We start from the raw sequence: 115,356 nt of genomic DNA, 5'->3' as shown, positions 1-115,356 counted from the left end.
GTATATAGTAACATTTGGTATATGGCTATCTTTGCTATAGTTCACAAAATCATTATTTAATGATATAGCTGCAGCCTGTGGTTCAGATTTATTGGCCATACAACATACAAAGGCTGTTCAAAAGAGTAATAATGTAAGCCACACAGTATAAAGCCCCTTTAGAAACACTGTCTCTGCCTGCATAAAAACATGTATCCCACCTAGAAATTTTCTCTTCATTGGAAGTAGCTGGAACCTTAACTCTGTGTCTGAAAGGATTGACTGCCTCAGGTATAGAAGAGGGATGCAGTGGCCTCTTTCTTATTCAAGGCTTATGTCAAACCCAGGACTGAACTATTAAATTCTCAATAAGCTCAAACAGGCTTAAAATAGAAATACCCTTATAACTGCACATCCATTTAATGCAGATATCTGAAATTGAATACATACTTAACCATTACTAACCAAGGAACAGAAATTGCTTAAATTAACAGCTAACTCTACTCCAAATCCTCTGTGTTCCTTTAGAAACAAAAGCATTAAGGAAGAAAACCTTTCCTGGGTTAAAATTCTTCTTTTTATTATGTGTAATGTCTTCAGCCTTAGGTAAGATGGAATGCTCTATAATCATGTCAACTTCAAGGATTTCTGCTGTCTGTTGGAACAAGTAGAGCCTGTAACTTCCTCCAGTTGAATGTAACGGGAGCAAAACATTCAGGATCTGTAGTAAATGACAGGAATATATATTATGGGGAGTCAGAATCTGAGCACTTCAGATGCTACAAGAGTATGTGTAGTTTTCTCATATTTAACTTTACTAAAAAGGAATGTTAAATATAAAAATGTGCTCCTCTCCAGTAATAAGAAGCAGGTAACTTACGCCTGTCAATCATATACCCAATATTATTTTTTCTATTTGACTTATAAAGAGTACCTTTTTTCTTCACTTTAATACTGTGCTATTGTCAGATCACCTGAATTTTTAATAGAGAGAAAACGAGATGTTTTACTTTCAGAGCATCAATTTCAGTAAGTATTTTTTATATTAAAATAGCATTGCAACAGTTTGCCTTTCTAATCTAAGGATGACCCCAATATTATCTGAACAAAGCCTTTTCTATTTTTTTTTGCACTACTGTTTACATCTCGTATAGATTTGAAGTTGATACAGCTGGATATGAAAACTTTGGGGCTTTTTTTTTTCTAGCATGCATATTTTATGTGATGCTGTTCAGTGACGTTTACAGAATGGAGGAGATAGGAAGTCCTTTAACAGGCTTGAGGCACAATGGCAGTGTTCTCTGGTGAGCACCTAGAGAACTAGGTTTTAGAATGCTTTTAGGTTTCTGTATTTTGGAATAGTAATAGTCAAGGCTTTTTGACAGTATGCTGCAAATAATTTTAGTAGAGACCCAAAATAACAAGTTCCTGACAAATGTTGAGACTGCTGCAGAAATTACCTAATCAATGTATGGTGGCAACACCTGTATTTCTGGAGAAGGTTGTGCCATGGCGTAATATAAGTTCTCAAAGGAAAACTTTCAGTGTGGCTTGGGGCAGTCAGCTCCAATGGCTGTCTTCTGAATTGAAGCAGAGAGAGTAAACAGTGAGAGTATTTGCTCATACAAGACTCGGATCCAGAGCATTCTTATTCTGGAGCATTGTAATGTTAGTAAAGAATTGAGAAAATACTGTGTTTTCGGAAAGAAAAATGCAGTTATAGAGCCATGAAATATAGACCTGTTTCTGCTTAGCCTCAGCTACTTTAATCACAGTAGTCACTATGTTATTACTTCATTTGACTTTAATTCTACAAACTTCATTCGATATTAGGAAAATTGTTTTGTGGTTTATCTATGAACCGCTTCCTCCTGCTTCAAGTACTGAAATAATATGAGCTGCTAGCTAGAATAGTCTTAGCTGCTTCCAGTTTAGTATTTTGAACTATGATTATTGCCACATGCAAGTTGTTGTCTCTGTCTAATTCCAGAGAACTGTTAAAATTTAAACTGACTTAGTGACTGTAAACTCTGTAACAAACAGTTAAGAGCACTTAACCTCTAGTAGTAATTTCAAACTTTCCAAGCCTTTGTTCCGCATCGTCTTCTGAGGACTTGTTAAACTTTAGAAATAGCTGTTCCTGAGTAAAAAACGTTTCAGACAGATTGATCAAGAGACAGATTAAATCAATGTGGGAGTCACCAGTACTTCAGACAAGAGGTAGAATGCTTATCCTGGGCCTGGTTCAAGGCCCAGTGTGTTGTATGACTAAAAATATAGCTAAAAATCATAACAAAGGAGGGAGATCTATGGTTTAATGTTGTATTGGGCAGAGGCTCTTGCAATCCTAGAAAAATATTTAGGTTATGATATCTGGGTATAATTTTGACCTTAATGAAATTAATTATGCTTTTGATGTCGGTAGGAACGGCTAAAACCCTTTCAAACTGCAAACAGTTAATCAAGTGAAGTTCCATACTCTGTTACTGAATATCAGAAGAGAAAAGGCCACTTTGGAAATTGAGTTCTTGAAAATTATCTTTAGACAAAGTTGTCTACTCAGACAACCATTTAAGTCAATGAAAGTTCAATGTGCTGAAAATTTTTTAAACGATGCTGTGGTTGGAAATTTCCAAGTATTTACCTGCAACATATTTTAACCAATGAAAAGTTGAAAGGCTTTTCAGTTGTGACTGTGCTACCTCTGCAGATTAAGCTATATTTTCTTCCTCAGTAAGCTTTTTCCTATTTCTAATGTAATTTATATTTAATCTCAGTAACAAGTGGAGAAGCTGATCACAAAATATAGAATGCTACTTTCAAAACTTGTATATTTGCTAATACCAGTGTTAATTACCTGTTATTTGTAAATATACTATATTCATTCTTTTATACATTAGGACATGCTGATCTGTCTGCCTTGACTCTATCAGCAGACTTTATTTTTCAGTATTTGACATCTAGTAAGGAGACCTTAACCTTTTAGTGACAGTTTTGTTTCTATTCTTACTATCTTGTTTAACTAAACATAGTCATTATGGTGGCTAGAGCATCATTCATAAAAAATTGAACTAAACTTAATTTTTTTAATTGATGCCTAGCATTCCTTGCCTATAATTTTCCTCGTAAACATTATGAAGTTGAGGAAGTGAAACAAGCTTTTGGTAGAAGTGAGACATACAACGACCTTGTGCAAAATTTCCTATTTTCTCATCTATTTAGTTTTCTATGGATTAGTCTCGCTGTTTCTGGTACTATGATACTACCTATATCAGATACTTGGGTAAGAATTTGCGGCAAGTGTATTCTGAGCTTCTCTTTTTGGTGTAGTCAAGTGCTGTAGGCTCAGTTTCCGCTTACCTGTGGATAAAGTGGGAATGAAGGATGAGATAAAGTAGGAACTATTAGAACTATTCTGAATAATATTTTTTTAATGTCTCTGATTTCAGCCTTATGTTAAAATAACGCTTGTGAATTTTTAAAAAAATTTGTGAAAACTTTTTCCCCACTTGTAAGAGTCAGCCCTTTTTGTCTCATGTGCTCAAATCTTAACAACGAAATAGATGCCATCTATTGCTGAAGTGGTGCAACAGCAATTCAGGCGTATATATTTTCTTCTAATCTTGACTCAATGTCATCAGGCTTCTGAAATGTGTGCCAGCAAAATAAGAATCTACATACTATTCTTCATTTCTAAAGCAACTGAGAGCTTCTTGCATGTAAATGCAGTATGTGCTTTTTTTGCTGTGGTGGTCTTATGGCATTGATTTTTTCTTTTCAACTTTTAATGTGTCATTAGGGAAAATAATTGTCCAGCAGATATAAAATTACATATGATCCGGTATTCCTATTAGTGTCTTACTATATTCTTGTATCTTCTCCATTCTTCTTTCCAGCGGATCATATTAGAGATGCTAACATGTGAGAACTATTCCTACTATAGCTGTTTCCACCATCAAAGGTGCAGCAAGTCCACATGCCAGGTAAGGCACAAGATGGTACTTTTTAGTAAATGAGTATCTTCAAATTTCAGTATATTGTATGTTTTGTCTCTTAAAGCACTGAAATTTTGCTGCTGTTGTAATAATGCACCCCAGTATGTCCAATGGAATTTTTTAGAGTTCATTTTTTTTATTAACTAAGTCCTGTGTTGACTGAATCACAGAATATAAATCCACAGGTGTTGGCTTAATGTCAACTAACAGCTGATTTTTCACAACTAAGAGGAAAGTGTTTTAGTCATGGGAGTTTCTGAACTAGTATTCAACTAATGAAGCATCGTTTTAAAAAATTAAGCATGGGGAATATATTTCTAATTAAAACACACTGGTAAAAAGCAAAGCAGCAAAGAGTTTGGATAATTTTCGCCAGTAGTGCACAGGAATGAAACTTGGCTGAAATAGCCGCAGTATCACATCATCGGCTCTGCAGGAATCTTGCAGAAGGCAATTAATTGTTAATTAGCAATGTGCCAGCAGACAACCGAAGAAAGGATTGTTTCCTGAGTTAGTCCGAGTAGTCATATGGAATTTATGCACTAGAGCAGGTGCAGTAGCAGTGTCTGTATAAATATACTAGGCCAGGTATGAGAACTAAACATTCTATACTTTATCTCAAACTCTAGATAATGTTTAAATGCTTACACTGCCAAAATGTAAACAAATACTGAAGATGAGGTATATTTGATGAGATTTGATTAAAAAAACAAAAAAACCAAAAAAAACAGGCAATTACTTTGTTTGCCTAACATGGAATTTCAGCTAAAGAGAATTAAAAAAGGAAATATTTTTTGAAATAGGCTTTTTAACAAAATATTGCATCAGATTTTTTTTATTATATTCTATTTTTAAAGATACAAAATCTCCAAAATAAAACCTGTAATTGTGAGTTGAACAGAATTTTTGAGGTAACTTGGCATACACATTTTTCAGTTTATTTCTCTCTGTAATATAAAATCTGCATTATGGGTTGAGCTGACCTTTTAAATTTTTTTTCCGATTTCAGTTCTGAAAGTGAATCAAGCTACACTCTCATGCATGTGTTATGACTGCATTTTTTATGGTAACTTGCAGTTGCTCATTTTAATGTTTTTTTAAAAATTACATTAGACAGCATGCTCGCTGCTGCTGCACTTCATTCAACATAAGCATTACGCAGGTTACCACTTCTATGAGCAACAATTAGACACTTCAATGTGCAATCAGGAATTCATAGTCAAGGTTCAAATTTGATCCTTTGTTTCTGGGGAGGAAAGCCATGTAGAAGAGCATAGTAAGCTTCTGAGTCAAAAGAGGGGAATTTCATTTTATTCAAGAAATCTTTGTCACCTAAGATGTAGTATGACCTGAAAAAAAAGCCTTTTTGTGGGAATTGGTCTATCAGTTAGCTCAATGTGTTGAATAATTTATTTGATGGATGTTACCAACTTGATCCTAAAACATTTTCAGTATTTTTATATGTGTATTTCAGTATGTGTGTTTAACTTAATTTGAAGTTAGTTAATTCTGTGGTTAGCACATAGATCTAAATCCTCTTTCACGATCTACCATTGACTTACTGTGTGACCTATAGAGGCATCACTATATTTATCAGTGCCATAGAATACACCTGTATTTAGATCGGAAAGATAATTATCCATCTGAATAAAACATTTTAAAAATGTACATTTGAAATTTACTAATAGATTCAGAATAAAACACTAAGACCTGGATCAATTTTTACAGGTTCTTAAATGACAGATTTTTTTTAAGTCTTTATGTATTTGTATATATCTATATATAATTCTGAAATACTGACTGTTCAGTGTTTACCTATTGTTGATTACCTTCATTAGCAAGCTGGAAAATACTGTTTTGAATTACTGTACTATAGAGTCAGTCTCAGGTCTGAAAGCCAAAATAAACTACATGAAATTAATGGATTTACACAAAGCCTGGCTAGATGGACTGTTCATGGGAAAGAAATGCAATAGGGCTGCTGCTATCCCTGCCCAGTCTTGATTACAAGTTCAGGCTTTGATGTGGATGAATGACTAGATGGTTACTGCTAGTGGTAAGACTCTGGCTATGTTATGCTTTAAAATACCTAACTCTTCTGTGATCTGCATTTGTTTAGTAATTATCTTACTTGGTCTGAAGTCTTTTTAGTGCTGTCATTTTTATGGATAGGTATTTTCCCTTCACACAAACTAGTGCCTCTTACTCTTTAATTCTCTGTTATGTGGACACCTCTGACTGCATACATCTGCTAAAAAACTTGAAGGTGGTTATTTTTTCTGAATGTATAGAGGAGTACTTCATATTGTCCTACTCAGATCTACAAAGCCTCGAGGTTTGTGCTAAAACACACGAGGCTTATGTAAAAAACCCCACAGTGCTTACATAAAAGACATGAACATATGTTTTACATAAAATTCTTCTGTCTTACTGTTTCTTTTCTTACTGCTTTTACTGGGTCTGAAGTACTAACAGACTTAACATGCATTTGTTAGATAAATCAGCAGGTAGTCTTTAATACAACACAGAAAGGATCTCTTTTTAACTGGGGATAAATGGCTCCTAGTTCTTGGAACCTGTGAAGCCTGACCATTGGAGGTTTCCTCCAAGTGCCACCTGTCCATAAAACTCGTGTAGGAAGCTCAAGGTATTGCAAGCCACTCTTGCAGAGGGAGAGCTCTGTAAAGCAGTCTCAGACTAATAGCAATGACAAGAAAAGGGCCCAAAGGGCAAGAGCAATGAATAAAAAAAGTGGCTTTCACAGTCTAAATTCAGAATTTCAACCATTGTGAGACTTGGGCAATAAATGTAAAAAAGAGATATCTAAAATGACATTTGTTAAGCCTTTCTAAATAGAAGCTCAACAATCAGCTATCACTTAGCTTAAAATTTTTATCTGCAACAAATAAATCTTGCTCTTTCTCCATTGCGGAAAACTGATCAAGCACAAATCAGACAGCCTATAGCTATTTGGCTTAAGTCCAGTAGCCTAGCAAAAGGTGTTTTACTTGTTTGAAAACTGCTTCATGGACTTAGCCTCTTGATCCAAAATAATGTCAGATCAGTATCACTAATGAAATTCTCAGTGTACTTTCCTCTCTTTTGTGTAGTTGTTTATACATGAAGAGCTTTACTTTGTGCAATCTTACACAAGGCCTCTGTGATTTTCCTTGCATCAAGTCTAAACTAAAACTTTTAAATTTGGACAGGGTTATTTTGTTCCCCACCACCCACTTAATTATATAGAGTTCTATATTTTTGGAACATCAGAGGTTAGCACTTGCAGTGGTTTAATAAAGAGTAGAAATGGAACCAAGAGCTCTCATTTTCAAAGCTGTGTAATGTAACATTTGCTCACGTGAAATACCAATCTGAAAACATCATTGATCTCATTATTACGAAATTAGTTCTGCTCATCATAAGGGTATTCATAATGAGTTCTTTTTGGTACAGTGATTTATTGTCTCCATTTTTCTGTGCTATTCAGGAAAAATGCAAAAAGGTTATGCAGCGTAGCAGAAACACTCTGCTCTTGTACAGAAACTGAGTTATCCTAACAAGGATATAAAACACATGAGTAGAGCATCCTGATTTCCCCAAAAAAGTTACACATCATAGAATCATAGAAAGGAATCATAGAATTGGTAAGGTTGGAAGGGACCTCTGGAGATCATCTAGTCCAACCCCCCCAAAATGAAGGAAACAAAATGTACATTTGTCTCATGTGATTTTCTTCATGTGCTTTCTGAGTTGTGTAGGGGTTGGGCACTGAGGGGAAAAAAAGAAGAGAGATGAGACACACCAAGATGTGTTGGGGGTTAAATGTATGTGTGTATTTTGAAAGTATGGAACAAGTAAGAAGTCCCATAATAGAACAAATGGTAAAGGCTAAATATGAATTCTAGCAATAACCAAATAGCCTAGGTACAGTGCATAGTCCTTTGTGCATCTGGATGCTTCCTGGTATTTCAGCACCCTGGCAGAATCCTGTTGGAATGTGGCTTGGTTTTTGGAGGTTCTTTTCTCAATGTTCTGTATATGCTAAATTCTTGTCTGTATTATTTGTAGTTTCTAAATACAAATAAGTGCAATATTAGAATGTTTGCAGCTTAACAACATCTTTCTCTGGATAGCAGAAACACCTAGTCTCCATTGTCACCGCAGCCTACTTTCTCCATACAGCTTTGGTGTGTTCCCTTGGGAGGGTGAAGATGAATTTTGAACACAGCAGAACTTGAATTCCTGTGCTAGGTCACATCATATTAATGTGGGGCTCAAGTGGCCAGGAAATTCGTTTCTGGAGAGTGGGATGGAGGTAACAAAGGTTTCTGCAGACTTAATGCTGGATTGTGAGAAATGGGGCAGAAGAAATCTAGCTAGACGTAATTAGACTACTTCAAGTGTGTGATGGGGCTAGCCCCTGTATAGAATATGAACCTTTAATGTTTTAATTGTAGATACTGATTTTACTAGGAACAGCCTTCTGATGTTAGTAGGTAAAAGTCTTTTGTCTAACAGCACAGCCATGTTGCAAGATAAGCTCTCATCCCTATCTGTGAGTTCAGCTCTGTTTGCATGTCACGTGTAAATCTCCCAACAGAGTGAAAGAAACAGGCATGAATGCATGATGAGGAGCATTAGAAACACTAGGTTAGTACATGAACTGGGATGTAATCTGTATTCCAGAGAATTTATTTTTCTTTTCTGTTGATGGCTCCCCAGATTAAATAATAAAAAATAAAATAAAATCATGCCTCCTGCCCCCTCCTCTCCAGGGTTATCACCATATTTTAACATTTGGGAAGTTTGTTGTTGCAAATGCTGTTTTGCATTTCAGTAAAGTATTCACAAGGATTAGCAGCTAGCAGTTATTTTCATAAACTCTTCAATCAGTGGGAGATTGAACGGGAATGTGTGCAGGAATGCAGCAATGGATAAAATTTTTGTCATTAGAATTCATCGTTAATCATTTCAAATACTAAATAAATCAGCAGCGATTAAACATCTTTTGTATTTGCCAGTCATCTTAAAGATTAGTTTTTGGAGCAGGTATCATTAGTCTCATTTGTAACAGAAAGCTGTTCATGTTGTCACTGACTCTAGCTGGAGTTCTTTCCGGTACCAGAAGGGTCACACTGTTCTGATATATTTGAATTAGGCCCCAATAGTTTAGGCATACTGGCATTTTATCAGTGAAAGCTTCACCACCATGCTGATTATGTAGAATTCATTCTGTGTATAAATAGAAAACCTGTTTCTTGCATGTACTGAATCATTATTCAGATCTTTAACTATCCCCTAGTTCCCTCATTTTTAGAATTATTCTTAACAGTGAGGTGAGAATTCAGTTTTGGTTTGATGTTTAAATGTATCCCATTGAGCCTGTTCAATCCGTCTGTAATACAAAAGAAAAATGGTTGTTTTGATCCCTGCTGCAAACTGGAAGGTGGAGGAGGAAGGTGTTTTACCACACTTTTACCATAGGCAGTTTTTTTATTTCAAGATACAGGTTTGACTAGAGTATACATGTTGGTACTTATAAGAAAATAAAGGGCCTCATCCAGTATCTAGTAAGTAAAAACAATTATTTATATGATATATAGTTGAAAGTGAATCTAGAATGAGTCCCTGACAACTCTGACTTAAAGCATGCAAAATTTAAAAGCAAAATTCTGAGAATTTTAACAATAGGAGGAGTTTCAATGTATAGGCATACTGCAGCAACATATGTAAGGGGGTGTGGTCAGCCTCTAAGAATTCCAAAGTCAGCTAAAATTAATATAAAATCTCTCCCTGGGCTTTTTTCCACTGTCTTAAGTAAGCACTGGATAACACATTTGCTGTCAATGGAGGAAGTCTGTGGAGGTAAAGGGCAAGAGAGAGAGTATTTACATGGAGTATACTGTCTCTGGAGCAGCATCCTTTGGCATACTTAAATGTAATCCAAAATTTCAGAGACAAACTATTCATGGGCTTATCTCCTGGGGCTGCAGAGCAAAATATAGTGCTGACTGAAGCTGAGAGGATGGATCTGAGACTAAAAAATGAGTTAGGTCTTTCCATTTGCCAGGAAGAAGCTGCAGAAGTGAATAATGGATTTCTTGGTCACGTGGCTATTTCCACACTTTCCAAGCGTACCTAGAAAGCGCCCACAGTCTTTCCACACTTTCTAAATATTTTTGTACCCAATGCATCGCTCTCCCCCTCTTCCCTCCGAAGTTAATGTAATCTGTTTTTGGAGGGCTTTATTTTTAAATTGTCAGGCCAGAACCAAAACAAAAAAAACGCCCCCAAATTAAGCTGGCCGTACACATGAAGTGGAGGGCTGTTGGCAGGCAGGGGGGCTGGGACAGCCCTCCCTCCCCCCGCCACTGCTACGGGGCTCAGCACTGGCACTGCAGCAGATTGGCCGGCAGGTGCGCAGCAATCTGCTGCTGCCACTCCTCCGCCACTCTGCTCTCTACCGGGTCCAGGCAGCCGGCCCTCCTCAAGCCGCACACAGGTCACCTCCCTCTCGCACAGGATGAGCCAAGGGGTGCTAGAAGCAGGGCTGGATCCTGTCTAGTGCTTTGCCCTGGTTGCTGTGCACAGAGTGGGGGGAGCGAGCCGCTAGGGATGCTCAGGCAGTGATGCTGGGTAGAGGAGGAGGAGGAAGAGGAGGAGGGGGGAGCTGGTGGGACAGCCTGAGATGGGCGGAGGGGGAAGGCGGGTGTTATACCATTGCTCCCAGGAACGCTGAGCATTTGCAGATTCCGGCTCTAGAGAGTGGGGAGGGGGAACATCCTATCCCTGCCAGCCAGCTAGGCAAAGGCGGCAGCTGCAGATCAGGACGAGGTTTCTTGGCTCCTCGTTATCCTCGCGCTTGCCTCTCCCTGGCCGCCTCTGCCACCGGGTGCCTGTGTTTGTCCCTCCCTGGGGTCCCGTGCAACGGAGAGGAGAGCAGCAGCCTGCGGCAGTCCACTTGGAGCTGAGCACGGAGCTAGAGACTCTGCCTCTCTACTAGCTGTGCAGGCAGAGCCCTGGGTGAGTAGTCTGGGAGCTCCTTTACTCTTTCAGGCAGGCCAGGGGCCATTCAAGCCACCTTCTCCACAACCTTTTCTTCCGCTGTTCTTGTTTGTGTGCATGGAAGGTGCAGGAGATCTCTGTCCTCAGTGAGGTTAGTCAAGTTGGGATCCTTGCTGGGGGAGGGATTTTTGAAAGGTTTCCACTATCTTGTCTTAAGACAATGTCCTGCTAGCAAGTTCTGTCTCCCAACTCAGAATCCTCCTTCTCCCCTCATGCAAAAGTTTCTTATTTTCTCCCCTTTTTCTTCTTTTTTCTCCTTTTTTAGAACTTGTCTAGTCTTACAAAATTGCCTCCTTCACTTTCACCTGCAACTATGTGTGGCTAATAAGTATTTTGAAGCCAAGGATACCCTGAGGGACTTCCTAGTGGTTGAAGGTTATAACTAAAAAGTGACTCAAAATACCTCTATGCTTTTATTTTGTTCTCCTTCAGGCTGGGTAGTCATGACAGCTGAAAAGACTATTCCCATGATTAATGGCAAGCCAGAAGATGTTTTGGACCCAGAAGCCTCCAGTACCAACCTTGTCCACAGCAATGATAAGAAGGTTCACGAAAGAGGTCACTGGAACAATAAGGTTGAATTTGTGCTTTCTGTGGCAGGGGAGATTATTGGACTGGGAAATGTATGGAGATTCCCATATCTTTGCTACAAGAACGGAGGAGGTAAGATGACATAGTACATAGACATAAAGTTCACCATAAACACTTGGAAAATAAACAATTAAAAATGTTTTGCAATGATTTCTTGCACTAGTAACAAAAGGTAAGTGTTCAGGATTTCAGTGTATGTGTAGATGGGGAAATGTTAAGCATCTGAGAAGAAAGAAAGAATGTGATGTTCCCCTTCCCTTCTCTTCCCCAGATGTTGCGTGGTTTTGTTTCACAAGTTTTGTGCATTTGTGAATTTATAGTTTTTTTTACTGTAAAATTTTTTGTGTAGAAGAAACCAGTGTTCTGCTGAAATAGGCTACAGTATGCTTGCTTCTGCATGTGAATACAGACCCATGCATATTTAAGTTTTGTCTGGCATGGAAAAGATAGTAGCAGTGTATTTTCTGGAACAGCATACTTTGGATAGAATGAATAGTATTTTTGATAATACTACGAAGATTACTGTTTTAATTTTCACATGAATGTTACTTTAATTCAGTTGTACCTTCCTTAGTGTTTACTCCCCAAATCACTTCACTGGGGTAGGGGAAGATGTCAAGCTCACTGTTACTCAAAGAAGAGTTTGAGATTTAAAAAAAAAACAAAAACAAAAACATAAACCCTAGTTTAGAAATGCTGTGAACTGGATTCAACACTCTTCCACTTAAGGCCTGTTTCAGTGTAAATATATGTGTTCAGTGGTTGATATACAACGATCTGGTTTTTAACAGGTTAGTTTACCAACACTGTAGTGCCAAATTTCTTTCCCTTTTTCTTCTAAAACTAGGCATGGTTTTCTGAACCCAGGGATGGTTTTGGCCTATTTTTTCTGCTGTTTCTAAAGACTAACGCACAGTAGCTCTGTTTCTGGTTTGCATCTCCTTTCCTTAGTACCTGGCAAAACCAAGATGACAAGAATTCAGCCTTTCCTGGAATGATGCTGCCTGATAATACTTTAGTATGTAAATGTTAATATGCTGAGTATGATACATAGAACAATTTTTCCTTGTTCGGGAAAGGAAAATATGAGAAGTAATTTGTCAGTGTGTAATGAAGATTTTCTTGCTTATACAGTAGTCTTTGTATGCCCACATGTAGTTTTGTGTATGAGCTAGCTTTCTAACACGTAATACTATCATTAAGTGTATAGCATGAAGCAGTCATGTCTGGATGACTTGTTGAAAATACATTTAATTAAATATCATGTTTAATCATCAATGCGTTCTTTTAGAGTAGAATTAACGTATGCTTTAATTCATATATCCTGGCACCATAGAAAATTTGCCATTGACTTCAGCTTCAATGGGGTCTTGGTCTATGACCTTCTACCATCTGCTCCATTTCTATTACTCTCTGGAATGCCCTGCTGGAATTTTACCAGAGGTGGGCTTGTTAGTTTTCACTGTTCATGTCTGATGAAGCAATCTAGTGTGTTGTTAGTGAAGTACAATGTTGAGATCTGTGAGATAGTTATGAAATAATTTGCTCAGGTACAGAAGCAATCCCAGAACAGTCCAATGGAACTTCCAAGGTCTGAGCTCTCTCTGATACATACTGATACATAAGGTCACAATATATAATGTAGACATAAGCTTCTTTAATTTTATTTTGTTCTTACAGGCATTTGGTGATCTGTTTATGAAAATCTAATTCCTTTAAACATTTTGAATTAGGTATTTGTTAGTATCTCATCTGCCTGCAAGCTTGATCTCTTCTCATTTTCATGATACTGTATCTCAGTGGTGGAAAGCCAGTCAAAGCCAATGCTTCTAGTTGAACAGATTCTTACGGACTAGGATTGTGCATATGAGTGGGCTGAGCTAGATTTTCTATTGGCCAGCAGTTCTCACATCACAATTTGTTAAGATTTTGTTTAAGCCATTTGCACAGTGAATCATACGGCAAAAATGCGTTTTAGATGTATGGATTCCCTTCTCTGTGAAATACATATTTATTACTCAAGATGCAGCTGAGATTCAACTCTAGGCAGATAGCCTTGTTGAGGGAAGAAATTACTCAATGAAGAGATCTCTTGTGATGTGCAGGGACTGAAGAAACTGCAAGTCCCGAGGATGCTATGTAGAACTTTTCAAAACAGATACACTTAGTTGTGTTTCCTTTCTATGTCAAAGTGATTAAAGCATAACAACTGTTGCAGTTTCTATTTTTTTGATGATCATGGATAGGAGCCATGTTTACCTCATAGTTGTAGAAATTTTCCTCAAACATTTGGAAATGTTTTGCTCATAGCTAAGATTCTGATAGAGATGTAGTATTACAGAGGCAGCTGTTCATGTGCTGTTCGGTAGTGTTCAAAGTAATTTTCAGGACTTCTTGTTGAAGGGGATATACTGCTATCATTAACACTTTAAAGAACAGATTTCTCTTTAGAGCGCCGCTGCTGTATGCAGCAATGGACAGTATTGTATAATATGTCTTCCAGAAAAACTGTATCTGTCAAAATCTGTGATTTTAGCACATCTTGTATTGATTTGAAATTGAATGAATAGCAGCGTAATTATATCATTTAGTAGCAGCATTAAATGAAATTCATGAATTCTGGGATTATACGTTCGGGAACAAGTAGGTTGAGACCTGGATACATTATATTATGTATGTTGTACTAACCTTTACTGTCATAATCTAATTAGAAAATTAATGCTTTGTTGTTTTCATACAACTATGTTCTGTGTACAACTTTCTGTGCTAGTCTGCTTGGTTAAACTGATGGAACTATATTTACTGGTATAAGTAAAAAGTGGAATCAGTTATTTTATGCTTTTTTCTTAGTATTTATTTCCTTCTTTCCTTGTTTCAGTTGAAACCTGTAGAGTTACATGCTTTTATATCTCACCCTTTTACTCATCAGGGAAGTTGAGTACCCAGGGAATGACGAGGAAAGCTCTTCTTTTGGCCTTACATATTCACTGTTTCTCTTTGTAGTGGAAAGGCTGTATCTCATTCCTTGTTACTTAGGTTCAGTTCTTAACAGAATAAGTAAAAGCTGCATTACTAGCAATTTTGCACCTCTGCTAGCAAGTGACCTTCTGCCTAATATATGTGTGTTCTGTCATTTCTTTGCTTCTGCATATTTCGTAGCCATGTTCTGTAGGTACCATATGTAATAACATAATAATGAAATAACGCAATTCTTCTTCTGTATATATAATTTGATAAGAGAAAAATACTTGGTACAATCTAGCTCTTTAGCACCAAATTGTACTACTCATCTATATTGTAATTAACTGTCAGCATCTAATAAAAATATTGGATGCTTTATTTTCCTACTTTTTCACTGTAATATCTCCAGCAGATAAGGTCAAGCCCTGTTCTTGTAAGTAGTTCAGTAGTTTATTTCATCATTCAATTTTTCATGATCCTTACTGTAAGGCTTATCCAAATAACATAAACACTCCTTGTTGGATTCTATTTCCATAACACTTTTTCATTCCTGCTTTCCTGAGAAGATAAAAGATTCAGTAGGCTGACTTGGTGATAATCAGAGCAGAATTGTGTGGCTTACAAGAATGTAGTCTTCCCTGTGTTTGGGAGAATTTAATTTATTGTGAGGATCTTTTTAGTCCCTGATACAGGCATAAAAGCTAACTTCCAACATTTAGAGACAGGAATAAGTATTTTTTTGCACTTTTAACACATCGTCTGTTGGTTGGCTGACAGTTGATCCTTCTTTATTAAGAAAATGAATTTTCACTAAGCAATTGAGGAACTTTATTCCTTATAACCAATACCCCCTCAATGTTTGCTTGTAGGTGCTTTCCTCATCCCGTATGTGGTTTTCTTTATTTGCTGTGGAATACCAGTATTTTTCCTGGAAACGGCCTTGGGACAGTTTACTAGTGAAGGTGGTATTACATGCTGGAGGAAAGTTTGCCCTCTATTTGAAGGTAACAAAGAATTCTCTGTTCTACTGCAAAAGAAGGCATTAAATCAAAACTAAAGTAAAAGCTATCATATCAGTATTGAAATTAAGATATAAAGTAGTGGGCATTTGCTTTTTAAAATGACCTGAAAAGTAAAAGGTTTCTGTGTGTCTCTCTCTCCCTCTCTCTCTCTTTTTTTTTTTTTTTTTTTTTATTTTTTCCCCTCCAGGCATTGGATATGCTACCCAAGTTATAGAGGCACATTTAAATGTATATTACATCATCATTTTAGCGTGGGCTATCTTCTATCTGTTTAACTGCTTTACTACAGAACTTCCTTGGGCTACCTGTGGGCATGAATGGAATACAGGTATGACCTCAGTAGAGATTATTACTATACTAAGTAATTGATTCCCATATCTTTGCTGCAAGAATGGAGGAGGTAAGATGGCATCATACATAGATTGAAATGATAGGTTACAATCTTGCTTTTTCACTCTGAGTGAAATCAGTAGGAGTTTAAATGGAGAGGAAAATATTAAAATAGGAACTTCAGATCTTTTTAATGCCAGATATTGAGGGATAATAGATTGTATTTTTACTAATGTACATCAGGCTACTACTGAAAATTTAGCCACATAGTCCTTACAGCATGGAAAATAGCCCCTTACATGAAAGATGTGGTATGTATTCATAAGGCTTCACAGTATAGGGCTCTGCATCTGTCTTCTCTTCAATAATTTTATCCATAGTACTGTACTTTTTCTATTGCTCTTGAAGATTACAAAGGCCTATTGGGAGGAATACATACTAATGCCCTGCATTTCCGTATTCCTGATGTTTTTGCCTTTCTCCCTGTCTCTGATTTCAAGTCATGTACCAGTTATACTGTCTTTTATGGTTTCTATTAACTGGCCGTTATGTTCCTTGAGTACACCTAAAACTCTGTTTGAAGTTTGTTGCAGTTTGGGTTATGTTAAGGAACTAGCCTTGGGCCCGCTAGATGTAGAAGGCTTCAGTATCATTTTTGGCATCCCTGGAAAGAAGCGTAGTCAATGTTGATCGTTGTTCAAATAGTAAGTGTCAACTCAACCACGCTGAGCTGCTGTGATTTTCTTTCTCTATATTAGAGATAATAATAAGCTGAAGAGTGGCTTTTTACTTGCTGTATTAAGGCAAAGTGGAAACTTGTTGCTGGCAGTGTTTCATGAGCTAATTGTTGTTGTTGGGCATTGAATCATCAGTTGGAGAAGCAGTATGTTTTAATTGGCTCAGTTTCTCAAAGTCATTCTAACTGTGCCCGTGAAAGTTGTAGGAGAGTGTAGCATACTGCGTGAATATCTTTTTGGAATGGGTCTGTGGTCTGGTGATCAAAATACACTGTTATAGAATTTTTGAGTGTAGTACTGCAGGATACTTAGAAATCCTTTTAATGACGGAGAGCAAATGTGTTACAGAATTGGTGGCTTTACAAGATATAAGTACTACAAGAAGAAATGTACTTACATGTCATATAGCAAACTTTTCTTTGTTGTTTTTTTTATAGAAAACTGTGTGGAATTTCAAAAACTTAATATGAGCAACTGCAGTCAAGTCTCTTTACAAAATGCCACTTCTCCAGTCATGGAATTCTGGGAGTAAGTGCACCTAAACTTACCTTTGACCAGAGTATTGATTACCTTCCAATATTTTGATCATTTGTAGACAATTAGATACCTTGCAACACTATAGCACTTAGTGATGTGAGTTCAGCTGGAAATTTTCTCATACAGCCAGGAGGGTCAGGATGAGAGTTTAACTCTCATCGTTTTTGGAGGATGCAAGGAAAGGAATTCCAAATTGTGAGAGAGCATAGAACAAAGTACGCAACTTGCTTGGGAGCTTGGCTCCTGCTGCTGGAAGGAAGGGTGTCAAACTCATACTAATGAAGAGGCAGAGGTGAAGGAAAGAATGATTTTAAATATTTCTTGTTTCTTCAGAATGTTTTCCTCTTGTAAGAATTGCATCTGCACGTTTGTTTGGGCCGAACGATATTTTAGCCTCTGTATTTCATTATTTTTGAATAGAATTATTATTATTTTTGAATAATACTTGTAAGTATTAGTTATTCAGCTGTAATAGTAATTAGAACATTAGCAATGGGTCTCCTTACTTCTCATTTCTAGCTCAAGTAGTGAAAGAGAATTATGTCTTGACAAAATATAGGCTGCTTTTGTGATGACAGATCTTTTTCTTACTGTAAACATTTATTTTGTTCGTGTGCAGCTTCATATATGTTCCTTGCAAGACATAAGAGTATGTTAGGACAGTCATGGAAATGGAATATTACTTTTAATACTAAGCCACTTCACATTTCAAAATGGTATTACAAGATTCAGGCTTACTAATACTCTTGAAAGCCTATTTTAGTATTATTTATCTACTGGCAGAGCTTTATTTTGAGGCTCTGTGTTCAGAAATGAGTAACTACACTTTGAAGGACCATGTATTAAGACCATTCTCCAAGGAAGAACTCTAGATTGACATAGTTTTCTTGAATGTTAGCATGTGCTATTGCCTCTGTATTTCTTAAGTCATGCTGCATCAGTTACCTTAACCTTCACAGGTGGTAGTTGCTACTTCAGTAAACAGTGCTATGGTACAGTTTTTGCTTTTATTTTTCATTACAATGTGTGAAATTGCATCACACACTCAAATTATAATTCTTATTTTCTCTTAAAATTTCAGTAATCCCAAAACCTGACAACTTGCATCAGAATTTATCTACTCTGCCCATTCCCCAGCTAGCGTTTCAGAATAAACCAGTATAAACCAATAAAATATACCAGTGAACCAGTATAAACCAATAAAAATACTTACTTAGATGATGTCTCTTACTGCTATGGCTTCATCATTTTAACAAAAATATATTGTTGTTCTTTGGGTTAATTAAAATTAAGATTTTTGTATAGTTGCAGTAAATGAACAAACTACCCTCTCCGATACTAGCATTATTTTCTGACTGTTTATTTGATTGTTCAGTAATCAAAACTCGGCAATTGATGGTAACTTCTCGAGTTAATGCAGCGAAGCAGGCAAGGTTCAGTTAAATTACAGAGAGGTTACAAACTAAGTTCGTAAGCTGTGTTTTGTATCCGTGTGTTTCTTTTTGGGAGGTGGGGGGGGAGTTCTCCCTGCTAGTTTCTCATCTTTGAATTGTCTAAATCTTCATGCTAGTGCTGTCATGACGCAAATGCATTTTAAGCCTTTCTCTTCTCAGCACTCTCTAAAAATGAAGCTAAATAAGGTACTATAGCTGAGAGTATAGCTAACCATTTTGGCTAAGAGTTAAGAATGAATTCTGAACCTAGAAGTGATAATCAGATTCAGCTTTTTCTCTAACTTGTATTACAGACTTTTGTGCACAAAGTTGAAAATACTCAAAAACTTTAAAAGTCATAAACACAAATAAGAAAGTGAACAAAATACTATTTTAAAAGAGATTTCTAAGTGTCTCTTTTTTTTTTCCAGATGTAATATACTTCCATTATGAATTCAGATCAACAGATCTGAAATAATCTCTATACTTGCTGGATATTACTGCATCTGCTAAGGAGCCACACTGCCAGTGATCTTATGCTATTTATTTGGAACTTTTTCCTTTTTTGCTGTTTTGTGGACAAACTGTTGATAATACTAATAGCTTACCAGCCAAAATAGCTTAAAATGAGCTGTTACCTACTTTCCTTGTCCAAGTAAAACCGATGTTACATAGCTTTCTACTCTTGGGGAATTAATGCAGTGTTGTCCTACTGAGGAAGATGTTTGCTTTGTTAAATTTAAGTAGGTGCATTGTTGCACGGTTTCAAAATTTAGAGACATGACATAAATTAGTCTGAAAAAAGAACAGCAAACTTAGGAAAATGCTTGTTAAAATATTAGGATTAGTTTTCTATTAAAATGATTACTTGAACAGAAGATTATAATGAAGTTATATGTTATATATATCAAACACATAACTGCACAGTACAGGTCTGTTTTTATAACGTGCAGTGCAAATCATGGAAAAAGTAGTTAGTAAGCAGGAAATTTGTTACTAGACTAGTTATTTTGTACAGTAAGTTATCTTATGACTTGTAGAAAAGTGTTACCAGAAGTGTAATTAACCAGAAATCCTGTTCACACAGTGTTGTTCTACTGCTTTACAAATTCTGGTGTCAGGAACTAGAATTTTATTGAAAAATTCTTTTTGCAACAGATAGAGTAAGTTGATGCAGCTCGCACAGCGGAGAAGCTGGTTGTTATTTGCAGAACTCAGACAGCTAGCGTGTGGTAACCTTTAGTGCTACGATAACCAGTCACAGGACTGAATTTGTTTGCATAATAACCAAATCCCTTAGAATTAATTAGCTTAATGTCTGTGAAAGGAAGGCAGAGGCAGCAGTTTTCTTCTGAACAGCCACAGCATTCAAAACTTTGCTTACATCTTGTTCTCTGCAGTTGTCTAAACTGTGATTGGAATTCCCCTAAGTCATGACCACAAAAACGTGAATTTATTGTAGAAAAGATCGGGGGGGTGGGGGGAAGTTCTCTAGTCAGTTACCATCTGCTCTTGAGATAATCTGTGAATGATAATGGTAATTATTGTGAAAAGTGATGCTATTTGCATACTAGGAGAGATCTCAACTGCTGTAAAACTGAATAGTTTTTTTTTTTTATTACAATTGTTAACTGTCAGACTGATGTTAAATCTTTCCTTTGATAACTAGATCACCTTACTGTAGTCTTCTAGGGTATTTATAATATCTTAAGCCAAGAAAAAAAGACACTCCAAACCTTTGGGAATTGGAGAGGACTCATTATTTACAGAAATGCATTTTTCTTTAGTACTGTGTGTTTCTTTCAAGCCCACTTGTCTGAGATGAAGAGTTAATAATATACAAGTTATTGTCTATCTGACAGCATACTGCTTTGGCAGATTTAAATGCTAGCAGGTGTTAGCAGCAGGGGCAAAAGTTGAATTTGTTTTCGTGTGTGTTTGTGTGTGTAAATGAATGTACTAGGCCCATAATGTTGTCTTTGCTTCCAGCTTTGAAAAGAAGGCTTGCTTTGTTTGTTTCGGATTGTTTTTGTTTGTTTTCCATTTCACTAGTACTACTAAGTCTTTCGATCATCCGGGCTAGAAGGCTGAGCCCTTTTAATCTGTAACTGGAAGGACATCCAAATCCTCGTTCTCTCTGAGGATGGCAGATAAAGTCACTGCCCTCCCTGCTTAAATATTTCCAGCTTTTATTTCTTCTGTGTCCTTGGCTATTTCTAAACCTTTTGCTGGAGTCAAACAGCAACCCATTCAAGCACAGTGATGACTAAAAGGATGCTTTGCAATACTGTGAAGCTGTTCTGACATGCAGACTAATAGAATTACTCTTTCTCAGGTATATACAGAGGATGCTATTCCCTTACTACGGAGGCAAGCGTAGGCTCACTTCCTCTGATACTTACACATTTCCTACCAACTGTGATGGTTGAATCATACACAGAGGTTGATGGCCTATTTATTGTCTTGGATGTATTTTTCCCCCCCCCCTCAATGTAGAGATCAGTATGACAGTAGGTCATAGATGCTCTATGTCTCTTGGTACATTCAGAAGAATGCCATTATACATGCAAGGACTGCAAAATTCAAAATATTTTGTTTGTGGGCCTGTAACTAAATAGCAACTTATCTGTGGCTGTAAAGGACAAATAGTCCGATCCTGCTGAAGGTGCAGCAGGCAGAGTCTGGGAGTTCGGACCCTTTTTACTTGTTCTCCTGCTTAGTTTAGAAAAATTCTCATCCCTGTTAATAAATGTTTAAGGGTGCATTTGAGTTAGCAGACTTTTAGTTGACTGCAGGTAACAATATTGACAACTCTGGTAAAAATCAGAAACATAAGATTTCTTACCCATCCTTAAAAAGACCTTGTAAACCATGGCCTTGATAAGTTTCACATACCATCTGAATATAGTTTTCTAAGGTAAGCGGCTGAATCAATAGAAATTCACAGCTTTTGTCCTTCAAATTCTCTGATGCAGAGTTCCACAGAAGGACAGGCAAGAGTCTAAAACGTCATTTTTCGTTTCATATTGGCATTCAGGAAATGTCCACTTTACTATGTTTATGTCCACTTTACTTACTGTTTCTCTCATCCTAATTAGATAGCATGGTAAAGGATTTTCTGAGAAAAATCTTAGTATTTCTAAGATATGGCACTTGTAATTTTTGGCATCCAAACTTCAAACAATGAATACTAATAGCTGCAGTAATAATAGAAATGTTGATCATTTTAGATATGTTAAAGAACACCCATGAAAGACTGCTGTGATTGTTGATCAGGTTATTTTGCTATCCAGGGAGGCAGAATAGAGAGGAGAACATTTTCTGTTCCATTGTTCCATATACCTTCCTAGGTGAAGGAATTGTCAGGCAGCTATAGGGAACAACCAAAAGAACACGCTGGTATGATTGCTATTGCTCCGATGTGTCACAGTGGTCTGGGACTTGAAACTTCGTAGTGCGAGGGAAGGGAGCTGAACAGAGAGAAGATACATGGTATTGAAGCTGATTCCACCTCAGTACTTTCTTTTATTGGCTTTATAGCAACAAGTTAGTCCTCTGCTAAAGAAAGTCTAGTTGTTAGCCTGTCCTTCTCTGGAGGGATTAATACATCCTCAGCATTTCCAAGTCTAGTGAGAAAAAACTTTTTTCTTTGTGTGTGTGTGGGGGGGGGGAAGAGAGGGGGAAGGAGCTGTTTGCAGCAGAAAGGAAAAGGCACAAACCTTTTCCTTGCAAAATAAAAAGAGTTTTTCCTGATAATTCAGGGTGCAAATGACTACAGGAGTCATATTGTAGTTAATTCCTACTGTGGTATGAAAAGTCATTAGGAATCTAGGCCTGATCCTGCAGTGCTCAGTACCCAGAGACTTTCAGCACCTCTCAGACCTAGGCCCTTTGTTCATGTCTTGCAGGAGAACATTTATCTGTGCCAGACTTGCTTGCTTCTGCTCAGTTCACAAGAGGCTGTGTGAAAACACCTTTTTGTTTGAATTCATATGAGCTCTTCATCTGGTTTTCCCTTGAAACCACAGACATTGCCTGGTTTCAGCTGGAAGAAGTAAATGAGATAGGTCTCGAAATGCTAAGCCAGTTTCTTAATATTACTAGAAAGATGATATTTTAGTGAGATGCTGAACTAGGGAAATGAACTTTCCATTATTTTAAATTTTATCTTGTACATTTTACGTAACATTTTATTAGGCAGAAAAATTGATGTTAAGAGTTGCAAAACCAAGTAATTAATTGTTAGGAAATACAAGAAGTAAAGTTGTTCAGTGTTCAGTTCAATGTCAATGCAGCTTTTTAGGAATAAGATCATCTTCAGTTAAATAATTTGGCAATATTTTTCAACAGAATTACTTCCTTTTTGCTAGAGGATAGATAGGGAGGAAACACTGTCCAGCTATTCAGTATTTTATTGTTCTTTTTTCTTCTTTGTCTTATCTTTTAAATTCTCAGTATTACTAAACTGCTACTCTGCTGACAGAGTTATTAATTTTACCGAGTCTTTCTGGGTGCTCATGGTGTCAATGGCTTTGTAATCGAAAGTTTCTTGATTATTTCCACATTCCTTTATCAACACAAAAACTCTGTAAATTCAAATTATTCCCTTTTTATAGAAGGGAATCTGAGTTACACAGAGATTAAAAGGGCCTAATGTGAGAGGCCCAAGACCTGATTTTTCATATTACTTAGCAGGAGATTCTCTAGAGTTGTGGAAGTAATTTCATTTCAATTCAGAAACAAACTCAGCATAAGTCAATTTTGTCCAAAGATTATGATTAAAAAAAAATTCTCACTTAAATTAAGACATTTACTATAAAATTTGTTTGATACAAGTAATTTCCATTTGAATTGAACCAAAACATTTCATTTTGTGCACTTGCATGAAAATTTAAGGGAATGATTCAAAAAAGCAGTAGTGTTTCAACTCCTTTGCTTCAGTGACTCAGTATGTAGACAGCTAACTTTAGACATAGGTAAGTTATCTTACCAGTTTAGTATCCCTCCCCAGGATTAGATCTAATCCTGCCCTTCTCAAATACATTTCCAAGTGCTGTCTCTTCTTTGTATTACAATTCATCCTAGTCTGTTTGCCTGGACAGTTCAGATTGTCCTCTGAATTGTCTTTAATTAGGTATATTTCTTGTTCCAGCTTCAAGTCCCAGTCATTTTGTCCAGCCTGTTACAGGTGCTGCAGGCTTGCATCCGTTCTCAGAGTGGATGCCAACTGGACTCCAGTTTTAGCTCCCATAGTGTTTCTACCTTTTTCCCTAGATTCCTTGCCCAGGTAATCACAAACTGTTCTTCCTGCCTCTCTCTGCTTCTTCATCTCCCTCTACCTGTCTGCTAATTTGAGAAGGACCAGCCTTCTTGTCCAAATTGTCTCACCCTAGCTTATCTTCCAGTCTCGCTAACTCCCAGTCCCCCAGATGTTTTGTTCCTTCTGATGTTCCCAATTTCCATATAGTGCATTCCATGCAGTGTTAGAGCATATTGTCTGGGAGATCTGGGAAGATTTCGTCTGGCTCCTGAAGAGGTCTACACTGAACATTGGATATATGTGTTTTTCTTTTCCTTCAATATAAGGCTGTCAGATTATTGCAGTAAAATGTTGGTGCAGCCAGAAATTTCCATTAATACTTTTGAAACCAACTATAAACCTTTTGATCGATCAGTGGAATTCTGAATAGATATCTGAAAACAGGCTGTTATAATGGAAATTCTTAGCCTTCTGGTAAAAGTACAGTGTTAGGAGTTGCATCTTTATGCTTGGAAAGGTAATTTTTAAGTGTTATAAACAGATCTTCAGTAGATGTGAGTACTTTAACAAAAAATTCTTGTTTGTCTGATTGTGAGTATCCTGTGAAAAAAAATTTGTCTTTTCCTACTTTAGAATGATAACATTTATACTTTATCTAATATTGTTGGAATCCTGATATAGTTCTTAAAACATTTATTTTACTGTATACTACTTAGAATGTGTGTTAGGAATTTGTGGTGTTGAGTTGATCTGAAAAAAATGGCTGGTATGATGAAGTTTTGCCTGCAATGTTGGAAAAGATAGAAACTGCATTTTTGTAGGAAAGATCGTCTGTGAACTATTTGAAATACCCTTTAACTACACAGCTGTTAAAATTTTAGTGATTATGTGGGAAGGTGTAGGGAGCAGAATAATATGCTTGTAAAGCTGCTGGATCAGATACACTGTTTTGCTAAAGAATGCAAAACACTTATTGATTCTTAGAAAAATATGAAATATGACATTAAGGATGATTTCATTATTGCTATTAATGTGGGGGTGTGTGTGTGTCTTTGTAGGGGTGTAACACATACACAATTATCTTTAAAATGCACATTTTGATGAGGGAGGCAAAGGAATATTGGGGAGAGCACAGTTTGCACAGAGAGAATTAAAAATATTTTGAAAGTTCTAAAATAGCACAACCTTAGTTATGCCATGACAAACTTGCCTTTTGTCAGTTAATAGTGGAACATGCTAAAATAAACAGGAATGTTTATCCTAACTTTGTTAGGATTTAAATTAATTTCATATAGATAATTTTTGTTACTTAGAGAAGACCTCTATAGGGAGGCATCCTTTCTGTCATGCCTGTTTTTGTGCAAATACATAAGTGAGATCATCCCCTTTTTCAAGTTACAATTTCAATAAAAAAGACAAACAAAGGATGTGGAAGTCTTTGCTTTATTGGAATCAACACTTAGTCAATGGCTAGGGGCTTCCTGTTCTGCAGGAGAAAAGAGGAAGGACTTTGATAGTTTTATCCAAATAGTATTCAGTCTTAAAAGTAATTCAGAAGTAATGCCTGATCTTGCATCCTCTGAATTTGGTGACACAGCTCCTCTTAATTTTTCTGGTCACAAATCAAGGCCACAGTACCTTCTTTAAACCTATACATGAGATCTATTTTAAACTTCAATAAATTAAAAGTGGAACTATTCTATAGAAATACAGGCTTAAGCATCCCAAGCACTTACAAATTGGTAGTGTCTGTCGTCGTGTGCCTTTGTTACGTATGGTCTCCTATATTTCTATCTAAGCAAACTTCTAAATCCTCTGGTATTATCAAATGCAACATGCTATCTGTGGTAAATTTCTGCCTGAAGCCAGTTACTCCAGTATGCTAGCTGCCTTAAAGAAAAGAATATAGTTGAGTTTTGTTTTTGAGTTTTTGAGTTTTGTTTTTGAGTTTGTTTAAGAGCATTTATCAGCTATATAACCTGGTCTCTTTGTAGATTCAAGGGATTAACTGAAAGGGTAGTTGCTTAGCTTTTTAGCCAGTTTAAATGCTCAAAAGAGGGATGCAGAAAACACATCAAATAAACACTTTCTTTTTGGAAGGTCTTCTAATGTTTTGAGAACTTAAATTTGGCTTTGCATCTAACAGATGTTTGTCATAATGAGCCTTCCTGGTGTGATCTCAGAGAACTGGTTGTAGGGCAGAATGCTGTCTTCTGCCTCCGGGAAAAGCATCATTCTTGGAACTACTCTGTTCTTTGCTCTGCTCTGCAGTCAGATCTGATGTTTTTCTAGGCAGGGACAACACTGCATATCCCTCCCAGTGCAGGAGAAAATAAATTTAACTTCAAAAAGAAGAAACTCTCTTAAATATTTAAATGTAGTCTTTTTTCTGCAGTGAACTGAAAGTAAACACAGTTTTAATTAAAAACAGAGTGGTAATGTTCCTGTATCATAGTCATAGTTATAAAGTTATGATTATTGATTTCATTAATTGAAGCAGAAGCAAATTCTAGTCCTGTTCTTGTCTTCCTTTAACCTTCTTTAGGACCTTAGGATGAACCTGCACAGTGCAGTGATACTCCCTGCAGAAAGTGCAATACTCAGTTAGTTTGAGCATCAGATATGAGAAACAGTAAAGCTATCTGTAGTGCTGTGTGGTTCTGATGGGTGTGTGCACTGCACTCTGACTCAGCTATCTGGCTGCAGAGAAATTTTGTGTGTATAGGATGGCATTCCTGTTCTAAAAAAGCTTCTCACACTCTTTCAATCTTAAACTCTCTCTCTCTCTCTCTCTCTCTCTCTCTCTCAATACTATTTCTGGATACATTCTTGAATTTTTGTATCAGCAGGTTTTTGAAGGGAGTTGTCCAGTACTCTCTGACCAGGTTCTTTTAGATATTCTGCACATAGAAAGTATAATGTTTAATACAGTAGTTTATTTTGAAGGTATTTGATGTTACATGGAGTTTTTGATTTAGCAGGGTGATACAGCGATATGCTGAAATCACAGTGCAAGTGTATACACTTAGCAAAATATGGCAATTGCAGTATACATTTCAATCACAGTACCAGCGTGATCTCCATTACTGGTTTATATAGTATGTTCACTATCACAATGCTGGACATCACCGTTTGCTGTAAGGGAGTACGTGGGTTGAAGCCAGCTCAAGCCTGTTGCTCTCTTTGAAATTTTTTTGGTAGTTGTTCAGGTTTTAAACTCTTATGTTGGGCTGAGTCATGTATACACTTCCCCCGTGCTGGTCTGGCTAACTCAGGGAGATACTCACATTCTTTTGATAAACCAGTTGGTCCACTCAACAGATAGAGCTGCTTGTCTTACACAGCGGTCACCCTCTGGTCCCCTCTGTGTTAAGATAAATTCAATTCTGTCTGCAGCAGCTGTGATTAATGAGCTACATCCTACACTATTCCTGAACTTCATGGGGCTCCTCACGCTCTGAGCCTTCTCCCATTGTTGGGGTTATTGATTGATCACAGGGGTAACTTATACAAGCTCCCAAAACCAAAGGGGAAATAACTTTCACCCATGAGAACTATGCAGTATTGTTTTCCGTCATAATCATTCTCACTCCTCTTTTGCAGAGATGAGCAGAGTAAAGGAAGTGCAGAATAAGGTCTGTTTCACTGTGTCCCAGTCTTTATGCTTGTATATGGAGACTGTATAGACTTAGGTTTCAAGGGGGGCAAGTAAAACATACTTATCTGTAAAAGCACTATGAGCTTCAGCAACAGGAGAGATCCAAAATCTGGAAGGAAACCACATACAAGAATTGGGATTGCAGAGTGGGGAAAACAGAAGGCTGAGGACGGATGGCTACCAAAGGAAGGAAGTGTTTTCCACTGGTTGAGACAAGAAGTTGTATTTTTGTGTGGCAGCATGGAAATTTAGCCTTGATAAATGAGTCAGACTCATTAAACGTTGCCATAGATCTTCTATAAAGATTGTGTAGTATCAATCACTAGGCCTTGAAGCAATGATGTAGATGTATTTGTCCTGCAGTGGGGAAAGAGGGCTGATACTCTCCTGAAGTTCCTTCCAGAGCTATTTTTTATGATTTCAACTCTGCTGACTGTTGTTCTTAATTTGCAAATCGAAGATTGAGGCAGCAGAATTTATCTTAATTTATCTGATTAAGAATCGTGCTGTAAGTGCTGTAAGAGGATGGTATTTTTTGAAGACTCAGTAGCTATTTACAGGAAAATAGGACTCGAGACCTCCTAAAATAGCTTGAGAGTTAAGATCAGATTCACTCAGCTAACATTATCACATTTGCAGTTTTCTTTTTTCTCTTTTGGCCTGTTAGCTATTCTTTTCTGCCTTGTGCCCCAGCTCCTTTGCAGTTTTACTTCCCAGGTTTCTTTGTAATCAGGACTTAGTAGGAGGGCCAGCAAGTATGAGAAATGTGTCATATTTTTGGCCAGTCAGGGTGTGGTTTTATATTGGCATATATAAATGTTCTATGTGGAACATGTAAGAGGTTACCATCACTCATTAGTTATACGAATCTGTAGCCAAGGGCTCACCTTGAAGGACTATTTTACAAAACAGTTTTTCGGTTACAAGTTGCATCAGTCTGAGTGCTGAACGGATTTATATTACCCAGATGATAATTGAAGAAAAATGAGCTTTAATCACTGAATGACTTCTTCAAAGAGAAGTAGTTGGGAAGAGGAAAACTTCAAAAAGACTGAAGGAGTCTTTTGATATGTTGAGAGAGTACGAAGAAACTGTAGAGAATGGGTGAAATGGTACAAAGAAATTATCTGACAGGATGGAACTCTCAGGCTTGGCTAAGAAAAAGTTTCTGTGACTTCAGGGAAAGAGGTTGAACAAAAACAGTGGAGTGGAATGATAAATCTTCAGTGTGCATCTGTCACTTCACATATTTATATATGTCTGTATAGCTATAAAAATAACTCTTTCTCTGTATGTATTTACTAGCAGCTAACTGGTTCAGCATGGCACCCGAGTAACTTAAGTGCTAACTTTAGTAAGACAAGGGCTGACACAAGAAACACTTGCATTTTTAGCAAGCACAGTCTTAGAGAAAGTCTGTTGAGGTGAATTTAATCTAACTTTTAAATTTGATAAAACTGCAGAAGTAGGTAATAGATAATAAAAAGAACCACATCCATTACTCTGTCTTGTCAGGACTTCATGAGGAAAGAACTAGGCTGAGTAGTAAAAATAGGAATAATTCATTCTGGTATTTGTAGGTTCACAGAAAATATTCTGTAAGAGGTGAGTATTTGATAACTGTGCATGATGCTCTAGCCAGGTGACTCACACTGACATGACCTGTGAGAATAGTCTGTCTGCTACTTTTTTTTTTCTAAGTATAAAATCAAGTGGCTTTCCAGAAGAGAGTTCCAGTGGTTGGAGAGGAATTTCGTTATGGATTCTTATTAAAAGCTAAAATACATCTTTCCAGTCACTGAGCATTGGTGGTTTGAGTCAGTACTCAGAAATATGAGGCAAGGGTTATATTGAGCAGTTTCATAAACATGTGGATGTGTTACATTTCCTATTCATGAGTTCATATGGAACTTTAAGCACCTTAAAGGGTGTCTGCTGCCAGAGAAGTTTGTATAGTACACAGATTTTGGAACCTTTGTCAGTCTTGAATGTATAACTTTCAGAAAAGTGAAAGTGTCTGAGCTGCCAACTCTCATTCTTATTTCCAGTGAGAGTTTGGCACTTCTATTCTTTCTCTTTTTTTCAAGGAGCATACACTTCTGGGAACTAAAGGTATACCACTGCTTGGAAAACTGACACAATTGACCCATTTTTCCCATTTTTAGTTTTCCAAATGTTAGGATCTAGAAGAAAAAGAACTTTAAAATAATCCTTTATTTTTGGTCATTCTTCTTCTATAAATAATGAGATATATGTCTGTTGTATGGTATTAATATTATCACTGCATGTTTTCCCATGCCATCACTGTGTACCAAGGTACCACTGTGTACCCAAAGCTCTGCAGGCTAGTAAGCCACAGGAGTGTTCATGTTTCAACTAGTTAACCAACATGCCTTCTAAATGCTTCTTCACTCCTGGAGGGGTTCCAGATTGTATAATACGGATGCAAATAAGAGCAGAATTAATGTAAAATGCTATCTGGGTCATACGAGTTCATTTAGGCAATGCACGTATATATTGTAGTCTAGGGCTTACATTTTTATAAGGATTTTCCCTGTTAAAATATATATTCATTTCCTGTACTAGGGAGAAGACTCCAACAACTTTATTTATCAAAGTCTTACCTGAGTTAGATTCCCTTCTAATGAGAATTCTTTTTCATTCTGTAGATTATTATTCATTCAGTGAACCTCAGAAAATCTCCTTTATATTTTTGTCAGCCACCTTTTAATATATTGCCTGTACAGAATAGAACAGGATGATTTATTATTGTTTTAAGACTGAGAATCACTTCACAGCCTTTACGTCACCGATGCATAAAATGTTCCTGTATCTGTTGCATAAGAGAACATTGTACAATTCAGTATGTTTTCTTAGTCAAGAGATTATGAAAAATGACAGCAAAAGGAAGAGAAAGCTCGAGACACAGAGTGAGTAGTAAGTATACTAATATATTGACTAGGGACATAACAAGAAGATCCTTTTAAGGTTTGTTTTATTAAAGGATGTACACATACTTATTTTTTTATTTTACCTTATCCTGGTAGGTAGTCAGTTACTACCGATAGATTTACTAAACATCCTAGGAAACTTAAAATTCACTGTGTTTTGTTCTAGTGAGTCAATTCTGAGTGCTAGAGCTCATTGTTTCGTTTACGTGTGTGTCCTTTTCTTGCCATTCTGATACTGTCAAAAGATGCAAATTTACCATCACTTACATCTATTGAAAGACATGCTCACAGTTAATAAAAGACCATTAGTAAAGGGTGATTCAGAAACTTAATGGAAGGAGAACTGGATAAAATGCAATTTTTTCACCCACTGAGTTTTAGTTGAATGTGAACAAGTCATTCAAGGGCTGCCATCGTTATTTGTGCTGAGTACTAATCTCAAATGTTTCTTTCATATAGTACAGTTACTTATTGTGTGACATATTTTGTGTTATATAAGCATGACAGAATGATGTACTTCTCAGTCTAAAGAACTTTCAAAAATATAATAGTATAGAATATTAATTGTGCCAAATACATAGGTTGGAGTGTATGCAGTGATCTGGGCAACTTCAATGTGTTTAATGTTTCTGTGTGTTTTGTGGGGCAGATTCTCTGTAGTCTTTTATAATCATTTATTTTAGTACAAGGTACTACAGAATTTACAAATTAAACTGCTAACCTTTTGGTTCTTACATCATATTTAGCATTCAGCATAGATTTTGTAAAGAGTTCATCATGTGGTTGTGTAAGGCAGTGGAGAATAGAGTCTCAGGTCTTGAGAGTTTTGTATACTCTAATACTGTTAGAGAAAACCGTTCCATATTCTAAGAAAGGTAGGGAGCATGTAATATTGCTGAACTTGCCTTCTGTTTGCCTTTATTCATTACTTTCTGAGAGTTTTAGCCTGTCTAGTCAGTAAATGGGAGACTACTGACTCAAGCAGTGGAGCCTTCTCTGGAATGTCATTCACTGACTGTACTTTTATATATTATTGTTTGAAGTAAGCATTCTGTGCTTCTGCTTGCTCGCTTTCATCCCAGTACTCCTTTGAAAGGTTTTTACTACTTCTAAACTACTCTTTTCCTTCAAGTTACACTGTCTGAACGCGTGGATCAGCCTCTTTTCCAAACAGGACAAAAATCAGAAAACTGCAAGGAAATGTTGTAACTGTCTGAAAGATACTACAGTGCAGAAAAGCTTATACTGTTCAGCATTGCATAGTGGTTTGATAGAACCAAAGATCAATTTCAGTACATGGGTGATCCACTAACGCTGCTACCAGTTATGAGAGCAGTGACCTGAAGGAGGATAAGGAAGCATTAGCTTGAGCAAGAGCTCACAGCACTACTGCCTACTTGTAGGGTCAAGTGTACTTCAGCATTCAATTCTTAAGATTCTATATATCCAACAGTAGGAAAATTACAGTGATTCAGACAATGGAGAATAAATAGTGCAGGTGGGGAAATAATTCAAAATAGTTGTTTCTAACATACATTTATATAGCTGGCCACACTTCCTCAGTAAACAAGGATACTCTTTGGTAGATGAGCAGCTGCCTCTGATCTCTGTGGTAAAAAGAATATCACTTTACTCGTCTGTGTGCCTCTGGCAAACATCTCAGCCTTCCAGTGTGTCTGGAACTACTGCAGCCATTAGGGTCTCTCTCACACCAGGCTGATTTTATGACTGCCAACTATCTGACTAAGCATCTGACAATGCAACAGTCCATAGTGTGATTGTCTTCATCCAGAACCTTGGATGCCTTGTTGTTCAGGCACCCACAGAGGATACTGGTACATGGAATCTGAAGCCTACCAGTTTCAGAACTGAGTTAATATCTGCTCAAGTTTTTGTATGTCTGTATCAGCTGCAGTTATTCCTCTGTTTTATAGCTGAGTCAGATGGGGTATCAGAGCAATGTCTGGCCTCTTTAAGTTTAGAAAGCCGCAGGTGTCTGTTCAAAGCCACTGAGGTCTGGAAGGATTGGAAAGAACCTTAGGAGATTTTGCTGTCTGTCATCTTATGCCAACATCAAAGAAACTGTATCTGTGTCATGTTTTTCTAGCCTGTTCTTAAAGGATCTGTAAGGAAGAAGATTCCGTAATCCCTCTAGGCAGTTCATTACAGCATTTAGAATTCTCTTCCTAGAAACTTGTTAATGGAAAGGAAGCTTGTTTATTTGTGCATAGTACTAGAGTGCGTTTGGGTAGGCTGTACCCAAGATGATTTGTTCAATGTATAGAAATTAGAGAATGCTGAAATGCATAAACTGCAATGAGAGACGGAAAGAAAGGTAGGAGTTCAGAAAACATATCTTTTGATGGAAAACTTAAACTCACTTTAACATGTGAATTCCTATGTTAAAGGAATTACTCTCAGGTAATCTCTCTACCTGAGAGAGATTAATACTTCTCTACTGAAATGATGGGAAAACTGTGCAGCATAAATACTCAGATCTGTGTGCTTTTGTACAAGGAGCTAAGTAGCAAGATTCAAAAGGTAAATACAGAGTAGGTATGAAAAATCTACAGGTATGAAAGGACCATACCAAAACAGGAAAGAAAGGCCCCTGGACAGCAGCACCACTCCTGCTTAGTGGCTTAAGTTTGTTTTCCCTTTGCTCCCCACAGAATGTGGGCCACAATAAATAGCAAATGCCATCCTGGATGAAGAGACAAGAGGACTAACTTCAAGAGGTCATCTTCTCTGATTTCATCTTCTCTGATTTTTTGTAAAAGAAAAATGTCTTGGAAACTGCTCCAAATATCCCCAGAAAGGGGATACGAAGAGACCTTCCTCAAGTAGATTGAATCTGTTTATCAGGTTTCAAATCATGAAATAATTCACAAGTACCATAGTACTTTCCTTTCAACAATGCTGCGTTGGCAGCAGTTAATCCTGTTTCTGCTCAGGAGTCTGTTACAGCTCTGCACATTGGAATGCTTTAATAAAGACACCCTTTCCCAGAAAAATGCAATGTTCTCCCAGCCCATGGGAAATGTAGTGCTGTGTCCCAAAAGAGTGCACTTGTGGAAGGTGAAGCTGTCAATGTCAGTTACGAAGTTTGGATCAAAAGGTTACTTTTCAGCTGTGAGTAGTCAGAAGTAGCAATTACCTCATAATACATTCTCCCACATCAATTCAAAGGATGAAGGGCCCCTTCTTCCCTTCAGATGTCCTGAACTGCTAAGTTGAAAGTATTTTAACACATTCACAAACAAATTAACAGTATTTTCAGTAAGTATATAACACTTTTTGAAATACTTCCCCCAAAGGATTTTATCTTTCCAAGTTTTGCCGGAATACGTAAGTGCAGTAATGTTAGTTGAAAAGGTGGAAGAACAGCAGTAACCACTAGCAATAGTATGTTCCTGGAATGCAGAGACCAAAAAGTCATAGCCTGCTATGTAGTTTCTTGCCATGGATCTTGTTTGATGTTTACTCTCAAGTACTTTTAAGTATGTTGAAATCGGTTATGTCTCGGTATTTCTTCCTCACTCTGTCTGTGTTCATTTGTTTTATTCACACTTAGGTTTTGATTCAAGTTAAACTGTAAGCATTGATTCTAGGACCATCCTGACATCCTGGTCCCTCATGGGGCGTTTCAGATTTGACAATGGAAATTTCTAGCACAGAGAAATTCAAGTTCCAACACTGCAACTGTATCAAAATGCAAACCTAGAATTGTACGAGAGCTACCAAGCGTGACGTTCAGTTACGTGTTAGTTTTGTCAGTTATCTACAGTGGCTTCCCTGAGGTTGTCAGTTTGTGTAGTTAGATAACTAGTGCATCTCCTCATCAGAAAAGCATTATTTTGCATTTTGACTTTAATATGACCTGATAATTAGAATTTAAAAACTTGGTGAGATTGCGACTTGTCTCATTGTCTCGTTGTACAATACCACATAGTTTATGCTAACGGATCTTTTGGCTGATGCTGAGGCCCTTGTTCAGGAATAATTTAACTTGCAATGACCATGAAGCGTTCATAACCTGTTCCCACCACAGTCTCCATAAATTACATAATGGGCATAATATTCCCCCTTCTTAGGCTCTGCTTTAGTATCTGCTATTACAAGTGAAACATTGGTGCAAAGAACCTTCTAGATTTTGATATTCCAGAAGTTCTTAGTCTAGAAGCTGTTTCAAATGCTTGTCACTCCAACCAACAGAGCATCACTTTCAATGTTGATTTTACTGTTCTTGCTTTTTCTGTACCCTTCTCTGCATAAAAAGATGAGGAGAGTGTTAAAGGTGATGTAGAAGACTTGCAGTGGTAGGAGAAGTAGAGGAAGATGTAGTGAAATCTGCAATATGTATTTTCCTGCTTGGCTGTGTGATGGTTATGTAAGGTCATGGCAGCTTTAGTTCAGATAAAAGCTGGACTGCTGAGGAGCAGGAAGCTGTGATCAACTCTATAATCCCATAAATATACCAAACTTGCCTCTTAGATGCAGGAAGAATCATACATTTTTAAATGCTGCCTTTTTTGATTAATTCAAATTAAATAATAAAAGAACAAGGGCAGATAAAAGAGTGTCTGCAGCCAGACTGAACTGAGTCTTTACTAGAACAATTTCAAGTTTGGAATGCTACCTCCTTTCAAAACCTTGCTTTGCTACTACTGTTTCAATCAGAATCTCAGCAGGCCCCACAGTTAGGGAGAGCAGTGTCTTGACTGTTGAGGAAATCACTGCTAGCCTCTGAGCAACACTTTTCGCACGTACGTTCTTTGCATACAAGGTATGTTATAGATTAATTGTAAGTTCTGGACTTGTCGCTGCTGGCTTTCTAAGAACATAAAACCTTTGTTCAGCTTGAACAAACTAAAAACAAAGATTTTACAGCACTTCAAAAGATAAAGATACTCACTTCCTGCAAGCTGATTAGCATCAAGTGTCTTTTTTAAATGGGAGCAGCCAGGCTAATTGTGTTGGGCATAGAATAGGTTAGAAAAACGTCACCCTGCAGACAGCATCCAGAAACTCGTTACTTTTAAAAATCTTCATCTCAGGTCTTCACTGAGAATTGTATCCATAAAATGAAGTTGCCTTTTGATAACACTCTTGTCTGTGGGGTAGATAGTAATAGCATTTATCTGTTGATAATGATACACGTCACTGACTACTGGAATGGGCTGCTTTGAGAACTGGATATGGACTCAGGTGTGAGTTTAATGCAGCTCTATTCGAGCATTGACTGTGCCATATAGTTGACACACATTTCCAACAGGCCCATTATTTTGCAGTGTGGTGTCAGCACTGTGGAATTATACCTGAAAGATTTCTGTGTCTCTTTCCCATAATACACATTTCTATCACAACCCTACAAAACAGCCGGATAAAGATGGATAACTCAGTTGGCACATTCATGACTGAAAGCTGAGAAGAGCTTGTTGCTCTGTGCAGAACTGTTGTCGGGAGATGGGTATGGAGATTTACAGTGAGGTTGGGCCGGTGGCATTCATGAGCGTTAGTGACTGGTGTGATGCAGTTCAGCCAGGCAGATGTATACACATAGTCCAGTGAGGAAGTTGCCACCCTCTCTCAAATACACTTACCAGTCTCCAGAAGCCTTTCCCTGTTGACAGAGGTTTGTCACATAGGAGGTTTAGTTGTGTTGTAGCGACATGATATGATAGACTGTAGTGCAGAGGTGTCTCTGAATAGGCCTGTGCATGCACCAGAGCAGCAGAAGTATATCCATAGTGCATGTATTTAAAGTAAGAAATGACTTGTGCTAAGAATTAATACAAATTAGCCCAGGCAGAGAGCCATGTTAGAATGGCTCTACTGTGTATAGTACCTGAATTAGTTTACATATACCTCCATAGCACTGCCATCTTGCTCTTGTTCATACCTTCCTGTTTTGGAAAAGAAATGCTGTTCAGATACAGGCACACATGTATATAAATGTCATTTGAATGTTTTCTTGTGTTTGGAATTAACAGTGTGTGGCTCAGAGATGCAGAAGTGCAGGATCATTGTGGTTACTAATTTATGTATTATGGCAGTGTCCAGCACATGATAAGCTCTAAGGGAAGCACAATTCCTATCTAAGAATTTGAAACAGGAAGAATGAAAAGCAGAGTAAAGATAGGAGCAATAGATGCAGCAAGCACAGTTAGGAGCACTTACACAGGTGCTCCTTTCCTGATGCAAAGAGCTGAAGTTTAAAGGAATGTATCGAATGAACCTAAATCAGTGGATTTTTTTTGATTCTGTTAGTGGGTTAGAAAACTATTCTATGGGCTTATCCTTTACTATTTAGTTCTAAAGGAGTAAAGAATGCCTGTAGAATACTTGGGGCAACATAATAGATGTGGATGTGGGGAGGTGGGTGTACCTGATGAAATTCATTTTATGCTATCTCCTGAATCTGAGCAAGGATCTAGGTCCTACTGCACTAGACTTATATATGTGAAAAATGAAGAATGATGTTAATAGAAAAACAGGGTTAAATGACTAGAAGGAGAGGGAGAAAAAGAGCTAATAGGTTGCAATGTATTCAGTGGTATGTTTGATTTTGAGAGTGAGGACAAAATGATAAACATGATGGATATTACAACAGGAACATGCGAAATGCCCCAGAGAGTCAAAGCAACAGATGGGAGAGGGGTCTGGCCATTCTGGATTGATTGTTTTGTGATCCAGGTAGCTGATCACTGGTTTATGTTGTTCTCAGTTCTGTTGCTGTCCCAAGAAGCCAGTAAAAAAATGGTTTGACTGAAACCCTAAGGAAATATGTTCATTATTATTTTTCACTGAGAAGAAAGGTAAATAATAAAGTGTTTCCGACTGACATGGCCCTTATGGTCCAAACTCAAACATTTTGTTTCATTTTTTGATTTTATGGCCTTTGTTCTATTGTTTGCTTCTTCATCTTAAAAAATTAATACTTGTTTTAAAACATAGTATGGCATTTGAAAATAAAAATTTGATTATTTCTAAGCAAAACAATAATTTAATTCCTTAGGCTTCCTTTGCTTGTCTTCAGAGTTTCTCTGGCTGAATCTACTTGTCAAATTCAAACAGAACTTGAGCCAAACTCTCTCCAAACTACATCTCTAAGTCAGTTCACTAGTACTTTCCTCCTCCCCTGCCTGCTCCTAAATAAAGAGAAAGGAAGAAAGGTCCCTTTCTAGGGAGAAAGGTAGCCACCCACCACTTTTTCTCAAGTTACTTATGGATCTTTGTTTTTTTGGTAAGAGATTGATGATGTTATGTCCAGGTTTGCTTTTCCATGAATTACAGTTATAAACTGGAAATAGGAGGTTATTGTGCTTCCTTGCTGAAAGATTTGATATATGCATGTCACAACAAACTATATGGTTTCCATGTTGCCGATATGAACTGCGTAGGTGAATATCGTTCTAACGACAGGCTAACGACATCCCAACGGGCTGATAACACTCTACTTTCTTGTCATGAGGTTGCAAAGATTAGAGTTTGCTCTGGAAAAAATTCTTTTTGATATTAGCAGCTGGATTTGTCAAAGCTGTTTTTCCTTCTTCCTGGCAAAGCAGAAATCTTACTGGTTAAGATGGTTGATCTGGGAGGCTCTACAAGGAAGCAGTGGTCCCCAAATGAGGGAAGAAAGTGAGTCATTTATAATTTGAAGCTTTTTGGTCCATCTATTAAGTGAATTAAATGGTTGAAAATCCTTGTAGTAGCTGCAGTCAAAATAGATGACTTTGAAACTATCTACTCCTTGCTTTGTCACCAGGCCACTGTGATGGACTATTCATTCCTAGCATGTTTTTGACTTGGTTATCCATAGCCTGCTCTCAGTACACAGTCATTGGCCTTTTGTTGTCTAGACCCTTTTTAATCATATTACACCAGTTTTGTCCTTTGCTCTCTTGAAAGTAACACTAATATTCCAGGCGAGCTCAGATTTGGAAGGCTTTTTTCCCTTTTGAATGACAGTTTGTAGAAGGGGTCCACCCTTTTCATCCTAAGTCAAATTCAGCATGATGCTGTCTGTCAAATTGCATAGAAAAACTTGAATTTTAAGTGTCCATTTCATCAGCCTTTCTCTGTAATTGTGGTTTAGTGATGTTATTTTCAGCTCTAGACTGTAGATAAAAAGTTTCATCCTCTTGATTAACGCATATCTTTCATCAAAAGCTACCTCTTACCATTTTTTGCAGCATTTTGATGACAGTTCTTTAGATTCTTTGCAGCTCTTTGCTAGCTGATGCTGTTCCACACCAGATCACTTTTCTGTCTAACTAGATGATATTAGGAGCTTTGCAAAATAAAGCTTGTTAGTGAGCAAGGAGGAAAAGGTAAAGAGGTGGCAATAACTTTTACATTTAGGTAGTCTAACACTTTCCATTACAAAAAGTTCTTGTAACATTTTTTTTTTCTTTTTTTTTAGTGAAGAGGTCTTACATCTCCATTTATATTCATTAGAAAGTAAGGAGACAAACCTCAGGCTAGAGATGTGGGGGTTTTTCTGTTAAATTTAGTCCCACTTCAGCTGCACAAGAACATTTTAACACAGATATTCTAAACGACTGGGCCCCGAGGGCTTCCAGAGCTGCCACAGGAACGGCAGCTGTACCACTTGGAACACATGAAATCCAGAAGAAGTTCTGCAGTAGCTGTATGGCCAGCTTAAGGACTTGGTGATAGTTGGATCTTCCCATTCTCAACAATATTATAGAATCATAGAATCAGTAAGGCTGGAAGGGACCTCTGGAGATCATCTAGTCCAGCCTCCCTGCTCAGCAGGGTCACCTAGAGCATGTTAGAAAGGGTTGCATCCAGGCGGGCCTTGAAGATCTCCAGAGAAGGAGACTCCACAACCTTTCTGGGCAACCTGTGCCGGTGCTGTGTCACTCACAGGGAAGAAATTCTCCCTCACGGTCAGGCAGAACTTCCTGTGGTTCAATTTCTGCCCATTGACTCTTGTCCTGTCACATGGGACAACTGAAAAGAGTTTGTCCCCATCCCCTTGACACCCTCCCTTCAGGTACTTGTACACACTGATAAGATTCCCCCCCCCCTGCCCTCAGTCTTCTCTTCCCCAGGCTAAAGAGGCCCAGCTCTCGCAGCTGTTCCTCATAGGGCAGGTGCTCCAGCCCTCTGATCATCCTCGTAGCCCTATGCTGGACTCTCTCCAGTAGCTCCATGCTACAGAACTGGACACAGTAGCCAAGATGAGGCCTCCCCAGGGCTGAGTAGAGGGGCAGGATCACCTCCTTCAACCTCCTGGCAACAGTCTTCCCAAGGCACCCCAGGAGACCACTGGCCTTCCTGGCCACAAGGGCACATTGCTGGCTCATGGTCAGCTTGTCATCCACCAGCACTCCCAGGTCCTTCTCTGCAGAGCTGCTCTCCAGCTGTTCAGCCCCCAGCTTGTACTGGTGCCTAGGGTTATTCTTGCCTAGGTGCAGGACTCTGCCCTTGCCCTTGTTGAACCTCAGGAGGTTCCTCTCTGCCCAGCTCTCCAGCCTGTGCAGGTCTCTGGATGGCAGCACAGCCCTCAGGTGTGTCAGCCCCTCCTCCCAGCTTGGTGTCATCAGCAAACTTGCTGAGCAGGCACTCTGTCCCCTCAGCCAGGTCATTGATGAAAATTTTGAACAGGATGGGACCCAGTACTGAGCCCTGGGGGACTCCACTAGCCACAGGCCTCCAGCCAGACTCCACGCCACCGATGATGACCCTCTGAGCTCTGCCTTTCAGCCAGTTCTCAATCCACCTCACTGTCCACTCATCTAACTCACACTTCCAGAGCTTATCTAGGAGGATGTTGTGGGAGACTGTGTCAAAAGCCTTGCTGAAATCAAGGTACCCAATGTCCACTGCTGTCCCCTCATCTACCCAGCCAGTCATTCCAGCAGAGAAGGCTAGCAGATGGGTTAAGCAGGATTTCCCCTTGGTGAATCCATGCTGGCTACTCCTGATCACCTTCTTTTCCTCCATATGTCTGGAGATGACATCCAGAATGAGCTGTTCCATCCCCTTTCCAGGGAAGGAGGTGAGGCTGACCGGCCTATAGTTGCCTGGGTCCTCCTCCTTGCCCTTTTTGAAGACTAGAGTGACATTGGCTTTCTTCCAGTCCTCAGGCACCTCTCCAGCTCTCCAGGACCTTTCAAAGATGATGGAGAGCGGCCTGGCAACAACATCCGCCAGCTCCCTCAGTACCCGTGGGTTCATCCCATCCGGGCCCATGGATTTGTGGATGTCTAGCCTGCCCAGAAAGTCTCTCATCCTATCCTCCTTAACCAAAGGAAAGTCTTCCCTTCTCCAGACTTTCTCCCTCATGTCCAGGCTCTGGGATTCCTGGGGGCTGCCCTTAGCAGTGAAGACTGAAGCAAAGAAGGCATTCAGTAATTCTGCCTTCTCTGCATCCCTTGTCACCAGAGTCCTCACCCCATTCAGTAGCAGGCCCACATTTTCCCTAGTCCTCCTCTTGCTGCTGATGTATTTGAAGAAGCCCTTCCTATTGGCCTTGACATCCCTTGCCAGACTCAGTTCCAGCTGGGCTTTAGCCTTCCTTGCTGCATCTCTACATACTCTGCATTCCTGTAATTCTCCCAAGTAGCCTGTCTCCTCACATCTTCAGCCTCCTATTTTGCATCATTAGAGGCAGGTGAAAGAACTCCCCTTCATCCTCCATCTACTGATGTGGAAAATTGAAAGAACTAGATCAGCTTCATCACCTGAAGATAGCACTGAGACATTTTGTCTCTGCAGTCATTGAAAGCAGTAATCTTCCTTGTGACTACTTACACATGGGAAGTCTGCTATTGAAGACCTCGTAAGGAAGAGGATGCAGTCCGATGCAAGCATTTTTAAAAACAGCATAGAAGACACTGCAGTAACAGCTAAAAGATACTGAATGTATGTTACTGACTGCTGACACAACCCTAATTCTGCCACTTGTGAAGAAATACTATAAAAGTAGATGGATAGTCAATATTTGCAGAATAAATTGACTCTGTTCACTGGATGTTTGTGAGCTACCTCCTTTCCGTAACCTGTGTAGCTATTGGGTGGCACAGAGTGCAAGCTAAGATCCCCAGCTGCCTATCCAACCATCTAGAGAAAGGAGCTGACTATATTCTATTTAGGCATGGTTCTGAGTTACACAATCCTACAGTTTTTATTCCTTGATGCAATTGCCTCAATGACTGGGTCAAACACAAAAGGAAGAATTAAGGTCATATGGATAAATGTAGATTGGACACTTTCTGAGTTAATACTGAACTTGGTAACCTAAATACAGTGTAATTAATTACACAGTCTGTATAAGTATAGTTATACATATATAGTAATTTATACAATTTAAAACTATATGGTAAGTTACACGTATATGGTAATCATATATGATTTGTCTTTCTGTATCCAAAATTACCTGTTATCAAAATTATCCAGATGAAGATAAGAAGTGATACTTTGTTTCTAGGGCTTTTAACTATATCACAATACTCATAAACTTCAATTAATTCATCTTCTCAGTGTCTCTGAGAAGCGAGGTAGTGTAAGCCTTGGGTCTCTGAGGCTATTCAAGTAGTATTTAATATGGATTTCAGGGAGAACTTAGGATAATATATGTAAGTTTGAATGTGGGAAATGTATATGTGAATGTATATTTGTACACACACACATGTGCAAATATATTTGTGGAAATATGTACACAGAATGCCTTGTGACCAGCACTGTAGAGATTTGATTAAGGCAGGTCTGAATGACTGAGAATAGTGTTCTATGTGTAAGATTAGCAAATGACTGTTTGCTTGCTCTAAGTAGGTTAAAGATCACAAGATGTTTCTAAATCTTTGTATCTCTGGATTTTAAATCCACGTCAATCTCTGTTTTCTTATATAAATTAAGTCATGCTTTTGTTGCTCTCAGAAATTCAGATTCTTGAAGAAAACTCCTTTAACTCTCCATAGAGTTTCTTTTAGACTAATTGAATTGTCATGACTAATGAAGAATTGAAAGTCATGAGGGAATTAATGAAATCAATGAGTTTACAGGAAGAAATTCTTGGTTTTGCTTTTAACACCCTTATACAATGCAGCCTGGAGTACTATGGTTTCCTTACAGACTGGTAAAAAAATTACTTTGTAATCTGAGTGTTTATTTAATGTTAAAATTAAAGGGGATGAAAGGACTTTGCAACCCCAGGTAAGAGAATCATTCTTAAGTAAAGAAATTGTTCTCATGATTAAGATGCTGCCCCATGTTTCAGGAGGGTAGAGTTGAAGCCTAGTTTTGCAAACTTCCTTTGTGAATACTGGCAAGTCACTTAATTTCTCTGTTCTCCAATTCCTGTTAACAAAAGTGAAAAAAAAAATTGTTTAGTTGTACTCTTTATCTGTCTTGCTTACCAAGTTAGTAAATTCTCTGAGCATAGACTATGAGTTAGGAGGGATGTTGTGCTTAGAAATATGAGGACTTGTGTGTTTAGAACTGAGTGATATTTTTAAAAAACAAACAGTAAATGCAGCACCTGTTCTTGTTGACTATATTACAAAAAAATGCAATTAAAAAAAATTAATGTTTTAATGTTATATCTGAAATAAAATCCATTTGGAAAATGCCATGATGTTTGACACTTCTGAAAATACATATTTTAAAATTATATTTTCATCTAAAATTACATTTATAAAAATGTTAAAAGGTGAAAATACAGTTTAAAACTTAATCAGTTGTTACTACAGTGTTTTATTTTGAGCTTATATGATTTCTCTGTTATTGAGACAAACCAAAGTATTTAGAGGTTGTTTTGCTTCTTTCAGTTTTTTTTTTTTTTTTTTTTTTTTTTTTTTTTTTTATAAAGCTTTGCTATACTGAATATTTTAAAATCCTTTTGATTATGTCACTGTCCTGGGAAATTCAATATTTCTTCAGTTTTAACTGGATGTAAAACCCAGTGAGACTATTCCATTGATTCCTTATGACTCTTCTTTCTTAATATCGTGCATTCTTCGTAATCAGTAACTAGAGTTTCTCCCTGGTTGAAGCTGATTTATTTTTATCCCCATGTTTCATATTTATATGTTTTTGTGTTTTATATTTCACTTTGCTTTTTTTTTTCTTCTTGTTTTGGCAGACGCAGGGTTCTAGCTATATCTGATGGAATTGAACATATTGGGAATCTTCGCTGGGAACTTGCATTATGCCTTCTCGCCGCTTGGACTATCTGCTATTTTTGCATTTGGAAAGGAACAAAGTCAACAGGAAAGGTGAGGTTAAAATTCTGTGTATTTGCTGAAGTATGACTCTTGTGCCCAAAGTCCTGAGTGTTGTCATTTACACTTACTCAAATCTGAATGGTAGAATTTTAAATGTGCCTCATATTGCTGTAAATAACTATACTTTGGAGTATATAAGATAATGTAATTATGAATCCCTTTTTTTTTTTTTTTTTTTTTTTTTTTTTTTTTTTTGCTTTTGGTAATCTGTTTTTTGTCCAGTGGTGTTATATGAGGCTAATTTAACATACTATGAATTACGAAATTCTGAGCCTTGAAATCAACACTGAGTCAGTTTGGGGTTGAGGGATAGTGTAGTGGTTATCCCATCTGCTTTACACACTGAAGGTCCTGAGTTCAAGCCCTAGTGTAACCACCACTAGGAAATCTTTGGGAGGTTGGACTAGATGATCTCCAGAGGTCCCTTCCAACCTTACTGATTCTGTGGTTTCTGTGCACAAGGTATCTAAAATTTAAATATAATCCTAAATTGAAAGGATTTGAAAATCTCAGTGACACAAACAAATTACACAGATAGTATGCTGAGAAAATTCAGAATTATAAGTAAGAATTCAGAAATAAAAGTATAAAATTCAGAACTATAAGCAAATTATTGTCATTAAATTGTCTACAATTCAAGGAAGAACATCAAAAGCAGGAATAGTGAAAAACCTGAAAGAGACGAAGATGGACAAATTAGGAAAAAAAAATCCAGTAATCCCTTGTAGAGTGAATGCCACTGCATACTGAATATCCCAACAGAGAGAGACTATGTTAAGGAATTCATGTGGTGCTTGAGAGGTTGCCCCTAGAGGAGTACAAGATATAGTTCTGAGTAGAACATAAGATTTGTGGGCTAAACAAAGAGTGATGAAAATAGACACCATTCTGGAGAAGCCTCCCCCCAAAAAAGCACTATTTTCTCTTACTGGAACTAAAGAATTCATGAAATATGTTAGTGGATTGAAACATTTTTGCATTTAATTTTCAGATGTTTATTACTTCCTTAGTTTGGAAGTGCAGCTGCCTTTTTTGCTTCTTTTTGTAATAGGCTACATTTATAAATGAAATGTGATTGAAATGAAAAGTTTTTTTTTTAATTTAGAAAATGTCAAAATGTTTTGGCTTTGTCAGCTACGCATCCTTCTTTCTCTCAAAATTCTGGCTGAAACTATTTGGTGAATTCAATCTCTATTTGCCAACTGTGTCAGTCAATCTGGAACTGCATTTTTCATCTGAGCATTTGTGCATACAGATTTATGCAGCCCTGCTTTTTGTCAACTCACTGCATGAAAGATGCTGAGAAAAACAGTCTAGAGATGCAAACAAAATAAGAATAGTTTAGAGAGAAGAGAAAAAGACGAGAAGCCAAAAATGTAAGGAAGCAAAAGTGAGATAAAGGTATGACAATACCTGTATGTCTTTGAAGTGTGCACACCAGGGAGGTACAGAAGTGGTTTTAGAGTTGTCTGAGGAGCTACCACTGGTGGTAAAGAACTGAAACTGAGCAAAAATAACTTTTCCTCTCTGTCAAAAAGAATGTCTGCAGATGGAGATACATTCTTTTGTAAAATAAGTGTGTGTTTACACATGAATGCACACATGCACAGTTGTGCAAAACCAAACAAAGTAGCCTTAGTACAGATCATTTGTTGCCAGGGAGATGCTCAAGTGATCACAGGAAAGGTATATTTTGTATTTCTGTATTTCTGTGGTTTACATTTAAATTTCTCGTGGTCTTTATATACATAACACACCGGGTTTCTTCAGCTTGCACCATTTCCACAGAAATACTTACCACATTTTGGAAGTGATTAAAGTGAAACTGACCTATTTGAGAGACTATTCTGCAGATATTCCACTAGTATGTGGAATAATTTTATTTTATGTCAATGTAATTTTGATAACTGCCTTCTTGATGAGGTTAACTGAAACAGCCTGATAAAGAGACTTGTCTTTTTCTTGTCTAGTTGAAAAAAGGTGGTAAACTTTCTGAATATGCAGAAATAACAGATACGCTTGGAACAGAAATGGAAGGGAAAAAAAAAAGAAATTAGTCCCCAGTATAGTGCTTTATAGGTCTCAAGCCGAAAAAAAAAGGGTGGGGGGGAGTCTTGTAGTAGGTAGGTCATCATATATTTACACCATTTAGAATGGTTTGTCATGAGCAGCAGTTCTGCTTCCAAAATCCTGCGGTAGGCTATCCAAGCAGATAGGTAGATTCTGGTGTTCCTCAGGACACACTGCCATCTTCCAACAGTCTGTCTAGGCAGAGGATCCATTTCTTATCAAGGAACATGCAGTACGGATCTTTCATAGGCAATATTTGTTCTTTCTTATTCCAGTTCTGCTCCTCTGATTGGTAAAGGAAGCTTTTATTAGATGAGTATGCACCATTGTAGTTGGCTTCCAGGAATATATTCTTCTCTGGAAGTAAATAAATGTTATTTTCCAGATTGACTTAAGAATTTTAATATTCTTGCACATCTCTTACTGCAGGCAAGGGCCCTGGAAATCTTTGTCATGTCATCTCACTGCCTCCCCAGACCAGCTAAGCACATACATAGTAGTTAAGTGTTGTAGATGCTACAAACAAAAGAAATACTTGGAAATAGAGATGGCAAAGCAGTCCTCTTGACTGCAGTTTCTGTTTCTGATAAAATGGTATTTTGCAGTTCATTTTTGAACTCATCCAGTCATTGTCTTTCACACTAGGTTCAGTTTATTATGTGCTCATTTCCAGGAAATATTTAAGGTGCTGCTAGATTTTTATCATGGTAATATTAAAAATGTTTTTAAACCAGCGCATTGAGTTTACTTGACGCTTTAGTTGGATCGAGTAATTTCAATGTTGTAAGACATTTAATCAAAATGGAAAACTGCTTAAAGCATTTAACCAAAGTGGAAAACTGCTTAGATTTTTATCACTTTCAGAAACATTTTTGAATGGATATGTCTGTGGGCCGTAAGAGAGAGAGAAGATGAAAGAGAAAGAGAGGAAGTGGAGAAGTGGAGAGAAAGGGAGAGAGAAACTTACCATGTTCACCTAACTGGTGAAATATTCAAGAGGTTTACTCCTTTCTTTTTACTCTTCATTTTAATACATAGTGAAAAGAAAAATCCAAGTCTTAACAGCTTTCATAAAATAAAACCATCATTTTCTGGCTAGCACTAACATAAAACTCGTCTACTCAAATTATGAATATTTAATATTTTTACATATTTATTAAAGCTAACATAAAGCTTAAACCCACAAGAAGCATTTGTGACAGATGTTTCAACCTTTTCCCAGCACTATTTTTCAGTTGTCATTTTCTCACCATTTTATTATCCCATTTTGAAGGTGTTATAGCCAGATAGTTTCAGGCAACTCTCACAGCTTTCAGGGGAACCATATCTGTGTCCTATCTGAGATTCTGTTCTATTAAAGATTGACTTGTAGACGTACTTGAAGTAATTTGTATACTGACTTTCATATCTACTTTATAGCAGATGCACGAAAGGCAGGATCTTTGAATAAGAAACTTGATCAAAAACGAAAGGAGAAAAGTACGACAATGTGAAGTGTTATGTATATATTGCATCTTGCTAAGCTTGATGTCGCTTGACAGCCATCTTGTTCAGAAGTATTTTCAGCAGCTAGCATCAAATGTTTTCAAAGATGTTTCCAAGAACTCTGTAGAAGGCTGATGAAGGTTAATTTGCAAACATAGTAGGTATCATCCTACTGTCTGAATGTTAGGGCTTAGTTTAGTATCTTATCTTTGCAGAATGATTATGATTATTAATTATAGAAATTCTAGATATTTCTATAATGGATATACATACATAGTTGATAAGTCTTGTTAATTTTTTGATTTTTTTGTGCAACATTCATGAAATCTTGAATGAAATAGGGAAAAACAGCTCCTTTTTTTAGATTTTGGCTTTCCATCTCTTAATTTGAGTAAGCAACTGCTTGCTTTACATTTTGATAAAAGAGACATCAGAAGATCTCTGTTTTTTCTATAAACATTGCTGAAGCACATAATCCTAATTTTGCCAATTTTGATTTGATGGGAGTTTTTTTGGATAATGATCACTCCTCTGAGCTCACAGCGAGTCCTCGCTCATAGCGAGTTCTACACAGTTTCTTTTGAAATGAGATTGTTAGACTTACTCAAAGGCATTACACTTCTGTGTCAGATTCATCAGTCCACTACTTTTCTGTTGAAGCATTTTGTTTACTTTTTGAATGCATCACCACATCTCTATCTGGAGCAGATATTATTAATTTATAACTGCGCAAAGTACATAGAATTACAGAATCACAAGATTATTCTGGTTGGAAGGGACCTTGGGAAGTCTATTGTCCAGACATTTCTCATGGAGTTTCAGGATCATCTGAAAGAAGAATAAATCTTGCAAGAGTCTATTCTTAAATTTTTTCTAAGAACTAATACAAGTATCACAGAGATAATTTCAGTAGTCACTGAATATTGTTCACTGTCTCCCTGATCTTTGGATCCTATCCTGCTCTTTGTATTGAGTTCCCTGAAGTTCATCATCTTCCTCATCGCACTTTATGCCTTCTCTCTACTTGATATACTTTAAAACTATATTAGAGGGACAGGCTAATGAAAACAGAGGCTGATGCTGAAAAATAAAATCAGGAGTGTTGTACTGTCCCAAGGACATGCAGAAAGCATCAACGCTTAAAAGTATCAAGTGTCTACAAAACATTCTAGAGAAGTAAACCCAGAACAAAGTCCCAGTTCTGCTTATCACTTTCTGCCTCCTTTCAGTCTGTTGATACTCCATTACCTCTAGCCCAGAATGCGCTGCTGAAATCTACTAATATGCTTGCAACTTATGGCTATTTCATGTATATGAACTACTCTTTCAACATGAGTTGTCTAAGGTACTTGATTAAAGAGTCATGAAAGTCAAGCTATGAAAGAATAGAATAATGATTATGCAATATTTCCTCATGAAATATTTATGAGTTTTCCCCTAATTTATCACTTGATAACACTAAAAAGGGTGCAGTTTGTTTAAGAAAATCATTTGCAATTCATTGTAATCATTGTAAGTGATTAGGAATGACCTTCAAAACCTTATTAGTGAAGTAACTAGCACGTTAGCATAAAGATGTGAGACCTGAATTCTTTGTCACCTTTATTATTCATTAAATTATTTGAAAAGCTGTAAAAAACAAAGCAAAGCAGACAACTTTCTTGTCCTAAAGGAGCAGCAGTACTGTTCTACCTACCGAGATTCGGGGTTGAATGCGTATAGATGATGGAATAATTTGTTATTAAGCTGACGAGGTTTTTTTTCTGTTTGCTATGTATGTGCATAATATCTCTAATGTGTAATGTACTCCATAGTTCTTTTGAACTTAATGGTTCTGACTGAAGCTGCCTTACTCTAAATGATATGCTTGGCAAACCTGGTTGAATCCCATACAGACTCCCCAATTTCTCCTAGTCTGAGTGCTTTATTTATGCTTTACATGTACAGCTTAGTTAGGATTCTTATAAAGGTTTATGATGCTTTTCATAGCCTTGGTAAATATGATGATCTTAAGCTTGATTTTTGTGAAATTCATTTGTAACTGCCTGGTTGTTTTCTTTCCCAATGTTGAGCTGTCCCTTACTACTTAGTTCCACTGATTAGTTTGATCTGGTCAGTTGGACACAGTGAAGGGCCATGTAAGAGTAATTTGTCAAGAAACTCTGTGTAAGTCCATATTAATGCTATATGTTAAAAAGTCAGAGGTTGGAGAAAACAGTAATGTACGGTCAGTTTGCATGGGACATCTTGATGTAGACCAATTAACAATAATAGGAAAATGGCTTAGCAGGTTTTGGTGTTGTTGGTAGTCTATGGATGTGATGGGCAAGAAAGGATCATACCATTTATAAAGGGAGAAAAAACACGGCCAAAAAATTGTGCTGAAACAAATCATGCTAAATTGTGCTAAGTTAGTATTGTGCTGAAACTAGTAAGGTTTAACTAAAGTTGGAGAGCCCTGTTTGTTTGCCTTGTAGCACTTCTGGAAAGCTTTTATCCTAGGCTGCAGTTATGATGGGCCTGAACAGCTCAATACAGAATAGATGTCTGAACTCTTGAGAGCTTATTCCAAGACAGCAAACCCCACACTATGCATTGCTGTAAAAAAACAGAGCTGCAATTCCACTTAAATATTGGCTGTATTTTCTCTTCTTGTCAAGGAGAATCTGAGAATTTGTGTAAGCAGTTTAAAATGCAAAATGTAAGCTGTCAGGCTCTGACTGGCTGAGTGTAATGTCATCTCCCACTACTGAACTCCACACGTTTCTTCTTTACTTCTCTTTTTACAGTCTTTCTCCCTCCTAATGCATTTATGCTACTGGGGAATGTAGCATGATCTATGGATGTTTCATCTCTTCAAATAACTTTATTATCCAGGTTGGAAACAATAGAGGACATAGTACTAAAAAGTGATTTTTTTTTTACTTTCTTTTTGCTGACTCTTTATATTTGTAAATGACATATTGTTGTCAGAAAGTTGAGATTTTTTTTCAATTTCATGCAGAAGCTATTCAGAACTTTAACATTTGAAGACTTTTCCCCTTCATTCCAAACCTTAGATTTTGCAAATCAGCTGCCAAGGCACAGTCACTGTATCTCCATGCCAGGCGACTGTCCTCACAAAGCATCTTATTACAAGGAAGGCTTGGGATCAGGATGGGGAGAACGGCCAGCTGCCCCTCTCTGCCAGTGATCACCTGTGTAAGCTGGCCTGTTCACATGCAGAGCTCTTTCCTTATGCTAGGAAGGACCATGAGTTCTTCCTCTTCTGTCCTCAAACAGGTCCCTGCTTCACCCTCCTATGGGCTGTAAAGAGCTCTTCTGGCTTTTCTTGCGTTGTGGCTAGTGTATCACCCCAGAAGTGTAAGTCTTTTGACTTGCATATTCATCTATCTGTACTGGTTTTGTGACAAACTACTGCACTCATTTTGTGCTTAGTTGTAGTATCTTTCAAATAGTTGATTACAATATTGGCAGGCTTGGATAGAGTTCATATTTTTGACTGTGGAAAACTATGTATTAATGGAGACCTAATTGCACATCTGCTTTGCAGCATTGCATCTCTGTTGATGTCAGGCTGCCTTCCGATTTACAGTTGTGCAGAAAGGAGTGATATGTGCACCTGAAACAAGGAAAATAATTGAAAAGTGTACACTGATGTGCTAGAAGATACAAGTAGAGAGACAACTGTGTGTATCAAAGCTCATGTATGAAAGAGGGGGAAAATGTGGCTAGAGTCTAGTATGTTCCTATTCCTTTAACTGATTGCTTGCCAGCCTCTGTGAGATACCTGGTGTGCCCTAAGGCCTAAAATTCAGAGATGACCTTTTCATACCTTTTACCCATCATTTTTCTGCCCTCCCATCAGGAGTTAAACTCCGCTTGCCAGCAGTTAAGACTCAGTCAGTAGTCTCACAGAAAATTTATTTTTCAATAGCAGGCTGTATAAAGACTTTAATGGATTCAATGAGGCAGAAAAAAAAGGAGTAAAGGGGCAGAAGTAGAAAATAAAAGAGAAAGATGTGTGGAAGAAAAAAAAAAGGCCTCATTGTAGGAGCCCAGGAAAAGGAACTAGGCAGCAATGATTGTATCTCCTGAAGTGTCTTTTGTTTTAGCCTGAAGTAATAGCAAAGAATAAGCCTTCACGGAAAGGCTTTAGCACTCTGTCCAAGACTGATCTCTGTATTCAAAGGGGGAAAGTAGAACATTCATGAGATGCATGCAGAGTTCCTGCTATCCACTGCGTCTGTGTGAAGTTTTAGAACAGCTACTGAGATTTTTTTTTTTTTCACTCTCCTCTGCTCTGAGCATTTAAGGACACCTTGGATTTGTTAGTAAAGGAGATTTTTGTGCCTCTCTTGAGAGTAGTTTTCCCAAAATACTGTTTGGCACTCAAGAGTATTAAATAGTAAACTTAAATCAAATTGCCTTCTCATGATTCCATTCCTTCTAACTGCACCTTAGCCACAGAGATTGACTTTTGCATGAATCCTTACTTCAATTGGATCTGAGCCCTGATCCACAGCCCAAGCAAGTCCAAAGTATGTTTCAGTGCACTGAAGGACAACTCAGCGTGCATGCATATGTGAGAATTTTTGGACACAGAAGTCACCTGATATATCAAGCTAAAGTATGAAAATGTAGGGTAGGGGAAAGGCCAGCTTTGATAATTCAGCAATATTTGCTGGAAAAACTAATTGTGAAGCCAAAAGGCGTAGAATAAATTCTGAGATTAAGGTATTGCTCTAGGAGAGACCTATTTATTGTCTGAGGTAAATGTAACATGTATGAGCTTGTCCCTTCTATGATGTTACCAAGCACTTACAGCCCATTATTCCAAAACAAATGCACTGACCCAATAAAAAATACTTCAGAAATACAATAGTTTGTCATTTGATCTTCACATGACCTCCTTGTATTTCATTCCTCTTCTTACAGACCTTGGGGTCTTCTACCTTCTGCTGTCCTTCACAAAAAAATTACCAAACAATACCTTGCAAAAGATTGTCAAACAGGAGCCAAAATGTAAGATGGTCTGTGTAGTCGGATTGGTGGTGATGGGAATGTCAGGGCTACAGCATTATTCTTTGAGGTGCATGAGGCACTGCTTATACCTGTTCTTGGTAAATGTTGAAGTTTTATGAAGCTGTGTTGTTATGAAGATATTTATGTTTCTCCATGTCCTAGCCTCTTTCTGTGTGTTTAGAACCCCCTGAGGATACTGTTTTTGTTGGCTTAGTTTACATATTTGAAATATTACTTGCACCTTTTTTCAGCAGGAAAATCTGGCTCTCAGTGCAAATGCAGATATACTGGAGTTTTTAATCTGTTTCTGGCACTGATTCTCTTAGTTTCATATTTCTTCATTGAAGTAGAACAGATATAATTCCTTTATTCTCACACAGGTAGTTTGTCCTCGGCTAGTGCTAATTTATATAGCTTCAAGTGACTGGCCCGTTCTTAGCAATCTACAAAGCAGTTTGTGGGTATCCATCTCCATGGCACTTTGTTCAAAGATACTGTAGCAAGTTTCCGCAGAGGGAGAGCAGTCACTTTAGGTTTAGGCCACATTTTTAGTTTAATCTACAAGGTACAGATGTCTTTTTAGTAGTTTTGTTTTGTTTACAACACTGCTCTTGTGAGATTTACAAAGTTTAATTCTGCATACCTCCCTGGAGTTGACTAACATGGACTGAATCCAAACTCAGTCTTAAGAGTGGGAAAGCTTAATGAAATAAATTGCTACATGGGCAACAAAGGCAGCTTCAGGCCGCTGCTCCTGCTATGTTGGTTACTAAAACACATCCCAGAGAAATGAGTTGGCTACATTGTATCTGCCCTTCATTTCTGCTGCATTTCAGCAGTTGAAAAATTTGTGTTAGAGAAAAAAAGAGGAAAACATCTTTAAGCTTGATTGTGTCATATGTAGAAGGCAAAGGACATTGTTTTAGAAGTCTGACACAAAGAATCAACTGTACTGAAAAAAATTTATTGGAATTACTTCCTCTAGTTAGAAAGTGTGTGTGTTGTTATCTGAGATAACAGCACTTCAGGTCAATAAATATTGTTGTGATTCAGTTTGTTTTCCACTTGTGCCTGGAGCCCCTAACTGAGGTTAAATCCTTTTTTTGCCAAATCCTAGATGAATGAAGTGAGATGCTTCTATTCCCAAAGAACTTGCCTTTACATCCACATAATGGATGATCAGGGCTCTGTGTTGAAGGGGGAGGTTTAAAAGGAGAAAAGGGAGAACAAAGCATTTGCCTGAGATAGAAAAAGAAACCTATGGCAGAAACGCACACTCAGGTCTTCCAGCCCAACAGCTTTATTGCGTGATTGGTGTCCTACATACCGTGTCAACTATTTTTCTCACACTGTAAACCTCAGCTCCAAAACACAATGGCAGCATGCTTTGTCAGATGTTCTACAAGTCAGCCTTGAGATGGGATTTAAGAGCTAGATTTAGAGACTGTAGTGAAGGGAATATACAGTGCAATTAGTCTTTAGGTAAAATAGAAATTTAACCAGCTGTATTACAATAGATGTGATACCCACAGTGAATTCAAAGGGAAAGAATTAGGGAACTGGAGGACAAGGATACTTACTAGTATAAGTGGTAAAACTATTCATTTTATAACTATTATAACTACTATACTTAGTGCACACATAATATAGCAAATGATATACAGTAAATACATCTCTGAGCTGTCACCATGGTGATAAGGACCTGTATCCTAAGTGGAATAGAAAAGACCAATTTTTTGATACTGTGTGGGTAGACAAACACGCACCTTTACTTGATAATAAATGACAAGCTGTGTATTATCCTGTAAAATCCCTGAATGTCCCAATACACAAGAGTGCTTCATGATTACAAAAATTATCAAAGAAAGAAAAGGTATGAGACTGCTAGAGGGATGTCTTTTTTACATGCTTGTTTACAAAGTTTCACCAGTGTTCACTGCCCAAGAGTAAATAATGATGTGGTATTTTCAGAGAACCATGTGCAGTACTGGCTGATAGGTCATTTGGAGGTGGCCACTAGTATATCTGCCTGAGTGCTTGGAAGATTGATCAGCAGAGGAAGCTCACGTGTGATTATTTTTGGTGCAGAATTCAAGGGAAATTCCTTGTTCCTCTTACTGATGTTTCAAAGTTTTAATATTTGTAGTTACTTAAATTTTTAATGTAGTCATGAATTCATTTGATGATGTCTCAGATATTGGCTATAGTGCCTCATTCTCTTCTTACCTCCTACCCTGCCAAGGCCTTTGTGGAGATAGGTGCTATATTCATTTGTGCTAACTAACTCTTTTACCTTTTGTGGCTGCCTGGTATGTGAGAAGCTCCAGCTAAGAAATTTCACCTAGTAACTCTGTTGGTAAATGGCATTATAACCATTTCCCAGGCATAGATGCAGTCTTTCATTTTTCCTTAGTGTTTTTTAAGACAAAGAAAATGAAGCAGGAGAAGCAGCCAATCTGAGCTGAGGATGATGAGTATTTTGGTCAAAGTCTAGTTCTCTGGAAAATACTGCTTCATTGAAACATTCTCCAGAGCAGCTAATAATTACATGAGGATGACATGCACCTGGAAAACCTAGCTTCATGTTCTGCACCACAGAGTCAGAGAGCAAACCAGTCTCTGCTGTCTTCTGGATCAGAGCAGAAGTGACAGAGATTTAAGTCCTTGGAATGATCTGGTCAGAGATTTGGGGTTCATTCCGGTGCAGACTGAAATCTTAAAAAATTGTTGCTGGACAAGAAAATGATTTCCTGCCGTATTCTGGCCTTCACATCTTTATCTACTTTACAGATTAAACAGTTTCAGAATATGTCAGAACCTACTCTCTGGAGCATTTGGTAAGAGCTTAGCAGGCACGTCTAGAGAACCTGAGAAATCAAATTCATTTAGTACCTTACAAATTTCTCATTTCTGCCTACATAAATGCAGTAACAAAATTGGAAATCTATAAAGGATAAGTTTGGGCCACTGTAAATTCTTCATAGAAATGGAATTGTGCTTTATCAGGAGTAGTCTGAAACTCAGCCTGTAAGGTTTTATACATATGTGTAACTAATACCAGTATCTGGCTTATTGTGTATAGTGGGAAACAAGCTGGCATTTAGAAGTCTGAAAATCCTGGAGGTTTTGAAAGATAAAGCTGTCATTTATAAAAAGCTTGAACTTTTTAAAGACCTTTTCAAAATGGAAAAAGAAAAAAAAAAAAAAAAAAAACCCTTAGCTGATTAATTAGTCCTAATTTAGATTTAAAATTCTTCCTGACTCATTTTTAAAGTTGACTTTTACTTGATTAAATAGCAGTCTTTGATTTTGAGTATTTGTGGCTCTGATAATGACCTACTTGATGGCAGCTCTACATAAACACTTTTGCTTGAAATAATGAGCTTAGCCAAGATGCTGAAGTTTGCATCTTCTCTATCAGTACACCTCTCCCTGCTCACAACTGTTAGAACAGGTCTTCCTGTTTGTACACTATATTGTTGGCAAAAGCATACTTCTTCTAGATATTCACAGTTCTAGGACATCAGGGAACAGTATTTCATTCATTTTTCTACTTCCACACTGTCCTGCTTATGATGGAGATAAAATAATGAATTTAAATAAGCAGCCGTCTCAATAGAAAAAAAAAGAAGAAGAAGAAGAAAAAAAAAAAGTGTATAAGTACTAGTGACATTAATACCTTGTCTTTCCTTTGGGTTATTTCTTTTGAATTTACATGGTGGATTTGTATCTGCTTGCCAGATTTCAGTGCTCATTTTTGCTGAAGCTTTTCTGCAACTTTCTGTTCTTGAAAATTAGAAATATACCACAGACCTCCTCTTTCACCACAGAACCGTTTTGGCAGAGAGTTTTTAATTGTTAGGATGTTGACATTGACAGTGCATTTACAGTATAATAACAGTGTAGCAGCACAGTTTTCTAACAAATGGATAACACTCTTAGGCACCTTGATGTTTGAAATTGTTACACTCTTTATCAGCAAACGTCCTTTGAGGATACTCAGGCCTTTGCTAAATACTGAGTTTGGACAATATGATTTTGGAAATTGGAGGCCAGCAGTAATGGAATGATGAAGGACATTATGTTGAGTTCCTGAGATTTCTCCAAGTTAGGTAATCAGCTGGGACATAAGTCTGCCTTTCTTCTGCACTGGCACTTCTGACGAGAAAAATCCGGAAACATTGACAAAATAGTATGTGGAGTCAGCACTAAGTCTCACAGGTTCTTAATTCAGGCTATGTCCCTATTCAGGTTAGCAAGGTCAGCACTGTATGGATTCAACAGGGAATCACTCTATAAGCCTCTGAGTAGGTTCTCCAAACTCTACTACAGACCTGTGTTAACTTCTAGACTGTCTAAATTTAGAGTAACTATGCAAATAGTTTCCTATGAACATTAATCCAGGTAAAGTGAGTGTCTTCCCTTGATGCACTGAATGAACTTGGCCAAGGCCTATTCACATGGGGCTAGATGTAGGAAAATACATGGAATTATTGTGATTTAGAGCCATTCTTTCAGGGTCCAAACCACCTGGTATAACAAGTCCTACTTCTTTAGGAGCTACTGGCGCATTTTTTGTAAGTAATCAAGTCATCATTAAGCTATGTATGCATATGGTCAGTTCAAGAAAGAACTTGGTTATCTGCACAGTTACTGACATTTTGTGCTTAAATGCAGGTGTTTTCATCATTGATCTAAATCACATGATAAAATGAATTCCATTTACACTTTATATATGTTTTCTTTTTTGCATATTCTGTTACATGTGATTGGACTTCACTGACTATGTCTACACAACGGGAAAATTGTTTTCCAGGAAGCGCTGCTTAGTCTGTTTTCCAGTTGTCTGGAATAGGCAACCTTTACAGAATCAATGAAGCTTCCTTCTGCTGACATAGCAAGATATCTTTCTGAATTTAAGGAATAATTCTTGGGGGAAAAAAACAGTAAAAAACTTTTTTCAGCTTTTAATTTTTTTAAAAAAATTTGAAATGAAGCTTAGAAATAATGGCTGTGGTTTGTTAAAACCATTTTTCATTTAAGATTGGTCTCTCTTTCCCCCTCCCTTTTGGTAAAAAGCATGACAAAACAAAAGGAAATGAAACTTGCTGTATTGCCTCAAAATGAATTTTGGACCTGAATTTTTATTTCATTGTAAATGAAACTGTTTCAAGCCGTTTCGGGGATTTTTTTTTAATCTAATCATCTCATAGAGAAAAAGTAAGGATTTGCACAACTCTAGTAGATAGAGATTTTGTTGTGTGCCAGCTAGTAACACAAGTGTGTTGTGGTATTAGAAATTTTTTTCCTTTTCTGTTGTTACTGTGTCACATGTAGAATCATCTGTTTCCTGTGATCACTGCACATTTAACAAGGTTCTTACATAACTTTGTAAAGTGTCCTCTCCTCGCTCCTGTTTTCTAGCTCATCTTCCTACTGAATTTTTCACTTTGATATTTACTTCTCATCTCTCAGATCTCATCAAATTTTCTTTCCTGTTGGATTTTGTACTTCTGTCTGCTCCAAATGAAACTTTGCACTCGCACATGGTTCATCAGTAGCTTAGGAGAAATTCTACATTTTGTAAGCAATCTGGTTAAGGATATTTCACCAGACTTTTCGGGAGCAAATTTCTCTCTGTGTATAAACAAACCAGGCAAACAGCAGATGATGCTGAATAAATCTGCAAGATATGTAAGAAAAAATAGAGAAATCAACCAATTTGCTGACTATTTTTCCTCCTCCCTCCCCCCCATGAAGTCATCTACCATGCACATCAGCTTGGGTATGTCACTGGGTTTTTGGTTTAGTTTCTTGTTTCTGAATTGAAATTTAATTTTAAAGTATAGGCAGATGTGGAAAATAAATATATTTTTCCCTTTTGGCACACCATTTTAAAAAACTGATGAATCACCTGTTGTTCCTTCACTTATAATTTCAACTGATATTGAAAATTCCTATTTTGAGCTATGATTTGTGTATCCATGGACGCAATAGCAGCACATTAGCAAAAGACATTTTCAAACACTACCTATATGAGAAATTTCACCGAAGACCATGGTAGTTGAAAAACAGTATCTTTCATAGTATTACCATCTGCAACACTAAGAAGTCTGAATTTGTGAAACTGAAAAGTTACTAGAGGAGCAGGAAGGCTGGACTAAGTGTGGCATGCAAAACTTCTTAGTGGAAATCACTCCCGTATTGGTAATGACTTGAGCACGTCTACAGAGATACCAGAGCTGTTGGACACTAGTAGGATAATTATATTTCTGTAGTTATGTTAATATGCTCTTCTGCATCAACATTGAAAAGCAGGATAAAAATTACTATTTCTTGTCACATCTATCATGCAGTAAAATTTTTATTCCCAAGCTTTTTAGCCACATGAGTATACTGCAATGTAGGCATAGTTTTGCCCTCCCCTGCCCCGTGTAGGCAAGCCTTGTATGTCACTGAGATCTGAAGACTCCTCAGCAGTTTTCTCCTGACAAAGGAGGTTAGTGGGTTTAGTCATTATCGGAGGTCTCAGCATTCACAAAGCAAGTAGGCTAAGTGAACAGCCGCAAAGCTAAAAACTCTAAATGAAAGTTAAGGATGTTCAGGGTATGGAGTCTGGTCTTGCACCTCTTCAAATACCGAGTTGAGGAAAATTGGTGGCAATTTTTTGCATTGCTGCTGCCTGTGATATAGCCTAGTGGAGCAAAAGGGGACTTCAGGGGAGGGGAGTTGGCAAGCCAGTAAGTTTCTCAGGCATTAAGTTTAGTAAAACATATTTACTCCATATAAAAAAATATGAACTTTTCATTATACTGTAAATAAACCGAAGCTTCACAACATGCAGAAAAGAATAGAATAATTTTCATATTGTTTAAGATCTGAAATCTGTTACAAGATGAGATCTGGTCAGTGGCTGGATGTTAAATAAAACCATTAAATTCCCTTGTTTGTGTGAGGATCAGTTAAAAGCTTTTAATATTGGATGTTGTCTATTCTCTGGAGTAGCCTATTGCAACGGCCCAGTCTACATAGTTGCCACCATTTAAAGGTTTAACTTCTTTGGTATCACATAGCTGCAATGTTACTCCCTTATGTTGGCAGATGAGTGTCAGATCTTACCAGCCTAGGAAAATAGTTCTGTCCATTCAGTGCTAATTTTCTTATGGTCTCTGAAAGCGCAGAGCAAAGGATTGGAGTTCACTATGTCCTATTCATGACTAATCCTGCTAAGATGCTGTTGTGATGTGCTCTGTAAACATCAAGCTGGCATGTTCTGTAGTAGCTGTAGCCTCAAAAATTTATTTTTAGTCTTTTAGATTTATGTAGCTGTGTGGCTCAATTCATTGCATGGAGGGCTGCTTTCTCATTCTTAACAGATGTGTGATGTATTTTTTCTACATTCTCTCACAAGCCAAGCCACATTAACTTCAACCTCTGCTGTATGATCTGCAACCTCTGCAGTATGATTTGGCACTGTGTTCAGAAGAGCAGTTTTTCATTTAGGCCAAAAGGTTCAGCTGTCCCAGGGGCCAAATTTGTGCCTAAGTACCAGATTCAGGCTTCTAAAGATATTCAGGTATGTAAAAATGCAAACTTGCAGTGCAGCTAGTTTAATTCTCAAGACCTTCAGGGTTCTTTATTTAGAAAATCATTGCATAGTTTGATACCTAGATATCTTTACCGCTGACCTTGAGTGACATAACATCTAAGTCTCTTACAGTTTTGGTACTTAGAATTGCAGTACTGAAGTATATGGCACTTAAGAGCACCAACAAGCTTTTGAAGATCTGTCCTCAGGAGCATTGGGCATAAGGTACCTCCAGCAAAGCACCTAAGTCTGTGTAAGATCTGTCGATGTCCCAGTAGGTGCCCTTCTGCACTCTTACCCATATAAATAACTTTGTAAATTTGTCTCTCTCTTACATTACAATAGGAGAAAGTTGCATAATAGCAGAAATTTTTATTTTGCTTCCAACTGCTTAAACACTAGCTTTGCTCTGACGAGGGTTTAAAAAAAACATTTTGAGCATTGGAATGCAAATTAACATACCAAGCAATTAATGTCAATTAAAACAGGATACAGTGTAATTAGAAGCAGTTGTGTTTGCATTTATATTCAGGGGTCTTTGATGCATTGAAAGATAAGAAAACAATTCAGGAAACTTTTAATGCCTACAGATGTGATAATAATAATAATGGCATTTGATTTCTAAAGCATCTCATCCTTCCTCACCTCATGAGCTCTTGAGAAACATGATGAAATGAGCATGACAATTGATGTACGGGGCGCGATGGAATTAAGTTGCTTAGCGTACTGGGAGACTTGAACATCTAAAAGTGGTGGCCTTCTCTCCTCTCTCTGAACGCAGTATATGTTGGCACCTGCTGCACATGAGATGCTTGTAATTCTAGCAGCCTTGTTGGCTTTATAAATGCTATCAGTGGCAAATCATTAACAGCAATGTTAATTGGCTCACAGGAACAGCATATCTTTCCCACACATGCTTCCCTTTTGTGTTGTTCTAGATAACAGTATTAGTAGTTGTTGCCAGAAATACTGAGCCAATTTCTCTTCCTATTTACATTCGCTTTGTACCTGGCAGCCAGAGAGGGAGAGTCCTCTTCCTGCAAAGCTGTGGCACAAATACTAACCATAGTAGTTTCCTCATGATAAAAATGCTAGGGTTTGTGGTTCTAGTGCTTGCGATAAGGTGTGGATGGGCTGCAGAAGACATCCTGAGAAAGAAGATACAAAATTAAGAGGACTTGTAACTCTACAAGTCTGGATGACTGCTGTGGCAGTACAGATTGTTATGCAAGAGCACTTTTACCTGATCTCTTGTGGGTAGAGATAGGTGGTTTCAGCATTTCTTCTTCCTTGATGGAGCTGAAGGAGGAAATTCACCCAAAAGAACTTGGGATTAATATCTGCTTCTACAAAATAATAACTTATATGCTCATTTAAAATGATTCAGGGCAGTGGCAGGATACAAAGGGTGGCAGACTGAAAACCAATGTAGTTAAGGAAGCATGATGCAACAACGTTCAGATGCTCAAATGCAATACCTTGTGTGTCATGAAATGTATAGGACTACTAATTGTCTTCATCAGAAACAACTGTTGATTTAAAAGAAGTGGGGAAAAATAGCTTGCAAAGTATTAAATGTAGAAATGTGAAAACCAGTCACTGGCACCTCTCCATCTCCACATAACATGGGGCATAAGACTCAGAGCAGGACCATGTCCATTCCAGGCATTTCCTCTTCTTATTAAAATGACAGTCCATTTTTATATGGAGCCTTCATGTGGAGAGTGGTCAGACTGGACATAGTCTACTTGAACATCAGGGTACAGTGTGCATTGCCATTAGTAGTGAGTAATAATAAATATAAGCACAGGGATCAAGGTTTCCATTTCGCATTTTTATTGACCTATGAATTAACCAATTCAGGCTTCTGAGGCCCGTAGGAATATTGTGGTCATTTTCATTTCCTGGGAAAATTACGACTTATTCTTTCAAGAGATGAGGCACCCAGAATGATGTATATGATGCTTACCTCCCATTAAAGTCAGTAACAGTGAGGTTTCTTAATGTGTTTGGGGCAGTTGGACACATTTGAATATCTGCTGTATGGTTTTAGTGCCTCCATTTTCTGGATGTGCCAGCTGAGACACCCGTAAGAAGGATTATATTTGGAGTAAAAAATCCAGCACTGTCTGAAAAATCAAAGTTCAGTTCTTACATGTCATGAAAATGTGCTTGAGAATCATGTCTGTCATTGTACATGCTCTGATACATCTCTTGTCTTTTATATAAGAATGGACCAGTCAATGAAATTTTCGTATCAAAATATTTATTTTTGATGCTTATACAAGTGGTATAAGAATTTTCCCCAGTTTTGCTGCTTGTTAAGTCATTTTGACTTTTGCAAGGCAGATATGTAATAGTACCCTCTCATTTTAGAATCTTTTGTAGCTACTTTGCACAGGTGAAATTGGTTACAGAGGATAATGGAGAAACAGGTTGAAGTTATTATGCTATTTAAAGGAGATACTTACAGTGAAATGGAATCTGTCATTTTATCTATCTCAAACTTTGAATAGCTAGATACTGCTCTCAGGTATGTGTTTGTGTATCAGAAGCAATTCTGCTTACTTTTTTCCATGAAAAATTAGATCTCTTGCAGAAAAGAATAACTGTTCCCCATTCACAAAAGTTATTGATTTCTGAAAAATCTGACTCTATATATGGAAACAGAAACTGCTAGTTTTGAGCATTCAGAAATTTTGTTTGAAGGTGCTCTGCACCTAATTGCTAGTAATACACTAAGTTGCAAGGGGTTATATGTTGCATTTAGTTGTTAGGCTTGATGAAATGTTTATTCTTCAAACATGGGCATGCAGGCAGTCTTAAGAGATGACAGTGTAATAATTTCTAAGTGACTGTGATCATTATCATTTTTTTGCGCGTATGTTGTTGTAGAATACATATGAAGTTATATAATACAATGAATTACTTGCTATTATGAGTCAATTCCACCATATATTTTTAGTGTAGTAATTACTATAGTGTTTGCTGTAACCTAAGAGGGTAAATAATACCTGAAGAGAACTTCCCAGTCTCTCCATAATAGTGTTGGCCTGTCCTGTAATACCTAAATGGTTTAGAAGGCAATACACTTGGAGGACAAAATTTAAGTATAGGCAAAGGGACATAGAAAGCAGTTAGATCCTCTTTAGAGCTCCAGGGAAGGTTTTTATGTTACTAACCAATAGAGAAATGAATGTGGAAGTGAGCTTCTTTGTTGTAGTTGGAAGAAAATCATTTTCTGATGTTTGTTTCTTCTTGCTAGGTTGTATATGTAACAGCCACGTTTCCCTATATCATGCTGATGATTCTTCTAATTCGTGGAGTAACATTACCAGGTGCTTCTGAGGGGATAAAATTCTACTTGTACCCTGACCTTTCTCGACTGTCTGACCCACAGGTAGGCTCGTACTCCATATGTTTACTTCTATCCCTGACTGGGAGAAATTGCACAGTTCCACAGTTCTCTCTCCCTCCCCCCCCCCCCCTTTTAAAATTTGAATACATACAATTGCTGGGTATTTGTTCATTGTTAGGCATTTGGAATTGTGGCTAGTGTTTTAAAACCATCACTGCTTACAGTTGCTGGAGCATCTTTTAGAAGAGAAGTGTCCTGGATTATAAACCAGAGTTTTCAGAAGTGTTGAGTTGTATCTGCTCTGCTGCCATTGAGGAACAAGTGCGCCATCACTGGTTTCAGCCATTTTCAAATTGTTCCATTCTGAGCACATTCCAAATCTAAGTCTCAGTCAAGAGTAGAAGAGAAATTAGTCATTCAGATATTTGTTATCCTTGAAGCAAAAATTTCTAAACATGAAAGCAGCAATGTAGTAGTAAAATTAGGAACTGTGTCTTTTCAGTTACTTCAGAAGTAGAGCTGAATATGTAAATACTGGTTTAAGTTGATTGTTGAGTGACAGACGAGTGCAATAAAACAATTATGATACATCATTTGTCTGATATCAAAGAGGGAAAATGACATGAACTCTGTAAGTTTGCATACAGCATTTTACTTACCTGGTTTGGCAGCGTAAAACACACTACATGGCGTTACTTTTAAGTCTGCGATGATTAAATGGATCATAAGATGGAGAGAAGAAGTTTTGGAATGCCTGTGTAAATTAATTCTTAATTACACCTACTGAATTGTAAAATGTGTCAGCAGAAGTACTTTTTTTGCCTAAGACAATAGTACAGAGACCCTTCAGGTCACTTCCCTGAAGCTTCTGAAACAAAAAGTTTCCTTCAGAACAGGAAAAAAATAACTACAAAAAAAAAAAAAAAAAAAAGGAAAAATTTCATTTAAAATGTAGGAAATTGGATCATATTGCTATCTTCAAACTTGATGACATATCCAGTGTTCAGTGTCAGCCTCTTTCCACTTGCTGCTGTTAGCCTGACTCTGGTGATGGGTGGTAGAAAGACCTGTGGAAGTGGAGTTACAACTTCAGAGATAAGTATGACTTTCTAACTGCTAGGATTAAACTTGCTTAGAGGCATCCTCAGGTCACTTAAGAAATTAGCAAGGTAGCAGGGAAAACTAGTAGGATTCACTGACAGTCTCCCAACCAATTTTTCTTCGTTTCTTTTTCTTTCTTTCTTTTTCTTTGCAGAGTATAATAGATTCAGACTGTAGTAAGCCAAGTAACTAGCCAAATTTCAAGTGAACCATGCATGTCTTAACTCATTGTAGCAGAGAGAAGAAATTTGACCACCATATATGTTCCCAGAAACATGGATGACATTGTTTATGTTCTCCAGCTTTGACTAGTGTTTTATTTTGCTTCATGTTTCTGACAGAGTTATCCACAACCTTAATAAAAGAGCCCACTGAGTGCTCTTTTCTCGTATTGCATTATGCCAATTCCTCATAACGTAGAATTTCTCCACTTGCAATTTCTCCTGACCTATGTGAACAGTAGGTGGGCTTCCTGCTTAAATGTTGCCTCCTTCATTTGTCCAGTGATGTGTGAGAGGCCTTTTAAAAGGATTTGGGCCTGTATGTGGATTTTTTACATGCCACTGCCACCCTTATTTCTGTTTGTTATTGAGGGAGGGCATGCAAGTTTAAGCAACATTGTCAGGTTACAAGGGGTTTTTATATGCTTATTTACTCTACTGTTTCCATTTGTAAAGAAATACATTGTTGCCATGACAATTTCCAAAGCCACATGGTATTATTCAAAGTAGTCTTTAAAGTACAGAGCACTTAAAAGCCGTGTGTGCATGCATCTGTCGCACACACATAGTTCATTTGATATTAGAATGTCTTTTGGGGAAGGCTGAATGTTGCACTTTAACAAGTAAATGTATCATTCTATTTCAGTATGGCTTTAGCTGATCTATTTTCTGTATGTTATCCTTCAATATTTTCAAGCTCGTTTCTGTAGGAAAAAAGCTGAAATAGTATGGGAAACTAAATAGGAACTATTTAACTGCAGTATGGGTGGTGAGATGGTTTTGGAGATGCATTTTTCCACTGAAAAATGCTATTTTGTTGAAATATTTTATTGCCCCAGATCAATTGGGGCAGAATTTTTGAAGAAATACTTCTGCGTTATGCAGTGGACTCCAGTCATTTCTCAAGTAACAAAAGTTTCACGTCTCCATCTTAAAACTAGAACTTGACACAACTCACTTTACAAAAAACAAGGTAAAATGGAATTGTTTCAGCTCTATTGCATCTTCTATTGCTAACAGAATAGAGATGCTGACATTTTCAGTTTTATGGAAATGTAGAATTTAATAATGTTCAAAAAAATTTAAAAAGATTACGTCATTAAATACATTCCATAAGCATCTTCTGAGTTCTTTCTAGAGGCCTTTGCAAAGAAGCAAGTAGAGGACATCTGAACTAACCTTGTTACTTGTGCTTTCAGTTTTCGTCTTGTCTTTTGTTTATTTGGATTTGCTCCATAATATCAAAGCATAATGCATGTATACTGGCAGAAGTTGTTTTCCCTCTTCAGCTGGAGGTCTGTTTAAGTAATGCTCCAAGGAGACTACTGCGTGTCTGTATTAGGAGAGCAGTATTTGAACCACCATGCCAATTATGTTTACTGCGGATTAAATAAATTAAGTTTCTCTTCGAGGCTCAATTTAGTTTGAAGTTCTTGAAGCTTTTGTCTTTGTGTAATTTGCATTCCATGGTCTGTTATAGCTTTCTAAGCAGCTATTCATCTATCTTTTCAGTTCCTCTTAGCTTTCAAGTGCTGTGTTCTCTATTTCATTTTTATATTCTATCTTTTCAGCAAACTGGATCCTCTGGGTCTGAAAATGCCATCTTTTGTACTGTGCATCTGTACAGCTCATACCAATCACTTCTCATTATAGTAGTGGAGTACTATATTTAAACTTCAGAAATGTTTTCTGTATCAGCAGCAGTAAGGTTTCTGAACCTTTCATGCTCAAATTGTCCTGATATATGTGTCTCTACTCCAATCTGGAAGATAAAGTTGCCATATGTAGCACAAATATGGGGTCTTTCCTGAGCTATAACTCCCCCCCGCCCAAAAAAAAAAAAAAAAAAAGTATTCTACAAAGTTAACAGGATTCTTACGCTTTTTGTGTGCAAGTCTGACTCAGATTATTGTTCTGGCTGTCCATCAACAAATTTAAGTCACTTAGTGTGTAGTTGTGTTTGCATGTGGCATTCACAGCTCCTTTTTGGAAAGCAATGCTGATATCACAGAAGAGGCTTGGCTCTCTAAAATGGAATTTTCCAAATGTGTGTACTGAAGGACTTAAATCTCTGACTTACAGACCTGCGTACATAACAATCTGATGGATCAATGATGTACACTGTGGTCAACGATTCTGAACACAAACGTATAAATTCAAAACCTGCTCTGGCATTGCCTTCCTAAAATAAAAATAAAGCTTTCTTGCTTATTGTGAACTTGTATGCTAATAACTGACTGAGCTGCTCCTTTTTTAAACAAAAAATACTATTACTGTTTCAATAAAAAAAATTATGGCATCTATAGGGATGAGGATGTTGACATATCCAGAGTGGCAATGCCTTCTCTAACTGGTGCTTACCAAAATCTGGAACAAATGTAATTAACCTGGTTTTCAAAACCAAGTTGCACGCTAGAATGCATTTCTGTGTAGAAGACATGCAGATTGTATTTTATCTCTGATATGATCTCATGTAAACGTTACTCATGGGGAGATAAATGAATGTCAGGGCAAATTAATTATAAAGCACAGAAAAATCTGAGACATCACAGTTAGAATTGGTTTTGAATTTCTCTGGTATTTTAGCAGTGGAAAACTGTGAATGTTGCAATAAAATTTCTGATGAAAGTATCATTTCTACCATTCGCTACCAGGATTTCAGTTATGTGAATTCAACTATTAGACAGTCATGTCTAGGTGAAGACTATGTATGTCTTCCAGGTGTTTTCTGCTGGTATTCTTGCATGGCCGTCTGCGAGGGTGGGTCTTTATCTTCTTGAGAATAAGAAAACCTGAAAGGCAAAGTACAGATGGAAAACCAACAGAAGACAAAGGTGAATGTTTATAGAGAGGATATCTAATATTCCAGTTGTGGCATGGTTCCAGTCATGCTGAACGTTGTTACAACAGGAGACCAAGTTGCCTGAGAAATCCAGATCAGAAGCAGAATTAGAAGGAAAGGGAGAGGATAGTAACTTATTTTAGAAAGAATAAAATGAATAGTTTTTAAAATATATGGCTACAATAAAAATACATTCACAGTTTAAAAAAAAAAAGGAACAAAAATAACAAAAGCGTTCACCATGATCATAGACCTATGAATAGGTTTATATATACCATATTTTTTTCACATAATGGTCCTATGCACTGAAGAGCTACACTGTGTTATTACACACATCAATAGTGAGAAATAAATTCTTACCATAGAGTAGAATCATAGAAAAATTTAGGCTGAAAGAGACCTCCAGCTAATGCAGCCTCCTGCTCAAAGCAAGGCCAACTGGATCAGGTTGCTCAGGGCAGTGTTCAGTTGTTCTGAATGCCTCCAAAGATGGAGGCTTATCCTTTAGAGGCAATCTGTTCCAGTGTGTGACAACAGTCTTGATGATTTTTTTTCCCTTAAATCTAATAGAATTTCCCATGTTGCAGCTTATTTCTGTTGCCTTCTATCGTGTAACTGTGATCCTGTTCTGATTCTCAGAAGAGTCTGGCTATTTCTTCTTTCTCTTCCATGTAGTACCTGAAGATAACAATCAAGTCTTTAAGTCTTCTCTTTTTAAGGCTGAACAAATCCAGTTTTCCTCGTCTGTCATAACTGCCAACTCTGTAATTATTTTGTTGGCCCTTTCCTAGAGTTGCTCCTATACTTGGAAGTTACTACATCAGTCCAGATAAGGTCTCACAAGTGCTGAATTGAGGGGAAGAATCACTTCCTAAACTTGCTGGATACGTTTTTGCTAATACAGGCCAGGATGGAATTGTGTTTTTTGATTCAAGAGCACACTGCTGAATCATTTCCAGTTTGTTGTTCCCGGGGAGCCCCAGGTCCTTTTCTGCTTTCAAGCCAATTTGTGCCTAGCCTTTACTGTAGCATGAGGTGATGCTGTTCCAGGTGCAGGACTTGACATTTGTTTTTGTTGAGCTTCCTGTTATGCTGAACAGCAGTGCTACCTTCCAGCATATAGACCACTCTTCCCATTTTATTATCATCCACAAACGTGAGTATGCCCTGCATCCCGTCACCATGGGCATTAATAAAAGAAACAGTATTGGTTTGTGGATTGATTGCTGAGGGATGTAACTAATAACAGCCAACCAGTTAGACTTTGTATCATGACCCTTTGAGCTAGCAGTCCAGCCAATTTTCCAGCCACTTTATGATTGTCATTATCCTTCCATTCTGTAGCTCACCTGTTGGATTATAAGTTCTTCCTAGAGACTGTGACAAAGACCTCGCTAAAGAGGAGGTGAATGATTGTTTCATCTCAGACAACAGTCAGCTTGGTCAAGCATAATTGCCCTTGGTAAATCCATGCTGGCATTTTCCAGATATCTTTTCGTCCCTCGTATGCTTGAAAATGGCTTCCAGGAGGACTTGATCTGTAAATTTCCATGGCACTAAAGGTGGATTGACGGGCTTGTAGTATGCTGAAACCTCCTTTTTTGCCCTTCTTGAAGATGAGTGTAATGTTTGTACTTTTCCAGTCATTAGGAAATTCCTAATTAATTCCTTCAGTTGCTATGACCTTCCAAAAATGGGAGAAAATGGCCTTATAGTGATACTGGTCACTCCCTCAGCATCCTCAGATGCATCTCATCTCATCCAATGGACTTTGTATGTTTGCTTTCTCATTTTAGGATAAATGCATACAGCAGCCAAGAAGGAGTTTTTAAGGGAGTATCTGTAACTCTTATCAGAGCAAATATCTGACCCTGTTATGCTTACATTTTTAAAGCCATGTTCATATGAATCCAAAATGTCCTAAAAAAATGCTTGTGGACTAAAACATGAATGCACAGCAATGAGCACAAACTTAACTTTAAAAAACCCGTTAAGACTCAATAAGTCTGACAGCACAAAGATGACTCCTTTTCTTACGTTGCTGTCCACTTCAAACTTTTCTTTCTTTCTATGCTCTGTGTTTGTAGAGAAAAGGAACATTTTAGTACATTCAATATATAGTTTAGAGAAAACATACTTTTTGGTAGAAATGCAGGTAGAATACATACATATTAAAAATGCCATTTTTCCCTGAAATTTTTAGTTATTTGTTAGAAACTCCTTAATTTTCCAGCTATCATGAGTTTATTATGCTTATTCTTGTTCCTTCCTTAACATCTTATTAGTGTTCTTACAACTTTCTTTAACATTTTATTAGTATTTTTGAGCACATATATAAAACTGTATTTTTTAAAAAAATAAGGCAGCGTTAACAATACTTCCCAGTTAGGCTGTAATGATAATGTGCATACATGCATGTGTGTGAGAGAGTTGGGGATAGTGCATAGAGGTAGAGATATTTTGCTAAATCATAGTCTATACAAAGTGAAAATTTGAGAACGAATCTTCCTGTAACATTTAATTTCCGATATTTAAAAATGCAACAAATATGTAAAAATGCAGCTGTGATGGCCTCAGCAGTAATGTCATTCTGATTCTACCATGAACTCTCTAGCAGTGGGGAGGAAAAAAGAAAGAAAAGGAAAAAAAGAAAGATTGATTCTTTAGTATATGCATCCTTGGAAGAAAGCAACTGTAACAATTTTATCGCCATCTTGAGGCTGACTGTGAGAGCTGTTTTAAAAGGCAGAAGAAGAATGCTCCTTTCTAGCTCTGAAAGAAAATGTAGCTGTTGAGTACGTCTTAAGTCTCTGTTTTGTTTGAAAAAAAGTTGTAGAAGAAATTGTGGTGTCCAATTTTTGCTTAGTTTCATGCTCAGAAAATCAAGGGAGCTATATGGACTCATGAACAGTGGATTTTAGAAGTGTTATTGTATCAACCTATCTAAGCATTCTGATCCTTAGAATTGAAGGCTAGAAATTTCTGTATGTTGGCAGTGAAATGATAGCTGATTGCAAAGGTTTTGATGCATTTATTTGTTTGAAATGTGATGAGAGAGAAATTCTCAGTATAATGAGAGACTTACTATCCCTTACTGAACACTTCTTTCAAGTAAGCCTACTTTTTAAGCATTGTACTTGGAAAAAGAGTTCAGAGACAGGTTATCCATCTTAAATTTTAGCAGCCTTTTAACAGCACTAAGGCCAGTAAACATCTTAAGCAGTTAAATGCATTTTTCACTGTTACAGGACTTCATACATTCATTTTTTTCAAAGAATTAACTGGAGAAAAATAGTAGTAGAAGGAGGATATCCAGTTGCTATCACGCCTATGCAATTCTACTAACTACAGAACTTACTCTCTCTTTTTTCCTGCCAGTTTCTTCACATTCTCTGTATTGTTCGCTTCATCAGGGATTTCCCTTTTTTGAACCAGGCAATTGCAATGTACACAGCTGTGAGCTGTGTTAAGAAGAAAGAGGAGTGAAATGCCAGCAATTCATACAAAGGCAGTAGGCACTGAAAATCCTTGTCTGAATTTCTTAAATACATACCTCCATCTCCCACTTTACACATGTATTTTTGAACAAATAATCTTTTTTCATATGATAGGGAAACTAAATATCAAATCATTCCTTCTATGAAAGGAAAAATGTATTGCTACAGATTATGAGGTTCTTACATTGCTATTAAATATTAATACACACCAACTTTTTAAATTTAAACTTGTGGAAGATTGATTCTTCTGAATCAAATTCTGCTATTTGTTGCACCATGAGTACAGATAACTGAGATTTTAAATTGATAAACACAGGTTATAGCTTGGCATGATGTTTATAAACAGTTTGCCCTACAGTGCAGTTTGATCTGTGCTGTAAGGAACTGTTTCATACTATTACATTTTATGACTTTGTGTTACAAATTACTCGTGTGATTTGAAAGAATAGCAACAGCTACAAAGTACTGTAGTGGAAAGTATTCCTACCAAAAGTACAGAGGAGTTTAAAACATACATAAATCACTTGGGAGCGAGACTGTTCCCAATAGCCCAAAAGAAGGACTAATGGCAAGCCTGGGAGAATGCTTCATTCCACTTCTTCAGTGGAATTTACTTACTGCTCCTTGCCAGTGAATCTGCAGTACAGGGATTTGGCATGTACATCTCATGGGGAGAAGATACACCTAGGGTCGCCTCTTGCTATGTACATTACCCTCTGTAATGTACAGAACAGGTAAGAGCACGTTCACCACACAAGTCGTTGCACTGTGCGGGGATCCTAGGCATGTTTAGGCATACTGTGCAGACGGCAGAGTCTGAATGGAGTACATCGATACTAAACCATTGCCCTGTATGAACAAAAGGGACATAGCTTTATGTCTCAATGCACAAATCTGGTTTACAACAGCATAATATTGCAGACTATGACCTTTTTTTTGTCACAAACGTAGTTGCAGGAGACTGGTCATAGTTTGGAGAGCTATTTCGAGCCTTGAGCAGACAGTTTCAGTCTTCCTTGATTCTTGCTGTTGCTGCACAAGCAACAGCAAGCTGAGCTAACAGCAGCATATTTTGACAGTTAGAAGAGATTCGTTGAAAGAAAAACATTCTTTATGGGGTCATTTCTTAATGTCTTCAGGGCTTTTTGGGCCACATGAAATCTCCTCCAACTGCCCTGCAATCCCTTAGCAACTTGGCAGTTGAGAGACTGTCATTTGAATTACAGTAAAAGTCTTTTTGCACTTAAATATTAGACACCATGGCCAGAGGAATACGCCACTGGAGGGAGACAGGATCCACACTTTAGCTCAGCGAATTGACATAACAGGGAGAGATTATCAGGGTTTACGGTAATGGTACCTGAAAAGAAGCACCAGATAAACTGGAAGAGACGTTTTGTGCTCAAATTAATAAACTTTCTCAGGAGCATTTAAAGAATTGCTAATAATGAGTCCAGCCTATCAGCTGCTCTAGAAGTCTCCTTCTAGCAAGAGAAAAACTACTGATAAAATGCAGTTTATTTCGGATGAATGTAAAAGTTGTGCAAAAATATAAAAAGTGCTAAATGAGATGCAGATCTTAATAGGGGAATAAGACTTTGTACATGGACAGGATAGTTAGTAAGGAAAGCAAATAAAGATTCTATACTATTGCTAAGACAATTACAAGTGGGTTCATGATCCCATATAAAAGCAGGCACTAGAAATATTTATCTATTGTAAAAATAGGTAACAAGATTGGAACAAAACCTAAGAGACACCAGAGCAGTGGTAGGAAAAAAGAAAAAGGGAAGATTATGGCACTAGTGGAATGGCTTACAGCAAGCAAAAAATCTGTTATGTACCTTTTACAAAATGCAGTGCTCCTAAACATAACTCTTTAAAGACGCAGAAGAAATGCTTTCTCTTCCCCAAAACATTTCTGAGATTTTCTTTATTTTGATCCTTGAACTGGAATAATAGTTGAATTCTCAAAACATTTTAGCAGAATGAATTTAGAGAGCAGAATTTAGAGAGAAGGTTGGGCAAACATCTGCAGAGCAGAGAAGGAGTGATAGATAAAGCTTATTGTGTACACCCCACAAATTAGCATTGCAGAGACTCTGTGCTGTAGAGGTTGACTATGATCCTGGAAAGATCTGTAGCTAAGGCCTTACTGAAAGTGGAATTGGTTTGCACACGTGTTTTTTTCCCCCAAGAAATTGCCTAGAGAAGATTAGTACTTGAAGTTCTCCTCCACAGTTACTATTCTCTGAATTAATGGAAATACAGAAAGAGAAAGAAGGCAGAAGCAGGAAAAAGTGCCTTTCTCTAGAGCAGTATGAGATGGTTGGGACTGCAGTAAGCTGTGTACTCTGCATGGTCATGATTATATACACATCTTGCAACTAGATGTATCTTACTACTGCAATTCCTTCTCTCTACTATTTTTTTTTAAGTGTACGAGCATATAGTTTCTCTGTGACACTTGTGCATATATGTGTGAATTATTTGCAACGGCAGTGTGGGAAAGAGAGAAAGGAGAGAGAAACTGGGAGGAGAAGGTGGGAAGTGATTGATGATAGTTGCTGGCATACTGCCCCGGTGTATGTGGGAAAACAAACTGCCTCTCCATCATCATGAGTAACACCAGCTTCCAGGCAGCTCATAGCAAGCATCCAGATTCTGGAAAGCAAACTGGAAAGATGAGAAGTGTACTGAAAATTGTGACTTTCTGATGTTCTCTACTCTGAATGTTGGTGCTGAAAAGTTGACTATTCCTTCCTCACAGATAAAGCAGTTTGACTTTTTATTAGTATATTCTTTTGTTTAGACCATTGAAACTGGATTGCTTGTCAGCTATTTTACTTAGCATTGCATAGTTTCTTCTTCCCTATATTTTATAAAATCTTATTTTATATGTTTCAACATACTAAAGTTATATAATCAAAGTTGCCCCAGAACATAAATGACAGGATGGGATAGTCAGTGTGTCTTTTTGACATCAGAGGAAATCTGCTTTAGTACATATTCTTTTCTTTGAAAAAGTCTTTTAGTCATATATTTGTTCTTGTGTTGGTGTTCAGTAAATTTTATAATACAGGAATTCCTGCAAAGATCATTAGTGTTTTTAAACAAATTTTCTGAACTGTGTTCACAGTCTTAGATTTCCATATGTTACCATACTTTCCCGTATGGATGTTTACAGACAATTACTTTAAACTCTCAGGCTCAGATAAACTGTGCATTCTGTGCCCATTTGCACTAGCATCCTGGTTGCGATAATACTTTTATGCCATCAAAGAACAGAGGCAATAATATGTGTTCTGTCATTCTAGCGCTAGCTAAACACTACTGCTACAATTTAGGACTGTAAATAAGATCAAGAAAGCATTTGACTGTCACAGAGATGGAGGGAATAAAAAGTACTCAGTAAATTTGTTACAAACTTGGCAGGGAATCACCAGATGTTGATGCAGTTCGAGGTACAAGTTCACTGATCTTTTATGTATTTATTTTCAATCCATTTAAACCTTCTAGTGTTGCTAAGAAAACATCAAGAAGGCACAGCTGAACTTCTAGAGAATGGGAGGCATAAACTGGTTCCTCGTGATTTTGTTTGCAGTTCTGTGTTCTCATAGTGATATATTAGCTTTCTGCCGAGAATAAATCACAAAACATTTTGCACAGACTGTTTTAAGTATTTTTATTTTAAAGTGGTCCTTTTTCATTTTATTATTGTTATTATTACAGTGTTTTGAGAAGAAATCTGATTTAGGAATTAAAAATCTAATGTCCAATTAAAATTTTAGAAAATAATATTTGACTTCTCAAACTTTCAGGTTTTGATCAAATGTTTTTAAAGTTGAACAAATTTACAAATTATGTAAATTAAATTAGATTTTCTGCTAAATTGAACATTTGCTCAAACAGTGTCAGTACTTTTGAGAGCTACCTTAGCATTAAGAAGTCCAGGCCAAAATAAAAATCCTAAATTACATTTTTTTTATTCTAGTGTTTTTTCTTTTTTTTATCTTGAACATGAGATTGCCTTAAGTTTCTGCCAGCTCTGTGGCACAGATGAAAGATTTTTAATTGCCCGGCTCTCTTTAAAAGGAACTATGCTCACAGCAGCCTTTTAGTGAACACAAAATGACTTGTTTACTAAGATTTGCTACAGAGCAATTTTTGTCACTGTAACAATGCATGCTTTTAAAAAATTGTAAATCCCTCTGTGTAAAATATTAAAACAGCATGGTGACTCTGAGGGATGTTCATGAAATGGTACAGTGAGAAGGGGCACTTGATTCCAGGCCTGGAAGTTAAAGTCTAAATGATTGTAGCAGGTAAAGCATTGGCTTTGCCCGAACAAGGTATAGTGGGGCACTGGCCTTCAGCGAGTTGCTATGCTATAGAGGAAGGCAGGAATTGTAGAGTATGATTAGGGATTACAAACTAAAATGATTTGTCCTATATCTTAGTCTTCACAGCAAAGTAAATAAGGTAGTCCAGAGTTACCTAGCTAACACTGGGCATGTAACTGGCATGTCTAAGTAAGGTTCCTACTTTGCAGATAGTTGCCTCTTTCCTCAGAGCGAAGGCATACCAGAAGTGAAATTCAGTCACCTGTCACCTGAATCAAACTTTGAAAGTTCCTTATCCCACTAACTAGGTAGAGAGTTTGAAGTAACTGTAGTCTTACAGTCAGTGCTTAAGCAAATGCTTAATCTTGAGTGAATGAGGTGGAGGCCAAATAACATAGGAGCTTATATTTCCTTTCCTGAGTATTTTGAGACTGACCAGGTTAGGATTTTCAGTACTGGTATAACACTAATAGTTTTGGTTTTGTGTTTGTACAACTCTAGCTGCCTGCAGATATTTTAGTTTAGGTCACATAGAGATTAAAATGATATGCACATAGTCGCTGAATAAGTTGGTTGTTAAAGACAGTCTGTCAAATGCAATTCTAAGAAGTAAAATATCAATGCTGCATTCTCTTTTGGCCCAAGAGTTGTCCATTTTTTATTCTACAAACTGGATTTTAACTTTTGTACAATTTTTAACAATTTTAACTTTTACTCTATAGTCTCTGACAGCTGCAAGCAGAAGTAAGAACTGGGTGTGTATTACCAGAATACATGGTCCAAACATGCAGGACTAAGTGTGTTGGCAGTAAGTGGGAAATGGAGAGGCAAATCTATCACAGGGAAGAAATGGCAAGCTTCTGCCTGCAACTCTAGAACTAATTTGCTTCATTACTTTACTTTCCTCCTCCCTCCTTGCATTTTTTTTGTGAAAATTATCTAGGGAACTGATTCTTGTATCTGTTTTTTAATATCACTCAAGATCTGGGATAGATTGGATAAGTTGTTGCTCTACGCTTGCTAGAGCAGATTCTTGGCATATAACTGTGGTTAGGGAATATTTTTCCAAGCTGATTCCAGCTACCATTCATCAGTGATAAAACTTTGAGATGCTTAGTCAGATCGTATATACCGAGTTAGCTTCTCTGCATCCTCGCAGTGGTGCCCTGCCAGTGTGGCAGAGCTAAGGCTGTGCTCATTCGTCTGCAGGAGCAGACTTGGTTCTGCCACAGAACAGTGGCTGCTCTATCTCTGCTACCGAGGTGCCAGACCAGCCTCCTTCACACACCTTTGGTAGCAGTGCTTGCTGTCTACTTGCGGATGCCATGTGACTTCCCATCTCTGGCTAGGAATTACATTTATGATTGGAGGCTTGTAATTTGAGTATAATTTAGAAGTGTGGGGAGGGATTAATTTGAAGCTTAAATTAATTATTCTATGAAAAGTATAAGTTAGTGACTTCTTAGTCACTCAATCACTGATGAAATGCAAGGCAAAAGAGGCTAAGGGATAAAGACATAGGGGTTCCGTTGATTGTGAATATGGAGTCTTCAAGACTGCAGTGAAGAAGCAGGCAGGGTTTTGTGGAATACACGCTCACTGAGGAGGCACCTGTAAAGCTCCCTACTCAGTACTGAGTGGTACTGCCACAGAGTGGATGTTCTGAAGGTTTCTTACTTTTGCTTCCTAGAGTTGTCACTCTATTTTGACTGAGAAAGATTAGTAATATGCAACCTTTTCACCAAATTCAGTACTGGAAGCAGAACTAACATGGGGTATTTTAACTCACTTAGGTAAGCTCTGTACCGTGAAGGTATATCCGTGTTCCTTAAGACCTTTATTGATCCTTCATTTTTATGTGCTTCCTTCGGCTCTCATGCAGATCTTGTTCCTATTACTTGTCTTCTACATCTGTATGGCAAACAAATACTTGTATCTGGTATGACTGTGCAAATGACAAAAAGGAGGGGCACCACCCTCCAAAGCTGTTTAGCAAGGGCAAGGGTGAGATGCTTTGGCTCTGCAAGTTCCTCTGAGAAGAACCCATGGGACAGAGTAATAGCAGTTAAGACTTACTGGTTACTGTTGATCCTCAACCAGAAGGCTGAGCAAGCACTAGCAGTAGCAGTTGCCAGAAAATATATATAACAGGGGTAAGAGCACATGGCAGGATTCCTAGGCTTTCTGTACAGACAGTTGAAAGAAATGGCAACCTTGGGAGAGCAATTATAGTGTGTTATACTCAACTCATTTGACAATGTAATGCTTTAAAATATTTTGATGAAGCTTAACTAATAAGAATAAAATTGGGATACATCAATTTGTTACATGCTTGCTGTAATATTTCTCTGGGCATCTGTTTTTGGCAACAATTGAAAGAAAATACTGGGCTACCTTTGCACTGACTGAATGTAGTTATACTTGTGTTAGTATTTATAGCCAAGTATTTATCCTTTATACATATGTAGTCATAGTGATAAAGTGTTTCTGTTAGACTGCCTAGATGTTAATTTGAATCCTTTCCATCTTATTGCCTTAATTACATCATATTAAACAGAAAATGACAGTTCTCAAATGAAAAGAAGATTTAAGATGTTTTACTGAAGTGACTTATTCTCTAGATTAACTGTACAGTTTTCTTTAGTTCTCTGGGGCAATTTTTGCTGAGTAAGAATGTGATTATCCAGATTCATTGCTTTGTCAAAGGGTAGGTGACTAAAGTATGATTAAGTTGTAATGAAATTAGTGTACTTTCTTGTTTGCATTTTGGATAGTTGACCTATATTGTCAGTGTCAGTTACATATCTGAAATTGAACAAGATTTTAGTATTCTTTATTTTGAGATTACTATTTAAAAATATAATTATCACTTAATTGTGTCATTATTTGCTCTGCTTCACCATTCAAGTTTTATTATAGTTGTGAAGGGCAATGATTGGTTTATTATGTGGGCAGTGTGAAATTAATGCTGTTTTTAATTAGCCATTTATTTGTTTATGTAACAGAGTTGAGAGGTAATAAGCTACCTTAATTAGTTCTTTTTAAAACTATTTTAGCTGGGGGGGGGTTTCTAGAGACACTCCTGATCTGTTTTCAATTATTTTTTCAACATTCTTCACTTTTCCTTTTGGTCTTTAGGCAATAAATAAATTAAAAATTAAATCATAGTAGAAATGCTCAATAAATAATTCACTGGAATCTGGACCACAGTTTTGGATTTTCGGGGACTAGGTCACATTTGTGGTGTTCCTTAGAAGATTCGTCTGTTCATTAGATAACAGTGGTAGTTCTGCATGGCAGCATACAGCAAATAGTCACTATTACTTCTGTGCGAAAGCACAAAAATAGCATTGCATGCTGTCAGATCTAAAACTGGAGCCTGGCCCTCCTAGTTCTGTAGCCCAGGCACTATGCCCTAGTTGTGTGGCAGTCAGCCATTAACTCAGAAGGTCCTACTGGAACCCCGCCTTGGATTTGGCAAAAATCTGTCAAAATGGAGATATAGTGGGTTTTAAAAAAGTATACAAAAGAATGTGCTATTTCAGACAATAATTAAATGCTGGAACTCAGTGCTCGGAGATGTTGTGGAGGCCTAAAATACAAGTTTAGTCAATAGGGATTAAATACATTCATTATAGATAGATAAATTGTGGGCTGTTAAATGTGCAACATGCAACTTCCAGTTCCAGCATGGTTCTGCTGGAGAATTTCTATTAAGCTTTTCTGTCCTGGGATTTCCTTCCTGCAGGTGCAGTCTCCTTGTGTCCCTATTGTAAAATAAGATAAAGTATATGTCAGATAGTCAGAACATGTTTATTTGAACAAAAAATAATGTACAACTGACTAGTACTTTTTTTTTTTTTTTTTTTTTTTTGATATCACAGAACAGTTGGGAGTTGGAAGGGATCTCTGGTCCAGTCCCTCTCCCCCCTCTCCCAAATAGTTCAAGCAGGGTCACCTAGAGCAGATTGACCAGGACCATATCCAGTTGGGTTTTGACTGTCTGCAAGGATGGAGACTCCACAACTTCTCTGGACAACCTTTCTTCCTATGTGTAAATGGCATTTACATCTATTTCAGTTTGTACCCATTGCTTCTTGTCCTGTCACTGGGCACCACTGACAAGAGTCTGGCTCTGTCTTCTCTATTGCCTTTCAGCCTTTCCTTGCATATCAGAGGCCCCAGTCATTTAGCTATGTTCATGGCCTTTCACTGGACTCACTCCAGTATCTCTGTGTCTCTCTTGTACTAGGGAGCCCAGCACTGGACACGGCATTCCAGGTATGGTCTCACCAGTGCTGAGCAGAGAGGAAGGATCACCTGCCTCGGCTGCTGGCAATGCTCTTCCAGTGCAGCCGAGGATTCTGTTGGCCTTCTTTGCCACAAGAGTGTGGTGCTGGCTCATGATCAAACAGTTGTCCACTAGGTTGTTATCTGCAAAGCTGCTTCAAACCTGGTTGTCCCCCAGCTTGTGCTAGTACATGGAGTTATTCCTCCCCTAAAACACAAAGTTGTTTTTGGTTATCTGTGTTGCCTTTCTCTTAAGCCTTTCCAATGCTATTGTGTATTTGTTATGTGACTACAATGAGAACTATATAAAGTATTCGATGTGTAGGCAAACTGTGGATGGCATAAGGCTGTTCTCTGTTTTCTTTTCTCTTCCTTCCTGAGTAATGCCTGTAATTCACTTTGTTTTTTTGACCATTGCTTAGCACTTTTGGAACTATCTAACAAGACATCAAGATGCTGTTTCCAAATCATAATTCTCAGCTAAAAGCCCATTTTGTAGGTCCAATCAGAATTGCTTTTTCTCATGTATAATACTTTAAGGTTTTGACATTGAATTTTTCTGCCATTTAATTTTGCAGTCACTGCCTTTCACAAGAGCCATCATAACAGTTGGCCATCATTCTTACTAGTTTGAGTAACTTACTGTCACCTCTCTTTCTCACTGAACAGCAGAGGTCACTGTAGTATTCTGTGGCTGGCCTCCTTCCATTGTAAAAAGTGTGTGTTTATTTCTTGTCCTGAGTTTCCTATCTTTTAATCAAATTATTTATCCAGCATGCACTTTCTTTCATATATCATAGATGCTTAGTTTCCTAAAGAGTTTTTGGTGACAGATTTTTTCCAAAATGCTTTTGAAGATCAAAGTAGACTTACGACTTGGATCACTTTCGTCCATATGCTGGTTTCTTCTTCCAAATATTCTAGGTTTTATGGTCTGTCTTGGTTGGTTTTATCATTTTTGCATTTTCTAAGCTTTTCCAGTACTTTCTGTTACATTTCAATGCCAAATATAGAAAAGAAACTGGCTCTGGAAGAAGAGCAAGATGAATTTTACACTGGTAATGCTTTGGAAACTTGAGAAGTTTCTTAATTTTTGAAATGCAGCTGCCAGTGGCACAATTCCAGCAGCTGGGCCAGAAGCCAGTGGTGAGGTGCCCACCCTCGGCAGTATGCCAGTGTAGTCTAAAAGGGGAAATATGTGCTTTATCTCTGGGCAAATCAACACTGTAGGCTTTTGCTTGCCTTGCCTTTGGGCTTTTATGCTTTTGGCAGTGGCTGGAGAAAGGCAATGCTGTGGGTTACAAAGCTAAGCTCTTATGACTGCCACCCTCTCTGCTTTCCATGCAGAGTCAATAGAGGCAGATCGTTCCTTACAATCACTTACTGACTGCAGTAACTGAAAAAAGAAGTCCTGTGAGTAGAAGCTACAAACATAAAAAAGCTTTCTGAGACCCACTGTCATCTTCCCCCACACAGGAGAAGGAAGGCAGTAATCTCATTTGATGTAATCTGAGAAAGTGTGAATCAAGCCTTTAGTGCATTGATGGCCCCAATCAGCCTGTAAGGCTGGTGCTGCTACTTCCTATTTTCACAGAGTTACCCTACTGTAGCAAAAGCAAGAACAAACAGTCAAGAAAAAATAAAAAACAAAGAGCACATTTTTAAACAGAGCTGTTTCCAGTCTGTCTACTCTTTTGCTGTGTTTGCACATCAGTGCTTGACAATCTCTGCGCATCCTACCCTAAGTAAGGATGTAGGGTTATTAGACTCTAGTAAATCTTGTAAAAAAAAAAAAAAAAAAAAAAAAAAAAAAAAAAAAAAAAAGGAAAAAAGAAAAGAAACAGTATTGGCACATACAGCCAAAACACTTTCGTGTGTCCACTGATACAGACTTTCCAGTCAAAGACAGCCTTTCTTTCCTGAGGAGCTAGTGGGATCTTTATGTGTACATGCAAAGAAAGAATAAAGATCTGGGGTATGCATTAAATACTATGTCTCTCAGATCAGACTTGATCAAGCATTTCAATGATGTAAACATGGAACTTCTCTTTGCACTAATGCATACAAGAGTAGAATCTCTATCTCTGTGTACACTTCCTTATCACAGCACAGATTTTAATATTCACTAGAATTGTCCTAATGTCCAAACACCACTGTTAGTGTGCCTCCTGCAAGATATTTGCAGACAGGAAAATTTTTTGGATTGTGAAAGGCATTTCTGAAGTGAACAGTGACACTGAACATAGATAAGCTCTTCTGGTGCAGACTTCCATTTATTGCTTGGAATTTCTGAAGATGCTCCTGAGAGGTATTTTTCTATTTGGATGAGAATCAATGCCATGCTAAATTTGATTTTTCCAACCTAGCCCAATTTCAAATTCTTTATATTCTGAGGAGTGACTAACTTCTTTTCATTTTACTTTGCTTAATGTCTTCAATCACTGTTTGCCAAATGCTACGTTAAAATAATAGAATATACATTAACTTCACATATTTTGAATTTTGTCTTGACAAGTATTTCTGCAATTAAAAAAAAAGCCCCAAACAAAGAAAAAACAGATAAGCATTTAGTTGCATTTCCTTTTTTACAAATACTAATTCTATAAAAATCAGCAGGGCAAAATCTTGGCCCATGAAAGTCAATGGGAAATTTTCTATTAGATTTTGTGTCCTAACATTGCAGAAGTTTTACCTGTTTAAAATAAGCTGTAAATTTTGAAAGCATGCGCTACTGAGGTAAAGTGCTTTTCTTTTCCTCTGAATTTCAGATCATTTGTCTTTTTTAGCACTAACTGTAAGGTTTCCTTAAAAAGGAAATTTTCACATTGCAAAATGGATATTAAAAGATATTACAGGTGAAATACACAATTAGAGCAGACTCTTCAAGGGTCTAAGTGGCTTAGGATCTTCAGCACTGTTATGCGCAGGTCCTGTTGAAAATAAGTAGGGACTTCTGATGAGGAGAGTATTCATGTCATTTGATTTTAGGTACCCTACTGAGGAACCTTAATGCAGTGCCTTAAGACCCAAATATAAGCAATAGGGGGAAAATAGGTTTCTCTAGAGGGTAATTTATCCAAAGTACAGATTGAATCATTTTCTGGGGAGGTTGGTCAGTCTCCATTAGCTATAACAAAGCTCAGGACAATACATCCTTATTTTAAAATTAATACCCCATTAGGCCCCTAATCTAACCAACTTTGGCATCACACCTGTATTAATAACTGATTTGAACTTGCATTCAAAAATACCTGGTAAAGTCTGGTGCCTTCAGGACACTGAAAGTAACTCTGTATGTGAAAAGAGAAAGTCTGTTGCTATTTCTGTGCTTTTTTGTATCATGCACAGAATGAAAAAAAAAATAACTTCTACTGTCAGATGGCTGCAGCATTATAACAGTACAGATAGTACAACTATATGAGAAGGCAAAATTTCTATGTTTCTATGGTTTGCTACAAAAGAAGTGTATAGCTGCAGCACAGCTGGAATATATGGGTTCTCTTGCAGTCTATGACTTTACAATTCCAGATTGCTGAACAGTTTTCAATAAACTATAGCTTTCAATAGAAGGGTGGCCCTCTGGTTATCCTGAAGGCACTGAGATACCATTTGACAAAGGGAGTTTTCCTGAAGAGTTTCTGCAGAGAAGGCTGGAGTGGAGGGAGGCCCTGGGCATTGTTGCTATCTGTGCAATTTGTCCATTTTGAAAATGGTTGGTGGAAGAAAGAAAGCAAAACAAAGTGGTTGCTCAGAATGTACTTCGGGTATAAATATATAATGGTTTTCAACTGCATATGACCCTTCCCTTGGTCCCTTTAACCTTTGCCAGCCCAGCTAATATACTTCCAAAATAAAAAAAAGATGAGCAAAAAAATAAAAATCTGTAACAAAGGCCTAAATGAAAGAAAATGCTCTATTTCTTTAAAGTTACTTAGGCCTGACAGGGAAGAATATCTCACTAAGGTCAACTGCCTGTCAAAGTAGATCAGTTGAATACTTGGTCGTAAATGAATATAGATAAGTACTTAACTCAGCTTTGTCACAGAAGAATGCTTCAGACCATTCCTGCTGATCTGAACTCTATAAACATTTGGTATGCAGTTGTAAGTGATGAATCTCAGAGTGAAAAGATAGTGCTCAGGTGTTAAGAGGCAAAAATATCATTAAATCTGATCAACACCTTTTTCTTTAAAGTTTTTCAGTTTGCCAGATTCTTGAATTTAAGCTACTAATCTATGAAAAAACAGGTTTCATTTCATACAGACACACAAATATTGTTCCAGCTACCTAGTGGCTTTTTTTTTCCCAGAAATCTTGTTCATCAAAAGGATATAAATGCTTTTATCCAAATAATATCTTACGAAGGTTCCTGTAGATTTTCTACATTATGTCCCCAAAATACTGAAAAGTTGTTACACATTTGGAGAGAAAATTCTGTATTATAACTCCTTACATGTGTTCTAGGCAGCTGTTAAGACTATGGGCTGTAAATGAAAACAGGGAAATCTTATCATGAAGACGCTTCAGAGGAATTCTTGGATAGGATTTTTGCATTGGACAAAGCTGAAATGTTAATTAAATATGGGCAAAGTTGTATGAAAGTTATTCCTGTGATTTTGTTTATTGGCACAGAAGAAATCAAACAAGGCAGAGGATAGGTTGGTACTACTGAATCACAGTAATTTCTTTAACAAGTAATATCAGCTAGCATTCATTCATTGAAACACTGACTGGAGAAAGCAGCTCCAAGGTGTTCTGCTTTAACAACACTATTTAATATGCCTTTCATAGTTTATTATGATGCAACTTGGTGACTGTTTAAATCTCTTAAAAAAAAAAAAAAAAAAAAAAAGGAATGCAAAAGGGCACTTTTTTAGCCAAAATGCACAGTCATACATCACAGGCAAAACTGCCCTTAGGCACTGCTGTTTCTGAGTGAAGCTGAGGGCACCAAGACACCGTGCCCATCCAGACCTCAGTGCGTTCTCTCACATGCTTTGCCACTTCTCTGTAACCGCCCAGGTGGTCTTCTGAGCCTCCAGCTCTGCAAGGTGTCTTTTTGCTGACAGAGCTTGCAGAACAGGCAAGCTTTCAAGTCTACCCCTGCCAAAAACTCAAGTCACATATGTACTGAATGTCCTGGAATTTAGACCCACATTGATGCCTGAGATGCTAATTAAAAGCAGATAATACAAAGATTGAAAACGGAAGTAGACAAACAAGCATCCCAGCGTTGCACACATTTGAGCCTTGTACCTTTTGGGGCATGGGTAACATTTTAAAAAATCTAAACTTTGAGAAATTAGTTTATTGTACTGTAATATAATGAGACAACAGATTTACAGTTAGGGATTGTTACTTGGTTTTGTAATGGAGTTAAATTTGGAAGAATTGTGTACTGATGTAGGGGGATATGGTCTGTGCTGCTAACTGTCCTCAGTAATTATCCAAGTTAAGGAGACAATTAGTGAATGACTTGAGGTAAAACATTTGCATTCTGTTTAGCATTTCAGCTATTGCCAGGCTGGGATTTCTTTTTACTGGGATGCTAGCTTGTGTATTTGAATTTTACCCTCAAGGTGTGCTGATTCTAGGGAGAGAATCCAAAGCCTCCTTTCTCCTGTATCCCACTGAGTGAGGTGACATGGAGGACATCAACTGGCGAGTCCATAATCAAAGTGAATTGCAAGCTCAGAAGCCTGAAATCAGAGTTTAGCCCTAGAGACCCTTTTCGAAAACCCACAAAATCTTGCACTTGATGTTAGTAGATCCAGATTTGGTCCATTGCCCTTCCTACAGCCACAAACACCCTTGCTATCTAAAACAAACATTCAAGACTCTAGTTATCTCAGCTAGCAGTTTCCAGAGGAGAGTGATTTTAAATAATGTTCGGAGGTTTTTTAGTAGCATACACCCCAATCTGTATGCGTGCGCTCAAGATTATACAAACAGAAAAATATGATAGTATTTTGGTAGTGCTAGATTTGGGATCATGCCAAGACAATCAAGACATCTCCTAAGTCTTGGTTTAAGGAGTTCAGGAAAGTAAAGCAGTCTTACAACAAGCGTTATTTCAGTCACCAAAGGCAGTCGGAGGGAGGGAAAGAGGTCTTCCTGTAAGTCCTATAAAGGACCTCAGTATCTCTTGCTCCAGCACCTGACTTTCAACATTGGTTGGCAACACAGAAACATACTACTAGTGTGGCTTCTCTATTGAGAAAGATTCTGTTCTATTTTAATAGGGTGGTACTTGGCCAACAGTCGTGCCTGGGCAAATTAGCATTTAAATATGTGTAAAGTAATCTGAGCTATAGTGTTGGTCTCCAAAGGCAGCAATGAATAAACAAAACTTCAAGTATTTAGGTCCTTCTCCCCCTCAGCTCACCATTCTCATAATGAATATACTGTATTCATCGTGTCTGTAAGTAACATTAGCAGAAGGTGTGAGGGAGACTGCCTAGCAACCCACAGAAATCCCAAAGAGAGGTGGAAAGGAAGTGATTTTCATGTAATTATTCACTTCTACAAAAGCTGTTGTCAGGTAGACACTAGAAACATAGCTGTTTAATTATTTTCCTAACCTACTTCCAATCTTTTGAGAATCACTACCACTAAAAAGAGGGGGGAAAAAGAGCTTAATTCAGCCATTTTCTGCCTGGCCGTTTAAGTTGTGTTTTCCTGCTCTAATGAAGGCTGGGCTTTCAGAAGCTCTGTTGTTTAAAAAACCCTGGGTAGTAAACTTCAGAAACAAACTAAGTCCTGTATCCAAGACTCAACATTTTTGCTGCTGTTTCGCCACAATACACAGTTCATATTTTGCTTTGGTTTGGTTTTCCATTTAATGACATTTCCCATTAAGTTAAAAGACTAACAAGACTTGTTCTTTTTTTTTCTCTTTCTCTTTTTTCTTTTTTTTTTTTCTTTTTCCCTCCAAGGGGGCATTTGGGGACAGGGGCTAAAGAGCCTATTTACTTTAAGTAACAAAACTGGTGCCAGGGTGCTTGGATCCAGCAGTTCCTTTATTTTTCTGAACATGGAGACCCCAGCTTTGCCCTAACCACAGTTCTTTTGAGTTGACTGAGGTTGCATGGATGTGACTGAGGTCTGTTTTAGTACCATTTCTGGCATCTGGGTAAGCCTGGGGATTTGTGTTTCACCTACAAAATACCATGCTGAACTTTCTTTTCCATTACTGAGTGCTTGAATGAACAGTTGCCACTTCAATGTAGCATGGAATCAGACTTATTTTCAGTAGTCTTTGGGTTATGTCCGGTAGTCTTTGTGTTACTTCTGCCTTAGGTTCAATAAATTTTGTTTTGATAAACTTAGGCATATTGCAAGTTTGCTCTTAAAGGGCTAGACTTAATGGAATACATCAAAAATATATTGAACTACTATGAAAAGTAATTCGATGTCTCTTGTTTGTTGAGGCAGTGGCATCGTGGCATTCAAAATGGTTTATCATGAAGGTTGTCATATGCATTCTCAGAGGCTTCAACCAATGCCTTTAAATGAAGTAATATTCTACTCAGTAAAGTGGCTTTAAAATTGAGTTGCAGCAGCCTGTTTTGCTCCTTGGTGGCTCCAAGATCTCCATTTCAAGCAGGAGACTCTTATTTTCCTGGCCAGCAAAATGCCTTCCATTGTGATCCCTGGTTTTAAGTAGTTTAATACGCTGCAATATCTTTTTATTTAATTTCTAATCAAAAGAAATATGTATTTTTAATTAACTCTGTTGAAAAGGTTTGCGAATTACTAAAAAATGACCATATACCAGCATCAGAAAATCAGTCTTTTTTATTCTTAGATAGTCAGCCATGAGGACCTGTGAAGTTACAATAACCATGTTGATTATATAGGAAAATAATGAAGTTTATTCTTCCCTACTAGATTTGATCTGCCAGACTCACGGGAGTAAGATATATTATAGTAAGATATATTATCAGTGTACTCATAGTCAGAAGAAGGGGAGAATGTATACAAGGAATGGATTGATTCTCTTCTAATGCCCTCTAAGTGTTTGAGTTGTTGCATTCCTTGCAGTGTATTCCTTCCACATCCTGGTGCTCTCTCCTGCTATTGCCAATTACACTACACCATGCCAGGTGATAGTTTGTAATTTAGATGAAGGTACTTCATAATGAAAAAGCCATAAAAACTGCTTTAATTTGAATAAAATCAGTGGTAAAATGCTCATTCACTGCTGCCTATTTTTAAATTTTGTCTAAGAGGATATATACATATATGTATGTGTCCTAGCGTACATACTTTACATACTGTAAAAGATAGCAGGGGAATGTAATAAATGGCAATTTCAGGAAAGCTCTGGGAATGATTCCTATGCATGTTAGGCATGTTAGCCTAAATTGAGTGGGCACACTTCCGTTAGTTGCAGACTCCTTAGTTTCCTAGTATTGTGGAAAGCTCATCTAAGTAGTAACATTGCCATTTATTTAAGTTACACGAGTTCTAAGACTGGGAAAAAGCCTCATACATAGAAAACGTCAAGATGACTGTGTAGGAAACATCAAGTTATGTGGTGCTTTTCTGTGGAAGCACAACGTATGTGTTCTCCATTTTCCTAACATCAAAACAGTACTTTGAGAAGCAGAGCCCAGTGGTCCTGGAGCCCTGCTGTTTGCTACATCAGACTATTTATGGGCCGGAGCCCATAATTTTGGGATCTCTTTTTCTACTTTGCATGTATTTTTTTTTTCTGATCTTGGTTTAGTCTTCTTGTTGCTGCCTCTATTTTCTCATGGAATTTTCTTAACTTCTATAGCGCAGCAAATATGAAGATGGCTTCACTGATTCCCAGGTGGCTCAGGTGTAAACCACTGACCACAGGTTCTCAGGGCATGTGCTTTAGAAGGCAGTCTGAAAATGCTGAGCCTTGAGGTAGAGAGGTTCTATAGCTGAAGTGATTTTTTTTCACATTTTCCACACCTCTATATATTTCCACATTTTCTATATGTGATATGAGTCATTGGCACATGGACGTTAAACCTCTCAAGGTGTGTGAGACTTACACTTTTGCTGTGTTACTATTTATTTTGAAATAAACTGTTTTACTCAGGCATTCTTACAGTTACAAAAATTTGCAACTATTTCATGCCTTTAACTTTTCTTTATTATAAACTGACAGAAAAGGCTGTATACTTAGAAATTTTTTGAAACCAAAGGAAAATTGCTCTTTAAAATACGAATACTACTGAGATTCATCAAAAGAAATAAATAATTTAAATTGAAAGAAAACTATAATGATTGTTCATTTTATTTTTTACACAATGAGAAATAAATGACTTTCAGCATTTGGACACCATGTTTTGTAGAATGGGTTCAGCATTTAACCAGTGTATAAGATTTTCCGTATTCTCAGAGTACCTTATTTTGGAATCATCGTTAAACACTCTACAATTAAAGATGCTTTGAGTATTGCAGCTGAAGTGGGTTTTCAGTCTTACTGTTAAGAATGAAAAAAATTGTGCGTATTTCTGAATATGTACACGTGATGCTGTCACAGTATGTACTGCATGTTTCTTTTAAAGCAGTGGTATGCACTGAGAAGTGGCAGCAGTGATTCTATATACAGAGGTATCGCATGACCAGCTGTCAAAACTGTGTACTTACATCTAAGAACAGAATTAAGGAAAGTATATACAGAGACTATGAAAAGTAAAGGGAAGGCACAAAGCTAGAGAAAGGCCTGGAGTCTAGTGGTAGACCTTAAGATGAGCAATGTTCATTCTTAGTCCATGAATTATGGAATTAAATAACATGATCACTTAACAGGTTTTCCCTAGGGTCTCCGCTTTATTTGAGTACAACATTGACTAAACTCCTTTCAGGAGAGTTACGGAATATTCTGTTCTATCCTTCTTGTTCATTGCTTGTCTGTATAAATATAATGCATATCTTTCAGACCTTGATAATCACAAGAAATGGCTCAGCCTTTCTTTATATGTGATTTATTTCTGTACTGTGTATGTGCTTCATAAACTTTAATTACTTTATTTTCAGTGTATGGCATGACCACACCTTACTGATGTAAGGAGATACAAAGTAAGATTAAAATGAGAAGTTGCCACTCAGTTTGTGACTTTCAATTTGAAATTGGTAGAACTTGGCCTTCTAAACTCTGTGGTTCTTTACTTATTTGAGATGTTGATTTCATTCACCTTAGTTGCAACACTGAATTCTCAGTAATTTTGTACTTCAGTTTGGACACTTGTTAAATGAGGACTATCCAGTTAACGAACAGCTGTGAAAAGGTTGGTTTAAATGATTTAAGGACATAATGTCACATAGGAACTTTATGGCAGAGACACAAAACGAATCTTAATTCTCCAGAGCTGTATTTTGTTGTCTTAACTACAGCACATCCTTCTTCCTTTTTTCATTCTTGTTCTTTCATTACATGCACTAGAGTTATGCCAACAAAAGAGGCAAGGGATCCTCCAGACAACATTATCCTCTTTTTCATTAGCTTGATTCATCTCTTCGGGCAGAGACTAGGGTAGTGTTATAATCATGTAAATGAAGAGTATGTCCTAGACCTACGCACAAGAAGGTCAAATTAAGGTTATGCAGGCAGACTTAATTTTCAGGTATTCCTAGCTTCTGAGAGCTGAACTTTGCAATCTGTTTTCAGTAAAATATTCTTGTTCGTTCTGTTTTGTGGAATCATGTTTGTTCCTGTATGAGTTAGTTACCAGCAGGGCACAGCTGAGACCACTGCTTGTGAGCCTAGCTGTGAATCAGAAAAGCTGTAGAATAACATGAAGCTTGGGAGAGCCTCAGACTGGGAAGCAGGGCACAGACAGAGCTCTTCTGTTCCCCTTCCCAATCAGAGAATGGAAGGTGAAGAGGCTTACTACTTCTCACTGCCGTGTCTCATTTCTACCTGGAGAAAGCGAACTGTGTCATACAGCTGAGGCTTCTTGGCTTTGCCTCCTCCTTCTGGAAATAGACCTTCATTGCATGGACTCACTGAACAGTTCTTTCTTCTCATCCATCAGCCAATAAGAATTAATTCTGTATAGGAATCACAGCAATAGCCTTGGTGCTGTATTCTGAGCTGGCTTTTGCATTCTTCTGGTTTGCCCATACTGTTGCTAATGTGGCGCTAAGCCTAATGTGTCCAGAAAATGGCTGTAACTCAGGTGCAGAATGTGAGCACAGTAGATATAAAGGTTCTGCTCTTTAGCATTTGGATTTTTTAGATATTGAGATATAACAGTCTGAGCTTGAATTTTCGTCTTGTTCTGGTATGGAAACATTTTAAATATGAGGTGAAGAAAAATAAGAAAAAACAGTTAATTCCATCTATTAAAGTGGGAGTTAGTGGAAGACTGTGTAACATTTTCCACCCTCAAATGCATGAATGCATAAATGCATATTACTGAACTGACTTAAATACCATTAACCAAGGATTTTCAAGGTATAAAGCATACAAAGTATGAACAGGATGTTCTCTGGTGCTGATCTTTTCCTCTGAAATTTACTCATGCCAGAAATACATCGAGCCCAGAAAAAGCTTACTGCTTTTGTTCAGGCCTTTCACCAACTCCTGGCTCCAGATTCCTTGGTTTTCAGTTTATTGGCAGTGTTTTTTTTTTTTTGTCTCTGTCCTTCAGAATTTCATCGTTCTGTGGAATCCTGCTACATTCATTCCATGTACTTGGAAAATGTTAAAACTTTTAATTTAAGCCAGACATTGCACAGTTACCTACATATTGCAGTGCAGTGATTCAGCACCTTCAGAAATAATTTATAATGCTTTTGTTGTTGTAAGCCAGATGGATGGAGCCTGAATTTTTGAGTGGTATCTACAAGGAGCCCCCAAAAGTATATTTTTAGGGGGAGAAATTCCTCTGAGATCCTGTTTATGAATGACGAAAGCTGGGTAGGACTAGTACTACCTAACAATTGATTTGCCCCAACAAACTCTCCCATTATTAATGAGCACCGCAGTGTGATATTGAATATGTCCAATGGTCACTAGCTGTTGAGGCAAGAGTTTGAAGAAGTAAGCTGTAATATCGAGCGCTTGTCCTTAAAAGGTTAACATATCCAGGCTTGTGACAAAACATGACAGGGTTAGTCCATCCCTCATATTTACCCACCTATCAAAAGACTACCTGTGATTTCTAAGTTCATTTCACTATTTGCCACTTCCTTGATCAGGTGCAAGTGTTTTTGCCATTTCAGAAGTATTTCAAACCTGAAAGTGAAAAATGAATGATCATAACAAGTTAAATGTCATTGGTTCTCTGACCCTACAGTCCGAAAGAACTTACTCTGATTCTGTTATTCTATTCAGTATTTAAAATTACCTCCTCCTCCCTTTTTAAGCACTAGCCGTACGTTCTAGTAGAATTTCTAGTTTGATGTAATATAGTACAACAAAAACACAGGATTCTTCAGTCTGGTTCAACTTTTATAGACTGTGTGAACACTTGCTTACAGAATATGTTCCACTGAAAGTATTCCGCATTATTTTTATGTCGATTCCCTGTTAGATGTCACTGCCTTCAGAGACTTGTTTTCTTTGAAGGAAATTGTATCACTTAAGACCAGATTTTTATCTGTGTTTTGAACAAGGTACACAGGACCTCCAGAGGGATGTTCTCTCTGCTCCACTTCTCAAGCAGCTCTGGAGTTTCTCACTTCAGAGTACAATTCCTCTTTGCCCCCATTTCCTCTAGGACTTACTGTCCCAGGAATAATCAGACTTCTGTGGAGCTGGCATATGCCAACAGGAAGGGCTATTGCTCATCTAAGTGCCATACAATGCTCTGTAACAATACATTGTGCAAAAACTGAAACGGAAGGAAATAGCAGATTCTACATCTGCTGATCCAGTTTCCTGGCTTTTCTACAGGCTTAAGAAGACCGTGCATTTTCAGTTGACCTATGCTGTTTGCAGCTTTTTGGGAGCTTCCAATCTTGTTAAAGAGCCTGTCTGTCAAAAGGCTTTCTCTGTGCTGTTTTTTCCCTACCAAGTAGTGAAACTTTGAGATGTAATCAGCTGTATCTTATTCAGTATGACAGCAGTGAAACCATTTAAACCACTGATGCAAATAAAATGTGATGTTAACATTATTCCTAAACCCTAACACTCTCTGCAGCTCCATAGATGAAGCCTCACTTGAGCACATGTAAAACAAATATATCCTCTTCATGTATTTATATGTAATTGATTACAATTAGTATAGTCATGAAGTCATTACTTGAGTAAAATTTGATCTCTTACCTGTCCCACATTTACAGTAGCTAATGGCTACAGCTATTGCCTCTGGTTATCAGCCCTGCAGTGTTTGTTACTTCTCTGAAAAGCACTTTGGTTGCTGTGCTTTAAAAAAAAAAACCTCATAGGCCTCATTTATCTGAGGAAGCCAGGAGTTAGAGTTTATTGGACTGGAAATAATAGTCCAGCTGTGTAGGTAGGCTGTTTGCATCAATCTCACAGCAAGACCAGGTTTTAAAAGAACATACTCCTTTCTGCTGTCAGCAATAACCCACCAAGATTCTAGTGAAACAGGCTTAATGAAACAAGCTGTTTTGCTGGAGTATTTTTTATAGAACCAAAAAAGTTGTGTGTTACATTCATGTTTTCAGATTGCTGGGAAGAGAATAATCGTGTTGTGTCAGTGCATGCTTTTGTTTTTTCGCTTTCTGATTTAGAATGTGGTATTAGGATCAGTTTGGAATATAAATATTGCCACAGTAACGTTATAACGCTACTTACTTGATAAGAACTGTTACTCTTTCTTCATACAGTGACCAGAACAACCATGTCCTGCTGCTTAGTTGGGGCCATTAGGTGCTGCTGGGGGGGGGGGGGGGAATCCCTGGTTAATTTGTCTCTTCTCCTTCCGGGCTCATCTTCATTTGTACATTATCTTTGAATGGCAAAATTTTTTGTCTTCAGAGTGTTTCTCACCCTGAGCTTTTAAATTTGAGTAAATAATTATCAAGTGATTTTGAGATATAGGCAGAAGTTTCTATTTAGCTTGCAATTATTATGCCTTATAGTGGTAATAAAGTCATTAAGTAGTTTATATGGGATAAGATTTTTTCTCTAGGAATTCTGTGTCCCTTTCTTCTTAGGTTAGTTAAATTTGTAAAGACCAGCTGAGTTATTCCTTGTTTATTTGTTTATTTCCACTGGGAAAGGGGGGAGAATATAATCTTTTTTTTTTTTTTTTTTTTTTTGGTGTAACTTACAAAACTTTTGCCAGACACCATTACCCTGTTGCCTCTGCAAATTTGCCCTTAATGAATTTAAAAAGATGGTTCCTTCTTGGCCTTTATAACCTCTTTTTTTTGTCTTTAGGTATGGGTGGATGCTGGTACACAGATATTTTTTTCTTACGCGATCTGCTTGGGCTGCTTGACGGCTTTGGGAAGTTACAACAACTATAATAATAACTGCTACAGGTAATATTGTCCACACTTTACTTCTACGTTTAGTTTCAGTGGTGGAACTGTCCACCTGTTTAGCTTTATTTGGAAGGGCTTCCCTTTTCCTTTGGTGGAGGTACTTACTTGAATACTCATCAGCACATGCGCATGTGTGTGCAGAATATAGACCTATAACGTTTTTTCTAATTGTTTCAGAGGAATCATTTTCAAAGGTTTGGAATTTTCTTCCCTTTTTGTCATCTCTGAGTCTTGCAGAGCCACAGATGCTCACTTAGTACACACACATATACGTATTGGCCTATATATTTGTATGTGTGCACCATGTTTTATTGTGTAACATGTCAGCTTTAAAAAAAAATCTTACAAAAATTGTTATTAAAACTTACCTGAGTGTCTTCTGTTTTGAATGTCACTTTTTTCCCATAGTTTACTGGCTCCTAGCTAAAGCTAGAAAAGGATAGCATTTCATTGTTAGTTTTTATAGAAATCAGTAAGGATTTTGCCTTTGGCTTCAGTAGGTTGAAATCTTTTCTGAATTAATGTTAGAAGGAGGTGACTCTTGCACAACAACCCATTTTACTGGCATTGGCAGGAAAATAAGCATTGCGTTTTTCTTCTGTTATCAGTAAAAGCTGAATTATTAGTGTTACATTAAATCTCTTGTATATATTACTAAATGTGTAGTATAATTGAAGAAGAATTAGCTGATTTAACTTAAATACATGTATGAAATTAGCCACATGGTGACAGCCAGTCTTGCCTAGGAATAGTTTCTTGAACCAAGCCCTTAAATGTTACTGAATTTTACACATAGGCTTGTATAAATAATAAATTATTTTTTTTAAGTTATCAGAATGAGGCTCCCGTTATTCATCTAACTACAGCCATTCAAAAGGAAACCTTAAACAGGAACTTCCAGAAAAGCATTATAGGATTAAATGAACTGCTGCCTAGGGGCATTCTTCTTTCTCTACTGGTTATGCAAAAGTAGTTTAGACTAGATGCCCAACTATTTGGGCAGATATGGTTAGATAAGGCAAACCTTACTATGAGTAAGTATATATTCTAGATATGTGTAGAATTAAGTAAATTAAGTGGAAGCTTGAGAGAAAGCAAGCAGTGTGTGGAATAGAAAATATGGTGCTAGAAAATTAAGGCATAATCAAATTATTCAGTAGATATTATTCAGCCAGTGCTAGATATGCATATCCATCTGAAACAAATAACCACGGTTTGCCAGGCACTTTTCAAATACACATCAAACACAGTCAGCTAATGGTGTATCTATATCATATTTTTGATCTGGATATTTCCACTATTTTCTCCATGATAAAAATGAAACATCTGTGCACTACTGTATTCCTGGATCATCAATCTCAGAAGCACAGCAAACAAATACAGCAAAGAATGATAATGTAAACTTAACTCCACATGACTGTTTAACCATGAAATGTCATTAGCTCAGCTTACTGTTAGCTTGACTTTTTCCCCATCTGTTGGTTGACCTGGAGCTGTTAAAATAAAAATCTCATAACTAATGACTTTGCATTCATGTGATAAACAGGTATCTGCTTGTTTTATGCTCAGTAATTTTTTGCAGCTGAACACACCAAGGATTTTAGGTCACATTCTAACAAATCTGGAAGTAGTGTTCAACAGCCTTTAATACCAGGCAGTAAATGATAGTTTGAGTATACTGACTCCTTATGATCTGCAGACAGAGAATTAAAATTTTATTTTTCTATAAAGGAAACAAATCCCTACACAGTGCAAAATTGAAAAACCCCAAAGTGTAAGGTTTTAAATTCAAAATTACAGTTTTACATGGAGAGTTCAGGAGACAGTTTTAGCAAACGTATTCCTCTTTTGATGCTTTAGCAACAGTTTGCTCTTCTGTCAGAGAAACACCAAATAGTAGGACCCTCCAGAGACAGTGCAAACCAGGAGACTGGCAAAAACAGAAATGCGAATGTGTCCACCAACTTAGTGTCTGCAAAACTAGCAGCAGTTATGGGTGTTCTGCCCTCTCAACATGTAAAGTAGCTCAGAGGCAACACAAGTTACTCTGTTGTTTGGTTATGAGAGCCAAAATTCCGAAGTTTTTTCTGTATAAAATAGTGTAGATCCTGCACACAATGTTGATCTACATCATCTTCAGAATAAAAATGCCCCAACAGAGTAGTAAGGAATGTCCCAACAGAACAGGGTGTAATGAAATTTCCCCCTGATCAGTGTAACTGATGCTTTAAGCAAAGCTACTTCTTTTCGCTCTTTTTAAACTTTTATTTCTCTCCTGTAGCATCCCATCTAGAAACTCCTCTTTCGCAGCCTCAAGCACTGCAGTAATCTTCCACTATAGTTTTGTAACTTATTACAAAAAGCAGGAGTTTTGATGTGTGATCAGAAAGCTTATGTAGTTCTCCATCTTTTTCTCTAACAGCATAGTTTGGTCACTGTCTAAAAAGAAATCAGTAGCTCTCATTCCAAGGTCTTGAACAAGATCCCAGAGCAGGAATACTTCCTATTGAATCCAGGCACCACAATTCCTTTAACAAAATACTTGAACAAATTTTCTGATTATGACAGATTTTATTGTGCCCCAAAGTATGATTCTTAAGAAATCTGAGGAGATAAGTTGGACAGAAATTGTAACCTTATGCTGCAGAAAGCAGTTGAGTTAAGTGAGTGTGAACAGTGGAAGACATACAAAGTAACTAAGCAGCCTTTGCCATATAGTAGAAAGCAGAATTAAACATATTCTAACTTGCACGTTAAAATATGAAAAACAAGCTATGGATTAATCTCTTGAAATACCCACTATGTCTGATATTTTCAAAATGTAACAAATACTTCTGGTCTTTCTGCATTCTGTTTTCCAAAAAAAAAAAAAATCTAAAGGGAAGTTGCAGTGGAAAATAACAACATGATGTGTTTTAGTGTGAAAAGGGAGTAGAAAACTAAACTGCACAAAGGTTTTTCTTATTAGCAAGCTGATCTAATTCATTAACATTGTAAATGAATTGCAGACAAATCACTTCATATCTTTGAATAGGAAATGAATTTTTAATGTCTTTCCTCATTTTCATTGTAATACACTAATACAGTGAGAAAATTACTTGAGGCCAGGTCCTCCCTGGATTTACAACAGTTTATATCGCAAGTGACTTTTATGAAGACATGAAAGTAATGGCAGTAACATTAGTATGAAATGTTTTCTCTAAATAAATTGAGGTGTATTGATGTTTCCTCTTAATGTTTTAGCAAGCTAAGCAATCCTAATCCATTCAGACCTTCTTAAAGTCAGCCATTCTTAGTAGACAGAAAATGCTCTTGTTCCTACTTCACATGCTCTGTACCTGCAGAACCAGCTCCCTACTCAATACTTAGCAGTTTCCCTCCAGGCGAAACCATTTGATACTCCAGCCTCACTAGCACTACTCCTTTGTACTGGAGGCTACACCTCGGTGAGCCAATTTTTACATTTGTGCCGTATATACAAATTACGAGTTGGCTGTAGCGTTACTACTGTGGTGCAAGATCAAGCTTCGAGTCTGAGAGTGAAAGAGGAATGGAAATTGGGTGTTGGTGATCCATAGAAGCAAGGAAATGACTGGAGGGATGCTAAGGACTCTGTGGTAATCAGAAAAGCTCCTTAAGGACAGTAGAATGAATTTTCAGCTGTATCCAGGCAGCCAGGCACAGAGAGCATCAGGAGTGTATGTCCTGAATTATTCAGATGAGAGGCAAGACATTCATTTGAAATAATGTGAAGTTTTCATAAAAATTTGAAGGTTTCCTTTCATTTGAAATCACTTTAGACTTCAGACAGGCCCTGATGCCTTCCTACCAAGGATGCTTATAAAAAATTAAAGGAAAACTAGATAAACTTTGTATTCTCTTTTCAATGGTTCCTGGGCACTTGTGTTTCAAATTCACTGGCTTCACAACCTATAAATCCAGGTCCTCCCTCCTCTTAGTTTCCTTTCCCACAGCAGAAAAAAGACTGAACTACAGGTAACACACTTCTGTCTGTTTAAGAGAGAAACAAGGAGGAGTTGAGGGATTGAAAGAGCACTAGAACAGGTTGATCTGAGAGGTTGTGGAATCTCCTTCTCTGGAGATACTCAAAATCTGCCTGGATACAGTCCTGTGCAACATGCTGTAAGTGACCCTGCTTGAGCAGGGGGGTTGGACTAGATGATCTCCAGAGCTCCCTTCCAACCTCAACCATTCTGTGATTCTGTGGTTAATAGCATTCTTTCAGAAATAACTTCTATTAGGCTGGATTACAAATTCACAATTTACAAATTTACGTGGAGAATTCAAGAGACAATGGTTTTTGTTACCATGGCTTCTATGAGAAGTTTGTTTCTAAAACAAACCAGGATCATACTCTGTACGCATTAAATTGCCATTATATTGTAACTGAAATAGAGTTAGCCAAAATCTGACCATAAGATTTTTTTCCAGCAATTTATGAGTGTTTTTATGCAATTTATAAATGAGTTTATATGCTCTGGAGTACATTATTACAACTACCATAGTAAAATACTTCTTAAAATCATTCTTATATTTATTGCCTGTGTTTGACTGTGTTTTTAAAAGATGCTATTGAAAAATAGTGAGCAACAGGTTTCCAATTTGACAAGTCAAGAAACAAGAAAGAAGCTGTCTTCTTGCAAGTGATGACTGACTGATCTCTCTAAGATTATTTGCGAGCTTATTCAGAGCTTAATGTCTGTTCCTGTAGATTGGGATTCTGTTAGCTTTGTGGTTCAGCATGTGAAAGAAACTCTCAGGACATCAACTGTGGTTTTATTTATATTTTCAGAGACTGCATCATGCTCTGCTGCTTGAACAGTGGCACAAGCTTTGTTGCTGGTTTTGCTATCTTTTCAGTTCTTGGATTTATGGCTTATGAACAAGGAGTGCCCATTGCAGAAGTCGCGGAATCAGGTAAGTTCCAAAAACAAATTTTCTGAGTTAACAAAAAGAGGTGGTTGTCAGAATATGTAGTCTGTGCCACCTCTTATAGATAAGTTGACATTCATTCAGACTATTCTGCAAACACTTTTAGAAAATTCCTCTTACGTATGTTACCTGACTCATCAGAGTAACTACTATAAGAAGAGTTCTTAACTAATTTTATAGTCATGCATTTATGGGTGAATAACAATATTCTTGTGGAAAGTAGCAAAACTCAAAAAGTTGAGTGTCTATTGTAATACCATCTTACTTTTAACTGGGCATCCAGCAGCTTATTTAGCAGAGATACATTGCTCAGTTATGCCCATGGTGGGTTATATCCTCATGGAAAGAGCATTCAGTTTCCTTTAAATGAGACACACCAAAATCCAAACAAATATTCGTTCCTTCTGAAAAAAAGACTAGCTATTAAAGTAATGACAAACCAGCTCTTCAGGAGAAATCTTTGAAAATCCACTGAAATTTTGTTCAATTTATACTGTCTAACTAAAGATTGTTAACAGTCAGACTGCTAATGCCATCTCCTAATGCTATTAAGTTTTTCTCCCAGGGACATGCATTGATACAGTTGGGTTAAGTATAATAGCTCATTTTTAAAGGCCAGAATGGCACAAAGGCCAAAGGCTACAAGAAATTAAGCATCTAACTTACCATCACTTGGAGTTAGGCACCTTAGGAAAGTTAACTACTCTTTAATACCTTTGTGGATATAACATCTTGAAGTATCTTGTAAAACTCAACAGCACAGAAAGAACAAGAGGGCTGCCCAGAAAGAAAAGCAGTATAATGCTGAACTGTTGAGAAGGAGAAATGACTCTCATGAAGTTTGTCAAGGTTAACAAGAAACCTGCAAAGCAAGTAGAGCTTCACTGATACTGTCATGGAAAAGGCTTTTCTTTCCCTAAAGCACCCAAGACAGGAAAACATGAGCTGAGAGAAATGGTATTTTAGCGGATTTGAAAAGTTATCAATGCTGTTGCAAGAATGTTCTATTAAAAAGATTTCTATAAATACTCAGCCAATGAATTAATAAAAAACGTGCCAGCAGCAAGCAGAACTGAAAAATGCAGAGCACAGGTTTTGAACAAACCAGCCAACATTTTGGCTTGCACCATGTATGGCTTCCAAGATGCAGCTTTTGCTATGAAGCTCTTACCATTAGCTGCATTCTGATTGTGATTCTTGCACAAAATACAGATACATTACTGTTTCGGGGGTAGTAAGAAGAAAATTTGAGAATATGTTAACAAGGCAGTCATAGAACCCACACATTACTTTTTATTCAGTATATGAGTCTTGCTGTACATCCACACAAAGAAACAGGAGACCATAAGGCACAGTGATACCTTACCAGAAGTCTTGACCTTCAAACATTAAGAGAGGATGTAGGCAGAGTTGATGTGCCAAGCAAGACTCGGTAGTGATTAGCCTTATCCCCAAATATTTAGACTATTACAGAAATGTGCAGTTTGTCAAGGTTTTTCAATCTTGTATTCAGCTCTTCTCATCTTTAATACAAGAACAATCAAGTATAAATTATTTCCTTTGTTTTCTTCCTTTTCAGGACCAGGACTTGCATTCATTGCTTACCCTAAAGCTGTTACCATGATGCCTCTTTCTCCTTTGTGGGCAGCTCTGTTCTTCATGATGCTCATATTCCTTGGGTTAGATAGTCAGGTATGAAACAAACACAATTTAAATATTTTGTCAGATCCTCTAGCATTTACATATGAACATCCTTGATGTTAATGGTATTTAACCTGATGAAAAAAATGAACTCTAACTGAATTCCTTGCCTAAAAACATTCATTCAAATTCTTTCTTTTAAATCTTAGCTATGTGATATTGGAGAGTCCTTTATCATGTACAGCAAACACTGATTCAGCTTGAATATAGCTTGCATTATTAACATGGAAATCAATATGAACTTAAATATGAGTAGTTAAAATTCACAATTCAGAAAACACCATTTTTCCCCCTTTCCTGTTTTTAAAGCAATTTGCAAATAATTTTGAAACTGAATATCAGATATATGTAAGTTCCTATGTAAGTATGTAAGTATCTTCATATTTCAAGTAGAAATATCCATATTTTCATGGAAGGCAACTTAATCTAATACATTGAAAAAAAAGTGTGAAAATTAGCAGTTCCTGAATTCTACTTGTGACTGTTTCAGTGAAGCTGTCCTTATATTGTCTACCGGGGAAAACTTCAGAAGCTCAAGTCTCCCATTTTCTAGTGATCTTTAAAGTTAGTGAGAATATTCCTTCTCTTACCCATTACATGTACGAAGGCTGGACACCTACTGTCTTTGCTGAGCTTCTGTAAATGCAGAGAACTCAGTCAGCTTCTCGAAGAAACCAGAGTTCATTACACACTGTTACCGTGCAGAACACTGCATATCATTCCTTTGAGTGACAGAAGTGCAGGATGCTTAAAGTGAAATTCTGCTGCAGTTCTGTGAAAAGGTTTGTTCATCATTTAAATCCCATTCAAGACACATTTGAAAGAATTAACTGTTACGTTAGCTATCTGCTACAAGGCATTCTGAGATATTATTAGCTGATCCAACTATTTGAATTTGATGGTAGGCTGGAAATGTATAGTTCTGAGCTTTTTTTAATTCCGAAATGATGTTCCTCCCAATTTGAGCTTCTCCTTAAAAAGTATCCTCAGGGATCATTCAGTCTATCTCTGTGATGTGATCACAGAAGTGTATTTGAAGTAATTTGTAGCAAATCCAAATCCAGAGAGCAAATGAGACACATATTTTATTTGTACTTTCTTATAATTTGTTCTAGTTTGTGTGTGTCGAAAGCCTTGTGACGGCTGTTGTAGATATGTACCCAAAGATTTTCCGAAGGGGCTATAGAAGAGAACTGTTGATTCTCGGCCTTTCTATTGTGTCATACTTCATTGGCCTAATAATGTTAACTGAGGTAAGATGTTCTTTGTTGTATTACTGTAGAAAAAAAGGAAATGGGTGTCTATTCTAATCATGACAAATTCAAGCCATAGACGTATGTTTGGCGTAGACAAACTTCACTGTCAGGTATATCAGTACAAAGTATTTGAACAACTGTTCTCACCTATTGTGTTACATTTGAAATACATCCTTGGATTTTCAGATGAGCTTAAGAGATATTTTAATCAAAGCTACATAGCCAAGGAAATTCCATCTTCTTTGCACCATCTAACCAGCTATGCTGATCATGGTTTCTGTTCACTCACTCTGAGCACGCCAGTCTGAAAACAACTATGTTTTGGATCAGTAAAGAACATAAGTAAAATGAAATCAGCAAACACATACTTTTTTTTTTTTTTTTTTTTTTTTTTTTTTTTTTTACTTTGCTTGTTGGGCCATTAGAGCCTGCCTGTATCAGGGGAAGAGGTGAAGAAAGAGTTGCATTTCTGAGAATCCGTGGCATTAGATGTCCAAGGAATGTATATCTGAGGAAGCCTTGCTGTACTAACTGTTAAGGGCCACTATGTGTCTCTGCTGTGCAGCAGCCTCAGGCAGAGTTTGCAATTGAAGCAGCCTGCCAGGGCTTCATCAACTAATTTGGAGTCACTTCCACCACCTTCTTAAGATCCAGGGCCTTTAGACTGTGTGCTTTTCTAATTGCTTTGTTACTGAAAATGAGCAAATTTTGCTTAAAAAAGAAAGGCAACAGGTAGTTGTAAGCCTGTTATTCTTTCCTCAGTATGCAGGGTTTTTTTGAACAAATTTGAATAAATCAGCTAATTAGAAGACTTTGGATATCCTTTGAAGGAAAGAATAACTAAAAACGAGGAGGAAAATGGAGACCAGGATAAAATGAAACATGGATTTTTCTCCATGACAGTTATTGTCAGACTAATCAGACATCTTTCCTTGATAGGCGATCGGACATTCAGTAGGAAGCAAATGCAGTTCTGTAGAAGTTTTATAGACTTCAGTTAAGAATTTTATAGATTTTAGTGGAAAAAATTATTAGCTATATTCAAAAGAAGAGGATTAGTATAAGTAATTGGACATAGAGAAGATGATAACTTACAGTGCTAAAAGAAGCAGTGGCTGGAATGAGATTCCTAGTGAAGTTATGCAGAAAGCAATCACAATAGCAATTTCATCTAGTATTTGTAATTGACTTGCTATGGAAACAAGGCATATGTAATCACAAGCTACATGCAGCTGTATCTGTGTATGTGCATTCTTTCATCTTAGTTTTTGAACCTGTTGGCAGCTTTCAATCAATTTAGCATTAAAAAAAAAATAAAGATGGAAAGTTCTTACACTTTTCATGAAAGTTGGCAGCCAGATACAGAAGTCCTAGAAGTGTCCTAACTGGTAGAATGAAATATGTTCATTAAACATACTTGTTTTGTTAAAAGTCAGTAAATTCACACACACACACACACACAAAAAAAAAAAAAAAAAAAAAAAAAAAAAAAGTGGCCTAATGACTGCATCAGGTATAAGGGCTCACAGTGATCTATAAAACAAAAGTCTAACTCAGGCTTCATTAATTCTGATGCTTCCGGGTTACAGAAGAAAGCATATTGGCAGGGGAGGATTGTGTGAGTGGAGTGCTGAGGATGGCTAGACTGTAACTGCACAAGGTATAAGGCCATCCATATGGGCATAGTAAACATTCCTAACAGGCAGTGAAAACAATTAGGAAAGAGAAGTATTTAGATGTGAAACTATGCACTACCAATGTGATGTAGACACAATGTGATGTTTCAGGAGAAGTTATTTTCAGTTGAAAGATGGGAATAGTCCCATGACTGGACCAGTGAGAATCCCTGTGCAATGTCAGAAGTGATTCTGACAGACTGGAGTAAGATGCAAAACAAGTGCAAAGAGGATGATCTTAGGAGCACAGGGCTTGTTTTACCAGAAACTAGCAAAATGATGAAAATACTAGCAAAGGCGTATGATTGCTTTTTATAAGCACTTCATCAAGGTAACTTGGGGTATTTTTGCAAAAAGAAAGGCTCCTTCTCTGTCATACCCCATCCAGCGGATATAAGCTGGACATGAATAACTACAGGCTGAAAATCGAGAAGGAATTTCTAGAATTTTTTCCAAGAGCAATAGTTGGAACTGAGTCAGTGAGTTAATGGAAGGTATTATGTGTCACAATTCCCTTTCAGAACAGAGTTGTTGACGCTAGTTGATTAAGAATTTCTTCCAGGTGTGTGTTTTATAAGCTGGGATTGGAATATAGCAGCCTTACACAGACAAATTTAGCTACAGCCGTTCTTACTCTTAATAAGATAGATTACTTTGCTATGTAAAATGGGGAAACTTTGGAATAATTCCTCCCCCAGTGCAGGTGTTAAACAGTGCAGTGAGAGATATATTATCCAGATGTACAAGCTGAAAGGAATATAAGCATGAAAAAAATAAAAGGAAGCAAATTCTCCCAGACGACAGGAGTGTTTTTGCAGGAATTTTGCAGAAGTACTTTCCTTATCTTGTATCATGTTAATTGGTTGATCTCTAAGCTGCCATTTCTCTCAGAGATTTGCTGCATCTCACAGTGAATTCTTTGTAGCAAAGATTATTGCTTGCGAGACTCTGGGAAGTAGTCAACTGGCAGAGGCAGCACCACAAACTAAAAGTAATATACCTAGTAATCAACGAAGTGTCTGCATTAGGAGCAAAAAGAATCTCTTTTAATTCAAAATCTTTGATTTTACCATTTGCATTCTGGCCTGGGAAGGCTGCCATGCCACAATTCTTTTGCTGTAACTGTTTGTTTGAATGGCAATCAAATCCAAGGGAAACGACATCTTTCTTAGGTTTGCTGCAGAATCATAAGTTGTTAATGAGCAAAGTGGCTTATTCACATCATCAGCTCGGCAATCTAAAGAGCTGTGATCCCATGCCGAGATGACATTAGTGCCCCATTTTGTGGTACTTCTGTAACATATCAAGGCCTTACGTGTGAGTTAGATTTCCAAGCGTAAATACCTGCCCAGATACCCAGGTCTGCCTTAATCTTCTCTTAAATTTCTAAATATATATTCTTGGAATTTTGTCAGGCTTTTTTTTTATTCATAAAACATCTTCCTTCTAGAAAAACTTTCTCATTCAAACATACTGTCATTTCATAATTTTACAGCAGACGTTATGTCACATCGAATCATAGAATGGTAAGGTTGGAGGGGACCTCTGGAGATCATCTAGTCCAACCCTCAGCATAGCCCATGGCTGCCTGGGCACTGATGCAGTTCTGTATACAACTACTTTAGAACATTCTTATGTGGAACAAGATTTAGAAAAGATTTTGAGTTTCCAGAGTCCATCTTAATTTATTTTCACTCAGTTAATGTAGAGAAATAAAAAGGAAATCGTAGGGGCTGGCTTTTTGGATCAGTTTTCTTTACAGTTTAAGGCTTTCTTCCATTTGCAGAAAACTATCTCAGATGTAATGGATTATATGTATTACTGAAATAATACTACATTTCAATTGGAGAGAGGTTCTCAAGTCCCTGTGTCCTTTACATAGCATCCTGCAAAGAGGGAAGTCTTAGGGTTCGTATTTATTGAAATGATCATCTTCTGTGAATCTTCTCCTTATTTGAATAATAAATGCATATGTGATAAGAGATCAAGTATCTTGCATGGAGATTGGTGTAATATTAGTATAATGCTATTAGTAAGGTTTTCCAAAATGTTATTAATCAGACTGTTATAGTTTGTCTTCTCATCTTGCCTAGAGGCAGAGGATCTAGGAAAAGCCAGCCAGTTTTCAGAACAGTTCAGACTGTTGTAAGTAAGAGAAAAATTACAGAAGAAGAAGAAAAGAATTACGTCTTTGGTAGATGTGGCAATTGAATTAATAATTGAGTTGTAATCAAACAGTAAGTAAGTGAGGAAGTAAAATTATGTATGGGTTTAGCATATTTACCTTTTATCATACTGGTTTGACCTGTGGGGTCACTAGATGCAGAAAATCACAGGATCATTGATAGTAGTACAGTGTGCTATAGTGTAACTAATACTTTTACATATTAATGGAACAGACATGAAAAAAACTCTGCGTATTCATGTGTGGATCAGAAGCACTTGCCTGATGAGGTAACAAAGTTGAAAAACATACAGAAATGGGAGAGCATTTTGCAAACAAATCAAATGTAGGGCCCCATCATTTCAGGTTCAGCTGGAGTCAACTGGCGCAGAGGATAATCTTAGGTAGTATGGAAAAAAAGATCCTTCACAGGAAGAAATCACTGAAAAATGAGAATCCTTTGTTCCAGAAGGAACTGATTCTGGTGGGAAGGTTGTCAGAGAACTAGTAGATCGACTGTTTTATTAAATCTATATTTCTGTGAAATACTGCCACCAGTTCAAACACTTTTTTTTCTTCTTTTTTCTGTTCTTGTCTTTCAGGGCGGGATGTACGTCTTTCAGTTATTTGACTCTTATGCAGCTAGTGGCATGTGCCTTCTCTTTGTTGCCATATTTGAATGTGTCTGCATAGGCTGGGTTTATGGTGAGTTGCTGAAAATGTAGTTTCGAGTTTTTACGTGAGTTTTCTATTTGTGCAAAAGCAAATTGCATCCTCGTTGAATGGACCCACTGTGCTTTCCTCCCTTGCAAACCCTACTAAAGGCCAGGAAGGCCATTTTCCCACTCCACTGAACAAGAACAATAGAATTGGTTCTTTTTTGACTCCTCCCAGGACCGACCCCCACCCTTCTGCATCAGGGTAGTCCTTAGACAGCTAGCTGCCTCAGCATGGCAGGATTACCTTCTCCTGTAAGTGTCTGTGTAGGGCTGGTTCCCTTCCAGTCCTGATACTCACAAGTAAATCCAGGAGATTTGGAATTAATACCTCATTAATAAAAAAAAAAATAGGATATACTAGTGGTCCCAGCTCTGCTGTTCCACCAGTCAGAAGAAAAACGCTGCACTGCTGGGTATGTTCACAGTACATATACAAGCACCTGTTTCCATCGAAAAGAATGAAAATTTTGCTTTGTAAAACGCACGTGTCCCCAGCTAGCTAGGGATTCACCCGTGAGCTTGAAGCACCTTTGCTCTTTACCTGGGCCTGCTCAGACCGTTACTGACCAGGAGGCATTTCTGTTTGACAGCTTACCTGTTCCTACTCTCTTTTCATTCATATTGGGTGGATATGGATATAGCCACAACTTCCAGTATGACGTTCTCTGGCCTCAGTCTCCCAGTATTAGGAAACACACGAAATATGTTACCCGTCTCTGGGTTCCGTGGTCCTGCACTTGTCTAACCTGGGCTCAGATTAATAACCAATGGCTGAAACTGTTCCCACACACATTCTACTGATAAACCAATCCTGAACTATCTTCCCCTAATGCACAAGGTTCAGTGAATCAAGAACCAGTTTACAAATGAAGAAGACATCCCTGCTGCAAGAGCAGCAGTCTCTGCTGCAGGTATGAGCAGTTGTGTGAGGGAAAGGGATGATAGCTTCAGTGTTTGCAGCTCTGTCAGAGCTTCATTTTTCTCTTACCATTTTAAATACTAACCTGTATAACCTCTTGCACACACATTCTACATCTGCTTTTTTTTTTTTTTTTTTTTTTTTTTTTTTTTGTGGTACAGGTAGCAGTCGCTTTTATGATAACATTGAAGATATGATTGGGTACAAACCGCTGTCATTGATTAAATGGTGCTGGATGGTCTTAACTCCAGGTATTTGTGCAGTAAGTATAGAATATCTGAGTAACTTGTCTTAGACATACATAAGGTTTTCTGCACAGATTTTTAGAAGTTCACAACAACAGTTGAGAAAAAAGCCTATTTATTTGTAGCGTATGTTTTAATTCAAAACCTTTGTAGGATCTTTAAAACTTTGTGGAATGTATGTGTTCTGTGAACTATGAGAAATCCTAGTATATACAGTAATGGGAAAAAATAAATTTGGGGACTTAAATGAACATTTGTCAATACAATGGAGGCTCTTCTTCACTGTATTGCCAGCACCACTAGTATCTACACAGCATAACTCAAGTTCCTCCAGACTTCTGTTGATTTCCTTGCAGTCTAGCCTCCTATTTTCTGCTCTCTCTTTGGGCGACTAGATGTTTCTCAGAGGAGACTGGACGTTGTTTTTTCCAGCTGCAGTAGCGGAAGAGGCCAAAGGCACATCTCGTATGCAAGAAGGAGAGATTTGAATTTGCCTTACCAGAAGCTGGCAGTACTAGTAGCAGTACAGAGTGAGCAGTGCACGCTCCAGCAATCAGTGTGGCTGTGTTACAGAGACAAAATTACAAGAAGTGCACAAGTAAATTGTAGCCCATAAATTTTACCCACAAGTCCTCAAGGATTAGATACTAAAACTTCCAGTTGTCCAATGTGTAAATGATAGCAAGGTACAAAAGCAGAGATACTGGGGCACCTGGAGATCCAGGCACCCTTGAGCTCTGCCACTGATGTGTTTGAAAACTTGGGAAAAATTTGTGACTTCTACTTTCCCCAACACTGAAATGAAATTAATATCACTTGTTGTTGTACAGTGTTTTCATCACTTTTGAGTAAGTGTAGTAAGCTGTAACCTTTTCTATACTACATAAATTTAAATGATACAAACTGCTTAATTAGACACTTGTCAAATTTAGACAGATATATTTTAGCTTTTGTTAGGATGAAAGATTTGGCATGCAGAACTGCAGATACAGACAGTGGATTAAGGCAGCTTTGAAAATTTTGTCTTTCCTTTCTCATAGTGACAGGTTGGAGAGTACCCAGCTTGTGTCACCTCATCACAGCTGACTCCATAACAAAACTTAAATCCTTCCCACCCAGGTACAGTTTGCCATCAAAGTGCAGGTTCTATTGTCATTGAGAGGTAAATAGGATTTAAACTTGAAAGATGGTTCATTTCTGTGGAAGGAACTGTATTGTGACATGTTATTTCAGCTGGACATAAAAGAGGATATTGTGTTTTTTTTCTCTGACTTCAAAGCTTACCACTACTTTCCATCTTTAGGGAGACTGGCCTATGCTAATTAATCATTCTCCTATTACATAGACAGTGTTGTTTCAAATACTGCTAATGCATTTCTCTGTTTATTTCAGGGAATCTTCATCTTTTTCCTGGTGAAATACAAGCCTTTGAAATATAATAATATATATACGTACCCTGACTGGGGCTATGGCATAGGGTGGATGATGGCGCTCTCTTCCATGATCTGTATCCCCTTGTGGATCTGCATTAAGCTCTGGAAGGCAGAAGGCACTTTTATAGAGGTGAGATACATTTTCAGATTCAGGATACTGAAAAAAGAAGTGGGAAGGCAGTATGAATCCACCTACAGGAGATTAAGCACAGTTTAATCAAAAAAAAGCAAAGCTCCTCTTCTAAGGCAGGATCCACATACCTGTTCCAGTGGTATTTGAATCACACCTGGGCGCAGGCCTTTCAGTTACTGGTGGATTTTCTGCCATGAGCTGGATACGATTTTCGTGATTACAGTTATCTGAGAGAGAAGTAGATGGAAAAAGGCAAAATGAAGTGTCCATAATAGTTTTCTACAAATCCCAACATTCAGTATTCCCTTAATGTTCCCCTCAATCTTAATCCATCTCTACAAGGAAACAGCACTTGTTTGAAGAACCTTGTTTTGCACTGCCTTGTTGACTGAAGCACTGCAGACATCTCACTCTCTGTTCTAGGCAGTAGGGAGCTTCCCAGGCAGCCAACTTTCTGCAACATCGCTGCTCCCCGAGCTGTAAGCGGCAACACTGATACTGATGTTATTTCTAGAGAAAAGAAAGTTCTCAGTTGAACATACACATATTTTTATTTTATTCTTTATTGTAGCTTAACATGCCTTGGCAGACTCCAGTGTATTTCTTTTCTTCAGTGCATATACTTTGACTGTATGATGAGAAACAAAAGGCACCGATATACCAGGACTTAACTGGAGCATTGTGCAGAGTTACTTCATGGAAGTAGATGTTACTCTAAATCAGTATAAAAAATACACTTTGACTTTGTCTTCCTCTTCATTCTCTAGCCTTTGGTCTGGTGTGATGTGAAACAAACAGTGTGGCCTGCAGTTTTATTGATGGAAATAACAGGGAAATGGGACAGACGGAATGGAGGAGAAGACAATTTTGCAGTCAATCTGTGTAAGAAATGTCTGTCTGTGAGCAAGAAAAAGATAATGATTTCCACTTTCTCGAATTTTCTAGAAATTCAGGAAGTTGATTACACCTAGCTCAGATCTGAAAATGAGAGGGAAACTTGGAGGAGGAGCCTACATTGCGGCAATAAACGACTGCGATGCCAAACTGAAAGGAGATGGCACCATTTCAGCCATTACAGAAAAGGAGACACATTTCTGAAAGAACTATTTTTTTTTTGTATAAATAAATAAATAAATTCACTTAATTATAGAGGCTGGCTTGTTTTGCACAAGATTTTATTAACCAGTTAATTTTGAAGTGAACATTGTATACTTGTTTAAAAGTGATTTTTTAAGTAACTATACAAATAATGATTATGTAAAACAAAAAGTATTGTATGGTATGTTAGTGAAGACTTCTTGTAATATGGTGATTTCAGTAAATGTTTTTTTAGAAGTTAGAGGGACCTGTATAATGTGTTGTAAAACTTTTCTACTGAGATTTTTGGCAGGTGTGATGTTATATAGATATATGCATTCTAACCTGTAAGCATTTTGGACCATTTCAGCTTTTAATGTATGTATATAAAGGGGACCAGAATGTCCTTTTGTTTATATTGGATGAAATCATGGAGGGGAGAGAGGGGATCACGTGTAGCTGCTGCTAAATATCACTGGCTTTTGCATCAGGCTGTGAGTGATTCAGCCTTTCACCTGGGCTAGGGCAGCTGCAAGACTTTTACATCTAGCAAAGCTCTTTTTTCAGGGCAAGTTCTGTGAAGCTGACAGAAAGTATCACCTCAGCTGGTATTATCACCTTCCCGCCATCTGCTTCCAGCAGGTCTAAAAATGTGGTGGAATGGGCCCACTTCTGAGTCACTGTTTTTCTGGAGATGGGATAGAGAATTTTTTTTAAGAGCTATGAATTTTACAGTTCTTGTTAAGTTAATGGTCTCTAATACTGCTTCAAGAGACCTCTGAAGAATTTTCTTTGATCTCTGGGTGGCCAGTGCTTCATTTTGGTTTTTTCCCATCCCCTCAAGTAAAATCCGTTTGTCTACGGTTATACAACAGGAGGAGACTGAGGTTACTTTATGGATGTGGAGATGTTTTGAGGAAGAGAAGAACAGATACAGAGCTCTGCAAATACCCTCGCCTGTCTATCTCTTCCTCTGCCTGTTGCCAGTCTATCTACTTATTTTATTCCCTTCAAAAGCAATCAAGGATCTTGTAATGACAATATGTAGCATTAATGATGTGGCTTTTTTCATCCCCAAGGTACTTTCTAGAAATGCTCAGATGAGGCACTAATTCGTCTACCTTGAATGGTAAACAGACTTGCACTGAAGTCAGAACAGGAGTTTATTTGGTGGAAGACCGGAGGAGTAGCTCCTTAGGCTCTACCAGATTTCCAGGAAGTAAACTATGTATTGTGCAGATGAAGGAATTGAGACAGATGTTATGACTTTACTGTTTCTACAAAGGGAGCAGTATTGGTTTTTGATATCAACATTGTTCATTCCATTAGTTGTATAAACTGACTCTGATTTCAAACAGAATTTAAATCTGTTGGAAGGTCAGAACCATGAGGTATCCAAATGCTGGTTCCAGGATCAAAATCTCTAGCCTATTACTTGTTGTCTTTTCTTTTGTAAATACTGCAAGTACTGTGTTATCTGTTCTGAGCAATCAGTATTTTTTTGTCCTCCACTTCCCATCCCCTCCTCAAACTGTAATGGTATGTTTTTTATGTAATAGTTGTGTGAGAAACCTGTGGAGGAGCAATGTACTGTATTACACATTGTTTGATGAGACAGAAACAGCAGCATAAGAGAGCTCAGAAGCAGTATCGTAACATCCTCCCCTACCTGCAAGGATGAATTCCGCATCACCTGAGCTCAGATCTCAGCATCTGGAGTTAGGAGAAACACAAGTGGTACATACCCTGCTGGCCCTCCGGCCGGAGGAGTAAAGCTCACCAGAAGTCACAAAGTGTATCTTAGTATCACACAGAACTGTTTATGTAGCGAGCATTTCATTGTGATTTTATGGTATCAGAATTACCTCCTATGAAAGCATCTTCGGTAGAATCACTTGGTCTCAAGACAGATTCTTCAATCTAATTATTTCATTTTACCTGATCTTTTATTTTTGGTGTGGTAGAGTGGAAGTCTGAGAGAGAAAACTTCTCTACCACACCTCTGTTTCAAATGTTTTAAGTGCAGCTTGATTTTGAATGTCTCGATCATTATGTACTTAGAAAAGGACATTTTGAAAATGTAAATATAAAGCCTGGCTTTACAGGGGGCAGAGTCACTTTCTGGTCAGTGCTGGGTCCCTCCAAAGAGGTCTCCAGCTTGGCATCCAGAACTGGAGGTTACTGCTGAAAATCACAGTCACACTGGAACACCATGCATTTGGAAAAGAAATATTGCCAGAATTGGGACTGCAGATTGAGTTAACATACCTACAGAAAATACAATGAAGCAGCTGCAGTCTACATACTGACATTGATAAAAGGCCCTCTCCAAAATTCAGAAATCAACGTTTTTGGAATTTCCCGTGAGTCATAAGTATTTCCAATCCAGTGCCCCTTTTCAGTCTTTCTCTCGGCCCAGCAAAGTTGCAGAACCACGGCCCCAAAGCCTACAGATCTCGTGTGGACCTTGGGATGGAGTCTCTTTCCTCCTCCTCCCTCTACACATTTTCTAGTCAATGAAGGGTGCGCAAATGTAGATCTACTATTAGGTTACGCTTCACCCTAGCCTTCATTACAATGAAGTTATCTTCAGGAATGTCCTCGTGAATGTTCATAGTAAAATGTGCCAGTAGGTGCAACCCATACCACCCCAACGAGCCACCCATTAGAAACAAAATGAAAATACCAGACAAGTCAAGATTGCCCTGACAATCCTGACACTCATTGCTGTAGCATTAAAAAAAAAAAAAAGAAAAAAAAAAAAAGGAGTTGTGCATTTTAGCTTGTCAATGTGCTTTGGACTGCTGTACTCATCCAGGTATCTCCACAGGAACGATGTACTTTGTATGGAACATGCTTCCTATTCTGCTGCTATGAACCATTTCACCAGTAGCTTTATACACATACATAACTTTGGCATGGTCTAAAGCATTGTAACACATCACTGATGTGCTGTGCTTGTAAATGTGTGCATTTAATATATGCCTTTAACACTTTACTGATTTTTTAAAAATATTTGTGTGTGTGTGTGTGTGTGTGGGGAGGGATGTGGTGGGAGGGCAAATTTCCTAATAGTTTTTTTTTTTTTTTTGAAACAATGTGAAGGAGAAAATGTGAAAAACAATTATATCATGATTTTTTTTTTACACTGTAGAAACAATATTGCCCTTTTCTGAAGTATCTCCAGCACTATTAAAAAGTAAAACAATAAAGATGAACAACCACTAAGGTTTATGTAACATTTTGCACAAAGAAAGATTCTGTTTAGTTTTTAAGGGCACAAGATTTTGTCTGCTTACTCATTTTTAAAAATTAAAGGAAATGGGCAAAACTTGTTCCGTGTATTTTAGTTTGTCAGTGTATTTTACATGGCCTCACCTAATCATCACAGCTTCCCTCTTAGGGCAGATGCATGTCCCTCACTTTATAAATGGGGCATTGAGAAACAAGAAGAGATTAAGCAACTTGTTTGAGGACGTCCAGTACATCTGTGGCCGAAACAACGTAAAGACTCCTGAGCTTAGGGCAGAATGGTTGCTGGTTCCTAACATAAATCCATGTTGCCATGGGAAAGGGGAGACCTTCTTCTGCCCCTCCCCTCCTTCCCCTCTTCTGGGCCTGGTTTGTGTTGCCACAAGCATTAGTAGAGCTCTGCAGCCAGCCAGCTCAGGAACTGGTCTGGCTGAAACCCAGCCCGACAAAAACATGTGGTTGGTTTCCAGTAATCCCAGTCTACAACCTGGCCATACAAATGCCCTTGCTGAAGGGAGGCATTGCAGGAAGACAGAATTACATCTCCAGCTGCTGCATACTTTATCCTGGATTAAAATAACCTTGTATCCACCGCCTCAGTCACAGGCCAGTGCTCCGTCCCTTTGATCATCCTCGGTACTATGATTCTGTGCTTTTATACTCTTCTTTCTTATGTCACTGGCCTTTGTGCAGGGAAAAATGCTTGTTTTAGTAGGATGTGCCATACCGATGACAAATTCTGATACTCTACCCTGAGGCACCCTATTATACGTAGCCTGACACACAGGAAATGAAGCTCTTTTTTTTTTGAAGACTGTTTCTCCTCTTGATTAATGAAGCATAGTCGTAATAAGGAAAATGCGCTATGGATTTTGACAGAGCCTTCCAACCCTTTTCCGAGGGTTGATGTCCTTGGAACTGCAGCCCCTGGCAGCCCTGGGATCCAGCCAGGCGGCATGGCAAGAAGTTAGGTTCTCAGCCCCATCTTGCAACTAAATATTGAGTAAATCTGAACACACTGGGAAATTTGTTTTAAGATGACGATTCCCCATTCAGAGGCATACCTGTACTTCATGGTCAGCTGCAGTGCAACAGCAAATCTAGTGAAGACTTCTAAAAACAATTTCTGACTGGATCACTCCTGGTGGATTACGGAAGCTTCCACTTGCATGCTTGGTTGGAGGACAATGTGAAAATTCACACATAAAAAGACAGAGAAAGTTGGCTGAGATTTGGGTGCTGATTTGAAGCAAGAATTTGAGGAAAGACTTACAGACCTCCTTTTCTTAAATATTTTAATTTTAAAAAGATCAGATTTATTTTTTTTACTTTTGGTCTCTAGGAAGTGCAACCATCCTCAGCCTTGTCCTACACTCCATCAACTTATCCTGAACTCCAGTCATATCCACTTCCTTGCTGAGTGGCCACTGACTGCAGCAAGCTCTTTTGGGGCTTTCAAGCTAGTTTTCTACACCTGCCCTCCTTGGTTGCCTTGATTATCACCTGTGTTTGTCTAGCCTGCAAAAAGCATGGCCTTGAGTGATTGTTACTGCCAAAAAACAGAACCCCAAATGTCACACATATATTGCCAAAAGGGGAAAGAAAAATAATCTTTGAATGATCCTAGAAATGTTCTTGCCAATAATACTTGCTAGTGCTGTTACAACACAAGCTAGAAACCTGAACCAGGCCCCCGTTTCTCACAAGTTGTTACTGTCACAGCTGATGGAGAGGATCCTTCTGCAGGATGATGAGACCCACCGCTTTTCAAAAGGTGCTTGCTGATCT

The 115,356-nt window shown here is 37.6% G+C and overlaps 1 protein-coding gene across 1 annotated transcript; it reads left to right on the top strand.

Moving 5' to 3' along the window:
- The first annotated feature begins 11,482 nt into the window (after nt 1–11,482).
- On the top strand, nt 11,483–110,337 carry SLC6A11 (solute carrier family 6 member 11). Its single transcript, XM_062585310.1, has 14 exons — nt 11,483–11,702; nt 15,461–15,595; nt 15,801–15,941; nt 17,118–17,208; nt 43,634–43,766; nt 63,209–63,343; nt 93,934–94,037; nt 98,854–98,978; nt 100,573–100,685; nt 101,810–101,947; nt 106,393–106,495; nt 107,590–107,690; nt 109,066–109,236; nt 110,185–110,337. The coding sequence occupies exons 1-14, from the start codon at nt 11,483–11,485 to the stop codon at nt 110,335–110,337; spliced, it is 1,863 nt and encodes a 620-aa protein (XP_062441294.1).
- Nucleotides 110,338–115,356: the final 5,019 nt, after the last annotated feature.

Source organism: Rhea pennata, chromosome 12 (genome assembly GCF_028389875.1).
Source record: "Rhea pennata isolate bPtePen1 chromosome 12, bPtePen1.pri, whole genome shotgun sequence".
Classification (NCBI taxonomy): domain Eukaryota; kingdom Metazoa; phylum Chordata; class Aves; order Rheiformes; family Rheidae; genus Rhea; species Rhea pennata.
Note: the sequence above shows the minus strand (reverse complement) of the source record. Positions and strands in the feature narration are given on the sequence as shown.

Excerpts from the sequence above, each read along its gene's own strand:
- SLC6A11 (XM_062585310.1), top strand. The coding sequence starts at position 11,483 with ATGACAGCTGAAAAGACTATTCCCATGATTAATGGCAAGCCAGAAGAT. Across the intron at positions 15,942-17,117 it reads TGGGCATGAATGGAATACAG|AAAACTGTGTGGAATTTCAA; the intron begins GTATGACCTCAG and ends TTTTTTTTATAG. Across the intron at positions 63,344-93,933 it reads CTCGACTGTCTGACCCACAG|GTATGGGTGGATGCTGGTAC; the intron begins GTAGGCTCGTAC and ends TTTTGTCTTTAG.